The following is a 144179-nucleotide window of genomic DNA, read 5'->3' as shown; positions in this document are numbered from 1 at the left end:
CTATGGAAACAGTACAGAAGTTTCTCAATAATTAAAAACAAAATTCCCCACAAAATCAGCAATTCCACTTCTGGTTACTTTTTCAAGGAAAACAAAAAAACTAATTCAAAAGGATACATGCACTCTGTTCACTGCAGTGTTACTTCGAACAGCCAAGATATTGAAGCAACCTCACTGTCCATCAACAGAAAAATAGATAAAGAAGATGTGGTGTATACACACACATGCACACACACACACAGGAATATTACACACCCTATAAAAGAGAATGAAACCATGCCATTTGTGACAATATGGATGAGTCCAAAGGTATTATATTCAATTGAAATATGTCAGATGTATGATTTCTCTTATATTTAGAATCTAAAGAACAAAATAAATAAACAAATATAACAAAACAGAAATAAACCCACAAGTGTAGAAAACAAACTGGTAGCATATGGGAAGATGGAGGAAAGGTGGGGCAATGAGAAAAATAGATGAGGGAAATTAAGAGATTCAAACTTCCAGTTATAAAATAAGTAAGTCATGGGGAAATAACATATAGCATAGGAAACACAGTCAATAATATCGGAATAACTTTTTGTGGTGATGGACAGTAACTGGACATATTATGGGGATCATTTTGTAATATATAAAAATATCAAGCTACTATGCTGAACACCTGAAATTAATATAATATTGTAAACCAATTATACTTCAATTAAAATCAAATAAAAGTAAAGATAAGCAGAGAAGGAGACATATAAATGAATAAATCATGTGGCAACAGATTAGAAATGGAAACACCAGTATGAATTCATGTATATGTATACTAATTCATGTGTGTCTATATATATACACACAAATATATCAACAACACAAAGATGTTGTGTGTGTGTCTATATATATATCAGTTCAGTTCAGTTGCTCAGTCGTGTCCGATTCTTTGCGACCCCATGAACTGCAGCATGCCAGGCCTCTCTTTCCATTACCATTTCCTGGAGCTTACTCAAACGCATGTCCATTGAGTCGGTGATGCCATCAAATCATCTCATCCTCTGTTGTCCCCTTCTTCTCCCACCTTCAATCTTTCCCAGCATCAGGGTCTTTTCAAATGAGTCAGTTATTTGCATCAGGTGGCCAAACTATTGGTGTTTCAGCTTCCAGTGAACATTTATGACTGATTTCCTTTAGGATGGACTGGTTGGATCTCCTTGCTGTCCAAAGGACTCTCAAGAGTCTTCTCCAACACCACAGTTCAAAAACATCAATTCCTTGGCACTCAGCTTTCTTTCTAGTCTAACTCTCACATTCATACATGACTACTGGAAAAACCATTGCTTTGACTAGACAGACCTTTGTTGACAAAGTAATGTCTCTGCCATTTAATATGCTGCCTAGGTTAGTCATAACTTTTCTTCTAAGGAGCAAACATCTTTTAATTTCATGGCTTCTGTCACCATCTGCAGTGATTTTGGAGCCCCAAAAAATAAAGTCTCTCACTGTTTCCACTGTTTCCCCGTCTATTTGCCAAGAAGCGATGGGACCAGACGCCACGATCTTAGTTTTCAGAATGCTGAGTTTTAAATTAACTTTTTCACTCTCCTCTTTCACTTTCACCCATAAGGGTGGTGTCATCTGCATGTCTGAGATTCATATTCATATTTATTTGCATATGAATATGTGCATATTGATATTTCTCCCTGCAATCTTGATTCCAACTTGTGCCTCATCCAGCCCAGCATTTCTGATGATGAACTTTGCATATAAGTTAAATAAGCAGGGTGACAATATATAGCCTTGATGTACTCCTTTCCCAATTTGGAACCAGTCTGTTGTTCCATGCCCAGTTCTAACTATTGCTTCTCGACCTGCATACATATTTCTCAGGAGGCAGGTCAGGTGGCCTGGTATTCCCATCTCTTTAAGAATCTTTCACAGTTTGTTGTGATGCACACAGTCAAAGGCTTTGGCATAGTCAATAAAGCAGTAAATGTTTTCCTGAAACTCTCTTGTTTTTTCGATGATCCAACGAATGTTTGCAATTTGATCTCTGGTTCCTCTGCCTTTTCTAAATCCAGCTGGAACATCTGGAAGTTCACAGTTCATGTACTGTTGAAGCCTGGCTTGGAGAAGTTTGAACATTACTTTGCAAGCATGTGAGATTAGTGCAATTGTGTAGTAGTTTGAACATTCTTTGGGACTGGAATGAAAACTGACCTTTTCCAGTCCTGTGGCCACTGCTGAGTTTTCCAGATTTGTTGGCATAACGAGTGCAGCACTTTCACAGCATCATCTTTTAGGATCTGAAATAGCTCAACTGGAATTCCATCTCCTCTACTAGCTTTGTTCATAGTGATGCTTCCTAAGGCCCACTTGACTTCACATTTCAGGATGTCTAGTTCTAGGTGAGTGATCACACCATCGTGGTTATCTGGGTCATGATATTTTTTGTATAGTTCTTCTGTGTATTCTTGTCACCTCTTCTTAATATCTTCTGCTTCTGTTGTATATATATACATGTTGTATATACATATACATATATATGTATGCTGTATATCTATATACATATATATGTATAGATATGTATATACACACATAAATATATATACACATATATATCAACAACAAGCCTAAGATCAACAACACTCCAGAATCAAGATATCTGGGCATACCTAGTGCCCAGATAATCATTTTTAATACCATTCTCTAATATAAAATATGAATACAATAGGGAATTTATTTTTACTTAAATTGGTGTATTAATTGTAACAAACATATCTTACAAATGTAAAGTGTTAATTAAGAAGGGAAGCTGGATATGGGTTTATGAAACTGTACTATTTGCACATTTTTTGGTAAAACTATACCTGTTCGAAACACTAATGTTAATTTAAAAAACAGAGCAAACATGAAAGTTAATTTAATTTAATAGCACCTTGCACAATGGCCAACACACAACAAGTGCCCAATAAGCATGTGTTAGGTAGCTAAGTGAAAAAATGCTACAAAAAATACTACGCATCATTTCTTATTAGAAATGATTCTAACATCCAGTAAACTGTATTGATAAAAACATGTTTTAAAACATGTTCTGCAACTTGTTCTTGTTCTGTAACTTATTAAGTTGCATTTTGTAACTACTGGCAGATCTAGATATAATGAGACCCAGATATAAGCAAACTACATGAATCACACATCATACTGACTGGCATACTTACCATTCCACCATGGTGAATAAATTTAAATTATGTTGGTTTTGTTTTTTAAATCACAATGAAACTTAGAAATACCCAGTTCTTAGCACCCAGACAAATAAAACATGTTTCCAAGTTTAGTACCTCTGAATAGTATTTTATTTCTTTATCAAAGTTATGCACTCAGTCACTTAAGAATTCTGCACTTAGTCAAGTTATACATCAAGTGTGACTTTCTCTTAGATTGCCTATAAATGTGAATCAAAACATATCAAGGCATAGGAAAGCATTTCTCTGAAATTCCTCATCACAATTCCTACTGCATTTGAAAACTTTTTTCCTATTTTCAACAGTAAAACTTGAAGAAAAGGATAGAGTTATCCTACCACCTTGTGGACTGTTAGGGTATAGCTGCTTCAGAGCCTAAAGCATATTTTAAGAATGGGAGGACAGAAAACACTCAACAGTAGTTGCTCATGCTTTCCCATCACCTCCAGTTATTCTGCCTCTAATTCCTCATCTTTACATCTTAACCATTACTCAAAATGTAGTTTAAATGTCCTCACCATTATGTATGAATTATTTTATCAGCAAATTATAGACCATCTACAAGTAATTTTACTCTGGGTATTATGCCTATCAACGGATGGGAATATCAGACTATCTTACCTGCCTCCTGAGAAATCTGTATGCAGATCAAGCAGCAACAGTTAGAACCAGATATGGAACAACAGACTGGTTCCAAATTGGGAAGGGAGTATGTCAAGGCTGGATATTGTCACCCTGCTTATTTAATTTATATGCAGAGTACATCATGCAAAATACCAGGCTGGATGAAACACAAGCTGCAATCAAGATTGCCAGGAGAAATATCAATAATCTCAGATACAAAGATGATACCACCCTTATGGCAGAAAGTTAAGAAGCATTAAAGAGCCTCTTGATGAAAGTGAAAGAGAGTAAAAAAGTTGGTTTAAACTCAACATTCAAAAAAACAAAGATTATGGCATCTGGTCCCATCACCTCACGGCAAATAGATGGAGAAACAGTGACAGACTTTTTTTTCTTGGGTGCCAAAACCACTGCAGATGGTGACTGCAGCCATGAAATTAAAAGACATTTCCTCCTTAAAAGAAAAGTTATGACCAATCTAGACAGCATATTAAAAAGCAGAGACATTACTTTGCCAACAAGTGTCCATCTAGTCAAAGCTATGGTTTTTCCAGTAGTCATGTATGAATGTGAGAGTTGGGACTAGAAAGAAAGCTGAGCACCAAAGAATTGATGCTTTTGAACTGTGGTGTTGGAGAAGACTCTTGAGAGTCCCTTGGACTGCAAGGAGATCCAACCAGTCCATCCTAAAGGAAATCAGTCCTGAACATTCATTGTAAGGACTGATGTTGAAGCTGAAACTCCAATAGTTTGGCCACCTGATGTGAAGAACTGACTCATTTGAAAAGACCCTGATGCTGGGAAAGATTGAAGGCAGGAGGGGAAGGGGATGACAGAGGATGAGATGGTTGGATGACATCACCGACTCAATGGACACAAGTTTGAGCAAGCTCCAGTAGTTGGTGATGGACATGGAACCCTGGAGTGCTGCAGTCCATGAGGTCGAAAAGAGTCAGACACGACTGAGCAACTAAACTGAACTTACTACATCTATTATATTTTTCACCAATTTCTAACTTAACGTGTTTGTTCATCTATCTCTCACCCCTATTTGGAGGCAGTGTACATACAAGTTTATGGACTAGCACAGCAGCATCCTCATAAGATGGAGGTAAAAAACATTCATGTGATAAATATTTGTTAAAAGAATAAATATGAATGTGAATGGTATGAAACTTCATAGGGACATATGAGAGAAAATTCAGAAAGCAATTATTCTATATGCAATCAATACAAGATTATTTTCATTTGGCTTAAACATAAAGTTGCAATTAATATTAAAAGATTTTAAATAATATTTTATAATATTTTCAGATTTTGCTAGAAAATAGAATAATTCATAAACAAGTAATTGCTGAAACTATGATAGGCTGAGGAATTTTCAATCATTCAACAAGATGGCAGATTTTTATAATGTTATATTCATATGCACTTTGGGTTGACTCTAATAATTCTAGTGGAGAAGGAAAGGGCAACCCACTCCAGTACTCTTGCCTGGAGAATCCCAGGGACAGAGGAGCCTAGTGGGCTGCCGTCTATGGGGTCGCACAGAGTCAGACACGACTGAAGCGACTTAGCAGCAGCAGCAGCAGTGAATAAAACCAAGTCATTGTTTTTAAATGGCCACATCATAGAATCATCTCTAATTATAAATTAAAATTATAAGATAATGACTAAATGAAAATGTGTCTTTGCTCTAAACCTCCATGCTACCTTATTGGTTCCTCTTATTTTCCAGCTGGTATTACAAAGTCTTACATTCACTGGAAGTATTTTGAGGACATGTAGACTGCGAATACTGAAACCGGCTCATGCCTGCTCTCACCAATAGCTTACTACTCAGAAATTTTCAAGCCATTTGTTAAACTGTTGGTAGGCTGAAACTGGTTATGGTAGGAACATTTATACAACAGAAATCAGAAAACAAATCAAAATACTTAAAAAATATTTTAATCAGGTTTAACTTTTCCACATCTCATTTTCTCTACTTGCATTATGTAATGAGGAGAGGCAGAGGAGTTCCTACTGCACAAGACTCGAAGGACTGAACAAAATAACCCACATAAAAGGCTGTGTCTACTGCCTGGCATATTAATCGTGCTCACCAAATACTATAATCATTCTCCTTACCCCATCACAGTGCCTTGAAAGAAGTAAATCTCTCAATAAAGACTCAGTTGTTAAATGATAAATAAAATAAAGAATTTCAATGGAATATTTTAAGATATGTTAACACTGATAGTAGTTCCAGGGTAAAAACAGGGCAGATCATTACGAGGGATATAAGCTCTTTGCTGAAAAATAACCCAGACTTCTTTTCTTTGCCTCTTCCTGCTCGAAATAAATTGACAGATTTTTATCTCAAAAATTTCCAGTTACATTCATTTAGATTAAAATTCTAGATATATTTATCTACATAAATATAGATATAAAGAGATATACAAATCTTTGTTTCCTTCTGCATTTTTCTGCCCTTCTGATTCAATCTAAAATGCCTTCCTTTCTCCTGTTCTTCTTAGTTTATTTCACAATGCAAAATATATAATTTATGTCTCATTTTGCTCCAGAAAAGGTTTGTTGTAAATAATAGATAATGTGGCTTCATGGTTAGTGAATAAGCTTTTTAAGTTTCTCCAACAGAAGAAAATGAAGTAGCTTTTTACTAAGTCTCTTTCACTGATCCCATACTCCTGTTTGATTGGCCAATGGCAGAAAATGGGTTTTCTTAAACTGACCCTTGGGGAAAGAAAAAATTAAGTTTCCAAGCACAAAGCTGAAAACCAAATTATCAAGAATTTCAGACACTTTCCAAAAAGGAACACAAGAAATCTCCTTGGCCTTCAAAGTTGATGTCACCCTTTAATCTCTTTACCCACCTCATCACAATCCTAATACGGTGTTTCTTTAGATATAAGGGTGCTTCCGATAACTATATTTAAGGATCTGCTGTAGCTTCATTTGCTCACTAATAAAACCAAAAAAATGGAAATAACTCTCCAAGCAAGAATACTGGAGTTGGTGGCCATTCCCTTCTCCAGGGAATCTTCCTGTCTCAGGGATAGAACCTGGGTCTCCTGTAACTACTTAGTTGCAAAAACAGACTGGCATATGATTTACTCCAGATGGTTTGGAATAAAATTCCAGTTGCTCAGATATAAATTTATTCATATAAAATTTTGCTCCCCTTACTTAGCTATTATTAATTAGCACAGAGATTTTTTAATGGGGGAAAAATAAAATATTGGCTCAGTAATATCACTAAGATGATCATTTGCCCTAGAGAATATACAATTCTGTCCATGATCATTCTAGTTTAAAAATAAACAGACTGAAACAAATAGCACATCCACAATGCACTGGCTGACGCAAGTGCTTTGTTAAGTGAAATATTTACTTCAATCCTGGTCTACCCTTATCCAAGAACATTTCGATGACACAGTATGTGACAGAAGGGGCTTCCTCTAGAAGTAGAAATAGGTAGGTGAGTTAGAAATTAAAATTTCAACTAACTTGCAGGCACTGATAAGATGAAACAATACACTGTATTTGATTCACCTCCTGGTCTGTTTCCAAAGGACATCATCAAACACAATGATTCTTTTTCCCAACAGCTGTCACCACCAACTCGGCTATAATTTGTATTTTCCCTTTGTGTTTGAATTCAGACTGAGAGCAGATGGCTGGACTCAGTGCCAGGGCAGAGGTAAAATGAACTGTCTTACCTAAAGAGGTACTGCCAGAGTTCATTAAGACAAAAGTCCCAGCACCAAATACCTAAAAAATCTAGGGTCTAGAAAACACAATCTGAACTTCCTGTATAATTTACCAAATAAAAACAAAAAACTCACTTTGGGGGAAAACTTTAATAAATTTGCTAAGAGGTGAGGATAAGACTCACATATTTCATCTTCAGAGAGAATCGGTTTCTCCTGTCATCAACTCTGTAATTTCCAGTCTCTGTAAAAAGCAAATTATTATACTCAATGTTCCTATAAGCTGAGCTCATGGGTGAATTCCAGGATGTAAAATTTCACCTTCCAGAGCTAAAACTTTACTAAAGCAAATAGGTTCAAAAAAATTTCACTTTTTTAAAAATTGCAAATTAATATCACAAGGGAAGAGCTAAATGAAAGGTGAAACTTTTCAACTGAGGGGATTAAAGCTAGAATCAACTAGGGAAGGAAATTCAGACCTGCAAGATATAATCAGTCATTTATTAACCATGTAGTGTTTTTATAATATATAACTGAAAGTGGAAGAGTTAGGATTAGAATGACACTGGAAAAAAACCCTACTACTATTACAAAGAAAGTTTTATTTCCCATAAAAATAAACTTCTCGCCTTCTTTTCTGAAGGTGAAAAGTCTGGCATTCAAAAGGCCACTTATTTTGCCTCTCCTCAGTGGCACAGGAATGGAGAATTCGGTTGCCTCCATTTACTTAAAATGCCTAAAAGATAAAGACAGTGGAACTAGAAATTGCTCCTGTGGCCCTTCATAAATTGGTTTTCCCTACACTCTGATTAGTACCAAGAGATAGAATCCCAACTGCAAATAGATTTATATTATTCAGTACTTTCTCTCAGCTAACTCAAATTGGTAAAATCAAGGCAATAACAGTTGACTGTCACAAGGCAGAGGCCTCAGTAGCCTAAGAGGCTATTCTTAGTAGTCAGATTTCAGGATTAGAATATCCAGTAGTAAGATAAAGATTTTTTTTTTTTGAGGCAAAACAATTAATTAACCTGATTGTTTTTTCAAAGCCCAAGGACACAGAACTTAGGAAAAAAAACAACTCTCAACCTAAATGATGCCATTATCTACATGAAAGAAAGTGTTAGTCACTGAGTCCTGACTGACTCTTTGTGACCCCATGGACTATAGCCCACCAGTCTCCTCTATCTTTGGAATTCTCCAATTAAGAATACTGGAGTTGGTGGCCATTCCCTTCTCCAGGGAATCTTCCTGTCTCAGGGATAGAGCCTGGGTCTCCTGCATTGCAGGCTGACTCTTTACCATCTGAGTCTCCAGGGAAGTTCCTCATCTACAATTACTATACTTTCAAATAAGATAAAAGATGGTGTGATATATATATACATAGTATATATTTTTTTAAGTTTCATCATTTCTAAACCTTTATTTACTCCACAGTAGCTGGAAGAAGCAACAGTTAGAACCAGACATGAAACAATGGACTGGTTCAAAATTGGGAATGGGGTATATCAAGGCTGTATATTGTCACCCTGCTTATTTAACTTATATGCAGAGCACATCATGTGAAATGTAGGGCTGGATGAGGCACAAGCTGGAACCAAGATTGCCAGGAGAAATATCAACAACCTCAGATACGCAGATGACACCAACCTTATGGCAGAAAGTGAAGAGGAATTGAAGAGCCTCTTGATGAAGGTGAAAGAGGAGAGTGAAAAAGTTGGCTTAAAACTCAACATCCAAAGAACTAAGATCAAGGCATCTGGTCCCATCACTTCATGGCAAATAGATGGGGAAACAATGGAAACAGTGACAGGTTTTATTTTCCTGGGCTCCAAAATCACTGTGGATGGTGACTGCAGCCATGAAATTAAAAGATGCTTGCTCCTTGGAAGAAAAGATAAGACAAACCAGATAGCATATTAAAAAGAAGAGACATTACTTTGCCTACAAAGGTCCATCTAGTGAAAGCTATGGTTTTTCCCGTAGTCATGTATGGATGAGAAAACTGGACAATAAAAAAGGCTGAGCACCAAGGAATTAATACCCTCGAACTGTGGCGTTGGAGAAGATTCTTGAGAATCCCTTGGGCAGCAAAGAGATCAAATCAGTCAATCCTAAAGAATATCAACCCTAAATATTCATTTGAAGGACTGATGCTTAAGCTGAAGTGCCAATATTTTGGCCACCTGATGCAGAGAGCCGACTCATCTCCCTGATGCTCGTAAAGATTGAAGACAGAAGGAGGAGATGAAATGGTTGGATGGCATCACCAACTCGATGGATATGAGTCTGAGCAAACTCCAGGATATAGTGAGGGACAGGGAAGCCTGGTGTGCTACAGTCCATGGGGTTGCAAAGAGCCATACCCAACTAAGCAACTGAACAAGCTGGAAGAAAGGCAGTCTCTGAATATGGCTAAGATATGTTAACACAAATGGTGAGAAACTTTGTCTTTACAGGCAGTTTCAGACCTGGGCCCAAATTCCACTCTACCTGTCATACATATGGAAGTGAAGTGAAAGTCACCAGTCATGTCCAACTCTTTGTAACCCCATGAACTACAGCACGCCAGTAATTTACTTAATTTATCTGAACTTCAATTCCCAAAACTTTTTAAATAGGGATAATATTGCCTACTTCATGGACAAGAAACGTATATATACAATGTATATAATATGTAGAAATGTATATAGAAAAGAAACATATATAGTATGAAGTATAAAGCCTAGAAATATGCTGCCCAATACAGTAGGCACTAACTACATGTGGCTATTTAAATCAAATTTAGATAGATTAAAATTAAATAAAATTTAAATTTAGTTCTACAGTCACACTAAGCATATCCCAGTAGCCACAATCACCTATGGCTGGTACAGAACATTTTTATCATCAGAGAAACTTTTGGACACTAGAGAAGGAAATGGCAACCCACCCCAGTGTTCTTGTCTGGAGAATCCCAGGGATGGGGGAGCCTGGTGGGCTGTCGACTATGGGGTCGCACAGAGTGGGACACGACTGAAGCGACTTAGCAGCAGCAGCAGCAACAGAATATTAAGTTAATTGTCTAAAAGCCTTCTCTCTTTATTCTACTCCTACTGTTTCTTCTCCTGCAATGCCCTTTCCTAATCTCATAAATCCTATTCATTCTTCAAGGCCTATGGCAAATAACCCCTTCTCCATGAAGCTTTCTCCAAATTTCCCACCTACAAGTGATCTTTCTTTTGTTGTTCAATTTCTTAAACTTCCTTACATCCTTAGTTATACTCTAACGAATTGCATTGCATAAGTAACTGTCTCCTGGGTAACAGCAAGTACATAGCCAAGTCTGATAAAATATTTACTAGATAACTACCTTCAAGCCTATACTTCCAATGGTGTTTAAGACTCCTCATTCAGGATGATTCCATTTCCTATTAATAAGGATCTTCTCTTGGATTTGAATCATCCTCTGGGAAGACAGACAAGAACACTAAGGCATTTATAACTACTGTGTAATCATCTGCTGTGTGATAACTGTATGCACTATTCCCAAAGAACATCTGTAGCCTCTGGGGCAGCAGGCTGTGATCTTCAGAGTGAACCTGACACGTGTGGCTTTATGACAGTCCTGTCAGTATGAATATTTCAGTTCAGTTCAGTTCAGTCACTCAGTCATGTCCAGCTCTTTGTGACCCCATGGACTGCAGCACGCCAGGCTTCCCTGTCCATCACCAATTCCTGGAGTTTACTCAAATTCATGTCCATCGTGTCAGTGAAGCCGTCAAATTATCTCATCCTCTGTCGTCCCCTTCTCCTCCCACTCTCAATCTTGAATACAGCTTGTGCTTCATCCAGCCCAGCATCAAGATTTCCAGGAAAAATATCAGTAACCTCAGATATGCAGATGACACCACCCTTATGGCAAAAAGTGAAGAAGAACTAAAGAGCCTCCTGATGAAAGTGAAAGAGGAGAGTGAAAAAGTTGGCTTAAAACTCAACATTCAGAGAACTAAGATCATGCATCTGGTCCCATCACTTCATGGCAAAAAGATGGTGGAACAGTGGAAACAGTGACAGACTTTCTATTTTTTGGCTCCAAAATCACTGCATATGGTAACTGCAGCCATGAAATCAAAGGACGCTTGTTCTTTGGAAGAAAAGCTATGACCAACCTAGACAGCATATTAAAAAGCAGAGAGATTACTTTGCCAACAAAGGTCCATCTAGTGAAGGCTATGGTTTTTCCAGTAGTCATGTATGGGTGTGAGTTGGACTAGAAAGAAATCTGAGTGCCGAAGATTTGATGCTTTTGAACTGTGTGGTGTGGGAGAAGACTCTCGAGAGTCCCTTGGAGAGCAAGGAGATCCAACCAGTCCATCTTAAAGGAAGTCAGTCCTCGGTATTCTTTGGAAGGACTGATGCTGAGCTGAAACTCCAAAGTTTGGCCACCTGATGTGAACAACTGACTTATTTGAAAGGACCCTGATGCTGGGAAAGATTGAAGGCGGGAGAAGGGGACAGAGGATGAGATGGTTGGATGGCATCACCAATGTGATGGACAGGAGTTTGAGTAGACTCCCAGATTGGTGATGTACAGGGAAGTCTGGCGTGCTGCAGTCCAGTTCAGTTGCTCAGTCCTGTCCGACTTTGCGACCCCATGGACTGCAACAGGCAGCAAAGAGTCAGATAGAACTGAACGAGTGAACTGAAGTGATCCACAACTGGAATCCATCTTCAGCTGAGCTGAAACCCTAATACTTTTATGAGTATCTGAAGCCAAAAAGTAGATGCTATCACTGAGGAATTGCAGAGAAAGTGAGAAAGGGGCCCTGAGAGAAACCTGTGACAACCGCCCCCATTTCAGTCACGCCCGAAGACAGGACAGTAAAGACGGTCTGCGCGAGGCAAGCGCACCCAGGACGGGGCCCCCACCATCTGTGAGAGAGGGTTTCACATAGAAGCAGCAGAACAGTCGAGTCAACGAGCTTTGGGAAAGTTCAAAATATTCCACTGGATTCAGCAATTTCGATGTTATCGGCATCCTTTGCGGGACCAGGCTTGGTTTTCTCAGAGCAGGGGACGTCAACAGGGAACAGAGATTCCAGTCAGGGAGCGCGCGGACCCTACACAGACTTCCGATGCCAGGTCAGGCTACCTGGCCTCCGAGCACAATCCCTGTAACACGCCCCGGAGCCACTCCACAAATTTCAGGTTTGCAGACACCCAAGGGGTGCCTTCCCCACCTCAGCGTAGGGCGCGCCCCTCCCCGCCCCCCGCCAGGTAGAACTTCCAAACCCTCAGACACGGACAAACGACCTCGCCTCGAAAGCCCTCCCTGGGCGCACAGGAAAACGTCAAGCACTTCACTGTGTCCCCAAAGCTCTGTCCGTACCTTACAAGGTTTTGTATTATTTGCTGTGCGTCTGACTCAAAGCAAAAAGTGAGCCAGACAATAAATTGAAGGAAAGCTGAGCGTGGAGCGAGGAGCCACTCGTGAGCAGCGGTATAAAAACTACCGCTCCCAGGAGGCTCTGGGGCCCCAGGGCTAGACTCCCAGCGTCCTCTGCGAGGCTCAAGCGGTCTAGGTGGTAGGAGCACCGTGTCGGGGCAGAACGGCCGCTAAGGCCCTGGAGAACTGGCCCTGGCACAATGGCAAAGTGTGAGGAGGCGCCTGAGGCCTTGAAGGACCAGCTGGACGTTGCGCGTGGCCTTGAAAATCTGCCTGTGAGCGCCTGGCCCCCAGGGGCAGAGCCAGAGCCCTTTCAGGTAGGGGCGGGGCTCGGCTGGCCCGAGAGCTGCGCGCGGCCCCCGAGGGCGTGGCCGGCATCTTTTTTGTGGGGCGGGGCTAGGCGGTCTCGCGCGCTGCTTACGCAGCGTCGGGGTCCGGGCTGGCGCCTTTCCAGGAAGCGTGCTAGTAGGGTAGGAGGTCGTTGCGCTCGGTTCGCAATTACCTAAGTGGTCGTCTTTCGATGGTTGACGGTCACGCTTGCTTCGGGTTGTTCAAGTTTTTCGACCATTTTTTTTTTCTTAACCCAATCTCACAGCTATCTGCGCGTGGAAATAGGTCTTAAATGGTCGTTTCCGGGTTTTTTTCAGTTAACTCTTCACAGTGACCTTTACAAGGTCTTTTCTACCCTAAGAATGGCAGTTCACTTAAGAGAAAACCAGAAGTTTCCTGAGGTGCCTTGGAAAAACCCTTGAGAATCTGGCTTTTTCTCCTAGTTCTGTCCCCAGAACTCACTGAAAGATAGGGAGCAAATCACTGGCCTCTCAGGTCTCAGGTGTCTTGTTTTTAAGATCCCAGTGTCATGATTAAAAACTTAACCTTTAGAGTCAGACTTAGTTGAGGCCTCCCCCATGCTGTTGAGAGCTTTGGCAAATATAAATAGCCTCGGCTAGACCTTCAGAGCCCTCTCGTGTGCTATTAAAATAATAGTACCTCTTTCCAGATTGCTTTGAGAATTACAGGTAAAATACAGTTCCTGGTTTGATGAAAGAACTCAATAAATGTTCACTAATACTACCTCAAAGCTCTTTCTGCTCCAACTTTTCACTCTCTGAGCTTGTCCTACATGTTGCTTAAGAAACAAGGAATGACCCAAAAAAAAAAAAAAAAAAAACCACAAAAAACAAGAATGTTGGAGTGAAACAGCCCTGTACATGGAAATATAGGAGAGCTAGGTTCAGGGTTTATCATCTTAGCCATGTCTCAGAGCCTGAGTTTCTTCATCTCCAAAATGAAAGTAAACGTTTTATTCTCCTTGTCACACCCATAATCAATATCAAACCCTGCCTGTCCTCTTCCTAGGGTTATTTTGAGAATCAAGTAAGACAATAAAGATTCATAGCAGTTTTCAAAGAGTAGAGCAGGATATTTATGTTGGAAATGGTTATTTTTCTTCAAACTACGTTAGGCAGTTTGTGGTTAATAATACAGTTGACAAGCACCATATTAAACACTGATCCCAAAAAGCTTATTGAAGACCAAACACGGCTAAATGCCTGGTCAAAAACACTGATTTGTTTTCTTTCTTCAAAAAATAACTGAGTGCCTATAATGTGCCCGGCATGTTAAACTAGGCATAGAAGACAAAATGGTAACAATACAGTTCCTGCCCTTGAGCTTACAAGAGCATATAGAAAGCACTGTATGGGGAAGGAGTGGGGTGGAGGAAGCCCTGTGATTGATCCTTACACCTACAGTTGGTGGGCTTAAATGAAAATCAGGAAACTAAGACTCAATTCCATGGTGTTCTAGCTTCCTGGCTGTGTGCACAGCTCTGAGACCACTAAGAGTTACAAATAGAAGATAAGCTCCCTTCCTTAAGGAGCTTATAGCCTTACCAAGAAGTTAAAGCATTCCTGAAACATGTAATGACAAGTCTAAAAGTGCCTTCAACTAGTTTGCTCCCATATATTCATGAAGCACAATACCAGTCTTAAAAAAGGTCAAAACAGTTTGCTTTCCCCAAACCCTACCTTCACAGACATAGGTACACATAAGAATTAAGGCACAGAGAATTCAAGGTAAAAATAACTTTGTGTCTAGTTTGCTTTTGGGTCCTATATGAAAAGGCAAAAAGGACATTCAGATACTCAAGATTGGAAACAAGTACATCATAATGCTATTGGTGTTGAAACACAAGTAGAAAATAAACTGATTTTCTTGAACTAAGAGCTGGATCTAGCCATGTTTTCAGGTTTCTAAAACCAGCCTCAGATATCCTTTTTAAGATCTCAACTTGGCCTTGACAAGAATGATCTGGCTCACAGTCTCCTAATAGCTGCTTGGAGGAAAAACAAACTCACGGGGCTAGAGGCCAAGTACAAAGATTCTTGTAGCTGGTGTTTCAAAACAACCAAAAAAGGAATGAAGATTTTCACAGCACTTCCTTAAAATCCAGAATTGAGGTCTAGGGTTTAAGCCTGGAATATTGTGCAATGACATGTTTTAGTTTCTGGGGCTGTGGTATAGAATGTGACTCAAAAACATCAGTCTTTCAATCAGAAATTATTCAGAGCTGAAATTAAGCAGTCAAATAACACTCCCTGAGTCAGCTGCTCTGTGCCTAATACCATGGATAGGAACCCAACACCTATCACCATTCCATACCCCAAACCTCATGACCATGCCTTTCCTTAAGATATATATACTTGTTAGAAAGGTCAGACCTACACACTTAGTACAACCAGAGAGCCTGAAAGTCTCTGCCACTTAAGATTCCAAAGTTCATGCTATTAATAAGTGCACACATAGTTCAGAGAAGGGAGAAATTAATTGTATATGAGGGTAGCCAAGGAGGTATATTTACTCTAACAGTCTTCTCTTTGCATTTTGGCTTCTTGGGTGACTGCTTATAAAAAATTTTCTCTTAAGTTTTCTGTCAAAAAACGTGAATTCTCCACCCAGTTCTTCAAGGATCTGGTTTCTAGTGCATTTTGAACTGATCATTTTGTATTTATTTCCAACTCTTACCTGGTCAATTTTGTGCTTTGATACATACATGGAAAAAGTAAAGCTTATGTTGTGACAACTGAAAAAGTGATAAAAATCCCATGTCCTCTTTTCTGTTTTTCTGAGTGATTCTTTCTAAACCCCAGCATGTGCATGTTGTTTGTTGATAAGTCGCTAAGTGGTGTCCCACTTTTTTGCGACCCCGTGGAACATGTGCATAGAGTAGACAATAAGGCAGTATTTACTGATGAATGAAGACAGTCTGTACTGGGTCAGCTCTTGGTATTCCCTGCTCCAGATGGTTAAGTAATGGAGGTAGGAAGATAATCATATGGTTTCCCACAGATATTTTGGTTTGAGTATGTTTAAACCTGAGAGGTTTAACTGAAGAACCTGTTTGTTTTTTTTCCACCGCTACTAAATGGCTACTGTATAATTCATATTGAACACTTATGAGCCAGCCACTGGAGTAAGCTTTTTATGTGGTTTCTCACATTTATTTCCTTCATAGCAACCTGTAAGAGAGATAAGATAGGAAGGGAATGTTTAGAGAGCTTAAGTAATATGCCAGAAATATATGATGTTATAAATATAAAAATCTAGAAATGATATCTAGAAGAATTTAAGAAAGTGACTATTTTAAAAGTATGAAGAGGCTGACACAGAGTACAATATTATGTTAATTAAATTTATTGAGAACATTCCCCCCTCAAATATAGCTATTATCCCTGATTTATAGTTGCTAACCTAAAGTTCAGCAAGTCACTTGCTATAAGTCATGGTGCTAATACGAGCCTGGACCTGTGCATGTCTCCTCTGGGACATTCCATGTTCTGCATTAAGAAGGTCTCTATTGCTTGCCCAGAGTTCCAGGCAGCAGTCACAGAGTTCCTGGCTGGCCTCCTGCCCGCTTTGCTCTCATCTCACTTCCCAGCTGGAGACCTCATTGCTTATTAGCCGTTTATATCTTTGACTAAATTTTCCAGCCATTTCCTGGAACCATGCTCAGCTTCCACTCTGGGTGTATTAGTCAAGACTCATTTGTTTGTAAGAAACATAAATACAATACAAACTGACTCAAGCAAAAAAGGGAAGCAATTGCCCCACATAACAGCAGAGTCCAAGAGCAGTAACTATAGGCATCTCTGGATCCAGAACACTCAAGCTATCATCAGATATCTCTACCACCTCCCCACTTCACACCCCTGCTAGCACCCATGTCCTGTGGTGGGCCACACACTCAGTAGGTCGAGTGTCTGTGCTAGATCTTAGGAATGCCTGGTAGATACTCTACAATTTATGAACCCCTGTAAGAGGGTTTCCCCTGTGGCTCAGTGGTAAAGAGTCTGCTTGCAGTGCAGCAGCCACAGGAGACATGGGTTTGATCCCTGGATTAGGACAATCCCATAGAAGAGGACTGGCAACCCACTCCAGTATTCTTGCCTGGGAAATCCCATGGACAGAGGAGCATGGCAGTCTACAGTCCATGGGGTCACAAAGAATCAGACATGACTCAGTGACTAAGCACATACAACACATACATCTGTGTCAAAAAAGAAAATCACCTTAGAGTTTAGTGCTTTCTATAATACATTAAAATTATATGCACCTTTAAAGAAAAGTGAAAGTGTTAGTTGCTCAGTCGTGTCTGACTCTGCGACCCCATGGCTCCTCTGTCCATGGGATTTGCCAGGTAAGAATATTGGAGTGAGTAGCCATTCCCTTCTCCAGGGGATTTTCCTGACCCAGAGATGAAACCCTGGTCTCCTGCATTACAGACAGATTCTTTACTGTCTCAGACACCAGGGAAGCCCATCAGTTCAGTTCAGTTCAGCTGCTCAGTCGTGTCCGACTCTTTGCGACCCCATGAATCGCAGCCCGCCAGGCCTCCCTGTCCATCACCAACTCCCGGAGTTCATTCAAACTCACGTCCATCAAGTCAGTGATGCCATCCAGCCATCTCATCCTCTGTCATCCCCTTCTCCTCCTGCCCCCAATTCCTCCCAGCATCAAAGTCTTTTCCAGTGAGTCAACTCTTTGCATGAGGTGGCCAAAGTACTGGAGTTTCAGCTTTAACATCATTCCTTCTGAAGAAATCTCAGGGCTGATCTCCTTCAGAATGGATTGGTTGGATCTCCTTGCAGTCCAAGGGACTCTCAAGAGTCTTCTCCAACACCACAGTTCAAAAGCATCAATTCTTTGGCACTCAGCTTTCTTCACAGTCCAACTCTCACATCCATACATGACCACTGGAAAAACCATAGCCTATGCTATCTAGGTTGGTCATAACTTTTCTTCCAAGGAGTAAGCATCTTTTAATTTCATGGCTACAGTCACCATCTGCAGTGATTTTGGAGCCCAAAAAAATAAAGTCTGCCACTGTTTCCACTGTTTCCCCATCTATTTCCCATGAAGTGATGGGACCACATGCCATGATCTTCGTTTTCTGAATGTTGAGCTTTAAGCCAACTTTTTCACTCTCCTCTTTCACTTTCATCAAGAGGCTTTTTAGCTTCTCTTCACTTTCTGCCATAAGAGTGGTATCATCTGCATATCTGAGGTTATTGATATTTCTCCCGGCAATGTTGAGTCCAGCTTGTGCTTCTTACAGCCCAGCGTTTCTCATGATGTACTCTGCATAGAAGTTAAATAAGCAGGGTGACAATATACAGCCTTGACGTACTCCTTTTCCTATTTGGATCCAGTCTGTTGTTCCATGTCCAGTTCTAACTGTTGCTTCAACCCCATATGTACCTTTAAAAACTCATCAATTGAAAAGAATTCTTCATGAACAGTTTTACAAAGTGATAGTAAAGTGTTCACTTTACAAGCACTTCTTAAAATGCCTCAGTAACCATTTCAAAGTTGACTCTTAAAATCTGGAAGTAGATTCTGTATAAGACAGTAGTCACTGAATCTGACTGATAGGGTATGTTTTTCTAAGCCATCTTTTATCCTTTTAGGACACCTCTGCCAAGCTAAAGCTGTAAGAACCCACACAAACAAGAGAAGCTATTTCCGCTCTCCACCCCCAAATCACTTTTTAAGCAGTATTGGCCTTCCCCCGCAGGTACACCCACTCACCATTCTTTCACAGGAGGATGTCAATCCTTCACCCCAGCTCAGCTTTTTTTAAAATATAGGATTCTGCACCTAACTGCATAGCTCCTCTGAGGCCTCCACAGGGAGTGTAACTACATGCTGTTCAATACTTTTTCTGAAAGTATTGACACAGTATTAATAGAAAACTGACTGCAAGGTAGGTTGTTCAAATGTTCCTCTGGATGCACTAAAATCAATCCCTGAATTACTACTGGCTATTCAACTGGTCTCTTGCTGACAGGCTGTGGCAGCATGCCAACAGCCTTTCCTGAGGGTCAGAATGAAGGAGATAAAAAGCAGTCCATGAAACTGCTTCCTGGAAAAGAACAATTTGACAGACTCATTGGTGACATTTCTCTCCCGTCTCCATGCTGGAAAAAGTCAATGCTTCTGAACAGTAAGACTGTTCCTTAGGACAGTACAAGCCATAGCTCTAACCATATTTCCCTCTTTGACTATCCTGGTGCACAGCCGGATGTCCAGTCTACTTCTGCTGCACACTTAGGTATCTAAGCTCACTTGACTTATTTTTCACTTCACCTTACTTTCCTTACCTGTTGTTGTTTATCTTACTTCTTTGTAAGTCTCATTAAAAAGTTCCTTTTTGGAACAAAACAAGTATAAGTCAATGAATTACTCTCTATATAAAGAAATACACTGGGCTCACCAGAGATACTTTGATCTTCAGGGTTGGAGAACATGCTTCATTCTGCCAGTGAGGAAATAACCAGAGGTAAGGCTTCACACAGAGATTTTAGAGTTAGGACTTATTTTTCATAACATCTTATAAATGTGACATTTTGAAAATACAGATACATTTAAAAGACCAAGAAACGGTTCTTTTTATCCCTTTCGCACTTAATAATAAAAAGATTTCTATTGTATATATATGTATACAATATATCTACAATAAATTTCAGTATCTATTACTATTATATAACCAGTTTTCGAATTCTGTCTGCAAGTTTTTTGCCAAATTTCTGCTTTGAACATTGTGAAGACTCAAGTAGAACTATAAGGTAACAGTGTTTTTAAAAAGATGAAAGAATATATGAGTTTAGGTAATCTTCAAATTTTAAAAATTATTTCAAAAAATCAATGGAAGACTCTCCCAAAGGTCATTGATTTATCATTTATGACTTTCTTATCCTAAAAAAAGATCTCAGGTAACTCACAATAAAAATACATATGTATATGTATATTATCAGATAAACGTAAAAGAGATCAAAAACCAAAGAGAAAATACTTAGCTGTTTTCAAAAACTAAATTCAGCACTGATTTTCCTGACACTTAAAGCCAAGAGGGAAACAAAATGGATTACAAAATTTCCAATATCTGATAAGAAAGAAAGTGAAGTCATTCGGTTGTGTCCGACTCTTTGCAACCCCATGGACTGTAGCCCACCAGGCTCCTCCATCCACTGAATTTTCCAAGCAAGAGTACTGGAGTGGGTTGCCATTTCCTTCTCCAGGGGATCTTCCTGGCCCAGAGATTGAACCCAGGTCGCCTGCATTGCGGGCAGACACTTTACCATCTGAGCCACCAGGGAAAATTTCATAATTTTTTCCTAGTGTTATTCCAATACCTAAAAGGAAACCACCGAATTTTAAGTCTAAGAAATAACCTTATGTTTTTTTTTTAATTGGAGGTGTTTTCAGACAGTATTTTAATATATTTTGTCATTTTTGTTCTGCTTGTTGGAATTGGGAAGTGTCTCAGCGAGAGCTGCTTGAAATACAGATGAGATATATGACGCACCATGCCGACTTACAGTGTTTCTGCTTTTTGCAGTACACTCCTGATCATGTAGCTGGGCCTGGAGCAGATACAGATCCCTCTCAAATAACCTTTCCTGGATGTGCTTGTCTCAAAACTCCCTGCCTCCCTGGTACTTGCTCCTGTCTCCGTCGTGAGAATAACTATGACGATCATTCATGCCTCAGAGATATAGGATCCGAAGCAAAGTGCGCTGAGCCAGTTTTCGAATGCAATGTCCTGTGCCAGTGCAGCGAGCGCTGCAGGAACAGAGTGGTCCAGTGGGGTCTGCAGTTCCACCTCCAGGTGTTCAAGACGGATCACAAAGGCTGGGGACTTCGTACCCTGGACTTCATACCAAAAGGACGGTTTGTCTGTGAATATGCCGGTGAGGTGTTAGGAATCTCTGAAGTGCAGAGAAGAATTCAGTTACAAACAATACATGATTCGAATTACATTATAGCCATCAGGGAGCATGTCTGTAATGGGCAGGTAATGGAAACATTTGTGGATCCTGCCTCTATAGGAAATATTGGAAGATTCCTTAACCATTCTTGTGAGCCAAACCTGTTGATGATTCCTGTCCGAATCGACTCGATGGTACCAAAGTTGGCACTTTTTGCAGCCAGAGACATTCTGCCAGAAGAAGAACTCTCTTATGACTATTCAGGAAGATTTCTTAATCTAATGAATAGTGAAGACAAAGAAAGGTTAGATAACGGGAAATTAAGAAAACCTTGTTATTGTGGTGCCAGATCATGTGCTGCGTTCCTGCCCTATGACAGCTCCCTGTACTGCCCCTCAGAAAAGCCAAACACGAGTGTGGAAGGAAGAGCATAGGAGAAATGTGTCTGGCCTCACAGTGGAAGAGAATGAGAAGGATCCAAGCTTGTTGACTCAGCCCTTCCTGGGTTCCCTTCTTATAAGCAAGTTACCCTCTAGGTTGGTCCCGGCTCTCCAGAAAGCAGCTCACTCATCCCTTAGTCTACAGGAGCCCAGTGGTTGCCTGGCTGCATAAGTTTAATTTGGGAATGTGGCATAGACTACAGATTGTCCAGCAACACTCTCTCCCTTCCTATCCGAATTCTCAGTTTTTAGCTGGGTATGTGACTATCGAGAACATAGTAAGTACTCTACATGCAAACCTTCAGGTTGCAAACTGTCAAAGATGCAGACATGCATTCCATCAGCGTCAGGTGTGAGTGAAGCCACAGCTTGCCCTCAATCTCCTGTTGCTGAAGATGCTTCAGCTCTACCATCATTCACCTCCTTTAGTCAGTAACTCTCCTTGCCTGTTCACTCAGCCAGCCCCTGTATGCCAGCTGTTGTACTGCACTAATGTACTTTTCCAGGTACTGTACTGTAAGATTAAAAATGTTTTATTTTGTGTGTATGTTTGTTTTTTATGTATTTGTGTGAAAAGTATTATAAACCTACCACAGTACAGTACTATATAGTCAATTGTTTTAGTTGGGTGTGTGCTCAGTTATGTCCAACTCTTTGTGACCCCATGGACTGTAGCCCGCCAGAATCCTCTGTCCGTGGAATTTTCCAGGCAAGAATTCTGGAGTGGGTTGCCATTTCCTCCTCCAGGGGATCTTCCTGACCCAGGGATCAAACCTGAGTCTCCTGTATCTCTTGGATTGGCAAACAGATTGTTTATCACTAACACCACCTGGGAAGCTCGTGTTAGTTGGGTACCTAGGCTAACTTTGTTGGACTTAATGAACAAATTGGACTTATTAACATGCTCTTGGAACAGAACTCATTCATATATTACTGTACTCATTCTTCCTAGTTAGATGTGTCTAAGGGACTATGTTGCAGTTAGTGGAATATGAGGGAAAATGTGTCCTTAAATTGAGACATCCTTTCCTTACCCACCTCTCTTTTCTTCTTGGCTGTAAGGTATACATGATAACTGGAGCTGGAGCATGCATCCTAGTCCCCTAAATGAAAAGGAAACCACACACAGCAAAGCAGCAACACTGAAAGGAGTCTGGGGATGGTATATTGTGCAGTGCTCTGTACCAATCTTGATCTGACCCCTCTGGACTTTTAGGTGTGAAATAGTCTTTCCATCATTGATGCTACTGTTATTTTGAATTTTCCAGTACTAGCACCAAACCTAATCAATGATCCAAGGATGCTATGACTATATACCTAAGCCTTGCTTTACAATCTATTTTATCAGTAATAAAGCTGATATTTTCATTTCTGTCTGACTCCTGCATTTTATTTCTCATTTGTTGCTGAACAAATCAAGGAAAAGGTCATGATTGATTATCACCTACTAAAACCCTAACGATCACCACCAACAATGAAAACTATAACCATGGGGATGACTTCCATCTGTATAACCAAAAATCATAAAAGGAAACAAACTAAAAATTTTGCTATATACCATGGCTATACTGGAAAACTTGTGAAGTTATGCCTCAAAATTTCAAACAGCTTCACTCCGTATTTTAACAACATGAAAATAACACTGTCCACACCACTGAAGGTGGTGGAAATTTTATAATTGCATTTAAACTTCTGGAGAGGCAAACATCTCTAACTTCCTTCCTTAAAGCAAGAGTGTTTGCTTCCTTAAAGCAAAAACAAAGCTACTGTGGAGGTTTATTAGACTTTTTGAAAGCTAAAATGATTACTTGGGCCCTATAATTTTTCTTGTACATTTAAACTCTACCACCAAGAGACTGAGCTTTAAAAGGTATATCATAAGGTCCCATATTATATATAACATTGTACTCCTGTATATCATAAAAAGGATTGTACATTTAAGTGAATGAAATGTATGGTATGTGCATTATATCTCAATGAAACTGTTAAAGTAATAACTGTTACAGTGTGCATATCCATATAACATCATCAGGAATGATTCCCTGTGAACAAATGACACTATATACACATAAAATGCCCTAAACTACAAACATACAAATCTGTTCTAAAAGAGAACAGATTTTTTCCTCCAAACTAATCATTTCTTCATACCAACCTTCCTCTGTAACTGTTTCCTTTGAAGCAGTCCTGCTTTTTGTAAGGCAGCTTGTAACCTGAACTTTAAAAGGGCCTTTCAAGTGCTTCAAGTAAATGAGCTACTCAAGAAGCAATAAGGAGAGACTCCTCTGGTTGTCCAGGTTAAGATTCCATGCTTCCACTGCAGGGAATGTGGGTTTGATCCCTAGTCGGGGAACTAAGAATCTGCATGCTCTGTGCCGTGGTCAAAAAATAAAAAGTAAAGATAAAATTTAACAACAACATAAAAAGAAGAATAAGGAAATGGTCAGAAGGAACATGAGTGGGTCACTGATTCTACAAATACCCTTTCCTTCTTCCCTCTGCTCCTTATCTATTGAATATCACTGTCTGTGTACAAGCAGTTAGGACATGAGCAGTATCTTCCATGTGATGTCTCTTCCAAAGACAACTCAGTCTTGGAGTTTTTTGTACTCATACACAAGTGTATTCTTAAACAGCACATAGTCCTGGAAATCAGGTGGCGCTAGTGGGAAAGAATCCACCTGCCAATTTAGGTAGACATTAAGAGTCGGGGGTTCACATCCCTGGATCTGGAAGATCTCCTGGAGAAGGCCATGGCAACCCACTCCAGTATTCTTGCCTGGAGAATCCCATGGACAGAGGAGACTAGTGGGCTACAGTCCATGGGGTCACAAAGAGTCGGACATGACTGAGCACACGTGCACCTGGAAATCAGATTCCCAAAGTAAGAGTTAAGACTCTCGCATCTTTTATAGGCACTGAATTAACTGCATTTACTTAATTGCTATGTTCCTAAAAAAGCTGACACATACTTTTGAGAACAAATATTAAAAGATATACTTCTGTTTGATTATTATAATATAAAAATATATAAAATGAAAGTTGCTCAATCATGTCTGCCTCTCTGCTTTTTACAATTACAAATTACTATAAAATTAGAATTTTAAAAGGTGGTGTGTGTATTCATGGAATTAAAACATAAAAATAGCTCTTATGTCAATTTCCACTGAATTCATTAAGAATGTGGAGATATGTACTTCAGAAATTGTTTTTGCCCAAAATAATAACATACTTGGAGAACACAACTTCTGAAGTCTTTTTAAAATTATTTTTTAAAATTTCAAATTAACAATCACAAAATAATATTAGTGGCTAGTATGTTTTATTCTTGACTAAATGGAAAATTTTGCCTTAATTGAAATGACTATTCAGAGATTATTTTACTCCCTCTTGTTTTCAATATTGAGCCCCAATACAGCCTAACTGAAACATAAGTCAGAAGGGGATTGAGTATACATCAACAGGAGCCTATCTTGCATAGAAGAGATGGCTTTATCTTAAATTCAGGAAGATCTCATTTAAAAGAGGTGAAAGTCTCCCCAACTTGTTATCATTCCCTTGAGTGTCCAGAGTTTTCTTTGTGTTATACATTCCTTGTTACAGCTCCGCCACTCTCCAGTGCGTGAGTGCTCAGCAAGTTACTGAACCTCTCCAAATTCCCTCTTCTGGATATAGCATTATTGAGAGGATCAAATAAGTTAACACTTGTAAAGGGTTTAAACAATAATGCAGCACTAACATAGCTATAATGAAAAAGGCAACTACACGTGTTGACAAGCATGTGGAGAAATGAGAACTTTCATATTTTGCTGGTAGAGTTGTAAAATTGCACAACTACGTTGTAAAGTCATTTGATTAGTTCCTTAAAACACTGTGCATAGAGTAACCACGTGTCCTAGTAACTCCATTCCTAGGTGTGGACCCAAGAGAAATGAAAACATGTCCCACAAAAACTTGCATGCAAACCTTCACAGTGGCATTATTTGTAATAGTCAAATAGTAGACACAACCCAAATGTCCACTGACTCATAAATGAATAAACAAAATGTGACATCCACATCACAGAGTATTCAGCTATAAAAAGGAATGAAGTGCTGACAATGCCACAACACAGTTAAATGCTGAAAATATGTGAAATGAAAGAAGCCAGACACAAAGAGCCACAAATTATATGATCCTATTTATATGAGATGTCCAGAATAATTCCATAAACACATTAAGTAGATTAATTTTTGCCAGGGGCTGGTGGAGAGAGAGGTACAGGAGGTGACTGGTAATGGGTTCAGAGTTTATTTTTAGGGTGAATATATGAAAAACCACTTTCAAGGGATGAGTATCATGTTATGTGAATTCTATCTCCTAGTGGCTCAGATGGTAAAGAATCTGCCTGCAATGCAGGAGATACAAGTTTGATCTCTGGGTCGGGAAGATCCCCTGGAAAAGGGCATGGCAACCCACTCCAGTATTCTTGCCTGGGAAATTCCATGGACAGAGCAACCTGGCAGGCTACAGTCCATGGGGTCACAGAGTCGGACACAACTGAGCAACTAACACTTTCAAAGTTGTCATAAGAAAAAGAAAGAAGATATGGGTGCCTCTCACATGGAAACTGGTAACCTGTAACTCTGAACTCTCAGGAATAAGCACTCTCAGAACCCAGGGAAATGCTTCTCCACTTTCTTTATTCATGTCCTCAAAACAAAACATCTAATGTGATTACATTATACTACATCTAATGTGATTTTTCTGTGGCCATCACCACTATCAGAGATAGACTCTGCTCACAAGGCAGCAAGATTTTAAACAGTAGGAGTACTTAGTTTGGTAAGAACATGGATAGATTAATTAATTTGTCAGATCCTTCCTCTCAACATGAATGCAATTCTTAAATAACAAAGTATGGTTTCCTTGTAGTATTGCATATCAGTCTTCTTGTTTCTCTTTCTCAGTTTGTCGTTCCAGTGGTTTGTGTGGTTTCTTACGAATTAGCACAGTATGCATTATAGTTGCACATGGAGGCAAATATTTTGTAATTCATACTACTTTTAAATTTGCAGATGTGTGTGTCTAGAAGTTTGATATCGGTTCTTCACATTACATGGTTCTTCTCATTTTTCTCATTAAAGAGATACTTAAAATGACAATGTAAGTGATAGCAGTTTATGTGACGAAGTCAACATCTTTTTCTACAATGATAATTCATCAGATATAATATCATTAAATGTTTGGACATGATAAGTAAATTTCATAATTTATTTTCAACTCTGTTTCAGCACAGTGAAGCTTTCTCAAACTTAATTTAAAAAAGACTATCAAAGAGCTACACTGACTCAAAAGAGATGTGTCTCATTTGGCATCACTGTTAACAGGACATCAACCATGTGAAAATCCTGTTTATAATAGCACAATTTATAATTTTACTGAAAGGAAGATAAGAAAAATTGATCCTTTAGAGTAATTATGTAAAAAATTATGAATCACACAGGTCATTATTTTATCCATCCAAGCATTGCCAACTCAACTTGATGCCAGGAATGAACAAGTATAATTGAAAGGGAAAGTGAAAGTTGCTCAGTTGTGTCCAACCCTTTGGGACCCCATAGACTATATAGTCCATGGAATTCTCCAGGCCAGAATACTGCAGTGGGTAGCCTTTCCCTTCTCCAGGGGATCTTCCCAACCCAGGGATGGAACCCAGGTCTCCCACATTGCAGGTGGATTCTTTACCAGCTGAGCCACAAGGGAAGCCCAAGGATAATTAAATTTCATCATATATGATATTTTGCCAACTTCAGTCATATAAAAACCCGTAACTTTATACATGATGTTTATTCTTGTGGTTATGAAGACATTTTTGTCAAACTGGACTTATAAATTTTAAATATTTCAACATATTGCCAATGGTTCTTCCACAAGCTGTCCTGGCCTTGATGCTTATAAAGGAGGGAAGGAATTGGCTCCCCTGGCTAGGTTGTTATGGGACTCACAGAAAATAGTGTATTTATATAGGCTGTAAAGTACCATATAAATTTGGTTATCATTACAGGCATATTTCTGAGTTTACACTGTGCTACACCAAACCAAACACATGCATATTATATTATCACAGTCAAGATTCATTTAGATTCCATATAATGGTAAGTCTCTCTTGGTGGTAAATGTTGTGGAAGTATTAGAATAAGTTCCCAAAGGAGATCTGTTAATCAATTAATTAAAAGAATATTTGTCATATTTACAGCCAAATTATGAAGAGTATGTGAAGAACATCCTTGGAGTTTACTTTTACTTTGAGGATAATTGCTTTACAATGTTGAGGTGGTCTCTGCCATACATCAGCATGAATCAGTCATAATCATATATAGATATCTCCTTCCCTTCCTTCTTCTTCCTTCCTTCCCTCCTACTCCTGTTTCGGTCTGTGCCTAGCCATCACTTCCATCAGCCTGCTGTCTCCTTGTCATTCATCTTCCTCCAACCACCTACCCAGCCTTGTCCTCACTGCCAAGTCTCCATGGTTGAACTGGGAAAATATAAATTATCTGATGTATCTCAATACTATCCATGCTGTGTACTTCAATTAGTCTTCTGGTTTAGACATATTCAATGCTCCCTGTATACAAGGGCAGCCAATTAAAAAGGGCTGAAGCCACTAAATCCAACCCCGCATGGCCCATGTCCTCTGCTCACCATGTGCCCCTCCGACCAGACCACCTTCCCCCCGCCCTGCACCCCCAGACCACTCTGTCTTTTTCTAATCTACCACTACCTCTAGGCATTTGTGCAGAGTAGGTAGATACAGCAAAGTGCTTCCAAACAAACCTGAAATGTATTTGCCTAGCCTGTATTAAACATAATTTGAAAGCAGAGACATTACTTTGCCAACAAAGGTCCATCTAGTCAAGGCTATGGTTTTCCCAGTGGTCACGTATGGATGTGAAAGTTGGACTGTGAAGAAAGCTGAGTGCCAAAGAATTGATGCTTTTGAACTGTGGTGTTGGAGAAGACTCTTGAGAGTCCCTTGGACTGCAAGGAGATCCAACCAGTCCATCCTAAAGGAGATGAGTCCTGGGTGTTCTTTGGAAGGACTGATGCTGAGGCTAAAACTCCAATACTTTGGCCACCTCATGCGAAGAGTTGACTCATTGGAAAAGACCCTGATGCTGAGAGGGATTGGGGGCAGGAGGAGAAGGGGACGACAGAGGATGAGATGGCTAGATGGCTGACGGACGTGAGTCTGAGTGAACTCCGGGAGATGGTGATGGACAGGGAGGCCTGGCATGCTGCGATTCATGGGCTCGCAAGAGTCAGACACGACTGAGCGACTGAACTGAACTGAACTGAGCTGAATCCCCTCAATTAGAACTTCCATTTACCCTCACAGCAAAGTGGGTTTGTTTTTGTTGTTTATTTTGGAAGTGTCTGTCTCCTGTTTCTCCTGTCTTCCCCAACTCTTAAAAATAACTTCTTTCTCCTTTCCTTTCCAGTAACCAGTCTACCTCTTTCCCACTCCCCCAACTGTACACTCATTGGAATGCATTCTCACCTCCATCAAGCGTGGAAATTAAGGATGGTTCCGAGACTAATCTTTGATCTTTGGCAAACCCCAGACCCTCCCAGTACCCTACCTTTCTCTGCAGAAACTGCTCCCAAATTTTTGACTAGTTTACAAGCATTCTGGCTACTAAATTGTTGATCTTTTGGGTTTAGTAAGAGGATTTTACGATCAACTAATATTTACTATCACAACCTTTTCTGAAAGAGAAGGTGCAGGGAAGGTGGGGAGGGGCACATATAATCTCTTTCAAAATATCTCAGCAGTTCTTAAAATGAAATCAGTGTAGCTTTATAAACAACCTGACACTTGGTCCTACTTTTCTTCCCAAAGACGAGCACTTGGGAAGTAGTTCTGGCTGATCCACCCAGTCACCTAAACAATTCTGTTATTCAGTCATTCATTGATTCCTCAGAAATCAAGTTATCTAGTGTGTGCTGGGTGGCGTGAGGTCAAGTCCCTGAACTCATATTTAATTCAGCAAAAGTTTCCAAGCACCTACTACGCTACATTTTGGAGAAACAGAGACCAAAAGCAATCTTCATTCTCAAAGCATGTACAGTCCAATGAAAGAAAAAAATAAGAGTGAGAGGGTCTCAGCTGAAAGATCTACATATTATGTCTATACCTCATAGGTCTTCAAAACACTTTAATTTGATGTGTGTGTGTGTGTGTGCAAATTTGACATTTGTATCAATTTCTCATTATGATACCAGACAGAAATAGGTTTTCTAAAATTTAGGAAACTTATAAGGCTAAAGCCAAGGGAGACTTTTTGGCAACTATCATTTGAAATGGTTTAAAGTATAACAAGCATTCATTAGGCATTCGTTACTGGACAGCAATCCAGTGAAGTCACATTTTTTTCCCTTTTAAAGAAAACTTTTTTTTTTACTAAGACACCTATACTTTCACAGCTGGTTTGGTTAGACACCTTGTCCACCTACTCCATCACTGCCATAAAACATCTATGGCGATAACAAATGTTATTCACACTTTTTTTTAATTAAGAGGAAATTCAGTTAGAATTCTCCAATTGCAGTTTTAGCTTATTTGTTTATAAACAGTGCCACTCTGAGGACATACAAAGCAGTAAGTAATCATTTATCCCTTATCACAAAGCCAATTTGATTATTAGAATCTTACAGACATTATGGGACATAAAAACTCCAAACCTCCATGTTCATATTGCAAAACCCACAGGCTCCAAGAGAGAAAGCACATGCCAAGGGTAACCAAAAAGCCACAAACCAACAAGGAGTTGCTAGCAGGCCAACTTTAGGTCCTCAATGCAAATTTCAAAAACTGAGGTCATTTGGCTCTTTCTACATTTATAAACATTTATAAAAACACTTACTACATACCAGCTATCATTTTGGTGCTTCAGTACTATGGAAAGTCTTCTGTTGTTACTGTTTCTAAAAGCAAAAGCTACTGCTTAGTTTTGTTTTCCTGGCTTCGCCTCTGTGTTTACTTTACCAGGGACCCCAGTCACAGAATTCCAGAGGGAAGGGTCCCTCCTTGTGAAATGAGGGCTCTGCTATAGGTCTGTGCCAAGGCAGGTGCACACGTTTCCTCCCAACTGGTCTGTGTCATTCAGAAGGAAGCCAAAACACAGAGCCTAAATCAGAAGCATTTATCAGCTGCCAGTGTTTCCACCAAGATGGACACACGAGTGACTCCTTGGAGCAATGCTCCTTATCTACAGTCTCAGGCAGAATTTCCTGACAACAGTCACTACTCCTTTTCCCTACAGGAGAACTGATATACTTCAAGCCTTCATCTTACAGATAATGCAACTAAAGCTTACCTCTGGGGGTAAGCAGCCCCAGAGGTGAGAATGGGGATTTGAAAAAGTAAGTAATCCCAGGCCTCACTAGAGCCCTATTCACTCAGTCTTCTGGGACGAGGGCTCAGGAAAGTGCATTTGTGACTACTCCCGGGAGTACTTCTAACACAACAAGCCAGGCGCAGCATAAGGACCAGCTCTGAGGACATCAGATGGAGTAGGGAGATGGGGAATACAAAGCTGCTGAGACTCGATCACAGGCAAGGTTTCTGACCTTCAGGCTATGAGTTAAATTTTAAACTTTCAGGGGCCCCTAAGGTCTGAAGCATCCCAACCAAGCCATATATAGGAAAGGTCAGAATTAATAACTCAGAGACGGGGTCCAGATCACCAACCCACAAGGAGGAAAATAACACACTAATTACAGGCAGTAAAGAGGTCACTGTGGATTGTGGGCAGGGGTAGGGAGTGGAAACAATTTACTCCTCAATACTGATTTCATTAACAGTGAATCACTTTTGCAGACTGGACTCATTTGCAATCATAATTGGACCGATCACATAACCCAGGGTTATATTTCAGCCACAGAGAGCGAGGAATGCTGCAATGGTGAGGCCAGATGAAGACCTCAGTTTGATTTCATTCATCACCCTCTGACAACTAGGTCCAACTCCTACAGGAGAATTTTCCTACACTGAGCTACCTTGGTTGTTCTCAGATTCGTTGTAGGATTAAAGAAAAAGAAAAAAACTGTACTGAAAAGCTGCAGCTTCACTGTGTGTGAGAACACAGATTGCGACAGCCTTTTTGGAGGGCTGTCAATATCTATCAGAATTTAAAATAACCATAAGCTCTGATACAGGAGTTAAGACTCCTAGGAATTTATCATACAGAATCTATCTGCACAAACTGACAGAGATATAAGTAGGCACAAACTGTTTTATTGGAACATTTTTTAACAATAGAAACTGAAAATAATCCAAATATTCATCAATAAGGGAATGCTTAAATAAATTAAGTCAGCTATTTAAAAAGAGCTAGATCTATACAGTACTTTCATGGGGCATGCAAAATATGTAAAATGAATAGCACTGATAATATGACTCCATTTTGTTTCATAAAAACCAAATATAAGTTGAATACATTGTGTATGATTTCTATGTGCCTCTATGTATTGGGTTGGCCAAAAAGTTCGGTTAGGCATTTTCAAAAACCTGACTGACCTTTTTACCAACCTAATACATATTGATGATCATCTGTACTCAATGTCTACCAACAGACATATGTATGATATGTGTTTGTAAATGCGTACAAAAAGTCTGGAAAGATACACTTACTGTTCATAATAGTTACCTCCTAGCACAGATTTGGGAGAAGGCACTGGCACCCCACTTCAGTACTCTTGCCTGGAAAATCCCATGGATGGAGGAGCCTGGTAGGCTGTGGTCCATGGGGTCACAAACGGTCGGACACGACTGAGCGACTTCACTTTCACTTTTCACTTTCATGCACCGGAGAAGGAAATGGCAACCCACTCCATTGTTCTTGCCTGGAGAATCCCAGGGACGGAGGAGCCTGGTAGGCTGCCATCTATGGGGTCACACAGAGTTGGACACGACTGAAGTGACTTAGCAGCAGCAGCAGCACACATTTGAGAGAAGACCAGAGTTCACAGAATGAAGGACACTTTGCATGTTTTTCAGAGTCCCTAGTTTTACCCGATGCATTTTATTGCTCTTATAATTAAAAAAAAAATAAAGGTTTTTCTAATGGAACTTGATGGACTTATTCAGTTCAGTTCAGTAGCTCAGTCGTGTCCGACTCTTTGCAACCCCATGAATCGCAGCATGCCAGGCCTCCCTGTCCATCACCAACTCCCAGAGTTCACTCAGACTCATGTCCATCAAGTCAGTGACGCCATCCAGCCATCTCATCCTCTGTTGTCCTCTTCTCCTCCTGCCCCCAATCCCTCCCAGCATCAGAGTCTCTTCCAATGAGTCAACTCTTTGATGAGGTAGCCAACTTATTAATAAGATACTTACTAATAAAGGCAGTAGAAATTCGGAAACTAATCAGAGTAATAAGATGAGAGATCATTCTAAAACCCCTCCTCCCTTCCAAAGGTTCTCATCTCCACTGGATAGGACAAATGCTTCAGATAAATTTTCCCTATGGAATAAACATTTGCACATTCTTCTTTATCTTTTCCTGCTTGCCTCCCCAAATCCACAGTACCCCTCAATGAAAGGTTCTCCAACTTTAGGGATCATTTGTACAAAAACAGCAAAAACCAAAACCAATCTGGCCACTAGAGGGGGAACATTACATATAAAACCATTTCAAGTTGCCATGGATGGAGGTACCAGGGCTGGCTCCAAAAGAGACCAACGCTAACAGCCCAGAAGCAGTAATCAACATGATTCACCCCTTGGCTTGCCTAATATATCCTGGAACAAGAGTTTGTTAATAAATACAAAACTACAAATGTGAATGTGGTTTCCACATTAATGAGGTGTTTTTTTTTTTTTTTCCTCCCCACCAAACTGAATATTTATAAATGTTCTGGAACGGAAGAAAATGCTAAGTTGGAAGCTGTCCTGAAACCACGTCTTAAGAAACAATACCCAGTTTTCAGTCCCTTGGCAGAGTTAGGGGTAGCGAGTAAGAAACCCACAAAGACCAGGGAATTGACTCTTATCAAAGAAGTCCTCCCATATACTTTTTCAGAGCACTATTTAACAAGCATGGTGCAGGACCCTTTTCCTTTCACTCTTCACACATGATCTCAGTCGTCTTATCAGCTGTGATTTTTTCATAAATTTGAGCTTGGTATGAATGAGCTGATAATGCACCCTTTGATCTTATTTCCAGCAGATTAATGTTTCCCACACTCAGCCTTCTCCTACCTCACCCCTAAAAATTTGCTTCTTTATGGAAAGATAATCACTTTGTAAAAACAAGCAGCATACCTTGGGAAAGAAAAGGATGTGAAGAAAAACATGTAGTCCTAACCTTGGAAGTCTCATTGCCGTATTGAAAATGATGTAAAACTGGCAAAGATTTGCAAGCAGATCACCCTATACTGGGACTTCCCTGGTAGCTCAGCTGATAAAGAATCCACCTGCAATGTGGGAGACCTGGGTTCACTCCCTAGGTTGGAAAGATCCCCTGGAGTAGGGCATGGCAACCCACTTGAATATTCTTGCCTGGAGAATCTCCATGGAGAGAGGAGCCTGGCAGGCTACAGTCTATGGGGTTGCAGAGTCCGACGTGACTAAGCACAGCATAGCACCCTATACTGATGTTTTTAACACTCCTGCCTTAATTCTACCTTTTCTAAAAGTATTTCCATTTAATCTTCAAAATCTGAAAAACAAACTGGTTAAGGAACTTGCCTAAAGTCACATATCAAGCAACCAGTAGGAGAACAATTTAAACGGAGACAGTCTGGCTCCAGGGTCATTCTTAACTACTGTCATTTGTAACTACTAAGCCATTCCACCTCCTCTATCTTTGCCTTTTTTCTCCTTGAGGCTACCTTTCACCCCAGTAATCTCCCCTCCTCAATCCACCCCTCCCCACCCCAAACTTAATTTAAAACCACAGATCTAGTGATGTGGTAGAGAGAACTGAAGTCACAAAAACGGTGTGAGTCCTGGTCCTGCTTCATTCAGCTATGTCACCTGAATGCCTCGCAAACACCGAGTCCTAGCTTCCTAAGTGCACAGTGGGAATACTAACCAAAAATAACCAAAATAATTGCTTCTTCCCAAGATCATCTGCAGATCAAATTAGATCATATACATAAAACAACTGGCATAGTATCTGGCTAAGGAGTGCCTAAAACTATTGACTGGAAAACAAACCAGGCAAGAAGGTAGAACCGTCACAATCTACAGCACAATGAAGATGAATTCCACCAGGAGAAAGTCAGCTATTTCACGAAAGGAACACTGAGACCTTCCTCAATTGCTTATGAAACCACCACCATCGGAGGCGGCAGGCAGTTGGCAGGCAGGGTCCCAAGACCACATCACCTTGGGCAGAGGCTGCAACAGTGGGGGAGCTTACACTGTGTGTACCTGATATTCCAAAGCCTGTCTGGGGAGTTCTATTGATGTATCAGAGTGATTCTGACCACAGGGGTGGTACAGGGCCGTCCACGCAGAACTGCCTCTCAGGAGCCAACTCCATTATCAGCATCTCTGTGGAAATGTGACAACCCGTGGTGGGGCTACCTGCCTGTGCTCCTCCCCAAAGCCGCCTCCTTCTGACCCTTCCAGGGGGCTGCTTCAACTAAATCACTGGTGGATCTTCATAGAGCCAGGGGAGCAAATTCTCCTCTGCATTTACTAGGTATCCCGGAATGAAGAGGAAGGAAGCACTTCTTAACAGATTGTTTTACTTTCTCCTGTGGCCATTTACACTCAGTTCATCTGGACTGTCCTCTGAAGAGATAGAGAAGGGCTGCTCATTATTCCCAAGACAGACTCGATCACCATCAGACCTCACTTTTCTCCTGGATCAGTAGCCTTTATATTTTTTGCTCTCAGGACCCCTTCGTGTGCAAAGTCACTTGAGTCATGTCCCACTCTTTGTGACCCTATGGAACATAGCTCACCAGGCTCCTCTGTCCATGGGGATTCTCCAGGCAAGAATACTGGAGTGGGTTGCCATGCCCTCCTCCAGAGGATCTTCCTGACCCAGGGATGGAACTTGCATCTCATGTTTCCACATTGGCAGGTGGGTTCTTTACCACTAGCACTACCCGGGAAGCCCCAGGATCCCTCACATGCCTATGACTGAAGACTGCAAAGAGTTTTTGCTATTTGGGTCAGAGATAACATTTAGTACATTAAAAATTAAGACTGGAAACATTTTTAAACATAAAACTACACAAGCTCATATTCTATGAGCCATTAGGCTGTACATCCTTAAGTCTCTGGAAAAGCCCCCTGTACACTCATTAGACAATGAGATTAAAAAAGGCAAATCACATCTTAGTATTATTATGAAGATAGATTTGATTCAACTCCCTGAAACGGGTCCAGAGGCTGTGTTTCAAGAGTTGCTGTTCTCAAAACCTGTAACACCGATCCCTATAAACACTGTGAAACCCTAAACTGTTCTTTGAGCGTGGTTTTGAGTTTTTAAAAAACTTATAAAGTTAAAACTTATAAACTTATAAGTTATAACTGAAAACTTATAAAGTTAGAATCTACATCCTGGACCAATAATTTCAAAGAAGAATTAAGCAAGAAGAAATAATTTAAATGACTTAGTAGAATTACCTAAACAACTATTCTCTAAAACTGGCATGTAAATTAACATTAAAGACACCACAGCAAACATTAACAGGCTGACCAGATTATTATGAGCCAAGAGACCGCCCTCCCATTTCTGTTTTCTTTCTAATTATTGCTATGCTAACAAATGACATTTTCATTGGTATTAAACCTGCCAGAGGTTGTTCGTGAGGTAGCTTGAAGAGGAAAAGCTTCAGAATTATACAATCTATGTAGCAATAAGCAGATCTAATATTTTTCCTTTAAAGAGAAATTTGGGGAACAGATGGACCACACACTATCAGAATATTTTCAAATTCAAGTATTGGGTTGGCCAAAAACTTCATTCCAGTGTTTCCATAATATCATACTGAAAAACCTCAACAAACTTTTTTTGGCCAACCTAGAATTAACAGAAGTTTGGAGGTCATTCATGTCAGTTTTTTCCCTGTGTTTTAATATTTGAGATAGAGGTCAAGTTCTGCTTTTAAATTCAGCCTCTTTGTTTGCTCCTTCTTGGTCCTCTGTTTTGCTCTCTGTTCTAAGCTGAAACCCAGGATTAACCAGGACAGTCTGGCGGTACCTTCCTGCTCCTCTGATCCTAACAATCATACTCACTAGAAACAAGTACCAGTAGTCAGGGAGTTTGGGATGGACATGTACACACGGCTATATTCCAAATGGATACCCAACAAGGACTTACTGTATAGCAGAGGGAACTTTACTCAGTGTTATGTGTCAGCCTGGGTGGGAGGGGTGTTTGAAGGAGAACGGATACGTGTATATGTACGGCCCTTCACCGTTCACCTGAAACTACCAAAGCATTGTTATTGGGCTATACTCCAATACAAATTAAAAGTTTAAGGTTTGAAAAAAGAAACAAGTACCCAGCAAGCATTTACCCAAGTAATTTCTACTAAACACTTTATTTTTGCATTATTTCATCTCTCCTCACAACCCCAAGAGGTAGGTGCTATTACCATTCCCATTTTACCTGAGAAGATGCTTCCTGCCTGAAGGTCGCAAGGTGAGTAGGTGGAGGGGCAAGGAAACGATCCCAGATAATCTGATTTTAGTGCTCTCTTCACACAATGCTAAGGGCTTTTTATTTTTATTATCTTAAGACTTACTTTGATGTGGACCATTTTAAAGTATTTATTAAATTTGTTACAATATTGTTTCTGATTTTTGTGGGTGTTTTTGGCCATGAGCTCCCCAGCCAGGGACCGAACCTGCAGCCCCTGTATTGGAAGGTGAAGTCTTAACCACTGGACTGCCAGGGTGGTCCCTAAATTGCCTTTTAAAGATGATAATGGAGGAGAGGAAAAGGGCATCCTTCCATGTCATTTAAAAGTAAATAAATTAAATTTCATTTGACAAGTTCTCTGTCTGGAGCAGAGAAAAACTGTGGCCTTCAGAAAAGCAAATCACAAAAGGCCCCTCTTTACAGGCACCAGACTAAACGCAGGTGAACCTCTGAGCAGCACCACCTGACAAGGAAAGCTTATCTCTGGTCCCCTGATTGATTGTCAGCTGGTTTCACTTTCCCCGTAACTGTTGATTCAGAGCTACTAATGTTACCCCGATGAGGTGCCACACTGACATGCTAGAAAAGGGTTACTATGATCGGCCTTCTATTTCCTAAGCAAAGAAAACAAGGAATTTGTCAAGCATGGCCCAGACCCAGGCGTGGGACAGAACCCTACCCGACCTTCAATGACCCTGAAATGGAATCACCTTTTTTTCTGACAATGGTGACTAATTCCAAAGGTCCAACCAGCTTTCTCATAATGGTGACTTCGGGGTCAATTACCATTTGGGGGCAGATTAGAATCTGATCTGAAGCTGAAAAATTCCACCCCGTTGGTGCTAATCCCTCCAACTTTCCAATCCTAAATAGGGCAAGCTTCAGAAAAGGGCCTTTCTCATTTTACAGTCTACCTGAATATTATCTGTAATGATTCTACTTAATCAAAAAATTAATTAAACTCCTGCTTTAATGGTCTAAACACAAGAGTCAGAGGAAGGAAGGAGTTCTGGCCTGTGGCCAGTGCTCCATCTGAGGCTCCTGGAGTTAATAATTTCCACGGTGTTTCAAGCACATGAAACAACCAAGGCCAGCTTTTCACTAATAGTATGACTGATTCTGGCAAAAACTATAAAAACAAGGCCTACTCTGGGGTAGTTTGCTTTACAGACAAATTTTAATAAATGAAACCAATAGTTAAGAAACTGACATTTCTTATATTCTCTGATATTAGTCTGAACACTTATTAATAAGTGCCAAAGTTAATGAAAATGAATTGTTGATAGCACTGCTGAGACTGTCTGTGGCAGTTAGATGATTTTAGTTGGGGTGGGGTGGGGATGGAGGGGAGGGGTTTCCTAAGGCAGGGGTCCCCAACCTTAGGGCCGCATATCTGTTAGGAACTGGGCCACACAGCAGGAGGTGATCAGCGGTTGAGTGAGCGAAGCTTCATCTCTATTTACAGCTGTTCCCCATCGTTTGCATTACCGCCTGAGCTCCACCTCCTGTCAGATCAGCAGCAGCATAATAAATGCAATGTGTTTAAATCATTCCCAAACCATCTCTGGCCCCTCACTTCCATCTGGGGAAAAACTGTCTTCCTCAAAACCAGTCCCTGTTGCCAAAAAGGTTTGGGACCACTGTCCTAAGACATTTCTAGATAAGATGATGACCTGGGGCAAACCACTGCCCTTTCTCACACTTGGACATTTCTAACTGGTATGTTACTTACTTGCTTCATCAGTCTTTTTTCAGAAAGAAATATATGAGATTTTTGTGCTGTGTGAAATGAATCAACTTTTCATAATTTCAGTTGACAAGTGGCACCCCACAGGCTGAATCTGGGCACAGAAGTAATTTATTAGGTCCTACAGTATTTGTTTTTTTAAAACTCTGAATTAGTTGCCAATGTTAAAAACTCAGACTTCACATGAGAATGCACATAGTCAGGTACCCTCAGAAACTGGACGATCCAGCAAGTTTGGGCTCACGTTTCTGTATGGCAGTCACAGGAGGGCAGAGCAGTGACAGCACATTAAGAATGGGCACCGCTCGGCCTGCTTCTCACCTGGCCCCTGTTCCCACAAGAGCCAGGCTCTGCACCTCCTGTGACTGCCTAATAGCCAGCCTGAAAGTTAACTCCCTGATGAGAAATACTGCCAACAGTAGGTAAGTATTTGTTAGAGAGGAGGAAGAAATGCAAGCAAAATATCATTTTATAAAGAAAAAATAAATCCCATCCTAAGTCTCTTGTATGAAATCCCTGAAGTCTCAGAACAGAAAACATCATATTTCCATGTTTTCTTCTCCCCCCAAAATACTCCTTTCATTAAGTCAACTACAGATTTTACCACATACAACAATTCTATCTGTAGCTTGACAACATGATCTGTTTTGAAAAGGTGATCAGCAACAGGCCTAGAATCCAGTGGAAGACAGAATTAACCAACACATTAGCTTAGAGCTACTACCCCACACCATCCCAGCCCAAATCAACACTTACTAAAGCATATAGCATCTCTGAATCTTTCATTTCTTCTTTTCCTAAAGGGTCATACGGACAATAGGGATACTTTGTCAAAACAAAAAAAAAAAGGTGGGGAGGGAGGGGCAAATGAAGAAAACACAGTGTCTACATTGATGCAGGTCTGTATTTCACTTTAAGTTGTAGGCAAAACCACACAGAGTTTGAGGCCTCTATGTAATTTGATGTTTTCCAATAAAGAAAAGCTGAAACTCCAGTACTTTGGCCACCTCATGCAAAGAGTTGACTCACTGGAAAAGACTCTGATGCTGGGAGGGATTGGGGGCAGGAGGAGAAGGGGACAACAGAGGATGAGATGGCTGGATGGCATCACCGACTTGACAGACATGAGTTTGAGTAAACTCCAGGAGTTGGTGATGGACAGGGAGGCCTGGCGTGCTGCGATTCATGGGGTCGCAAAGAGTTGGACACAAATGAGCAACTGAACTGAACTGAAATAAAGAAATGCCACTCTTGATCACTACAACCATAGCTCCCCTTCACCTACCACTTTCTAACCATTTTACAAAGCTTTAAAAAGAAGGTAAGACTTGCTCCTAACTCAATCCCTCATGTATATCCCTGAAAACAAATTAAGGTTGTCCAGAATTCAGGACCAAAGCAGATTTGAGAACAAATCTTAAAATTGCCCTATGCTTCAAAGGAGCAAAAAACTGAACTAGAAACACAGACCCAATATATGAACTCCTGAGGTTTTAGAAAAGGCAGAGGAACCAGAGATCAAATTGCCAACATCTGCTGGATCATGGAAAAAGCAAGAGAGTTCCAGAAAAACATCTATTTCTGCTTTACTGACTATGCCAAAGCCTTTGACTGTGTGGATCACAATAAACTGTGGAAAATTCCAAAAGACATGGGAATACCAGACCACCTGACCTGCCTCTTGAGAAATCTGTATGCAGGTCAGGAAGCAGCAGTTAGAACTAGACATGGAACAACAGACTGGTTCCAAATAGGAAAAGGAGTATGTCAAGGCTGTATATTGTCACCCTGCTTATTTAACTTCTATGCAGAGTACAACATGAGAAACGCTGGAATGGAAGAAACACAAGCTGGAATCAAGATTGCCGGGAGAAATATCAATAACCTCAGATATGCAGATGATACCACCCTTATGGCAGAAAGTGAAGAGGAACTAAAAAGCCTCTTGAAAAGTAAAAGAGGAACGGATGGCTAACAAACACATGAAAAGATGCTCAACGTCATTCATTATTAGAGAAATGCAAATCAAGACCACAATGAGGTACCACTTCACACCAGTCAGAATGTCTGCAATCCAAAAATCTGCAAGCAATAAATGCTGGAGAGGGTGTGGAGAAAAGGGAACCGTCTTACACTGTTGATGGGAATGCAAACTAGTACAGCCACTATGGAGAACAGTGTGGAGATTCCTTAAAAAATTGCAAATACAACTGCCTTATGACCCAGCAATCCCACTGCTGGGCATACACACCGAGGAAACCAGAATTGAAAGAGACACATGTACCCCAATGTTCATCACAGCACTGTTTATAATAGCCAGGACATGGAAACAACCTAGATGTCCATCAGCAGATGAATGGATAAGAAAGCTGTGGTACATATACACAATGGAGTATTACTCAGCCATTAAAAAGAATACGTTTGAATCAGTTCTAATGAGATGGATGAAACTGGAGCCGATTATACAAAGTGAAGTAAGCCAGAAAGAAAAACACCAATACAGTATACTAACACATATATATGGAATTTAGAAAGATGGTAATGATGAACCTGTATGCGAGACAGCAAAAGAGACTCAGATGTGTAGACCGGACTTTTGGACTCTGAGGGAGAGGGAGAGGGTGGGATGATTTGGGAGAATGGCATTGAAACATGTACACTATCATGTAAGAAATGAATTGCCAGTCTATGTTTGATGCAGGATACAGGATGCTTGGGGCTGGTGCACAGGGATGATCCAGAGAGATGATATGGGGTGGGAGGTGGGACGGGGGGTTCATGTTTGGGAACTCATGTACACCCATGGCGGATTCATGTCAATGTATGTCAAAACCAATACAGTATTGTAAAGTAAAATAAAGTAAAAATAAAAATTTAAATTTAAAAACAAAAAAAGAAAGTAAAAGAGAAGAGTGAAAAAGTTGGCTTAAAGCTCAACATTAAGAAAATGAAGATCATGGCATCCAGTCCCATCACTCCATGGGAAATAGATGGGGAAACAGTGGAAACAGTGTCAGACTTTATTTTTTAGGGCTCCAAAATCACTGCAGATGGTGATTGCAGCCATGAAATTAAAAGACGCTTACTCCTTGGAAGAAAAGTTATGAGCAACCTAGATAGCATATTCAAAAGCAGAGACATTACTTTGCCAACAAAGGTCCGTCTAGTCAAGGCTATCATTTTTCCAGTAGTCATGTATGGATGTGAGAGTTGGACTGTGAAGAAGGCTGAGTGCCGAAGAATTGATGCTTTTAAACTGTGGTGTTGGAGAAGACTCTTGAGAGTCCCTTGGACTGTAAGGAGATCTAACCAGTCCATTCTGAAGGAGATCAGCCCTGGGGTTTCTTTGGAGGGAATGATGCTGAAGCTGAAGCTCCAGTACTTTGGCCACCTCATGCGAAGAGTTGACTCATTGGAAAAGACTTTGATGCTGGGAGGGATTGGGGGCAGGAGGAGAAGGGGATGACCAAGGATGAGATGGCTAGATGGCATCACTGACTCGATGGACGTGAGTCTGAGTGAACTCCAGGAGTTGGTGATGGACAGGGAGGCCTGGCGGGCTGCGATTCATGGGGTCGCAGAGTCGGACACAACTGAGCGACTGAACTGAACTGAACTGAGGAAAAAAAAACAAAAAACAAAAGCAGAATTTTCAATACTGGTATTGACACGTTAGCCAAGCAGTCTGCTCTGCAACCTTGAATATTTCTTAGAAGCAGAAATAACTCTTCAGTGATTAATAAACAGAAATTGGAAGATGGTAGACTGTAAAAGTCATGTTGGGGTGTGTGTTATTTGAAATGTGTTTTGAAACAATTGAGATAAACTTTCTTGCAATTTAATAGAAAACTAAAGCAGTACATGAAGATCTCAAAAAAAAACTTTTTTAATCCAATGGAAGCACAAGTAGTGGTTTATTTAGTGGCTTCAAAATTGCTAAAATTTGCCCTATGTTAATTCAACTCTGAAAATCTGACAGTTCAAAAGAAGATTCTACAAAAATACTGCTTCCCCCACCCCCACCAATCTTAAAAAGACTGATGGAGAAGTGTAAACCACAATCAGATCTTTACTTCTGACATAAGTGGTCTGTTAAAAGAGCAAATGCCAGATATCCCTGGTCGTCTGGTGGTTGAGAGTCCACCTGCCAATGCTGGAGTCCATATGCCAAGGGGCAACTGAGCCAGTTCACCACAACTACTGAGTCCATGAGCCGCAACTACTGAACTGGCACGCCCTAGAGCCTGTGCCCTAGCAATGAGAGAAGCCACTGCAATGAGAAGCCCCGCCTACCACAACAAAGAGGAGGCTCCACTCACCGCAGCTAGAGAAAGACCGAGTACAGCAATGAAGACCCAGTGCAGTAAAAAATAAAAATAAATGATAATAATTTTTCAAAGTAAATGTGATTAAAAATTTACATCTTGGAGAAGAAAGATGGCGGAACCCCACAGCTTAAGGCCGCAAAGGACTGATGGGTTGTGATGCTGCCTACAGATGTGAGTGCAAGTTTAACTGATAGTTACAGGATAGTTACTATTTCTGTTAGTGCTCTGGTTACAAGGTTCCTTAAGATTAGAGTTGTCTGCCCCACCTTTATTTTTCCCTTTCACTCCCTATTTTTCACATGCGATTTTGCAGAAGGTGAGGCATTTTAGGAACACATATATGGAATTAAAGCTGCAGTTATTATACTACAATCTTGGTCTGTTTATAAATCAACATGCAATTTTATAATGCATCGTGGCCATGGCTGTCTGCAGTCTGGTGCACTCTGTAGCTGGTAACTTGGAGTGGTGAGTGAAAGTCAGAATATGGAAGTGGATAGCCTGTCCCTTCTCAAGGGGATCTTCCCGACCCAGGAATCAAACTGGGGTCTCCTGCATTGCAGGTGAATTCTTTACCAACTGAGCTATCAGGAAAGCCTTAGTAACTTGGAAGTGTGGTTCTTAAATGAAGGATTTGTTAGGATTTTGTTTTAATGCTTTCTAACATTCTGCTACTGCTAAAAATGCAATTCTAAAGACTAAGCCAAAATACACCTCAAAATATTTATGACATATAACATTAATTACCAAGAGAAGAATCTAAAACATACACACTAAAAGTATAACCATGTGAAAAATCCAAGCAGGTGGGAGGTAATAAGTAAAAACAAAAACTGTGCTTGACTAGTGGTGACTTCAAGAATAAAATACCTTATTTCCTCTATTAGCTTTTTTGATGAAGCAAATGCTTTTTGTTTGTTTTGCCTGAATTAATCATCACTTGATGAAAGTCTGTAAAGAAACATTTTATATCCACAAAGCGACAGATTAACAAATGTGGACCAACACCCCAGCAACATGACTATTTTTCAAGATAAACATTTTAACATTAAGAGGCTAGGCACAAAAGTTGCAGTCAGGAGTTGGCTGAACCCTTCAGAATATTATTTGACTTAGTTTTTGAATAACCAACCTCAAGATGAGCCTTTCCTTTCAAACGATGGACTAAAAATGAATTTGAGGTCTTCAAAGAATGGGGAATCAGGCTGGGATCCTGATGACAGAGATCTCTGGTTGAAGCCATCGCTGTGAAACAAGGTGCTTTCCCTGCCTGTGAAGCACCTGTCAGTTTTTACAGGATGGAGTCACTGTACTTTGGAGTCAAAGTCACTTGACTTTGTCTCATGTACTAAGGATGAAGAAGCAAGGTCATAATGAGGTTCCTGGCAGAATAGCTTTGTGTTTTGGAATAAACACTCCCACAAATTATTCCCATATCAAAGTTATCAAGCAGCTAATTGATGTGAAAGTTTTCTAGCAAACAAAACACATGCATATCTAAAAAACTTTTTACATAAAAAAACACGTACATCTCACATCGCACAAAGTCATTTTTTAAAAAGAAGACATTAATAGAGTGAAATAGAAAAGGAACCAATGAGAGGGAAGGCTGATTTAGCAGATACCAGTTTATTCGACATAGTGCATGATCCAAAGCATGGGATACTCCACAGACAACAGGATTTCCTATATCCCTATTACAAAATACTGGATACCTTGAATATAGTTGATTCAAGGTTCCTGCTCCTTTTCTCCTACGTCTAGAATTAAACAGGTTTCTCTGTGTAACACACAGTTCACATTCACCGAAGGCTTTGGGGAGAGGGGGAAAATAGGGCTTACAGCTGCCCCCCAAACCAAAGGCACTTAATGTTAAAAGATAAAGCACAGTAGAGTCACCCCACAGACATTCCTGCGTGTTCCGATGGCTGAACTTGAGCGCGCCATCGCTGGCCCAAGTGGGATTCGTCATAACAATGTAAAGACACTGATTTCCTTGAAAAAGCAAAGTGCGGTATGAATATAAAGACTTATCCCCACCACCCCACCCCATTCTTTTCTGAAAATAATACATAAGAGAACAACTATTTTACATGATTAGTATCACCCGAGGTTCACACATGGGGAAAAAATAGCTAAAAAATCATCTGTCATAAATTCTCACTATGAAATCACAATAGAATCTGATATATCCAGAGGATCTGCAAGTTGGCAGTGAGCCTCAGACATCACGCTGTGCAGATGAACTCACTGGACAGATGAACTCACTGAGGCCCTGGAAGGTCAACAGTGGGACCCTGGGGTCTATCCCCATGGGCAGACCCTGGGTAGAACACAGGCCTCCTGAAGCCTAGCTCAGGATGCCCTCCACCTCCTTCCTCTTTAAAACACTCTCAAAAGTAACACATGAAACACATCACACAATAAAGCGCACGTGCCGATGCAGGTCAACGATTTGGTCTCGCCATTCGGTTCCTTTGGCCACTGGGCAGGCATGTAACCCACCTTGGGGTGGGAATTCTTCACACCAGGTTGTTCAGCCTCCTGAGGGAAGCCGCGTGCAGAGTAGACACGACTGCTCGGATTCGGGAAGGCTCTTTTTGGCTCTTAGCCCATGGTGGGCAGGTGGTCAGCTGCACAACGGAATCCCAGATTCGAAGCGGAGCTGTCGGGTGTGTTCTGGCTTCGAGCAGCACAGCGATACCTGTAGCAGTAAGACTTTGCAGAGAGAACCAGACAGGTGAGTGCTCTCGGACTCTCGATTGAAGGCTCTCAACTGTCAGATTCATGTGGTAACCAACTACCAGCTATGGAGAGTTATGCCAACTTGTAAACAGTGCCTCCCCTATAGGCACCCACCCCGTGCATATGGAATATGTAGGTTTCAAAAAAGGTACCACATTTAGATCTCACCAATGTCCTTTACATTATAAACTTGACACAGATATAATACAAAGATGTTGCTGTCAACATTACTTAGAATAGTCAAAAACCATGAAACAAGTACTGGTTACTTAAGTTGGGGCACATCCAGAAGTTGGACTAGTAAGTAGGCACTCAAGGCATGTTTTCATGGAACATTTAATGACACAGGAATGTCTCAGGATACTATGTTAAATGAAAAAGTTAGGATACGAAACCATATATGTAGTGTGATCTCAACCTAGATCATCATGTATGCCAAAGAAAAACAGATTGAAAGATTCAAAATGCACCAGAATCTGAATGGTGTCTGTGTGAGTCACTCAGTCGTGTCCGACTCTTTGAGACTCCATGGACTGTAGCCTGCCAGGCTTCTCTGTCCATGGGATTCTCTAGGTAAGAATACTGGAGTGGGTTATCATTTCCTTCTCCAAGGGTTCTTCTCAACCCAGGAATCGAACCTGGGTCTCCTGTCTTGCAGGCAGGTTCTTTACTGACTAAGCTATGAGGGAAACCCTCAGGCAGCGGAGTTTCAAATTTCTGATAATAAGTACTACTTTAATAATTTGAAAAGTTATCTTTACATTTAGAATAGTATTTGCCATGAAACCAAGTAATAAAGCTAAATGGCAATTGAGACAATATTAATTAAGAACAACGTTAAGATACAACTTAATATACAGCAAGTTGGCAAAAATTAAGTTGCAAACCCAAGAACATCAAGAGTAGGAAATGCTGTGAAAAACACTTTTTTCTTAATGCATTGCTTTTGGTGTTTAAATCACAATAACTCATAAAGCTATATATTTTTGTGTGGGGGATTTGTTTTGTATTGTTTTATAAGTGCAGACTATGATATATATATACAAACACATACAGACATCAAGTTCTCCAACCAAAGTTCAAGTCACCTTCATCACATATTTTTATTCACATTTGATTATAATAGCACAGAGGAACTAAATGAGTTACCCTAGATGACACATTTGTTCAAAGAAGTAGAATTCAAACCCAGATCTAACTGTGGCGTGCTTGCTTCCCTAGCAAGATGAAAAGGTATATCACATCTCATGCTTCTTTCCCATCCCTGATAAATTCTCCTGTATGTGCACAGATACTCACAAATAAGAAAGTCTAACATATTCCTGGCCACCTACTAGATATTCAGTGAATAACCACAAGATGAGTTGATTTAAACACTTCAAAAGCTTCCATATTCCAAAAATAACCATGCAAGGAACTCTTAGGTCCTAAGATTATGCTTTAATCCAAAATAACAGAGAACGAAAATAAACTAGGTACCCAATGTTTGAAAAGCATCAACTCTGAGTGAACCCTGTGAAATTAAAGTCTCTGCCGCTGGTTAAAGAAACTGAGCAAAGAATCATTTAGTGTATACTCTGGAATTCATGAAGGAGAGGTAATTTGTGGAGGGGAAAATAGGTCAGCATGATAAAAGTGGTCCCCCCCCTCGCTTAATTCTTATTATTCTCCTTTCACAAAAGTTGAATGTTTCTAATCTTCATAAAAATTATCTCTAAAAGCTGACAAAGAAATTGGAACCCTTCTCTGGAGCACTTCTACCATAGAAAGAAAAAAACAAAAGACATGCTTTTCTTTTACAGATAGTGAAACAATAGGAACCAATTTTCTCATTTTCCCCACCACCAGCGAGGAATATAACACTATTACCAATATTCAGGCAGGCAGAGGGACAATGAATAAAAAGTATGCTTGAAATAATGAAAAAGTTGATGGCATCTGCTACGACCTGTGACTGGGATGCAATGGCGGCTCCAAACTGGCCAGAGGTGACCATGCAGGAAGACGCAGCAGAAGCTCTGCTATATGCAGGCCTTACTCTTCCGGCTGCTGTGAAGCAAAGTGCTTTGGCATTCCTAGAGTCAAGATCCTGTGGACAATGCAGGGCCCCATGCTACCACTGTCCGTGGTGGCTTCCACACTGAAGCAAGAATGCAGTTCAGGGGGAGGCAGGCAGTCAAGTAGGGACAGTCATGTTCCAAAACTGTACCACACATGACAAAAAAAAAAAAAAAAACAGTCAAGTGTTTCCTGACTGCCTTCAGCGTACACTGTCTGGCCGGAGCTCACAGGCTGGTTGAGGAAACAGTGATTACACGTCAAAAAGGCAAAACAGCCTGGGGTTAAAAGAATCTGGGGCTATTGCTAATTCGGGGAAGAAACGGTGGCTTGTGGATGTCTACATTTTTAGGAATGATTTTTGGAAGGCAGAACTTGGTCAGAGTGGGACTTATCTAAGGTCTTCTGACTGGGGCTTCCCAAGTGGCTCAGTGATAAAGGACCTGCCTGCCAACATAGGAGAGGCAGGTTCGATCCCTGAGTCAGGAAGATCCCTTGGAGAAGGAAATGGCAATTCACTCGAGTATTCTTGCCTTGTAAATCCCATGGACAGAGGAGCCTGGCAGGCTATAGTCCATGAGTCGCCATGACTTAGCGACTAAATAATAACAACTTCTGACATGAGGATACAGAGAATACCTGGAGAACTGACTTAAATATCTTTTTCCAGATCACAAAAACAGAGATTCTGATTCAGTAAGACTGGTCTGGGGTCCAAGAATCTGCATTTCTAACCAGCCTGTAGGTGCTGCTCATGCTATTGGCCCATGAGCTACAGATTAAGTAGCACTGATTTACAGGACTTAGAAAGGAGGAAAGAAGGTGTGTTAAGTGGAGAAAACAATGATGTCAGAGGCATGAAAATGGAAAAATTCAGGTAAGTGAAGAGAACAGCAAAGCCATAGGCTGATGGCAACAAAGCACAGTTTATTTATTCATTAAATATTTGACAGTTTACCACACGCTAGATACTGCTATTCTAGGCAAGAGGGATACAATGCAGAACAAGACAGTTCAGCTCAGTTCAGTTCAATCGCTCAGTCATGTCTGACTCTTTGCAACCTCATAGACTACAGCAAGCTAGGCATCCCTATTCATCACCAACTCCTGGAGTTTACTCAAACTCATGTCCATCGAGTTGGTGATGCCATCCAACCATCTCATCCTCTGTTGTCCCTTTCCCCTCCTGCCCCCAATCCATCCCAGCATCAGGGTCTTTTCAAATGAGTTAGCTCTTTGCATCAGGTGGCCAAAGTATTGGAGTTTCAGCTTCAACATCAGTCTTTCCAATGAACACTCAGGACTGATCTCTTTTAGGATGGACTGGTTGGATCTTCTTGCATTCCAAGGCACTCTCAAGAGTATTCTCCAACACCACAGTTCAAAAGCATCAATTCTTCGGCGCTCAGCTTTCTGCACAGTTCAGCTCTCACAATCAAACATGACTACTGGAAAAACCATAGCCTTGAGTAGGCGGACCTTTGTTGGCAAAGTAATGTCTCTGCTTTTTAACATGCTGTCTAGGATGGTCACAACTTTCTTTTCAGGGAGTAAGCGTCTTTTAATTTCATGGCTGCACTCACCATCTGTGGTGATTTTGGTGCCCCCCAAAAAGTCTGTCACTGTTTCCCCATCTATTTGCCATGAAGTGATGGGACCGGATGCCATGATCTTAGTTTTCTGAATGAATGTTGAGGTTAAGCAAACTTTTTCACTCTCCTCTTTCACTTTCATCAAGAGGCTCTTTAGTTCTTCTTCACTTTCTGCCATAAGGGTGGTGTCATCTGCATATCTGAGGTTATTGATATTTCTCCCAGAAATCTTGATTACGGCTTGTGCTTCATTCAGCCCAGCATTCCTCATGATGTACTCTGCATATACGTTAAATAAGCATGGTGACAATAAACAGCCTTGACATACTCCTTTTCCTATTTGGAACCAGTCTGTTGTTCCATGTCCAGTCATAACTGTTGCTTCCTGACCTGAATACAGATTTCTCAAGAGGCAGGTCAGGTGGTCTGGTATTCCCATCTCTTTTAGAATTTTCCAGTTTATTGTGATCCACACAGTCAAAGGCTTTGGCATAGTCAATAAAGCAGAAATAGATGCTTTTCTGGAACTCCCCTGCTTTTTTGATGATCCAGCAGATGTTAACAATTTGATCTCTGGGTCTTCTGCTTTTTCTAAATCCAGTTTGGACATCTGGAAGTTCATGGTTCGTGTACTGTTGAAGCCTGGCTTGGAGAATTTTGAGCATTACTTTGCCAGCATGGGAGATGAGTGCAATTGTGTGGTAGTTTGAGCATTCTTTGGCATTGCCTTTCTTAGGGACTGGAATGGAAACTGACCTTTTCCAGTCCTGTGGCCATGCTGAGTTTTCCAGATTTGCTGACATACTGAGGGCAGTACTTTCACAGCATCATCGTTTAGGATCTGAACTAGCTCAACTGGAATTCCATCACCTCCACTAGCTTTGTTCATAGTGATGCTAAGGACCACTGGCTCTAGGTGAATGACCACAACATCGTGGTTATCTGGGTTATGAAGATCTTTTATGTATAGTTCTTCTGTGTATTCTTGCCACCTCTTCTTAATATCTTCTGCTTCTGTTAGGTCCCTACCATTTCTGTCTTTATTGAGCCCACCTTTGCATGAAATGTTCCCCTAGTATCTCTAATTTTCTTGAAGAGATCTCATTCTATTGTTTCCCATTCTATTGTTTTCCTCTATTTCTTTGCGTTGATCACCAAGGAAGGCTTTCCTATCTCTCCTTGCTATTCTCTGGAACTCTGCATTCAAATGGGTATATCTTTCCTTTTCTCCTTTGCTTTGGCTTCTCTTCTTTTCACAGCTATTTGTAAGGCCTCCTCAGACAGCCATTTTGCTTTTTTGCATTTCTTTTTCTTGGGGATAGTCTTGCTTCCTGTCTCCTGTACAATGTCACAAACCTCTGTCCATAATTCTTCAGATACTCTGTCTATCAGATTTAGTCCCTTGAATCAATTTCTCACTTCCACTGTATAATTGTTAGGGATTTGATTTAGGTCATACCTGAATGGTCTAGTGGTTTTCCCTACTTTCTTCAATTTAAGTCTGAATTTGGCAATAAGGAGTTCACGATCTGAGCCACAGTCAGCTCCCAGTCTTCTTTTTGCTGACTGTAGAGAGCCTCTCCATCTTTGGATGCAAAGAATATAATCAATCTGATTTTGGTATTGACCACCTGGTGTAGAGTCTCTCTTGTGTTGTTGGAAGACAGTGTTTGCTATGACCATTGCATTCTCTTGGCAGAACTCTGTTAGCCTTTTCCCTGCTTCATTCTGTACTCCAAGGCCAAATTTGCCTGTTACTCCAGGTAGGTCTTGACTTCCTACTTTTGCATTCCAGTCCCCTATAATGAAAAGGACATCTTTTGGGGATGTTAATTCTAGAAGGTCTTGTGGGTCTTCATTAGAACCGTTCAACTTCAGCTTCTTCAGCATTACTGGTCGGGGCACAGTCTTGGATTACCATTAATATTAAATGGTTGTCCTTGGAAACAATCAGAGATCATTCTGTCATTTTTGAGACTGTATCCAAGTATTGCATTTCAGACTCTTTTGTTTACTGTGAGGGCTACTCCATTTCTTCTAAGGGATTCTTGCCCACAGTAGTAGACATAATGGTCATCTGCGTTAAATTCACCCATTCCAGTCCATTTTAGTTTGCTGATTCCTAGAATGTCCATGTTCACTCTTGCCACCTCCTGTTTGATCACTTCCAATTTTCCTTGATTCATGGACCTAGCATTCCAGGTTCCTATGCAGTATTGCTCTTTACAGCATCAGACCTTGCTTCCATCACCAGTTACATCCACACCTGGGTGTTGTTTTTGCTTTGGCTCCGTCTCTTCATTCTTTCTGGAGTTATTTTTCCACTGATCTCCAGTAACATACTGGGCACCTCCCGACCTGGGGAGTTTATCTTTCAGTGTCCTATCTCTTTGCCTTTTCATACTTTTCATGGAGTTCTCAAGGCAGGAATACTAAAGTGGTTTGCAATTTCCTTCTACAGTAGACCACATTTGTCAGAACTCTCCATCATGACCCGTCCGTCTTGGGCGGCCCTACATGGCACGGCCCATAGTTTCACTGAGTTAGACAAGGTTGTGGTCCATGTGATTAGATTGGTTTGTTTTCTGTGACTATGGTTTTCAGTCTGTCTGCCCTCTGATGGAGAAGGATAGAGGCTTATTATGGAAGCTTCCTGATGGGATAGACTGACTGAGGGGGATATTGGGTCTTGTTTTGATGGGCAGGGCCATGCTCAGTAAATCTTTAATCCAATTTTCTGTTGATAATATACCTGTTATCATGAAGCTGACTAATAAATTCATAAAACGATAAATTCAAGAGTGTTTCTGGCAGCGGTCAGCTTGGAAGAAAGTTAAATAGGGAAAGAGGACCAGGCATGACTGGGTGCTACTTATATAAGGTGGCCTGAGAAGGTCCCTCTGAGGAGGCGCAATGGGAGCTGAGCTGCCTAGAGATTTACAGAATGAGAATTCCAATGACTGGTACAGAAAGGAAAAATGATAAAAAGCAGGAAGCATGGGTGGATAAATAGGATGGAGTTACTTTAAAGGCAGTCTTCTCACCAGAAAGAGGAGGTTGGGCTTGACACAGATGGGAACTGTGACAAACATTTTGCTGATAAACTCGCCCAAAAAGGCAAAATTCAAGACTCATTAGCTATTTAAACTTGGACTTCCCTGGTGGCTCAGGTGGTAAAGCATCTGTCTACAATTCAGGAGACCTGGGTTCGATCCCTGGGTCGGGAAGATCCCTTGGAGAAGGAAATGGCAATCCACTCCAGTACTATTGCCTGGAGAATCCTATGGACAGAGGAGCCTGGTAGGCTACAGTCCATGGGGTTGCAAAGAGTCGGACATGCTTTTCTAAATCTGCTCCACTGATAAAATGGGTCTGCTGCTGCTGCTGCTAAGTCGCTCCAGTCGTGTCCAACTCTGTGCGACCCCACAGATGGAAGCCCATCAGGCTCCCCCGTCCCTGGGATTCTCCAGGCAAGAACACTAGAGTGGGCTGCCATTTCCTTCTCCAATGCATGAAAGTAAAAAGTGAAAGTGAAGTCGCTCAGTTTTGTCCAACTCTTAGCGACCCCGTGGACTGCAGCCTACCAGGCTCCTCTGTCCATGAGATTTTCCAGGCAAGAGTACTAGAGTGGGGTGCCACTGCCTTCTCCAAAATGGGTCTACTACAAAATGGGTCTACATGGGATAATGTCAAAATGCTTCATCTTATCTTTACATGAAAAAGTTAAATGGTAGACGTGGAGATTATTTTAACTGTTACTTTATAATGAACCCAATGCTCTTAATTAAAGGAACTCACTTTGCCTGTCTTATCTGACTTCTTTGGGTTAACCCACTTCCTAACTAAAACAAAAGCACTCATTAGCTTTCCTGTAGGCCTTAGATATCTTATGTTGTAAAGATGATAATTCTCTTGCCAACATCTGAACAGTTATGCATTTGCTGGGCTTCCCTGGTGGCTCAAATGGTAAAGAATCTGCCTGCAATGCAAGAGACCCAGATTCAACTCCTGGGTCGGGGAGATCCCCTGGAGACGGGAATGGCAACGCACTCCAGCATTCTTGCTTGGAAAATTCCATGGACAGAGGAACTGGCAGGCTACAGTCCATGGGGTCACAAGGAGTAGGATTGAGCGACTTCTACTTTACTTTTTGGGCTCCTCCAGTGACTCAGCAGTCAAGAATCCACCTGCAATGCAGGAGGCACAGGAGACATGGGTTAAATCCCTGGGTTGGGAAGATGCCCTGGAGAAGGGCATGGCAATCCACACCAGTATTCTTGCCTGGAGAATCCCCTGGACCAAGGAGCCTAGTGAGCTATAGTCCACAGGGTTGCAAAGAACTGGACATGACTGCAACAGCTTAGCATGCATGCATTTGCTACATAAATAGGAAAATTATTTGCTATATAAATGGGAAAGGTGAGGCACTATCTCTGGTGACAAGCATTAAGGTTAGGGTTAGGATTAGGTCTTTGTTGAATGGCACAGTTCTATATGCAACTTATCTCTCAGATTATATAACAAATTATTTTAAAATTAGGTGTTCATATGCCACAAAATACAGGCTGTAGCAACTTTAACAAAATGTGCCTGCCTGGAAGACTGTGGTCGGAAAAGACACTTATGGTGTATAAGAGATTTTGCTTATAGCCATACTTGAAGACCTTGGTACATACAGCATAATTCCATTTGGGGAAGAAAAATTAAAACTGCACCAAAAAGTTGAGTAGAATACTATCAATACATTCTTTAGAAAGCAAGGTAGATTATTTTTTCATTTTTATGTTTATTATTCATTTTCTAATTTTTATAGAATGAAAATGTTTTGCTTATATAACAAAAAAAGCTTAAAATAAGTGATAGAAAGAGCTACTCTTCCACTGGATCACAGCAATACCTAAACTCTTCCATTTACCTAAATGATAACAAAGTAAACCCTAAAAAGCAAGTCTCACTACAAGTTACTATTGAAAAGGTCAGGACGATCACATGAGAAAACACTCAGTTCACATTATCATTGCATTTTAAATGTACTCATTCACTCAGCAAACACTTATTAATATAAGACTTCATTGTAAATTCCAGTAATGGACAACTAATGAAATACATAATCAAAGAGGAAAATGGCCTGATTTTATATGTCCTCATTGCTCTTTCTTTTTTTCCAACTCTACTTTTAGCATCAAAAATGGTTATTAATGATGTTAGGACTTTGAGTGGCTAAAATATAGGTCATTTTATTAATTAAGAACAGAGGTAGTGGTGAGGACCTGTTTTAGCCCCATTTCATCAAAATAGCTAATTACTGTGTGGAATTGATCTGGATAGCTGCACTCAGCACGGGAGCCTGGATTCAAGAACAATCCATTTAAGATAATGGCTTACTAGCCTTGGGGCACTGGAGTCAAGTGGGATGGCAATATGGCTTTCATGAGAGGAAGAGGTTTAGGTATAAAGAATAGTTCTGAGGCATCTGTAGCTCATTAAGAACAAAATGATTGCAGAAAAATGACACAGTAGAACCCAGGTCTCTCAATTTCCCATCCACTGCCCTTGTCAGTACACTTGATCAACTCCTTTTGCTAGTAATCTTGGTGTAAAATGGTGGGGTTGTGGGGGCAGCAAGTAGAATTTCCTCAGTGTTGTGAGTTAGGCTCTAAAGATGTCACGGGAATTAATCTAACAACTTCAAAAACAACTATAGTTCTTGAGTACTTACTATGTGAACTGTTCTAAAATCTTCACATGTATTAAGTGACTTAATCCTTCTAATAACCCTGAGGTAGGTATTATTATATGTGCATCATGTATACAAGAAAAAAAATGAGGCACAAGTATGGTAATGGTGTTCCTAAGACCACATGGCTTATAGCCATGAATCTAGGATTAGAGTTTTTTCAATTCCATTCTAGAATCTGTGCTCTTAACACCATGTTGACTCACAGTTGTTCTTTCTGTGCTCTTATCCTTACTGAAGGCATATTTTGGACGGACTCTCAAAAAGTCAGAAATAATCATCAGTGCTTACTTTAGTCATGCAGACTGCCCCTGATAATGATCAAAAATAAGTCACCTTCTAATTAAGGTGATTTTTTTTTCAAAATGAATTAACTACTCTTTTTATTGGTTTTCTTTCTTTTACTGATTTTCACCTTTGCCATAAGAATTATTTCTAGGATTCTGCCTATCTAGTTAGTAGTTCACTTGCTGGTTCTTGATTCAGAAGAGAAGATGAAGGGGAGACAATCTTAATAAAGATGATTATTAAGAATGATGGCACTGTTTGGAAAGAATTATGTCCTCCAAGTTCTTATGTTTGAAGCCCTAACCCCTGGTACCTCAGAATGTGACTGTTTGGAAGTAGGATTTTAAGGTGATAATTACATTAAAAGTAAGCTGTTAGGATGGTCCTTCATTCAATCTGAGTGGCATTCTTGTAAGAAGAGGAGATTAGGACATGAAGACCCCTGCATGCATGGAGGAGAGACCTTACAAGAACACAGACAGAAGGCTGTCATCTTTAAACCAAGCAGTGAGACCTCAAGAAAACAGACTGGTAACACCTGAATCTTGGACTTCTAGCCTCCAGAACTGTGAGAACATAAATTTTTATTGTTTTAAAAAAAAAAAAAAAACACAAAGAATGATGGCATTAGCAGCAACTAACTTACTGAGTCTTTACCATGAGCTAGGCATGTGTGCACAGACATTTGCTTGGTACATTTGTTCCTCATAAAAACCTTACAGTAGCTGCAATTATGATGCACATTTTACATATGTGAAAACTGAGACTTAGAAAGATTAAGTAATTTGTCTAAAGTTTCAGGCAAAAACTAGCAAAGAGAAGTTAACAGAATTCCAACCCAGATCTAATTCTAGACTCCACAGTTTAATGCACTCACTATACCTAGTGGCAGTTAAAGCTGTCACTCTTAATCTAGTGGAAAGAATAAGCACTCTGAAAGTAATTCACAATCAACACTGTGCTATTTCCTTGACCTCGCCAAAATAACCAGACTGAGGTTACATACCTACATCATTTACAATTAATTTGACTGAGATCCTAGAGTTGCCACTTCTCTCTGGAAAATCTTGCAGTTCCCACTCAGTTTTCCCCACTCTGCTATTCTCTATTCTGGAACACTCTCTCCATCCCTCTGATCCTGACTAAATTAAAACTTATCCTTAAAAGTGACTAAGAATAGTTACAGATGTGTAATATAAACTCTAAATCAACTACAAAAATTTTAAAACAAAGAGTTAAAGCTAATAAGCCAAAGAAGAGACAATGAAGTGATTAAAACAACTTAATCCAAAAAAGTTTAAAAAACAAGAGAGAGAGCAAATGGAAAAGAACAGATGAGACAAAGAGAAAAACAAATCTCAAGGCGGCAAATTTAAACCCAACCATAACAATAATCATGTTAAATGTAAATGGTCTAAACAGCAAGTGAAAATGCAAAGATTATGTGAATAAATTCATTAACTCAGATGAAATGGATTCATTCCTTGAAAGACACAAACTCCCAAAGATTAATCAACAACAAACAAATAAATTTATCATATTAACAGACTAAAAAAGAAAAACCACATAAACATCTCAATAGCTTCAAAGAAACATCTGGCAAAATCCACATCCGTTTCTGATAAAAACTCTCAAAAATCTAAGACTAGAAGGAAAGTTGCTCAAGCTGGTAAAGGGCAGCTTTGAAAACACTATAGCTTATATCATAGCTAATTTTGAAAAGCTGAATGTCTTTCTTCTAAGATCAAAAATTAGGTAAGACTGTTGTACTTATCACTCCTATTCAACAATATACTGGAGGTTCTAGCCAGAGAGAAATACAGGAAGAGAAAGTAATAAAAGATATCCAAATTAAAAAGGAAGAAGTAAAACTGTCTATGCTCCCAGTTGGTATAACCACTTATGTAGAAAATACAATAGAATCTACAAAAACATTACTAATACAGATGAGTTTAACAAGGTTACACAACACAAATGTACAAAAATCAACTCTGCCATGTAACTGTATTTATTAAAAACATGTATTGGGATTAAAGATATTTTAAAAGCATAAACTAAGAAGCTTATAAAAATTTAAAACATTTAAAATAAGCAAGCAAAATGAAATGGTAAAGTAGACATATTCATATGTATGGCACTGGAATATTCTGGTATTCATACTTGAAATGTTTTTTACAAGTTTCATTTACTCCACTTATCTGTGAAGAAAAAATCTTTTGGTCCTCAGTTCTTATAGAGTAAATGGATTATCAATTTAGAAAAGTGCCATATGTCAGAGACATAACTGGTGGCAACTAGAGTTTTGAACTACTGCTGTGCAAAAAGAGATTCACCTGTTTTTCATGGAAGTCTGGTTCCCCAGCAAGAGGATTCAGATACACCTGCAGTAACAGCTTGAATCAGAGAAAAAAAATCTGGGACTACAGACAGATGGGTACATGAACATTTTAAACTACTTGAATGGCCTAGGGCAATGCTTTTAATTTAAAATTAGAATTTTAAAGATAAATTTGTCTACATCTTGTTATAAAGATAGGTATAAAGCATAGTTTGAATCAACTCTGAAATTCCATCTAAATGATTATATTAAAAATTCTAAGAAATGAAGAAGACACACACACCTATGAACTCTCTCATACACATAATTTAAAGAGAGTCTTTCTAGGCCAGTGGTTCCCAAACTTTGATGTATGTTATGATCACCCTGACAGCTTTAAAATCCTGATGCCCAGGTCATAATACAGAAAAATTAAATCAGGATAAGGTGAGTGAGCAAACAGGCGTCAGTACTTTTTATAGATCCCAGATGATTCTAATGTGCAATAAAGTTTGAGAACCATTATTTTAAGGCAAAGTTTGACAATGCCTCGATTATCAAATTAATAACTTAATTTGGAGCCATTACAGGGTATTTTAAGTCTCTAACTGCCTAGACTGACTGAATTATCATAGGATGCTTCATGGAGGAACAATCTGCGAAATGCCATCTTTGCATAGGGATAGAAAGACAGAAGTTGAAGTGCTGGAGACACTAAAAATACATGACTTAAAGAAAAAAAGGGAGAGGCGTGCTATTCAATTTCTGAACTCCTTAAAAAAGGCTACTCATGAAACACTGAGTCACTTCTACTAGCCAAGGACAACTGTCTCTGACACTAACATTACAGCCCAAAGAGAAAAAGCATTCTCTGAGATTAATGTTTATTCTACAAAGCACATTCTATATACCAAGAACATCTGGGATGTTTCCATTTCAACATACCACAATCTACCCTCCATCTATAATTCTTACCTTAATAGCAATAGAGAAGCCAAAAAAATATCTGGAGCCTCAAATAAATTAAGGGTGTGGTTCCAGACTTCCATGATGGAAAAGGTATACAGTCCACCCAGATTCGTGGGACAACAAAGATCTCTCAAAGGGTCACAATACAACAGATGGAATATGGTTGACAACAGACCGTTTATAATCTCTGCTTCTTGCATCACTTATTGCCATGCCTGTGCCCAAACTTATTTGTTTTTCTTGCTTTGATGGAGATGTATTAATAGACATGGATGGGACATTTGGGGGTTAATGATTACAATGGACCCATAAACCTGCTGTTTTAACACCAAAGCAGAGGTTAGTGACTCAACTTACTTTATGGCACATGTAGGATCCACCTTTCTTCACCCGGTCTTTCCCAGAAGGGGGGCCTTTCTGTGGATGAAAACAAAAGAACTCATTAGCTCAGATAGTACAGCTGCCCCTCCAAGGACAGAGAGAGAGTGTGTGTTAATCACTCAATTGTGTATGACTTTTTGCAACACCACAGACTGTAGTCCACCAGGATCCTCTGTCCATGAGAATTCTCCAGGCAAAAATGCTGGTATGGGTAGTCATTTCCTTCTCCATCCTTAGAGCATTTATTTTAATCCAGCCAGCTCTCTCATGGTTTCCTAAATGGGGCACATGCTTTTCTGTCCCTCAGTCTTGCATCTGCACCCATGCACCTTCTCAAATGCCTTCCAAATCCTATATCCTCTGAGGTCCAGCTCAAGTTCCCACTCTTTGATAAACTCTGTGACTACCTTAAGCAACCCAAACCCCTACAGGGTTTCCTTCCTAGATGACTAATTGGCTGCCTGGCAACATCTCTTACATCAGCTTCTCATGCTGACAGGCAACTTTATCCTGCATTATAACTGGCCTGCAGACCTAGAGTGGCAAGCCTCTTTGAGTTATGTTTTTAAAATCCTACTCTGCAACATCTTATAAACCCTTTCCTAGCTGAATAAATAGATATAATTTTTCTCTCCAGAAAAATTTTAGGTCAGGTTTACTGAGGTATAATTTATATAAACTTCTACAATGCTTAAATGTACACTTCTAATGAGTTTTGACAAATGTATAATCATATACCCACCATCACAATCAAGACAAAGAATGTAGTTTATCTTTTTCAAAAACATTTATATAGTGCTTATTATGAACCAAGTAGGGCTCTAAGTATTTTGCAAGTATTAACTTACGTGACTTCTGTAACAACTTCTGATATTAAGCAAGTGTCAGAATGAGGATTCACCCTGAGACAGCCTGGTTCCAGAGCTTAGAGACCAAGAGTATAGGAAACTGAATGGTGGCTTCCACTATAATGAGAACTGAAACCAGAAAGAGCAAGCCGAGATGTAAGACTATTTCTTCTAAAGAGGGCTTTGGAAAAACTACAATAGAAATGAACGCTGTAAAGTTTTTGTTGCCAGGGTCAAAAGCCTCATGATTAGGTTGGCCATGCAAAGAGCATCTGGGAGCTACCAGTAAACTCCTACAAACCAGAACCACATCTGGGAAGTCTGAGAGGGATAAGAGTTTTGTGCTTTTCCTTTGTTATACAAAAACAACCAATGATACAGATGTGGAAAATTCTTAAAGAGATGGGAATACCAGACCACCTGACTTGCCTCTTGAGAAACCTATACGCAGGTCAGGAAGCAACAGCTAGAACAAAAGACATGAAACAACAGATTGGTTCCAAATAGGAAAACGAGTATGTCAAGGCTATATATTGTCACCCTGCTTATTTAACTTATATGCAGAGTACATCATGAGAAACGCTGGGCTGGAGAAAGCACAAGCTGGAATCAAGATTGACATGAGAAATATCAATAACCTCAGATATGCAGATGATACCACCCTTATGCAGAAGGTGAAGAGGAACTAAAAAGCCTCTTGATGAAAGTAAAAGAGGAGAGTGAAAAAGTTGGCCTAAAGCTCAACATTCAGAAAATGAAGATCATGGCATCAGGTCCCATCACTTCATGGGAAATAGATGGGGAAACAGTGGAAACAGTGTCAGACTTTATTTCCTTGGGCTCCAAAATCACTGCAGATGGTGATTGCAGCCATGAAATTAAAAGACACTTACTCCTTGGAGGGAAAGTTATAACCAACCTAGACAGCATAATAAAAAGCAGAGACATTACTTTGCCAACAAAGGTCCGTCTAGTCAAGGCTATGGTTTTTCCAGTGGTCATGTATGGATGTGAGAGTTGGACTGTGAAGAAAGCTGAGCGCCGAAGAATTGATGCTTTTGAACTGCGGTGTTGAAGAAGACTCTTGAGAGTCCCTTGGACTGCAAGGAGGTCCAACCAGTCCATCCTAAAGGAGATCAGTCTTGGGTGTTCATTGGAAGGCCTGATGCTAAAGCTGAAACTTCAGTACTTTGGCCACCTCATGCAAAGAGTTGACTCATTGGAAAAGAACCTGATGCTGGGAGGGATCAGGGGCAGGAGGAGAAGGGGACGACAGAGGATGAGATGGCTGGATGGCATCACCAACTCGATGGACATGAGTTTGAATAAACTCCAGGAGTTGGTGATGGACAGGGAGGCCTGGCATGCTGCGATTCATGGGGTCACAAAGAGTCGGGACACGACTGAGCGACTGAACTGCACTGAACTGAACTGAACTGAACAGTGCTTCTTATTTCAGTTTTCTTTTTTCTTTCAAAGTGTGAGTTGCTTAGTCGTGTTCAACTCTTCTCATTCTCATGGACTGTAGCCCACCAGGCTCCTCTGCCCATGGGATTCTCCAGTCAAGAATACAGGAGTGGGTATGCCATTCCCTTCTCCAGGGGATCTTCTTGACCCAGGGATCAAAACCAGGTCTCCTGCATTGCAGGCAGATTCTTTACTGTGTGAGCCAACATGAAATCTCAGTTCTCCTTTTCCCTGTCAAAGGCCCAGATCTAAGTGGCAGAACCTAAAAGAACCATGTTTTCTCCAAGCATAGTTAATACGCTGATCGGAAAACAGTACGTTATTGTTTTCCAAGAAAACAACTTGTGAGCAGAACTTCATGTTTTTTTCAAAGCATTTTCATGTACTTAAAAATTGTCAAAGACCAAGTCACTGGCTATCCTTCATTCCATTGCAAGGCCAAAGTTATTTCCATGCCCTTAACTGCTTTATGTTACACTGTTAAACTTTTATTGATTACAAATGGGCAAGCTATAAATGAGAAGAACTACAGCTGAAAATAATGACTTCACACCACAGCATCCTTTCCAGGAATATCTGGAATCCGACAGCCATTACAACAGAATCTGCTTGGTGAGTTTATTATTGTATAGAAGTAGCATAATCACCCAGAATTCACCAAAGCAGAGATGAAAGCATTTATAACTGTGTTGTTATCCGACAGAATGGCCACTCTCTCCTACATTAAATTTCTTTCTTGGGGATTCTTGCATTGCACTGCTTCGGGTGGTTCTCTGCATGCTGGGTTATAATGTACCAAATGACGATCTAAATTCTGATTAAAGTTGCTCACAGTATATGCTGGCATGCAAGATTCAATTCTTTTCTCAAGTTAGATCCAAGAACAAGAAGGAGCTGATTTGCTAACAGGAAGGAGTGAGAACAAAATAGTTCCCTTTCATCACCATCTCATATGAACCAAATCTTCAATCAATAAAAATGACATTCAACAAAGTGACACACAAGTCCTAATGAGAGTCACCCCAGGCTGATAAGACCACAGCAGTTAATACAGTCCTCTAGGTAACTGCTCAGCCGATCCTTATAAATAAAACTATTTTTGCCAGAAAACATGATGCAGGATTATAGGATTAGCTACATCTGTTTGAAATGCTTACCACTTTGCAAAATAAACAAAAAAAACAGAAAAATTACTAGCAGTGTATAACGAGTTGAATAGTGACTCCTCCCTCAAGTTCATGGTCACCCAAAGCCTCAGCACATGACCAAATTTGGAAATAGGGAGCATGCACATTTGTAAATTTTGTGTTAGTTAAGACAAAGTCATATTGGATTATGGTGAGCTCTGAATCCAGTGACTGGTGTCCTTGTAACAGGAGGAAAGGACACAGAGAAGGTCATGTGAAGATGGAGGCAGAGACTGGGCTGATATAGCTACAAGCCAAAGAATGCCAAGGGTTCCGGGGAACTGCCAGAAGCTAGGAAGAGACAAGGGAGGATTCTAGAGACTCTGAAGGGAATATGGCCCTGCCAGGACCTTGGTCTCAGACTTCTAGCCACCAAAATTTTGAGAGAATAAAATTTGTTTATTCAGGCCACCAAGTTTGTGGTAATTTGTTACAGCAGCCCTAGGAAACTAACATAAACGGGAAATGCCTCCATTTCTTTTTGCTGAAGAAAGGATCAATAAATCAAATTAACATCATCTCTCACAGTCAAGTCTGTTTTTGTTTAGTTGCCAAGTAGTATCTGATTCCTTCTCAACCCCTGGACTGTAGACCGCCAGGCTCCCCTGTCCATGGAATTCTCCAGGAGAGAATACTGGAGTGGGCTGTCATTCCCTTCTCCAGGGGATTGTCCCAGACCAGAGATCGAACCTGGGTCTCCTGCATTGAAGGTGGATTTCTTACCACTGAGTCACCAGGGAAGCAGGTTAAAACTTAAAGGAGCTACAGACTGTAGTGTCTGAATACCTCACCTTTCTGCCTAATACCTGGTAAGAAGAGAGGCTGCCGTGCCCGAATGACCTCCACCACTAGTATTCAAGAATCAAAGTAAAAATACACACTGAATACAGAGATACTGCTCAGAAACAGATAAGAACCCATGTGAAAGCTGATGACGGTGTTGAGTTCTTCTATATCTTTGCTGATTTTCTATCTAGTTATACTACCAATTGCTGAAAAATGAGCATAATCATCTCCACTTAAAACTGCAGGTTAGACTATTTTCCTTTCAGTTTAATCAGTTCTTGCTTCATAGGTTTCAGCTCTTTTCTGAGGCATGCATATTTAGCATTATTACATCCTCTTGGTACATTGATTGTTTTATCATCAAACAATGCCCTTCCCTGACTCTGGTGATTTTGCTTTGAAGTCTACTTTATACAACATTAAAATAGCCATTCTTGCTGTTTTCTGATTAATGTTTACATAAAACATCTTTTCCCATCATTTTGTTTTCAATCTATTATACCATTATGTTTGAAGTGAGTTTTTTGTAGAACTGTATCTAGTTAGGTTATGTTTTTTAATCCACATTGCCAATGTGCCTTTTAATATTTAGACCATTGTGCTTTCAATGAAATTACTGATATTTTAGGACTTAAGACTGCTATTTTGTTGTTGCTTTTGTCTGTTCTCTACTTTTTGTTTTCTTTTTTCTGCCTTCCTGTGGCAGAAAGATTTCTCTAAAGAAATTCATTCTTATTCATTTCAGTTCAGTTCAGTTCAGTTCAGTCACTCAGTCATGTCCGACTCTTTGCGACTCCATGAATCACAGCACGCCAGGCCTCCCTGTCCATCACCAACTCCCAGAGTTCACTCAGACCCACATTCATCGAGTCAGTGATGCCATACAGCCATCTCATTCTCAGTCGTCCCCTTCTCCTCCTGCCCTCAATCCCTCCCAGCATCAGAGTCTTTTCCAATGAGTCAACTCTTCGCATGAGGTGGCCAAAGTACTGGAGCTTCAGCTTTAGCATCATTCCCTCCAAAGAAATCCCAGGGCTGATCTCCTTCAGAAGGGACTGGTTGGATCTCCTTGCAGTCCAAGGGACTCTCAAGAGTCTTCTCCAACACCACAGTTCAAAAGCATTCACTTACAATGCTTAATTACAGTTTTACATATATATTTAATATATGTATATTAATTAAACATATAACTTAAATATATATTATATAGTATACATTACTGTACAAGTATTAAATATATATAATACTTACTTTATACATATAAAACTGTGATAAGATATAAAATATTAGTCTACTGGTATTATTTTACCAATTCCAGTGAAGTACAGAAAATTTACCTCCCTTTATGTCTTTTTAGCTTCCCCTGTTTATAACTGCATTAAATATTTCTTCCAAACATATTTAGAAACACATCAACATCATAGTTTCTACTTCAACCATCAAACAAACCTTGGAAATCTTGAGAGGACAGCCTACTATATGTATCCATACTTTTCTTACTATGTTCTTTCTCCCATCCTGATGTTCAAAGGTTCTTTCTTGAATTATTTCCTTTCTGTTTGGGGAACTTCCTTTAGACATTCATTTAGGATAGGTCTGCTGATGACAGATTCTGTAGTTTTCCTTCAATTGAAAATGTCTTGATTTTTTTCTTATTCCTAAAAGACATTTCACTAGATAAAGGATTCTGGGTTGGCAGTTTTCAACATATAAAAAAATATCATGTCCATAAGGAATATGGGGCTTTCCCAGTGTCTCTGGGGTAAAGAATTGACCTGCAATACAGGAGACCTGAGTTCAATTCCTGGGTCATGAAGATCCCTTGGAGCAGGGCGTGGCAACCCACTCCAGTATTCTTGCCAGGAGAATCCCATGGACAGAGAAGACTGGTTGGTTGCAGTCCAGAGCATCGCAAAGAGTCAGACAGGATGAAGCAACTTAGCATGTACCATAAGGAATATAGCAGGAAAGTATTGCGTCACTTCTTCTGCCCTTTGGTAGGATCTCTGATGAGAAACCCACACAGTGTCATTCACACTGGCTTATCCCCTACAGGTTGTGTTGATTTTCTTTGGCTTTCTTAAGATTTTCTGTCTCTGGTTTTCAGAAGTTCAATTATTATATGTCTTGGTATGGATTTTTTCTGTTCAGTTCAGTTCAGTCGCTCAGTCATTTCCGACTCTTTGCGATCCCATGAACTGCAGCACGCCAGGCCTCCCTGTCCATCACCAACTCCTGGAGTTCACGCAAACTCATGTCCATTGAGTCGGTGATGCCATCCAGCCATCTCATCCTCTGTCGTCCCCTTCTCCTCCTGGCCCAAATCCCTCCCAGCATCAGAGTCTTTTCCAATGAGTCAACTCTTTGCATGAGGTGGCCAAAGTACTGTAGTTTCAGCTTTAGCATCATTCCTTCCAAAGAAATCCCAGGACTGATCTCCTTTAGGATGGACTGGTTGGACCTCCTTGCAGTCCAAGGGACTCTTAAGAGTCTTCTTCAACACCACAGTTCAAAAGCATCAATTCTTCGGCGCTCAGCTTTCTTCACAGTCCAACTCTCACATCCTTACATGACCACTGGAAAAACCATAGCCTTGACTAGACGGACCTTTGTTGGCAAAGTAATGTCTCTGCTTTTTATAATGCTGTCTAGGTTGGTTATAACTTTCCCTCCAAGGAGTAAGTGTCTTTTAATTTCATGGCTGCAATCACCATCTGCAAGTCTGTTTCCACTGTTTCCCCATCTGTTCCCCATGAAGTGATGGGACCAGATGCCATGATCTTAGTTTTCTGAACGTTGAGCTTTAAGCCAACTTTTTCACTCTCCTCTTTCACTTTCATCTTGAGGCTCTTTAGTTCTTCTTCGCTTTCTGCCATAAGGGTGGTGTCATCTGCATATCTGAGGTTATTGATATTTCTCCCGGCAATCTTGATTCCAGCTTGTGCTTCCTCCAGCCCAGCATTCCTCATTATGTACTCTGCATAGAAGTTAAATAACCAGGGTGACAATATACAGCCTTTATCTACTCCTTTTCCTATTTGGAACCAGTCTGTTGTTTCATGTCCAGTTCTAACTGTTGCTTCCTGATCTGCATACAGGTTCTCAAGAGGCTGGTCAGGTGGTCTGGTATTCCCATCTCTCTCAGAATTTCCCACAGTTTATTGTGATCCACACAGTCAAAGGCTTTGGCATAATCAACAAAGCAGAAATAGATGTTTTTCTGGAACTCTCTTGCTTTTTCAATGATCCTATTTAATGTTCACTTAGCCTCTTGATTATAGCTTTAAGTCTCCTCTCAAATTTTTGACGTTTTCAGCCATTATTTCTTTGGGTAACCTTTCACCCCATGCTCTTTCCCCTCTCTTCTGGGATTCCCAAGACAAAAGTTTAGATGATCATTTTTAACAATCACAGAGTTCCCTGAGACACCATTTATTCATTTTGTCTTTTCTCTCCAATATTTATACTGAATAATTTGTTTTTGTTTCCAGTTCACTAATTTTTCCCCAGCTCTGTCCCTTTCATTCTGCTGCTGAACCCATTCACCAAGCTTTTATTTTGGTTATTCTGTTTTTCAGTTCTAAAATTTGCTTTTAGTTCCCATTTATATTTTCTATTTCCTTTCTAGAGTTTCTATTCTCTTTTTTCATTTGTTTCAAACATGTTAGTATCTACTGACTGTCTTTCTTTGATCTAGTTTGGTGTCTCCCCTGTTCTTGGTATGACAATTCATTTTTCACTTGAAACCTGGATAATGTTTATATGTTACATGACTCTGGCTCTTTTTTTCAAAATTATTGTACTACTAAGCTTCATTTTAATGTTTTAAATTATTTATTTGTTTTTGGCTGTGCTGGGTCTTCATTGCTTTGTATGGGCTTCCACTCATTGCGGTGGCTTCTCTTGTGGAGCACTGGGCTCTAGGTGCACAGGTTTCTGCAGTTGTGGCTTGCAGGCTCTAGAGCGTGGGTTCAGTGGTTGTGGCATGCAGGTTTAGTTGCTTTGTGGCATGTGGGATTCTCCCGGACCAGAGATCAAATACATGTCCTCTGCACTGGCAAGAGGATTCGTATCCACTGTGCCACCAGGGAAGTCCCTCTGGCTCTTACTTAAACATTCTGTTTCAGTTGGCTTTCTCTGGCACCACATTGACAGGAAAAGGGAGAGAGCCATCTTGTTACCACCAGGTGGAAGCAGAAGGCCAGGATCCCCACTTGGTCTCCATTGTCACCTCAGGAGGGACACTCTTCACTTACTGCTGGAGGAGGTGAGAGTTTGGCCCCCATACAACATCCACTTGCACCATGGGGAGGGTCAGCCTCATTACTGCCAGCCAATGATGAAAGCCCTGGCACCCCACCTGGCCTTCTCTGACACCATCCTGGCAGGTGGATTATGGCACCTCAACCAGCCTGATGAGGGTGCATGAGGTCCCTCTTGGCCTGTGCAGGCACAGAAGAACAGTTGTTTTTCTATGGTGCCTACATGGAGCAGGGTGGTTTAGTAAGTCTTTGACTAGAAGTGTACTGTGTTTTTAGACTGTTTCCTACTTGCTCCTTTGACTGGAGAGAGTAGGCTTTTCTTGAGACTTTGTTTACACCTCTTGGCATCTGGAGGTTGGTGGTTTCTTCAGCTCCAAGTTTGGGATATATGGGGCAAAAAGAAAAATCTATGGAATTCACCACCATGTCATTCCTAGGGTCCAAGGTCTGCAGTTACTCTGCCGTCTTTACACCTTTCAGGGACTTTTTATGCTCCTTTTCTAGATAGGGTCCAGAGTTTTAATCATATTTAGTAGGAAGAACAGGAAATCGATGTCTACTCCACTTTCCTAGAACCAAAGTCAGACTTCCTTCACATTCATTTTTGAAAGGATAGTTTTGCTAGATATAGAAGTCTTAGTTTGTTTCTTTTTCCCCCAGCCTCTTGACTATATCACTCTACCATTTTCTGAATTCCATGGTTTCCGATGAGAAAACAGTCACTAATCACACTATTGTTGGCTTGTATGTGATAAGGTACTTCTATCTTGCTGTCTTCAATATTTTGTCTTTCAGCACTGTGACTATGACATGTCTAGGTATACTTCTCATTTGTGTTTATCCTGGTTGAAGTTCACTAAAGTTCTTGGATCTGTAGATAATTTTCATCAAGTTTGGTATTTAGATAATTTTGTAAAAATGATTTGTCCCTTTCTTGCTCCCTTCTCCACCTGGGACTCCTATTATGCATGTATTAAAATCATGTTCAAATGTTTGATACCATCACACAGGCCTCTGTTGATCAGTCTCAATTTTTTTTTCCCCCTCTCCGTTGTTTGGTTTAGAAATTTTCTTTTGACTTACCTTCAAGGTCACTGATTCAGGCATCCTACCATTTCTAACCTGCTATCATGTTAACTCTTCATTTCAGTTATTATATTTTCAATTCTAGAAATTTCACATGGTTCTTTTATCTTTTCTATTTGTCTGTTGTGAGTCTCTATCTGTTGATTCACACAGTATTTTCTACCAATTCTTGAATATATTTTCTCTTAGTCCTTTAAATATAATAGCTGCTTTTAAGTCTTTGTTAAATCCAATATCTGTGCTTACTCAGTTTCTACTTAATCTTTTTCCCTGGTATTGATCAGTTTCCTGTTTGCATACTTATTGCTTTTTAGGTGAAAACTAAACATTTCAATTACTTATATACATATACACATACATAGTGAAAATATTATTTGACTTTGCACTACTCTCTGTTCCCCTTTCCTGGTACAAATGACATCACAAATGCCCGAGGAGAAAACTGAAATTCACTATCTTCAATTTGACAATGGCAGCTGGCCTGTATTTAAAAACATTTGTGAGAAGACCTAGCAATTTGGTGAATATCTTAAACACTAAATACTGTTTTCATCTGCAGATTTGATACTGCCTCAGATCAACCAATGATAATAATAACTTTGAAAAAGCAATGGACAACCAGTAAAGGATGAAATTAGGACAAAGTCAGGCCTATTTCTCAGAGTCTTCCTCCATTTCACTACATCCTACCCATCTGCTCAAGCAAGAATCCTGAGGAGAAATTCTTGATTCCTCCCTCTCCCTCACCCCCACATCCAGCTGGTCTGATGAGCTCTACCTCCAAAGCAGATCTCAAATGGATGGCAGCTATCATCTCCATAGTAACCACCCTGCTCCAAACCACCTGCTCCATGTTCCACCTGGACTATTACAACTGTCTCCTAAGAGGTCCTGCAACTTCCAAAATGGTACCCAATAGGAGCACAACGATATTTGTTAAATAAATAGAAACTATGCCATTGTGAGAGAAGCTAGAAAAAAAAATAGGTACACACTGTACATTCCATTCATCTAGAACTCTAAAACATACAAAATACAAATTAATCTACTATGACAGAAAGCAGACTAGCAATTGCTCAAGGATTAGAGGCAGAAAGGACAAAGTGGAGCCATTACCAAGGGCATAAGGAAATTTTGGGGTGATGGTTATGTTCACTACCTATACTATGGTGGTTTCATGGATACGTGTGTATATATATTTATTTTTTGATCAATATATACAGTTATACTCAGTTGGTAGAGCAGTAAAGAATCCGCCTGCCAATGCAGGAGCTACAAGAGATAAAGGTTTGATCCTTGGGTCAAGAAGATCCCCTGGAGAAGGACATGGCAACCCATTCCAGTATTCATGCCTGGAAAATTCCATGGACAGAGGAACCTGGCAGGCTATAGTTCATGGGACTGCAAAGAGTCAGACATGACTGTGCACAGCACACACACACATAATTATTTATATATATAAACTGGTCAAATTGTACACATTAAAAATGTACAATTTATGCAAATTATACCACATTAAAGCTATTTTAATGAAAATAAACAAATTTTTAAATGATGGTATTTTAAATAAACTATGAGATATGGAATCAACTTCAAACAATCCAGGGGAGAAGGACAGCAGAGATGAGTGGATGGAAATACAGATGAAACTAAATTAGCCATGTGAAGGTGAAGTTGCTCAGTCGTGTCCAACTCTTTGCGACCCCGTGGACTGTAACCTACTAGGCTTCTCTGTCCACGGGATTCTCCAGGCAAGAATACTGGAGTGGATTGCCATTTCCTTCTCTAGGGGATCTTCCCGACGCTGATAATTATTAAGTCTGGGTAGGAAGGACATGGAGATTTAATACACCACTCTCTCAACTTCTGCATGTTTGATATTTTCTATAGTAGGAACAATTTTTAAGTTAAATGAGAGAAAGCACACACCAGAATAAGCTAAAAGAAGAAAAAACTTTCAGAGCCCCCAAATGTTAGGAGTCAAAAGCTTCCTAGGAAGTTTATTTATACGGGGTTTCAAGTTTAAAAGGACAAGTTTCATTCTCCACCTCCTGATCCTTAGAAGCATGCATCTTCCCTTGAGAGCTAAGTCATCCTCGCCCTGACTGGCTAAAAGCTAGGCTCTCTGCACACCTGACTTCTCATCAAGCCTTTAAGCTATCTTATCATCCAGGTTTCCATAGGCTTAATTTTGGCATTCTCAAGTTCAGGATTAAAGAAAAATGATCTTATTGCCGATCTGAAGTACTTCATGCATGTTAAAGCAATGCCCTTGTTAAATCAGCCAGTACTACAGCAATAGGCAGCTCAGAAACACACCAACAGGAGCAGTTTTTTTAACCCTTTTCTTCTAGTGTCTGCTTGTGTGTCTCCTAAAATGAATTTCTTTCCAATCACCTCAACTGTTTTTCAAGAAAGGAACTCTGGGATTTCCCTAGTGGTCCAGCAGGTAAGAATAGCCTTGCAGTGCAGGGGACGTGGGCTCCATCCCTGGTTGGGGAACTAAGATCTCACAAGCTGCAGGACAACTAAGCCCACGTGCAGCAACTAGAGAGCCTGTATACACCAACTAAAGAGCCTGCAGGATGCAATGAAGATCCCACAGGCTTCATCTAAGACCTGATGCAGTCAAATACACAAATACTTTTTAAAAAGGAACTCTGCCTACATTTGCTTAGAGCATACTACCATAATATCTCTTCCCTCATTTGATCCTCAGAAAAGCTTTGGGAAGCAGAAAGGATCATGATCCCCACCTCAGGGATGAAGAATAGTGAAGCTCAGAAAGATGGAATAAATGGACAGATCCAGGTCACACAGATAGCAAGTGACCAACCCAGAAGTCAAGGTTCATCCCACCCCTCTGCTTGTCCAGTTTGACTCTTCCAGACTAGCTGCACCTCTAACCAAGGCACATTTGTGAAAAACAAAGTAAAAAAAAAAAAAAATTCACTTCAGTTACCTGATGTCAAATGTGACCAGGGATTTTAAGAGTGGGTGGCTGAAACCAGTACTTCAAATAAAGCTGTTTCAGTTATGTGTAATTTTATTCAACCCCCAGCACAAGGACCAACATAAGGGACTGCAATTAGCTTTAGATGTTGCATGAGGAGAGGAAAAAGAGGGTGACACCCAGAGAAAGGTCAAAGAAAGGAAACTAGAGATCAGATTGGAAAGAATAGCACATTAAACACACAGTCCAAATTAACAACCCCCGCAGTATTTTCTCTGTAAAACCAGCATGCACTGTATGGTGATTACCCTGTTAGAGAAATGAATGAAAACAGTCATTTCCTCCATGCTACTTGTTTCGCCCACGCCCGGCTAAAAAGGAAGAGAATTCTCAACACGATGTTAACTTGCTCACAGTGTCCATGGTCCTCCATCTTCAAAAAAAATATGTCCCTTTCATAGCCCAAGGACTACAGAAACAGTTCTTGCTTTGGGAGATAATACATAAAACTGGTCACTTAAAACACTGATTCCAACTGTAACAGCTAATAATAGCAGCTAATATTTACTGAGCACATATTAGAATCAGGTATTGTTGTAATGTTTTGAATTTTTAAAATGATATTCTGATGTAGGTTCTATTATTGGGAGGGCAACTATATAATCAATTGTCCAAATAAGGATACCTTGGGGAGTGAATAGGGCAGCTATTAACAACTGTGCCAGGCATGAGCACAGGCTAGGGATGTTGGACACCCCATCATCAGGGCCATCTTACAGATGAAGACTCAAAGAACAGAAAGGTTAAATTGCCTGCCCTGTGTAACACAGCTAGTAATGAGAGGAACCAGGGTTCAAATCCAGGCCATCTGGTTCCAGGCTCCCACTCAGCCACTCAGCCATGTGCCCCTTATGAGCTGATATGGTATCATATTTTTAAAGAAATCATTCCACTGTTCCACTTTGAACAGCACAAGCCCTTCCATATTTCACAAGTTCACTGCAAGAAAATGGCTAGGCCCAAGGGAAACTGAGTTGAGAGTTCATATTTTTAAAAAATAAAGATTCATCAGCTTCGGGATAGAGCTGAAATAACACCGCTTGTTAGATGTGTTTCTCCAAACGTGCTTCTCTCAGCATAGGGCATCTGCTTTTTTCACTTAAGAATAAACAGGAGACGAACTATGAAAAATTCCAACAAATGGAGGCTGAACAACACACTTCTGAATAACCAACAAATCACAGAAGAAATCAAAAAGAAATCAAAATATGCATAGAAACTAATGAAAATGAAAACACAACAACCCAAAACCTGTGGGACACTGTAAAAGCAGTGCTAAGGGGAAAGTTCATAGCAATACAGGCATACCTCAAGAAACAAGAAAAAGTCAATATATAACCTAACTCTACACATAAAGCAACTAGAAAAGGAAGAAGAGCCCCAGGGTTAGTAGAAGGAAAGAAATCTTAAAAATTAGGGCAGAAATAAATGCAAAAGAAACAAAAGAGACCATAGCAAAAATCAACAAGGCCAATAGCTGGTTCTTTGAAAGGATAAATAAAACTGACAAACCATTAGCCAGACTCATCAAGAAACAAAGGGAGAAAAATCAAATCAATAAAATTAGAAATGAAAATGGAGCGATCACAACAGACAACACAAAAATACAAATGATCATAAGAGACTACTATCAGCAATTATATGCCAATAAAATGGACAAAGTGGAAGAAATGGACAAATTCCTAGAAAAGTAAAACTTTCCAAAACTGAACCAGGAAGAAATAGAAAATCTTAACAGACCCACCACAAGCACAGAAATTGAAACTGTAATCAGAAATCTTCAGCAAACAAAAGCCCAGGTCCAGACGGCTTCACAGATGAATTCTACCAAAAATTTAGAGAAGAGCTAACACCTATCCTACTCAAACTCTTCCAGAAAATTGCAGAGGAAGGTAAACTCCCAAACTCACTCTATGAGGCCACCATCACCCTAATACCAAAACCTGACAAAGATGCCACAAAAAAAGAAAACTACAGGCCAATATCATTGATGAACATAGATGCAAAAATCCTTAACAAAATTCTAGCAATCAGAATCTAACAACACATTAAAAAGATCATACACCATGACCAAGTGGGCTTTATCCCAGGGATGCAAGGATTCTTCAATATCCACAAATCAATGTAATACACCACATTAACAAATTGAAAAATAAAAGCCATATGATTATCTCAATAGATGCAGAGAAAGCCTTTGACAAAATTCAACATCCATTTAAGATAAAAACTCTCCAGAAAGCAGGACCAGAAGGAACATACCTCAGCATAATAAAAGCGATATATGATAAACCCACAGCAAACATTATCCTCAATGGTGAAAAATTGAAAGCATTTCCCCTAAAGTTAGGAACAAGACAAGGGTGCCCACTCTCACCACTACTATTCAACATAGTTTTGGAAGTTTAGGCCACAGCAATCAGAGCAGAAAAAGAAATAAAAGGAATCCAAATTGGAAAAGAAGAAGTAAAACTCTCACTGTTTGCAGATGACATGATCCTCTACATAGAAAACCCTGAAGACTCCACCAGAAAATTACTAGAGCTAATCAATGAATATAATAAAGTTGCAGGATGTAAAATCAACACACAGAAATCCCTTGCATTCCTATACACTAATAATGACAAAATAGAAAGAGAAATCAAGGAAACAATTCGCATTCACCATTGCAAAAAAAAAAAGAGAAAAATACTTAGGAATATATCTACCTAAAGAAACTAAAGACCTATATATAGAAAACTATAAAACACTGGTGAAAGAAATCAAAGAGGACACTAATCAATGGAGAAATATACCATGTTCATGGATCAGAAGAATCAATATAGTGAAAATGAGCATACTACCCAAAGCAATTTATACATTCAATGCAATCCCTATCAAGCTACCAATGGTATTTTTCACAGAGCTAGAACAAATAACTTCACCATTTGTATGGAAATACAAAAAATCTTCAATAGCCAAAGCAATCTTGAGAAGGAAGAATGGAACTGGAGGAATCAACCTGCCTGACTTCAGGCTCTACTACAAAGCCACAGTCATCAAGACAGTATGGTACTGGCACAAAGACAGAAATATAAATCAATGGAACAAAATAGAAAGCCCAGAGATAAATCCATGCACCTACGGTCACCTTCTCTTTGACAAAGGAGGCAAGAATATACAATGGAGAGATGACAATCTCTTTAACAAGTGGTGCTGGGGAAACTGGTCAAACACTTGTAAAAGAATGAAACTAGAACACTTTCTAACACCATACTAAAAAATAAACTCAAAATGGATTAAAGATCTAAATGTAAGACCAGAAACTATAAAACTCCTAGAGAAGAACATAGGCAAAACTCTCTCAGACATACATCACAGCAGGATCCTCTATGACCTACCTCCCAGAATACTGGAAATAAAAGCAAAAATAAACAAATGGGACCTAATTAAACTTAAAAGCTTCTGCACAACAAAGGAAACTATAAGCAAGGTGAAAAGACAGCCTTCAGAATGGGAGAAAATAATAGCAAATGAAGCAAATGACAAACAACTAATCTCAAAAATATACAAGCAATTCCTGTAGCTCAATTCCAGAAAAATAAATGACCCAATCAAAAAATGGGCCAAAGAACTAAACAGACATTTCTCCAAAGAAGACATACAGATGGCTAACAAACACATGAAAAGATGCTCAACATCACTCATTATCAGAGAAATGCAAATCAAAACCACAATGAGGTACCATTTCACACCAGTCAGAATGGCTGCTATCCAAAAGTCTACAAGCAATAAATGCTGGAGAGAGTGTGGAGAAAAGGGAACCCTCTGACACTGTTGGTGGGAACGCAAACTAGCACAGCCACTATGGAGAACAGTGTAGAGATTCCTTACAAAACTGGAAACAGAACTGCCTTATGACCCAGCAATCCCACTGCTGGGCATACACACCTAGGAAACCAGAATTGAAAAACACACATGTACCCCAATGTTCATCACAGCACTGTTTATAATAGCCAGGACATGGAAGCAACCTAGGTGTCCATCAGCAGATGAATGGATAAGAAAGCTGTGGTACATATACACAGTGGAGTATTACTCAGCCATTAAAAAGAATACATTTGAATCAATTCTAATGAGGTGGATGAAACTGGAGCCAATTATACAGAGTGAAGTAAGCCAGAAAGAAAAACACCAATACAGTATACTAACGCATATATATGGAATTTAGAAAGATGGTAATGATAACCCTGTATGTGAGACAGCAAAAGAGACACAGATGTATAGAACAGTATTTTGGACTCTGTGGGAGAGGGAGAGGGTGGGATGATTTGGGAGAATGGCATTGAAACATGAAATGAATCACCAGTCCAGGTTCAATGCATGATACTGGATGCTTGGGGCTGGTGCGCTGGGACGACCCAGAGGGATGGTACGGGGAGGAAGGAGGGAGGGGGTTCAGGATGGGGAACACATGTATACCTGTGTCAGATTCATGTTAATGTACGGCAAAACCAATACAATATTGTAATTAACATCCAATTAAAATAAATAAATTTATATTTAAAAAGAATAAATAGACATTTAAAGTAGCAATACTTACCACCTAAACAGACATCCACATACAGAGGATGCCTTCAGTAGTTTCTCTGGCTCAAATCCCCTGGGGTTTGGGGATTTCAATCTCAACCTCATACCATGGAAAAACCTGTTCCATTTCATAGACCTACTTTGTAAGGTCTCATCTTCCCTTGTGTATTACTGGAAAGATTTTCAAATACCTCCAAGGGAAAGGCATGCCTCAGAAATAAAGTGATAACAAGGAAATCTAACATCTTCCTTTCATTACAGACTAAATGACAGGTGCAATGAGATCTCAGTAAGTCACAATGTCAGGTGCATAGAAAGTGTCTCTATGTACACACACAATAGCGTGTTGATTTTTTTTTCTAATATTTTGTCATTTATTTATTTATTTGGCTGCACTGGGCCTTAGTTGCAGCATGCTGAATCTTGGTAGTTGGGGCATGTAGGATCTTTTTGTTGTGACATGCGAACTCTTAGCTGTGGCAAGTGGGAGCTAGTTCCCTAACCAGGGATCAAACTCACGCCCCCTGCACTGGGGCTGCAGAGTGTTAGCCACTGGACCAGCAGGCAAGTCCCCTGGTCTTGCATCCCAAGGCAAAATGATGTTGGTCTATTTCCCATTATCCCTTTTCTTGAGCCCCTCATGACATCATTGTCCATTGCACTTACAGTTCTTTCTGCCTCTTCCCTCAGCCTTCACACTCCATTTAGTGTCTCTATCAAATGACAAGCCCCCAGACAGCCTGAAAGATCACACCCCCTCCTCCACCTTCCATCACTCCTTTTCCTCCTACCCTATATGTCCCCCTTCTTCCTTGCTGTGGTATCAAAACGCCAATATTTGTCCCCAGTTCCTGGCTCAGAGCTCCTGAGATCCTTGGAAGAAAAAAGATGAGAATCTCTCTTTTGTTGCCTCTTCTGAGTTGTATGAAGTTGCTCAGTCATGCCCGACTCTTTGCGACCCCGTGGACTGTAGTCCTATCAGGCTCCTCCATCCATGGGATTCTCCAGGCAAAAGTACTGGAGTGGGTTGCCATTTCCTTCTCCAGGGGATCTTCCCAACCCAGGGATCGAACCCGGGTCTCCCGCATTGGAGGCAGATGCTTTAACCTCTGAGCCACCAGGGAGTTGTATACTTTAAATTAAGCCCAGCAATCATAGTACTTTGGCCACCTCATGTGAAGAGTTGACTCATTGGAAAAGACTCTGATGCTGGGAGGGATTGGGGGCAGGGGGAAAAGGGGATGACAGAGGATGAGATGGCTGGATGGCATCACTGACTCGATGGACGTGAGTTTGAGTGAACTCCAGGAGATGGTGATGGACAGAGAGGCCTGGCGTGCTGTGAGTCATGGGGTCAAAAAAGAGTCTGACATGACTGAGCGACTGAACTGAACTGAACTGGATCATAAGTAAAGTGGTTTCCGAGTTTTGTGAGTTGTCCTAGTAAATTACCAAGCCTGAGTGCAGGGATCATCTGAACCCCAAAATTCACATTCTGCCAGGCAGAAGTGTGGGGAGCCTGGGTATCCCATTTTCACCTGGCATAGGAAGTATTAGAAGACTTGTAGGATTACATTCATAATCTGTGGTATCTGTGATAACTCTAGGAGTAAGCATCAGAACTGGACTGAATTTCTGAACACCCAGCTCATGTTAGAGATAAATTACATATTTGGTATCAGGTAAAACACACACACATGTGGTGTCAGAACGGTACAAGAAAAAATGAAATACACTAACACTTACTACTGGTGACAAATTACAAATTGCTTTCCTTCTCCTAATAGGGCAGGCACCTTGACACCACAGACTTTGCTCTATTCCCTGCTTTATTATTTGAACCTTAAACAGAGGCTGAGACTACAGATGTCAATATTATTTGAACCAGTGGATATATGCCTTGCACTTAAGTTTCTATATAATTGCTCTTGGTCAAAAAGGTGAGATTCAACAAAAAAAGAGGGAAAGGTTAGAATGAAAAGTAAGATGGTAGAGACCCCTGTGGTACAATGGGAAATTATATATTTGGTCTTTGTACTGATTCTCCAGAGTGACTTGTGTCTTCTGTGTGCTGATGAGATGACTGGTAGCTGAGGGGCCCTAGGTAAATTCTGGATGGGCCCTGGTCAGGCAGAGAGACCTAGGTACGATTATCAAGTTGGAACATTTAGCTCCACCCCTTGATCTCTGGGGGCTTCCCTTGTGTCTCAGCTGGTAAAGAATCCGCCTGCAATGTGGGGAGACCTGGGTTCGATCTCTGAGTCAGGAAGATCCCCCGGAGAAGGGAAAGGCTACCCACTCCCATATTCTGGCCTGGAGAATTTCAAGGACTGTATAGTCCATGGGGTCACAAACAGTCAGACATGACTGAGCAACTTTCACTTTCTTTCACAGATCTCCAGGGAGGGCAGGGGTTCTGGTGATTGGACCTAACCACCAATGGCCAAGGGTTTAATCTATTACACCTATGTAACAAGACCTCCATAAAACAACCAAACAATGGGATCTGAAGAGCCTGAGTTGGTGGACACATTTATGTGCTCAGAGGATGGTACACCCCACATTCACAGGGATAGAAGCTCCTGTGTGTAGGACTCTCCTGGACCCCACACTGTGTATCTCTTCATCCAGCTGTTCATTGGTATCCTTTATTATAAACCAGTGATAGTAAGTAAAGGGATCTGTGGACTGTTCTAGCACATTATCAAATCTGAAAGGGGGCACTGTGGGAACTTCTGACTTGGCAGCCACCTCAGATAAAAGTGCAGGCACCCAGAGCACCCAATACTTGGACTGGCATCTGAAGTGGGGGCAGACTTGTGGGACTTAGCCCTTAAACCCTGGAGTCTGTGCTGACTCCAGGTGGTTATCATCAGACTGAACTGAACAAAAGATATTCAGACGGTGTCCAGGGAGTTGGCATGGAAAAAAGTTACACATCTGGTGTCAGAAGTGTTGTGGCATTTTTCACAGAACTAAATTTTTTTTAATTTAATTTGTAAAGAAACACAAAAGGCTCTGAACAGCCAAAACAATCTAGAAAAGGAAGCAGGGAGCTGGAGGAATCATGCTCTCTGACTTTAGATTATACCTCAAGGCTACAGTAATCAGAACAGTATGGCACTGGTACAAAAAGAGACACACAGTTCAATGGAACAAGACAGAGAACCCAGAAATACAACCACACTTACACAGGCAATTGATCTATGACAAAGGCAAGAATACACTGAACAAAAGACAATCCCTTCAATAAGTGGTGGACAGCAACATGTAAAAGAATGCAAATGATGTGACTGACAAGGGATTAATCGCCAAAATATACAAATTGTTCATATAGCTCAGTATATTTAAAGAAAAAAGAACACAATCAAAAAGTGGGTAGATCTAAACAGATATTTCTCCAAAGGAGATTTATATATATATGGTAAAAGACCCATGAAAAGATGTTCAATATCATTAATTATTAGAGAAATGCAAACCAAAGCTATGATGCAGTAGAATGGCCTCACACCATCCAGAATGGCCATCATCAAAAAGCTTGCAAATAATAAATGCTGGAGAGGGTGTGGAGAAAAATGAACCCTCTGACATTGTTAGTGGAAATGTAAATTGGTGCAGCCACTACAGAGAACAGTGTGGAGGTTCCTTAAAAAACTAAAAACAGAGCCATCATATGATCCACCAGTCTCAATGATCCAACATATACTCACTGGTATGTATCTGGAGAAAACTATAATTTGAAAAAATACACTCAGGGAATTCCCTGGTGGTCTAGTGGTTAGGACTCTGTGCTTTCACTGTTGTGGGCCTGGGTTCAATTCCTGGTAGGGAACTAAGATCCCACAAACTGCATGGCAAATAAATAAATAAAGCCAAGTTATAGATTTCAGGATTTACAGAAGACTTTTTTAAAAGAAAAAAAAATTACATCCCAATGTTCATAACAGCACTATTTCCAACAGTCAAGATATGGAATGAATTTAAAAGTCCATCAACAGATGAATGGATAAAGAAGATGTGATACATACACACGTATTACTCAGCCATAAGAAAGAGTTAAACAATGCCATTTGCAGCGAAATGAATAGACCTAGACATTATCAACTGAGCGACTTCCCTTTCACTTTTCACTTTCATGCACTGGAGAAGGAAATGGCAACCCACTCCAGTGTTCTTGCCTGGAGAATCCCAGGGATGGGGGAGCCTGGTGGGCTGCTGTCTATGGGGTCACACAGAGTCAGACACGACTGAAGTGACTTAGCAGCAACAGCAGACATTATCATACTAAGTGAAGTAAGTCAAACAGAGAAAGACAAATGATACCATTTCTGTGTGGAATCTTAAAAAAAAAAAAAAAGATACAAATGAACTTATATACAAAACAGTAACAGACTCATAGACATAGAAAACAAATTTATGGTTACCAAAGTGGAAAACAGGAGGAGGAATAAATGAAGAGTTTGCAACTAACACAGATACACTGCTGCTGCTGCTGCTGCTGCTAAGTCGCTTCGTCGTGTCCGACTCTGTGCAACCCCATAGACGGCAGCCCACCAGGCTCCCCCATCCCTGGGGTTCTCCAGGCAAGAACACTGGAGTGGGTAACACAGACACAGTACTATATGTAAAACAGAAGATCAACAGGGACCTTCTGTATAGCACAGAGACTATACTCAATATTTCACAATAATTATATAAGGGGAAAGAATCTGAAAAAGAATATATATATATATATATATGTAACAATCAGTTTGCTATACACATGAAACTAACACAATATTATAAATCAATATTTCCATTTTAAAAACTAAAATGAAATACTTGTTAAAAAATTCTGTGGGGCATATATCCAGAAGTAGCATAGTAGGATCACAGAGTTCTATTTCTAACATTCTGAAGAACCACTATGTTGTTTTTCTAAGAAGTTGCATCACTTTTTTTAACAGCAGTCATCCTTGTGGGTAAGAGGTGGCCAAAAACTTCAGCTTCTACAGTCATTCTATCCAACTTCTCGGGAGGAAGGAAAGAGAGGCAAAAAAGCAGCAAAGTCCCAAGAAAATGGTTAACATTATGACTTATACTATGGTAGATACATATGTTTTATTTGAGATACGGATCATAATAATTGTGAAAACCCATGGCAGTTTTTCAACACAAGGCCATGAAATAACTAAATGCTAAAAACCCATCAACCTAAACACAGAGGAAGCAACTATTGAGAGAAAATAAGTAACATACTAGATATCCACAACCAAGAACTAACTTTCTCATCATCTGCTGATAGTATACATTGCTAAACAGAATTTGTCATCTAATAATGCAGGTAGTTCTTTAATTTCAGAAAGCTTAATATGTGGCACCGCACTCCAGTACTCTTGCCTGGAAAATCCCATGGATGAAGGAGCCTGGTAGACTGCAGTCCATGGGGTCGCTAAGAGTCGGACACGACTGAGCGACTTCACTTTCACGTTTCACTTTCATGCATTGGAGAAGGCAATGGCAACCCACTCCAGTGTTCTTCCCTGGAGAATTCCAGGGACGGGGGAGCCTGATGGGCTGCCGTCTATGGGGTCGCACAGAGTCGGATAGACTGAAGTGATTTACCAGAATATGCTAACATACTACACAAAAGAGCATTCACAGTCTATCCAATCCTGGAGAGGCTGGTTCTGAAGAACACTGAAATCAGTTTTTTTCATCCTAAACAAGGTATAGTATATAGCTGTTGTTAAGTCGCTAAGTTGTGTCCGACCCTTTGTGATCTTATACACTGTAGCCCACCAGTCTCCTCTGTCCATGGGATTTCCCAGGCACGAATACTGGGGCAGGTTGCCATTTTCTCCTCCAGAGGATCTTCTTCACTAAGGAATTTAACCCGTGTCTCCTACACTGGCAGGTAGATTCTTTACCCCTGAGTTACTTGGGAAGCCCTTATGGTACACAGTAGCACATCCTAAAGAAAGGTGACTTCTGGGTCAGTGAAAGTGTACCCAAGATCACAGGGTACAGACTACATCTGCTGAAAGGTCTACTCCACATTCACTCACTTGCTTCTCTCCGAACGATTCTGTGAAACTGTTCAGTCCTGCTTGAAAACAGATATGGCTCTAAAGCTTTTGAGAAGTGAGAAAACTAGTTTATAGTCTTTGTAAGGATTTCGTTTATCACATTCTCTTACACTCACAATCTTCTGTGTTCTTCAGTGACAACTCTTTGGCAAGTTATGAGAGAGTATAAGTGATTCAGTTCAGTTCAGTTCAGTCACTCAGTCATGTCCAACTCTTGCAACCCCATGAATCGCAGCACACCAGGCCTCCCTGTCCATCACCAACTCCCGGAGTTCACTCAAACTCACGTCCATCAAGTCAATGATGCCATCCAGCCATCTCATCCTCTGTCGTCCCCTTCTCCTCCTGCCCCCAATCCCTCCCAGCATCAGAGTCTTCCAATGAGTCAACTCTTCACATGAGGTGGCCAAAGTACCGGAGTTTCAGCTTCAGCATCATTCCCTCCAAAGAAATCCCAGGGCTGATCTCCTTCAGAATGGACTGGTTGGATCTCCTTGCAGTCCAAGGGACTCTCAAGAGTCTTCTCCAACACCACAGTTCAAAAGCAAACCAAATCATATTTTTAGTTAAACATTTTCTGCAAAGAATACTTGATTACTTCCATGATTTTACTTCGTATACTGTGAAAGTAGACAAGTGCTAAGTGCCCAGTTCTGTAAGTTCTGTCACTTCGTTAGAAGCAGTGTCTACTTTTTTTAGTGTGTATAAAGCAGAGACTGTCCACAGAAAGAAGTGTACAGCTGCATGCTACCGGATGTCCTATCTTGTTTCCACATCCCTAAAAAGGTCCAGAATAAGTATCTTTCATGAATTAGATTTCAGAGTGAGCTGTCATTTCATAGCTCACTGAAATTTTCATTGCATATTAAAAACTAGTCATGATTAAGATCTATCAAGTGTTTACTACATAACCACTCACTACACTAAACAATTTCTTTGTGGTATCTCATTGAAATCTCTCAGTCTCTCCACAAGGGGTACTGTTATTTCTCACTTAAAGATGGGGAAGCTGAATGAGGATTTAAGTGACTTGCTCCAGCTTAATCAGCTGGTAGGTGACTAAGATAGGAATCCAGGTCCAACTCCCAAACTGCCTGAGTTTAACCATCATGTTAAACTTCCTCCTCACATATAATTAAAGACATGACCACATATATGTAATTACATGCGTTTGCTTCACTCCTTCACATCTGCAGGCTCCAGAGGGCAAAGGGATCATGTCTGTGTGAGTCCCAGAACCCAGCTCATAAGTCTGGCATTCAGTAGACTGCCAATAAACTTTGCTAAATGAATAAAAGCATATATTTATATAAAAATCACACATATGGATAGGAATATACCTATATTATAAATATGTTCACATATCCACATGAAAATCCTCCCCAGAATAACCTGATGTAAAAGATAATCAGACTGTTCTATTTCTTCTCTTCTCAGTAACATGGTTTAATTTCCAGATCCTTAGGGAAAGAACAAATGAGTCACACTACAGCATAGGGGAAGACACAAAAGGTGAAGCTATAGAAAGGGAAAATGACACCAAATTATTTCACAATTCATTAACAGGCTAAATGTTCAGTGCAAAAACTGACTTGCCAAATCAATAATTTTTAAGAACAATTTAGTGGAAGGAAATAAGAGATTAAGAAGGTAAAAAGGGCAGGAAACTGATTTAAAATCTCAAGATATAAAAAAACCATAGGCATATAAAAAACCATACTGCCTCTCACTTGTTTTTGGAAGAAGCCAAGTATGACTCAAGTATGAAACAAGTATGACTCAGCAATTCATATCTCTTTAAATTATCTTTCAGAGTTACCACACTTCCTGAAATTCCTGACTTAACGGGTGCAGTCTGTGGTAAAATACTACAAGGAAGTAAGCAGCCTTTCAAGTCCTGCATCTCAAATAACATCTGGACACCGGCCAAGACTGTATGAGCTTCAAGATCAGAAGACCTGGGATTTCATCTTGACTCTGCAAACCAAATTCAAAATCTGGGGCAAAGTCAGAACCTCTCTCCACTCTATGAATTATCATAAGAAATGACACTAAGACCACCTGCCTCCTTTTGCACAGTCAGGAATATTCTGCGGGTATGAGAAATACAGAAGAGTCTCTGAGAAAGACGGAGGGAGGCAGAGCACTCTGAGCTCTTTGAGGAGAAAAAAATATATATATAAACGTAAAGAATAAGGACTTTGACTTGGCTCCTCACACAAGCACTAGGTGGCCTTGGGAACCACCATGGCCTTGGCCATGCTGTGGACAAGGGTCTGAGGAACATATGTTCTTCTGTAATCCAAACATGTAAGGCTCTAGAAAGCCAGTGGAGGGAAGGGCTTGGGGGACCGGCTCCAGATTGACAGGGAACACACATTTTCTTCCCAATGCGTAATGATTCCACCTCTGGTTTAGGAGTGCTGTGGTCAAAGTATTTATGACTATAAGCTACTGTATATGAGAAATTGTAAAGAAGAGAATTATTCTGTGTACCAGAATATACACATACATTAACCTTTGCTGACTGTCAAGCATGATGAGACAGAGGCCTTAGCTGAAAATGTTAAGCATAAATTAGGGGCTGCAATACTGGGGGAGTGCTGGAGGATTCACATAAAAAAACAATCTGTCCAGGGAGGCTAGAGTAGGAAGAAGATAGGAAGGGAGGGTCACGGAGGTGGAAGATGGGATGCCAAGCCCGATGGAGAGGATCTGGCTCTGGATACAGCACCTAAGCTTCTGGCTATCGATTCACACTTCAAACCACACCAGGAACAGAGAAGAAAAACCTTAGGCAACTGACCCGTAATGGAGGCCTCCTAACACCTAAAATCTGGTGAGTAACCCCTCTGACCAGAAATGCTGCTCAGACCTGGTCTGTCAGCTGTAGACCCAAATAAATAAGGGAACCAAGTGACAGAGACCCTGTCAGCTCTCCACCCTCCCTTCCCTCTGTTCCCTTCCAGTTAAACAGAGGTGCAGGGAAGGAATAAACAAATTTGAAGGGAAGCCAAAAAAACCTGGGTTTTGGTTCTGATTTCCTAAACATCAGTGAGGCAAAAGCTTCCTAGTACCATGGAAGGAGGGCTTCCCTGGTGGCTCAGCAGTAGAGTCCACCTGCAATGTAGGAGACGTGGGTTTGATCCCTCGGTTGGAAAGATCCCCTGGAGGAGGGCATGGCAACCGACTTCAGTATTCTTGCCTGGAGACTCCCATGGAAAGAGGAGCCTGGCAGGCTACAGTCCATGGGGCTGCAGAGAGTCAGACACAACTGAAGTGACTTAGCATGCACACGCCGTGGAAGGAAATATAATTAGGGATTCTGAAAATCAAACTCTTTGTAGACAAGGATAGTGTGATGTTTATTATCTGCCCCTAGCACAGAGCAAGTGCTCAGTAAATGCTTATTAACAAATAAAGTGGAAGAAAAGAACACAATTTGGTCTAACAAGTAAAAGGACATGCTAAAGAGGAAAGGATTTTCAAAAAGGATGTTCTGACTGAGAGGTGCTTGGAAAGAAATTAGCTCTCTTTTACTGTGTGGCAGATACAGGGTCACGTGCTTGAATCTCTTGTGAATCCTCAGAACAACCCAACGTCCTTAAATTTTCCTGTTACTCCCACTTTACAGACAAAGAAACAAAATCAAAAGATGTCATCCGTTTCTCCGAAGGCCACCATGCCATCAAGGGGCAGAACTAGAACGTGGAACAACAGAGTGTGAATCATTTTAAAATCTGTCCTCTTAAGCACATTACAACAGCTTCTTCATCTTACTACTTCATCCTACTTCATCCTACCTCCCAAGCCAGCACCAGACCCCAGGGCTGTTGTCCAGACTGACTGTGTCCTGGGAATGACTTGCTACATCCCTAGCAACATTTACAGATGAAGCAGGAAGCCAGACAAGGGCAAGATGACTCACCCAAGGCCCCTGAACATTTTCAAGCTAAATCTCAGGTGAAATTCCAGGCTACTAACCTCTGCTTTCATCACCAAGCCATGGTTCTGTCCTTCAGCGCAGCCGGAAGAACTTGACAGAGGATGGCAAATAAGCACATTAGCAAACTCTCCGCCTGTAATGTTTCTGTTATAACCCCAGCCGGCGATGCTGACCTTGTGTTACCCCTATCTTAGAGCAGATGTCTCTCCCCTCCCAGAAGTGCTCTATATTGCAAAACAGAGTTCATAAAGCCCTTTCACTGAGCATGCCACATGAAGGAAGACGATTCACCAGTCACTCCCCTAAGCCCCTAGCTGGTCAGCTAACGGAGATTCTTTACAAAGTTCAGTCATGCCCATAAGGATGGGAAAAACACACCGCAGCAAAGTCAGAAGAAAGAAACACACCCCTCTCACTGCTTTTACTATGGGTATGAAAAGGCAAGACGCTTAGGGACTGAAGGGCAGAGGGCAGCTATGGCTCTGGGGCTCTACTTCAAGAAACTGAAGCTGTTGTTTAGTTGCTAAGTCATGTCTGACTCTTTGTGACCCCATGGACTGTAGCCTGCCAGGCTCCTCTGTCCATGGGATTTCCCAGACAAGAATACTGGAGTGGGTTGCCATTCCCTTCTCCAAGGGATCTGAAAGCAGCAGAGTAAAGGATGAAAATCCTTTCTCTGCTGACCATGAATTCCTCACGAGGCCACACCCTGGCCTTCCTGCGTTTGGATGCCAAGGACCTGGCACACAGCTGCTGCCACCCTTCCTAAGGCCACCTCCTAAGAAAAGCCTTCTCGGCTCCAACCAGCAGAGAACAGAGCTCAACAAGGCCCCATAACAACCACATCAGCAGCAACTCTTTCTGAAGATTGATTTATTTATTTTTGACTGTGCTGGGTTTTTCTTGCTGTGAGGGTCTTTCTCTAGTTGCACCGAGTGGGTGGGGGGCTACTCTCTAGTTGTGATACATGGACCCCTCACTGCAGTGGCTTCTCTGGTTGTAGGGCGCAGGCTCTAGGGCACCCGGGCTTCAGCAGCTGCTGTAGAGCATAGGCACAGTGATGGTGGCGCGTAGGGTTAGTAGCTCTGCGGTATGTGGGATCTTCCTTGACCCGAGATCAAACGGGGGTCTCATACACTGCAAGACAGATTTTTAACCACTGGACCACCAGGAAGTCCCAGCAGCAATTCTGACCACAGCACATCTTGATTTACCTGATCGCCACCTCTCCCTAGACTAGACACTCCCTAACAGGGAGGCTATCTTGTGCATCTTTGCATCCCTGAGAGCCAAACAGCCCCACAGCACAGTAAGTTCTCAGGAAATGTGGGCTGAACCCATGGCTGTAGGGCTCTGCCATCAGCCTTGTCTCATTTATGCAGCTATCGATGACAAAAGAAAAAAAAAAAAAAACATCTGAACTGGTTGATTCTAATAAGTTGGAAGGGAAAACCACTACCATAAATGGCAGGGCTGATAGTCACAATGAAGTCTGTAAGCTGTCTCTCAAGGCTGAAACCGATTTAAAAAAAAAAGGAATTTGATGGAAAGAAGAGATAGGCTCTTCATTACATTTCAAAATAGGGCCACTAAGATAAGATTCAAAACAGTTTAAAAACTACCTATAAATAAATGCATAAAACACAGCTGTATAATAACAATATTTAAAGAGACTCAGCCTAAAGTCAATAGACATGGCAGTGGGGGGCAAAGTGTGTGTGCTTAGTCGCTCAGGCATGTCTGACTTTTGTGACCCTATGGACTACAGCCTACTAGGCTCCTCTGTCCCATGAATTCTCCAGGCAAGAATACTAGAGTGGGTTGCCATGACCTCCTCCAGGGGATCTTCCCACCCCTGGGACTGAATCCAGGACTCCCCCATTGCAGGCAGATTCTTTACCACCTGAGCTACCAGGAAAGCCCAAGAATACTAGAGTGGGTAGCCTATCCCTTCTCCATGGGGTTTTCCCAACCCAGGAATTGAATTGGGGTTTCCCACACTGCAGGAGGATTCTTTACTGTCTGAGCTGCCAGGGAAGCCAGGAGGAAAAGAGGAAGTACTCTTTGGCTACTGCAAGGTTATGAGAGGCCAACGGTGAGATGCTGCTCTTCCTGTCGCTGCTGCAGCTGCACATGATAGTAAGAGGCCACATGGCAGAAGGGGGACAGAACCAGCAGTGTTGAAAACTGAAGCTGCCATATACCATATGCTTGCTCTTTGCCAAATGTTGGTCTAAGTAGCTACCAACACTCTCTCAATCAGAGCAACTCTGTGAAGTGGGAATCTATGTCCCCACTGATGAAAGAAGCAAACCTGAGTCCCGCAGTAGCTAAGTGACTTTCCCAGGGTCACACATTAACCACAGTGACAGCAACAAAATTCAAAAACCCTTGTCTGGATTCCACTGGCACAGCCCTTAATGGCTACCACAGTCTGAGACCCGATGACAGAGAAGGAGGGAAAAGGATCGCTGCACTATTATTTGCATCTATCAGGGAAAATACAGATAGAACACTGTGTACATTTCTGGATGCTCATTTAGAAAGGGGGACTTTTTTCCCACTCACATTATACAGAGGACTGTAACCCCAGTTGCCCTGGATTAGAATCCAAGTTATTCCAGGTGCAATTGAAAGAATGGGGATGTTCATCTAGAAAGAGAAAGATGAGGGGGCACAGGCTGTGACTGTTTTGGGGGGTCTGAAAAGCTTGCATGCACAAGACAGAAGCCATGTTCTGTGTTCTCACCAACTGTACAATGACGACCAGTGAGCTAAAGCTCTGGGGGTGAAAATATTCGGCTGGCCATGGAAGAACATCAAACAGTGGGCACATCTGATGACACAACTAGATGGCCTAGGTAGCAGAAAGTTCTCGGGCCCATGACGTTTGAAGCTCAAGGATGCAGGACCAAGGTGTCACCGGGATCAAAACAGGGGTCCTACAGTGGTAGAGGCTGGAGCTTTTCATTTCCCACCAAGATCCACTGGTCCTCCAAACTAAGAGAGGGGCCCATGATATATCTGGGTGTCCCGCTCTGTCTGCTCAGGAAGAGTCAAGAGCTATAACATGAGACTCTGGAGGTAATATTATGAACAAACAGCATTTTTACCACCTTCGAAATAGCAACTGGAATTAGCATTCACTCTTTTCCAGCAAGAAGCGTGTGTCCAGATACTGTGTTTGAAAATGCGTTTACAGGATCTAAATATCTGAGCCATATATACTCAAGCTTATCTCCTCTATTTCTCAACAGTTTTTTGTGGTTGTTGAATGACCAACCTCGCTCCACAACCACAAAGAAAAGTGGCTATAGATCAACATCAGCTGTTCCTATGGAACAATTTCCATCTTCCACTAGGGAGAAGAAGATGAAATTCTTTTCATAAACATGGCCTCAAGGGATTGATGTTTTTTGACCATTCTGCTTTCCCTTTGGGAATTTTTAAGTATAATTTACAACCATAGTAATTTATTATCAAGTTTAAACTTCCTTAATATTTTCAGGTCTTTTTCATTCTGAACACCGGGTTACTTTTCCATCAAACTGATTTATTCTAAACTGTCCTCATTGAAAATATGTGAATAAAGGATCCTATGTGAGATAAAAATCCTTAATCAACGTCTCCATAAACTACTACCTAGAAGTGGTATTCTAGGAATGTGAGCTGCAATGACTTGGCTGCCAAGGGGGCAGTTGATGGGTGAGACAGTCTCAACTCAGGAAGATGTGATATTTACTGTCTCTTGCCAGGATGAGACAAGGCCAGTCTCATGCCATAGACAGAGGAGGTCTGGCAAACAGGCTAAGCAGGAGTCTAACATTTCTGATGCACAAAATTCATTGATTCATATAGTGGTATGTGGCCAGAGGAGGCATTATTAGGACGAGGAACAGATAAATGCAGAATTTAGAGGATGGACAAATGCAAGTCCAAGTACTAAGTCCAATCACCCCATGGCAAAAACAGGACTGACCATGAGGCAATATGTGGTCCATTTTGACCTCGGGTCAGAGGTTGACAAGTGTCCTGTGTGACAGGCAAGGGTCAGAGGTGTGTTCTTCAAAACAAGCAGAGTGCAAACTCCAAACCACAGCCAGCACAACAGGAGGGCTTATGTTTTCTCTGGTCAGTTCCACACCACAACACCGCAGCCTTGCAAAACAGAACACATTTCCCAAAATGTCTAGAGCTATATGATCTAACTGAACAGTCAAACTCCACATTGACAAAAGCAGAACAAACAGAATCTTTGGCTAATAGCGTCTGACAAGCATCAGGGATTCATTCAGAGGAGGAATACTTTTCGGGAAACTTTATTCCCAATGGGCTCTAATGAGCCACAAAGCGAGATTTTCATTGTAAGGATGACTATGTGATATGTAAACAAAAGGTAAGGATAGGAAGAATATTAGGCATTCATTATTTATAAACATCATTTTCTCCTCCTCTGCTCCCAAAGGCCAACATTTCTTGTTAATTCTGCTGAACAGAAGCATGTATTTGTGTGTGCACAGTTGTTTAGTCATGTTCAACTCTTTTGCAACCCCATGGACTGTAGCCCACCAGGCTCCTCTGTCAACGGGACTTTCCAGGCAAGAATACTGGAGTGGGTTGCCATTTCCTCCTCTAGGGGATATGCCCAATGTCTTTTGACGCTGAGATAGAACCCACGTCTTTTGCACTGGCAGCTGGATTCTTTACCACTGAGCCACCTAGGAAGCCCGAAAAGAAGGATATAATCTTCCAATTATGTAGCAAAAAATAATTAAGAAAAAAAAAGTAAGTCACTAGCACAATAGTACTTTGGGGGTCTAAAGTTATATTTTTACATGCAACATTATCAGATCTAACTTGCCAAAAATTTCATGAGATAGGTATATAATTATTCCCAATTGTATATAAGGAAACTTAAGGTATGTCCTAAGCTTAAAGAGATTCCTTTAATATCAAGTGGTAGAGCTAAAATCCACATTACTTTGACTAATTCTAAGGCTATATTTCTTTCCCTTAGGATAAAAAAAAAGCTGCCCAAATGAAACTGCGTACCTTAAGTGAGAGTGGCAAATATATTACAGATTACTCCATCCTTTTACATCACCAGTAAACCAGGGTACCATGGTACCCTGGGTATGTTACTAGGGTAGTGAAGAAAGGATGTATGTGTGGGAAATTAGGATGCTAGATAAGTTCTATATAGTCTTTGACTGAAAGTATCACACACTTCTGGGCGATTCCCATGTGGCTCAGTGTTAAAGAATCTGCTTGCCAATGCAAGATGTGTGAGTTCGACCTCTGGGTCAGGAAGATCCTCTGGAGGAGAAAATGGCAACCCATTCCACTATTCTTGCCCACAGACAGAGGAGTGTGGAGGGCTACAGTCCATGGGGTCACAAAGAGTCAGACATGACTGAGTGACTAAGCATACAAGCACCACCACACACTTCCAGAGATTAATATGGGTTTCTAGGTAAAGTAGGAGAAGGTAATGGCAACCCACTCCAGTACTCTTGCCTGGAAAATCCCATGGATGGAGGCGCCTGGTAGTCTGCAGTCCATGGGGTCGCTAGGAGTCAAACACAACTGAGCAACTTCACTTTCACTTTTCACTTTCATGCACTGGAGAAGGAAATGGCAACCCACTCCAGTGTTCTTGCCTGGAGAATCCCAGGGACGGGGGAGCCTGGTAGGCTGCCGTCTATGGAGTCGCACAGAGTCGGACACGACTGAAGTGACTTAGCAGCAGTAGCAGCAGCAGGTAAAGTAACTGCAAAATAAAACACACATACATGCACACACACACACACACACACACATACACACACACACAAATTACTTCTTAATTGGGTTAAAAAAGTAGCATCAGCAGCCACACTCTGGATTGCACCTGTGTAGAAAGACAGGCTATCAACCTAAGCAGTTTCAAAAATTAAACACATGCATGCATGCACACTCCCCAGAACGTTCTACCAGGCAAGACCAAACTGACCCTCACTCCATATGGCCAAATACCTCCGCCTCTCCCAGGATTTTGTGTACAAAGCATACAAGGTGTTACTAGCCAATAAAATAAACACTAATGATTAACTTTTGCTCCCTGGAAGTCACTGAACAAGAAAAAGGTATTCCCTGAATAGCCTCTGCCTACAGAGCACTGACTGTTCCCAAGTTCTCCAAAGAAGCTTGAAAAGTATTTGCCATTATGAGTTAGTCTTGGAGCTAAAATATACACATGACACTGAAGAGGTCCGTTCCTGGGTTGAAATGTTTACTTTGGTTCAAAACTTACCCTGAAAATATTATGTTTTTAACTAGCTTTTCCTTTTGAAACACCTCCAGTATGAACAGTGATCAAACTCTCTTTGATTCTAGGTATCTGGAACTGGCTTTATTACAGGATCAGGTTCTTTGCTAGGTGCTGGAGACACACAGCCCGTAGGGAAAAAAGGCATATAAATTAAGACCTCGAAGAGAAATGGGAATTTAAACCAGCTCAGGTGAGAACTATCAAGAGCTGTGAAGAACTGCTGAGCTCAAATCCCAGACTGAAGACAAGGCCAAAGAGGTGAGCTTGTTTTCTCAGAGGTCAGCTGATTCCAGCTGCAGCAAGCATAATACTGAGAAGCTGAACAGAACTTTGCAGAGACTCATGGGCCCCAAGGAAACAACTGGAGCTTAGGGCTTCCATGGCGGCTCAGCTGGCAAAGAATCTGCGTGCAATGCCGGAGACCTGGGTTTGATCCCTGGATTGGGACGATCCCCTGGAGAAGGGAAAGGCTACCCACTCCAGTATTCTGGCCTGGAGAATTTCATGGACTATACAGTCCATGGGGTCACAAAGAATCGGACACAACTGAGGAACTTTCACAGGGCCCTCCAAGGAAGAAGAGTCATGGAAACCCCCTAGCCTGCTGGCTGGCACCCTGAAGAGCTATACACATCTAGCCCTCACAGGGACTGAAGCTGAGCTTCAAATCATCTCAATTACTGGCTAGAATAGCTAAGATGATATGTAAGTTTCCAGAAGCAAAGATAAGCCTGCTCCAGAGAAAGATTCCACTCTCCAGATCTCAAACAGTCTCTACAGTTTACCTCACACAATGTCTGGTACTCAATCAAAAATACTGAAGCATATAAGAAAATAAGATGTACCCAAAACCCAAGAACGACACACAACAGAAGCTGGTCAACAGCTATGAGCGTTATCAGATACAGACTTCAATATATGAGGACTAAATATAAACTCATATATGAAGAATGGATAAACAACAATATAGCACACGGAACTGTATTCACTATCCTGTGATAACCATAACGGAAAAGAATATGAAAAAGAATGTGTGTATATGAATATATATAAAGTATGCATATATACTGGAGAAGGCAATGGCACCCCACTCCAGTACTCTTGCCTGGAAAATCTCATGGAAGGAGGAGCCTGGTAGCCTGCAGTCCATGGGGTCGCTAGGAGTCAGACATGACTGAGCGACTTCACTTTCACTTTTCACTCTCATGCACTGGAGAAGGAAATGGCAACCCACTCCAGTGCTCTTGCCTAGAGAATCCCAGGGACGGGGGAGCCTGGTGGGCTGCCGTCTCTGGTGTCGCACAGAGTTGGACACGACTGCAGTGACTTAGCAGCAGCAGCAGCAACATGCATATATACATATATATGAAAAAGAATATGTGTGTGTGTATATATATATATATATATATATATACACATAAACTGAATCACTAGGCTGTACAGCAGAAATTAATATATTATAAATAAATTCTACTTCAATAAAATAAAAAAATATATATATATACCTAATGACTAAAAAACCATAGTGAGATAGCAATATACACAGACTAGAACAGCTTAAATTAAAAATACTGACAAATATCAAGTGTTGATAGAGTAGTTTTTGTTCTTTCTCTTTGGTTAAAAGAAATACAGTAAATACAATAAGCTGTCAGTATATGTTAAATCGTAATGGCAGATACACAGGTCTCTGTTACGCTATTTTCTGAACTTTTGTAACGTTTCAAAATGAAATGTTGAAAGGAAGAAAAAGCTGTGGTCATTGAGCGATCAGAAACGGCTAAATTATTTTAGCCTTCAGAAGTCATGTTCAAGAGTCTGTACTTCATTTATTCTTGAAACAGAGGAGTGAGAGCGTAAAACATATTCTCTATAAAGATCATTCCAGCTGCAACAGAACAGAAAGAATGAAGCCAGGGAGCTCAACTGGGAGGCTGATGTGGTAATACAGATGAGAGACACAGCGGCGCTGGTTGTAAAGATTTGAATGATAGAGTCTGAGTTTGCAAGGGAATTGGGGTTCAGTCCTCCAAACTGATGAATTTAATCCCAGTCAAATCAGGAAGCAACTGAGGCCTTTGTGACAGAAACCTACAAGGCTAATGATTTATAGAGCAAAGACAACATCCCAGATCAGAGCCTGGGACTGTGAAAACAAGAATATATGGATTTTTCTGTAAATCCTTAGAAGCAACACAAGCAATTATAAAACTGAAAGCTAATAAGCACTCAGCTCGACAACAGATGGTCACAGAAATACATTCACAACTTGCCAGAATTTTGAAGCCTTGTGCACCCTTTCCAAACATGCAGATGCTTTCATCTAAGGGGAGGAAAAAAATTCTATTTCTGCTTCTGACAGCAAACGCCAAGTCACATTGTGCCAGTAGAGAATGGCATCTCCCAACCTCAAACCCACCGAAAATTTCACAACCTTATTCTCATGTTGGAGAGATGGGTTGCCTTTGACCACTAATTCCACCAGCCCTGCCAAGGAAAACAAAGAGGAAATGACCATTTCTGAAGAATTCAGCTTTTTCATCTGCCCCCAAGAAAGGAGATTTCTGTCTATAGATTATTCATGAGCAACTCATGTGTTATTCTGTGAAGAAAAATCAAGCATATCACACAAATTTATGCCTAAATCCTGAAAAAAAAAAAAAAAATGGCCCGAGGCACAGAGTCTGACAATTTCTTCAACTACTCTGAGCTGTTTAACCTTCCACTGAGAAGATATCAAAGAATTAATTGTCTTTATCATTACCTTTTGTAAGTTTTCAAGAGGTTAAGGTTTAAAATTAAGCATATTAAGTTCCCAGTCTAGCTAGTTTGGGTATAAATATATATTCCTGGATCTGACTTATGAATGTCTAGTTTGCTAGAGATAGGATTTCTAAATGGCATTTCCCCCCCAATCTGTTCACACAAGAAATACTCAGACATGTTCTTTTTAAAGGAAATACTTCCCACCCGCACACCTAATTCTTTTAGTGTCTAAATTATTATATATGCTGAGAGAGCTTGGCTTTAGAGGCAGAGTAGCCCACGAACTGCAGTCAATAGTCCTCCCATGGCAGAGAAGGTAAAATTTAACTTAGCTTTGCTACATTCCCAAGGTTTATGAACTGACATACTGTGGAGTTCAGGAAATAATCACCAAATGACTCAACTTCCTGATTCAGCATTCACCCAGAAAACATCCTTCTCATTTTCTTCAAACAATGTTCTTCAATCAAAATTTCAGCCAATGAAAACTCAGGCAATTAGCAGCATGATAAATACCACCTACCAGATCTCACTAGCTATTAACAAACGTTAATGAATTTTGCTAGTTATTTATATATCTCATCACTTTGATCACATTTATGAGGCTGAATATAATTTCTAAAGTTATAGGCAGATTTCCTCAAATCATTATCACCGAAACGATCCAGCAGCATATAAAAAGTCCACAGACATTTCTACACAATGCCTTAAGGTTGGAAAAAAAAAAAAAAAAGATGTGCTTAATATTCCTTGGGGAAATTCCAAGATTAATTTCAATAGTACATAAATAGCCAAAACACACGAAATTCCTACCATAATCTGCCCAAAGGATGGGTGTAACCTTTTCATAATACATATTCTGAGACTGATACTCACTGGGTTAATCGTTTCTTCAACAGAATGGTGAACAGTCCACCAGTCTGAAGTCCACTCCCAGGCGTTCCCTACTATATTGTATAAGCCATAACCATTGGGAGGAAAGGCGTCAACCTAAAAATTTAAAAAAGGGGGAAATGTTGTCAATCTACTCACCTTGTCTAGAAAGCCTCTTTAGTATAAAAATGCACAAAGACCTTGTACTTCAAAGTATGAATATGAATTTTCATTCCAACAGTGAAAATACAATCTGGCCAATATAAAAACAGAAGATATTTTTCAGCTTTGAGTTCTCAAAGGGAGTTCAGAAACCTAAGAAGAGTTTATGTTACATGGTAAGAAAGTCAATGAAATAATTCTTAATAGAGAGACTAGTATTGATCACAAGTCAAATCTGTATCTCATTGAGAAGTGGCAGGTAAATTATCTGTAGACCTTCAGAAGTGTAAGAGAAACGGCATTATATCCAGTATCAGTCTTGTCATCACAGCTGAGCTCTGTTGGCCACAACATCTTTAGGCACGGAAAGACCTCAAGCCAATTCTGTCCTCTCCACCAGCCCCCTCCAACTCACCAGCTTATCTTTAAGCCTGAGTCATTATTATCAAAACACATTATTATAGAGAAACTGCAAATTCATTATCAAGTGCTATCTATAAAACAAAGAAAGTTTGCAGTCCCTGGGACCTGGAAGTATGTGGCAAGCTGCACAGGCTCTTCAGCCAGCAATTACATCACATTTCAAAGGTAGATCAGACAGTCTGCCACATAATTATGTCACAGACATGGTACCAAAGTGCAAAGCTTGTGTACAAAGGAAGGTGGGGAGGAGGACCAGAGAAAAACCTTTGACTGAATAGTAAATGCATACAGAACAAGTTTTGCTACTTTAGGGACTCAAAACTTTTTGCTAACATATTTTATGAGAAATGGTGATACATGAAGGAAACTTTTATTTTTAAGTGAAAAAAATATTATCATTGAGATTCTTTTTAAAAAATCTTTTTGTAAGTTCATGTTTTTTCTCAATTAATGAAGTAGAACTAAAAGGAATAAAATTAATTTTCTATTTGGCTTCAGAAGGTTTTAGATTTACACATAAATATGGAACCATCTGATATGTGGGCAATCCAGGGCACTTCAATAAAGTTATGACGCTACTCAGAAAAAAAATTAATCCAGATGATGAGGAAAGCTGAAAATTTTTACCATTCTGCTTCCAAACTCAGCATTCATTATGGAAACAGCAGTACCTATTCACTGCTTCATTCAGTAACTCCATGCATGTCGACTGAAGGCAGAAAGGGTTTGATGACATAGACGTGAAAGAGTTTTAATGAGGGAGAAAAAATGATGATGCCAAAAATTAAAAACATCCAATCTAGAAAAGCAGGGTGGGATTAGTAGGGTAAGAGAATGAAAGAAAATATGCAGAAACTCCCTAGAGGGAGAGATTTCGAGCTGAAGATGAACCCTCCTCCACAAAGGTAGAAGCATCTTATGGGACTCAAAGTCGGAGGTCAAAGGTCAGAGAGACAGTGAAGGAGAAGGGGTCAAAGGCATAAACTGTTCTTTCAAAAATTTGGAGATAATGAAGAAGAATAAGACAGAAAAATAGTTGGAAGGAAAAGAAGAAAATAATTTGTTTAAGCAAAAAGATGGGAAGGAGCAAGGGGCATGAGAGCAACTGAAAGATGGAATGAACGATAGTGGAGAAGTGGAGGGAGGAACCATTTCTCAGGCTTAGAGAGCAGACTAACGGAGGTCAGCCAGCCTAAGGTCTTCCTTACATGACAACACACAACAAACGCTGGGCAAGCAAGTTAGCCTATGTGGTGCTGTTAAACCCTAAGATGAGGAAACATCAATAACAGCATCTACTGAAAGGTTTGAGGGGTCTTCCTTCTGTAAATAACTGGATGTTTAAGTGAGGTAAAATCTGGAGGTCACCACTCCCAAAATTGCCACATGAGAGTATAAAAATTTTAACTGCTCTTTGTTCAGTTAATCACACCAACCAAAACTTCCTTCCAGAAAGCTCAGAAGAAATACTTCCGACATGTTTATTTTCAGGTGAATGAGCAGATATGCAAGAAAAGTAAAACTACTAATAACTTACAACAGAGGCCCAGTAAAACAGAAAACCAATTATTTAGGTTCACTGTGGTCAGAATAGTTCACTCAATTTAAAACCAGAGTGAAACTAATAAAACAGCAGGCGAGGGAGCTATTTCACTGTAGTCCATCCCATCACTGGAAGTTTGATTCCTGCTCTCAAGGGACCAAGGCCTGTGAACACAACAAGGAAGCTAAGGAGGACCTGAGATAAACAGTCCCACTTTAAAGGTACAAATCTTCTGTCAAGTCTCATTCCAAACAAAGGTGGAAGTGACCTCTCTACAACGTGTTGGTTTTTTTCCTCTTCAGGTTGTATTTCTCATGTCGGCTCCCGGTAAATGTTCTAATTTTGTCTTAGGAACTTCCATGGCAACTTCTTCAGGTGAGTTCTGTTGAATCTCCTCCAAGGCAGACATCTTCTGAACATCCCCAGTTAAATGTTCTAACTCTGCTGCTACTGCTACTGCTAAGTCACTTCAGTCGTGTCCGACTCTGTGCGACCCCATAGACGGAAGCCCACCAGGCTCCCCCGTCCCTGGGATTCTCCAGGCAAGAACACTGGAGTGGGTTGCCATTTCCTTCTCCAAGGCATGAAAGTGAAAAGTGAAAGTGAAGTCACTCAGTCGTGTCCAAATCTTAGCGACCCCATGGACTGCAGCCTACCAGGCTCCTCCATCCATGGGATTTTCCAGGCAAGAGTACTGGAGTGGGATGCCATTGCCTTCTCCACTCTTAATATCTGTAAAGTATCCTTATTTCATACGGAACTTGTTATTTTCTGAGAAGATGCACTGACTTGAGAATAAATGACTTTTCCTTGGAGGTTCACCTGTCTAAATAGTGATGTGAAATTCTGTAGCCATTAAGTGCTGTAAAATATTCATAACTGTCCAGTACCGATTCTCATGGTCTTTTGACTGACAGGTGCTTATGTAATTTGCCTGGTCTATCAGAAGCCTATACTATATATGCTTCTACTATATATGCTAAGTGTCCTGCTTCTACATCACGTGTCACCCTTCCTGGGGTCTCCTAAGCATCTTCATCGGGCTCCTTATTGTGTTCATCCTGCAGCGCAGGTTCTGCCAACAGTGGCCCATGAGACAACAGCTGGCCTTCTTACCCATGTACAATTTGAGAAAAAGCTGAGATCTCTTAGACCTCAAGGTCTCAAATAACTCATTTTATGGAATAAAACTATGTGCACCTGAGAGCACAAGCTATCCAGAAGGAAACCTGAAAAGAACCAACTTCACTTTGCTGTATAGTAGCAAATAAATTTTGCCTTTGTTGAAAAATACATCCAATTCCCACTGATTTGTGTTGGTGCTTTTATCATATACCTAACTCATACATATGAAATTTTAGAAGCACACACATGTGAGTTCCTATGCCTATTTAAAGGCAACATATTCTCATGTACCTTTTTTTAACATTACTTCTGCACCCCTGCAAAAACAACTGTAATGCTTTAACTATATGGCTCAAAGTATGTTTGAAGTTCAGAAAAGTCAAGTGTCTTCTCATCCCTCATCTCTTCCAAAAATTGTCTTTTTCACTTTTTTATTATTTCAGTTGAAATTCCGGAATCACTTGGTCATGCTCCAAATAACATATGTGTGTTACATTTATAAATAAATTTTGGAAGAATTATTTTTGTGTGAACAAATATTAAAAACACAAATATTTTTTTAAATGACAACTGTTTGAAAGATTGTTGAAAGAATATTATCTTCTGTAACAACAAATCCAGTAAAGTGCTATTTTCCCACCACAAGACATCTTTGCTCAATGTGTCAAGAGAAAACAAAATGCTTTTATCATTGCTTCATTAGTGTGTGGTTCTGCTGACAAAAAAAAAAAAAAACAGAAAGGAATACTCATGGAGGGAAACATGCTACATGCGTTCCAGAAAACAGTTTGGTTATGTACGTGAAACTCTTACCAAGAAAGTTTTCTAGTCTTTGACTCATTAATTTCACTGCTAGGAATCTACCTTTTAAAAAACCACCGCACTATTAAGGATCTACTGTATTGCACAGGGAACTCTACTCAATACTCAGAATTGATCTGTATGGGAAAAGAATCTAAAAACAGAGCAGATATATGCATATGTGTAGCTGATTCACTTCGCTGGATAGCAGAAACTAACACAACATTGTAAATCAACTATACCTCAAAAAAAACTATTTTTAAATCATCAGAGATACAATTTAATATTTATGCACAAGATGTTGTTATTCAGCAAAAAAACAGATGTAACTTTGCAAAAATAAGGAGCAAATAAATTAGGGTTAATTTAAATGACAAGCTATCCAGCTGCTAAAAGACACGTATTTGTGAAGAACTGCTAATGCCAGACAAAATGTTCCTGATATTACACAGGGAAAGGAGAGTAGGATTTTAAATATAATACTATGACCCCAAAGCAACATGTAAAAAATATATAGGCACACAAACACAAGAAACATTTACATGGCACCTATGGTAGTTAAGAGCATGGGCTTTTGAAACAAACCGACCTGGTTCAAATCCCAGATGTGTGGCTTTCCAGCTGTGTAACCCTGGGCAAGTTAGTTAACCTCTCTCTGCCTCAGAATGCTCACCTGAAAAAATGGGGATAACTGTACCTACCTTACAGAGTGGAACATTAACTGAGATAATTCATGCAAATACCTCAGTATCATGCCTGGCACACTTCAAGTATTAACTCCTAGCAATTATTAGTACCATTAACACCAAAAATGAATGGGAAGAATTGCACCAAAATGCTAATAGGGGTTATCTATCTTGAGATAAGATTCCTCCAGGTTCTTTCAATTTTCTCCTTTGCAACTCTTCTGGTTTTTTTCAAAGTTTCTATAGTATTATAGAATTGGAAAGAAAACAGTGTCACGAAAAAGAACGTCTAAGTATTAGTATTTGCCTCGTGCGGTAGTGGATGAAGGCAGAAAGGGTACAAGACGTAAAGCGGAGAGTGAGCAACACTCTCCCTCATGTCTAGCGGTTTCTAGTGGTTTCTCCGTGCGCAGTGGCTGCAGCCCTCTGAACCTTGCTACTCACAGGCGCGGTCCCTCGGAAGCCGTCCTCCCCGGTGTTGGTCACAGGAAACTCGCCTTGCCAGATGTTGGCATAATGTTGGCCTTTCGGCTGCAGTTTGTTGCCCCAGGGGAAAAGTCTGTCAGAAGAGACACAGGCATTAGCCTGTCAAACATGCACAGGCTTCTGGACACAAGTCAAGAAGAGGAAGGCAGTGAAAGGGAGAGAGCACACTGCTCGCTTGTTCAAAGTGAGTTTTGTTTTTTTTTTTAATACATAAAGCTTTTAATCAGGAATTTTTTTTAACTTCCACACAACGAGATCATGTCAAGCTCACAACAACATCAGTCTCTCCCAAGGACTCAGGAGGCCTGATATAAATCACCTCACTAAAAGAGGGGCTTATAGGAGGCTGGGAGAGCAGCCATCATTCTGGACTTAAACGGAAGCATACAGGGGCACCATCACACCGCACTTTTTAATAAAGCCTTCACTATTTTAAGGAGCCTTTTTAGTAGCTGAGGCCCAATCGTGAGTTTTCTGTCTCATGGCTCTGGAAACAGAGGAGACGCCTAAAATACGAAACCCCTAAAAGAGAAGGCAGCCTGCCAGAGGGGCTCGAAGGAGGACCACGTGGCACGGGCATGGGGCTGCGTGGCTGGCGCCCACCCCACCAGCCATGCGCCCGCCTCTGCCTGGGTGTTTCCTAAGGAACTTCACCAACGTGAGGAAAGCCCAGTAGGAAAGAACTGCCCTGGTGGTTGTGGTTTTTAATCAGCTGTCCAGAGTAAGTTCCAGTGGATTTAGAAAGAGGCTCCACATACTATTAAGCAAGGGGACACCCTTCAAGTACCTATTTTGCAGGCCTCCTCGACAGCTGTACTCCCACTCGGCCTCCGTGGGCAAACGCTTTCCCGCCCACGTGCAGTAGGCGACGGCGTCATTCCAGGAGACGTGGAGAACCGGGTGGTCCGGCCTGGGGAACAGAGAGTGCAGAGTGAGGAGGGCGGAACCAGAACTGGAAACAGGGACCGGCTCCAGCCAACCGCCCATCTTCGCCTTCACCTCAATCCCTGACTGGGAGGTGGGCCTGGTGTCCAGGTCAACACCCCCCACCCTGCCCCACTGCACTTGTATCAGCCTCCACCAGGGGTTTCTGACATCCCAGGCTCCCAAATAGGTTATGATCCCTCCTGGCACAAGACTCAAAACATTACTCCAGTTTGCTGGCAGGCCTGAACCCCCAGAGAATCTCACTTGGTGCAGAAGGGTATGGAGAAGCACCAGCCAGCTGCACCAACCATTGCTTTCTTCTGTGAGGAAAGAACGATTTTGCAGCTGCTGGACATGGTATGAGCAGAAGCTTCCAGCGCTCAGCTCCTTCAGGAGAGTTGCAAAGAACCACCTCACAGTCACCAACGACCAACCACAGCAGGAGCATAAAGGCACAGCCATGTGGGTTCACCCATAGCTCAATCCTATGGGTCATTTATACCCCAGAGCCCCACCCCCGAGGGACTGGCTGGGACTTCCTGGACCTGCCTTGCAGTCTTGGCTTCTCCCTCTGCCCAATCCTGCTTCCTCCCCGTCCCTCCCACAGGTGTGGATCCTTAATAAATAGTCTGCACACCAAGCTCTGTCTCAGCATCTGTTTCCGAAGAATCCAATCTGTGATACTTGGCTTTAAACTCTTGTCTTTAAAATAAATAAATAAATAAATAAATAAATAAAAATAAACTCTTGTCTTTCTGCTGTAGATGAGTCTGCTCAATTTGCCTCACTCCAGCATATTTCCAAGTAAGCCTCTATTTTTTCTAACAGTATAGCGGGGCAGGGAAGATTAGGGGGAAGTTTGAGAATAAGGGGATAAACATATTTATTCAGCACCAATAACTTTAATTCCTGCTCACTCTTTCTCCAGTGGACTCTACATTCCTGGCCCATTTCTTAGAAAAAAAAAAATTTTTTTTTTTGTGGCCCTGGTCTTTGTTGCCATGCAAGAACTCTTTTGCTTTCTCTAGTTGTGGTGGTGCATGGGCTTATCATTGTGGTAGCTTCTCTTGTTGTGAAGCATGGTCTCTAGGGTGCATGGGCTTCAGTAGATGTGGCATGAGACCCTAGTTGCTCTGTGGCATGTGGGATCCTAGTTCCGGGATCAGGGATCAAATCCACATCCCCTGCACTGGCAGGCAGATTCTTAACCATTGCACCACCAGGGAAGTCCCTCTTAAGCATCTTTGAATTCCCTATCATAATTACACCATGACTTTCACTTATTCTTTCCAAAGTGTCTATTGAGTACCTTTACATGCCAGTCACTGTTTTCAGCATTGATGTTTTAAGATATGCACTTTTTTCAAAAGGACTCAGTGGATAAAACACATTTCATTCTGGGTCTTCCTTCTGTCCTCAGCTTTTTCTTCTACTATGATAGTTCAGAAAGAAGTGAAAATCCCATGGAGGGAGGAGCCTGGTGGGCTGCAGTCCATGGGGTCGCACAGAGTTGGACACGACTTCACTTTCACTTTCACTTTTCACTTTCATGCATTGGAGAAGGAAATGGCAACCCACTCCAGTGTTCTTGCCTGGAGAATCCCAGGGACAGAGGAGCCTGGTGGGCTGCCATCTATGGGGTCGCACAGAGTTGGACACGACTGAAGCGACTTAGCAGCAGCAGCAGCAGCAGCAAGAGGTCATCAACCTGAGGTATCTGAGAATCCTACAACTTTCTACCACAAAGTCTATTTCTACCCCACGGCCTACCAACTCAAGAGTTTGAAAGAATGATATTGATCAAGGAGCTGTATCCCTAGAGCTGAACTTCATGTACTTCTGGCTCCCTCACTGAGGGCAGTAAGCAGGAAAACAGAGACTCGAGAATCCCATCTGAAAAACTGGGTTAGGAGAACAGTTTTCTTGGGCTGTTGAGACGCTGAGTCCTGACCCAAACCTTTCTCCACCTCCAGGGCTTAAAATGCTACTCTATTTTTGCTTGAGATAATTATTTCTTTGCCACCCTGGAGACTTGCTGACCGACTTGCAGCTCTGTGGTTTTTCAGTCAGATGGTGGCTTCAAAGTATGTCAGTCCAGGACTGCAGAGAACACGAGTCCTGGACCCAAGGCCTAGCTGTTACAGTGGCCAATTGGCAAGACACCACCACTTCTCTGTGAGGCAGTCTCCGTCCTCATAACAGCCTACTCATGAGGAAGAACAAACAATCTGTAAAGGTTACATGTCATGAGATTTGTAATAGGTCTGTCAAATGGGGAAAGAATGACAGGAGGGAACCCTCTAAAAGGCCAAATGAGGATGGCAAGAGGCCACTTATTATGAGCCTTCCAGAGACTTCCCTGGTGGTCCAGTGGTTAAGACTTCTCCTTCCAATACAGGAGGTGTGGGTTCAATCCCTGGTCAGGGAGCTAAGATCCACATGCCTGGCAGCCAAAAGACCACAACGTAAAACAGAAGCAATAGTGTGACAAATTCAATAAAGACTTTAAAAATGGTCCACATCAAAAAAAAAAAAAATCTTTAACAGAGTGTTCCATGACCTAGGCACAATGTTTGGGTCTGTACATTGATTCTTTCTAGCCATCCTATTTCCCTTCCAACTGATTAGAGTTTGTTATACTCTTTTATAGACAATGGACATTGAGTTTCTCTTCAACATCATAGGAACTGATTGTGAAATGAAAATATCATCTAGGCTAAGACCCACCAGTCTCACCTGTGTAGGACAGTAGAGTCGGGCCCTTCTGGGTGTCTCCAGTTAGCACCTTTCACAGGTAACCACCACGGAGCAGCTGCAACCTCAGAGCAACACAGGATAAGCTGAGGTTAGCTCTAAAAAAACACTGACTCAATCCATGCAGAAAAAAAAAAAAAAAACAATCTCACTTAAGGTCTTCAACTTCCATGGAATTACCAAATCATTTTTTTCAGAATATCAAAAATATTTATATGTAACTAAATCTTAAAAAAAAAAAAAAAAAAAAGCATTATCTCGTGAATTCCCTGGTGGTCCAGCAGTGAGGACTTGTTTCACTGCTGTGCTCCAGGTTCAATCCTCAGTTGGGGAACTAAGATCCAGCAAGCCACACATGCACCCAAAACAAACAAAAAGGCACAGTGTTATGTGGCAGGTTAGAGGGGCAGGGGCTTTGGGGGAGAATGCACACATGTATATGTAAGGTTGAGTCCCTTCGCTGTTCACTTTAAAATACTACAACATTGTTAATCGGCTATACCCCAATACAACATAAAAAGTTTTAAAAAGGTATTATCTCGCATCATAAAGCACCACAGTGATTAAATAAATATGTATATAAATGGTGTATCTTTCCAAGAATCTTGAAAAAACACAGTGCTAGCTAATCCTCTATAATCTCTAACAACTGGGTCAGCTGGTACCACTCTGATGTAAAAGATGAGGAAACAGCATTAATCTTACAACTTGGTGCCAGGCTGAAGGTCAACCAAGGTGGTGGGAGACCAAGCTGAAGCACCAAATACAGAGCTGCAGTGTGTTCACAGAAGACCCTGGTTAATATCCAGCCCAACATGAGCTGTGTGGCTCTGGGTAAATTCACTGCTTGTCTGGCCCCAAAGTCCTCATCTGTGAAATGAGAGCAGCCTCCCAGTCCCCCACCTCAGACTCAGAGCAGGGGGAATCTAAAAGGACTGGGAAGTGCTCAGCCCACATCCTGTTCCCAGGACCTTACCTCCTACTTTACAGCTCTGTCAACCCATATACCAATATCAAGTGGCCCTTGTTTTGGTCATTTTCATTCATTTGTGCTTTCTCTGTTGTGTCTGACTTTTTGCAATCCCATGGACTGTAGCCCGCCAGGCCCCTCTGTCCATGGAATTTTCCAGGCAAGAATACTGGTGTGGGTTGCTATTTCCTCCTCCCAACCCAGGGATCAAACCCACATCTCTTGCATCTCCTGCATGGGCAGGCAGATTCTTTACCATTGCACCACCTGGGATTGTTCAGAGATTGGTTAAAAACTTGATTTTGGAGTCAGTCAAAATGAGATTTGAATTATGACTCTGCCATGCAGAGGGTAACCCTTGGCAACCTCCCTACTGAACCTCCCTACATCTGTTTTCTCAACTGTAAGATGAAGACAGTAACAATGCCTATCTCAGAGATTATTACAAGGAAACCAAACATACGTCCAGGGCTTAGGACTATGCCGAGCACTCAGCAAGCACTCAGTAAAGGGAAGCAGTCAACCATGGACCTCATGACAATCAAAGAGAGTTACCAAAAAAAATTACCGTCATCAGTGATGCTAATACTAAGTAAAGAAGAGAAGTTTGCAAATGATTCTTCTGCTGTAAACCGGAACGGACTCAAGTTATCCCCAAGACAATGCTGTTCTCAGTCCTCTGCATCCTGATGAGCCAGACTGAGTGGAAGAGATGGGGGATGTGTTCCCGGCTAACAATTACAGCAATCACCGAGAACACCAAACTCTGTTCTTGTTCTTTTTCTCACATCAGCACAATCAAAACATTCATGGTATTCCAATCACAATTTGATGGGAAAAGCCAAATTCTTTTATATCTCAATGAAAGAGGCATTATGTCCTTTGAGGACACAACTGCAGAGTGTTTTCTCTTTCAGAGAGCAGGAGAGGTAAAAGGCAGGGCTTCTTCCTCTTTCTTCTGTGGCACTGTGGAATCTTTAATCAGGGCGAGGGGTGGCCGGGGGGGTGGGGGGGGGGGGGTTGTTCCTGCTGACTACACTGCTTGATATTTGCCACCAGGGAAGCCTGTTTAAGTGCCAGTGACAGGTAATTCATTCCACGTCAAGGGAAGACATGCAGAGAAAGCCCAGGTCATCCCACTCTTAACATTTCAAGATCTTCAGATCACTCACCCAATTCTACCCCATTCCCAACACTAAGGTCACCAGAAGGTTCTATTTCTCAAAGTAAAAAAAAAAAAAAAATTTTTTTTAAAGGCAAATATGACTCCATGGGAAATAGATGGAGAAATAGTGGAAACAGTGTCAGACTTTATTTTTTGGGGCTCCAAAATCACTGCAGATGGTGATTGCAGCCATGAAATTAAAAGACACTTACTCCTTGGAAGAAAAGTTATGACCAACCTAGATAGCATATTCAAAAGCAGAGACATTACTTTGCTGACTAAGGTCCCTCTAGTCAAGGCTATGGTTTTTCCTGTGGTCATGTATGGATGTGAGAGTTGGACTGTGAAGAAGGCTGAGCGCCAAGGAATTGATGCGTTTGAACTGTGGTGTTGGAGAAGATTCTTGAGAGTCCCTTGGACTGCAAGGAGATCCAACCAGTCCATTCTAAAGGAGATCAGCCCTGGGGTTTCTTTGGAAGGAATGATGCTAAAGCTGAAACTCCAGTACTTTGGCCACCTCATGTGAAGAGTTGACTCATTGCAAAAGACTTTGATGCTGGGAGGGATTGGGGGCAGGAGGAGAAGGGGACAACCGAAGATGAGATGGCTGGATGGCATCACTGACTCAATGGACATGAGTCTGAGTGAACTCCGAGAGTTGGTGATGGACAGGGAGGCCTGGTGTGCTGTGATTCATGGGGTCACAAAGAGTCAGACACGATTGAGCGACTGAACTGAACTGATGGCAAATGTTAGCCTTTGTTAAATCTGGGTGGTGGAAACTAGAATGCCTATTTTTCTTATAACCTATTATGTTTTGAAATAGTTCATCATTAGTAACTTTTTTTTTTTAAATTTTAAAATCTTTAATTCTTACATGCGTTCCCAAACATGAACCCCCCTCCCACCTCCCTCCCCATAACATCTCTCTGGGTCATCCCCATGCACCAGCCCCAAGCATGCTGTATCCTGCGTCAGACATAGACTGGCGATTCGATTCTTACATGATAGTATACATGTTAGAATGCCATTCTCCCAAATCATCCCACCCTCTCCCTCTCCCTCTGAGTCCAAAAGTCCGTTATACACATCTGTGTCTTTTTTGCTGTCTTGCATACAGGGTCGTCATTGCCATCTTTCTAAATTCCATATATATATGTGTTAGTATACTGTATTGGTGTTTTTCTTTCTGGCTTACTTCACTCTGTATAATCGGCTCCAGTTTCATCCATCTCATCAGAACTGATTCAAACCACTGCTGGGCATACACACCGAGGAAACCAGAATTGAAAGAGACACATTTACCCCAATGTTCATCACAGCACTGTTTATAATAGCCAGGACATGGAAACAACCTAGATGTCCATCAGCAGATGAATGGATAAGAAAGTTGTGGTACATATACACAATGGAGTATTACTCAGCCGTTAAAAAGAATTCATTAGTAACTTTTTAAATGGATTAACTTATCTCTTCTACTCCTGATGGGCATTTGGGCAGTTTCCAGTTTGAGCTACTGTGAATGGTGCTACTTCTGGGAACATTCTTGGTAACTCCTGACTCAGGAAATATGCAGAAGCATTCCTGCTGACTGCAGGCTGTGGAGTGGAATGGCTGGATCCCAGGGTACATACACGCACGGCGTTAGTTAAGACAACCAAACACAAGCCTTAATGGCAGAAGTCCTCCAAGGTTCCCGACCTTCTTCAATGGGAAAATTCCACGGAGTTGGCTTGTGGGGGGTCTTCCCGGGGCAACTGCCCCTGTGGCCTCTGAATCCATTCCCTTTTCCTCTCTGCTTCCCCTCAACTCACTCTGGTCGCACATATTTATTGAGCGCCTACTATCTGCCAGGTTCCCTTTTTAGGAACCTCATTCCTAAAGGAAATCTTCAACTCCCAGAATCCTGAGAGTATGACTTAAGACAGTTGGTATATTGAGAGTTTCTCAATTATTCATTGTACATATTAATACTTATCTTACCTGGTTAACTACTCACTTTATCTTCTTCCAAAAATATCTGTAAAACTCAAATTGGTGGGTCCAGGCACACACATCAGTGCTATAGTTCCTACTCAATTTCTTTCCCATTATATACACACACTTTCTCATTTTACATATCTACTTTCCAGTTCTCTTACTGTCATTCTTTCCTGAAAGCTTTTACATTTCTTAATAACCCATCCAATACAGACCATCTCAGCACTGCTGACTTTTTGGGCCACACAATTCCTTGATGGAGGGGGCTATTCCATACACTGTAGGATGCCCTGCAGCATCCCAGACCTCTCCCCACTAGATGCCAATAGCATCCTACTCCCCATCCAACTGTGAGAACTAAATTACGACTCAGCCATAAAACACATTTTGAGTCACTTCTAATGAGGTGGATGAACCTAGAGCCTGTTATACAGAGTGAAATAAGTCAGAAAGAGAAAAACAAACAGTATATTAACACATATATATGGAATCTAAAGGATGGTACTATGAACCTATTTACAGGGCAGCAATAGAGATACAGACATAGAGAAGAGACTGTAGACACAGTAGGGGGAAAGAGAGAGTCGGACGAGTAGAGAGGGTGGCATTGAAACATATACATTACCATATGTAAAACAGACAGCCAGTGGGAATTTGCTGTAGGACTCAGGGAGCTCAAACCCAGTGCTCTGAGACAACTAGAGGGGTGGGATGGAGTGGGAGGTGGGAGGGAGTTTCAAGAGGGAGGGGCCATATGTATCTATGGCTGAGTCATGTTGATGTATGACAGAAACCAACACAATATCGTAAAGCAATTATCCTCCAATTGAAAAACAAATAAATTTTTAAAAGAGATAAAACAAATAAAAAAATGGTCTCCACATTCATGAAGCCCCAAACTAGACAAAGCTTGGGGGCCTATGAAAGGACCATACGACACCTGCGCCTATGAGAAAGACTGTAACTCTATATCACAATGGTCAGATGCAGAGTCAGGAACCACTTCCGCACCAGACATATGAAGAAGGAAAGACAGGCAATCAGAGTTACCCACAACAGAGGACTTAGCTTACGGGCAGAACATCATTCTTCTCAGCCAAGTTGTACTGGGAAAGCCATCTTTTCTAGACAAACATACAACAAATCCCATCCGATGTCACCAGATAACTTCTTTCAAATATCACTGTTAACTCCATATTTTAAGATTTGTTCTTGAACTTCTGGTCATGTCTTCAAAATAAATGCTGTTCTACTATGTTAAGTAATTTATGAAATAAGCAACTTTTCAGAGTCATACATAAGCCAGTTAAACAAGGCTACACTGCAAATTATAACATCTATGATTCCTTTTAACAGAAAGAGTCTTCACATGCATTCTTTCCAGAGTCACAGCAACAACATGAGTGGTTTGGCATCTGTGATAAGCCTCACCCTAAAAAGAGAAACTATAGGGGGCGGTGGATGCGGTTGCCCATCTATGTATTTTCTGTTCAACTGAGACACTTCTAGTTGAGTTACAGCACTCCCTTACATCCAGGGAGAAAAGGACTTTACTTGACCTATTTCTAGTCACACCATCTCCATAGCAACTGTCTTGGGTTTAGGTTGAAACAGCTGTACCAGACAGCCAGCAACCAATTACAATGTAAATAGGATCTGTGTGAGTACTGACATCCCCTTGAGACATGGACTTCAGAGGGCAAAGACATCTTTTCCCACCTCTCCCTAGGGACATAGCCAGACTTGTAGTAACAGCTTAAAGAAAAGAAAAGGGGGAAGACAGCGAAGGTGCCTTTATTTTTGCCAGAAGTGGTAAATTATGCTTCTTATACACACACAGCCCAGAATAAAGTAGGCACAAGAAAAAGACAATGCACTGTGTTAACACGCACATTCAAGTGCAAAAATGTCAAGTTCACAACTTTACAACTGTTCTCTTAAAAATTCAATGCATTTAGACAAGCAAATTAAAAAGATGGATTTTTTTGAAACGTAGTATAAACATGACAGTTACCCCTATAAAAACAGCCTGGGAGAATTTTTCAACTGGCACCAGCGAACAATAAGAAATCGCAGATCTGTTCGAATTCATGAAGTATAAATAAAACTGGATGAGAATCAAATGCAACTGAAGGAATCAAGTGGAACAGGAAGCACACAATGAGTAAAATCTCTTTCTTCAGCACCCAATACAAATGTAGAGAATTGAGAAGTAGGCTTGAATAAAGAGTAAAAACAAATTCATCATGAAAATAGATAGGGAGTCAGATCTGACAACTTATTTCAAATTAAATCCTAAATCAGGTACCTTGACTACTTAATAGAATATGTGAGAGAGAAAAATGCATGCTTTTTCACAGAGTACAAATGTTTATGAAACTTAAGGCCGATCTGAAAATGTTCAACATTTTTGCTCCAGTTCTTAGTGAAATTCCTCATTATAGAATTCACTGCCTTCCTGAAATACCGGTTTATACACTCTGAACATTTTTTACACGTCCTTAAGAGAGCAGCAGAAATCCTAGAGAGTCACTTGTTAAAGATAATGTATAAAAAATGCATAAAGGATTGTTAGCATCCAAGAACCCTTTAAAAGTGAGGTAGTTGACTCATTCTCCACTGAGACCTGAAGAAATATGGGGAAAGTAGATTTGGGGCTTTTTATTAAAAATTGTTTATTGAAGTATAGTTTATTTACAATATTGTATTCATTTCAGGTGTATAATATATACTCCACTGAAGATTACTATAGAACAATGGCTATATTTCACTGTGCCATACGCCATATCCTTGTTCCTTATCTATTTAGTTTCCAGGAGTTTGTATCTTTTAATCCCCTACCCCTATCTCACCTCTCCTCCCTTTTCTCTCTCCACTGGTAATCACCAGATTGTTCTCTACATAGGTGAGTTTGTTTCTGTTTTGTTATATGTATCTGTTTTATTTTTTAGATTTTACATATAAGTGATAACATAGAGTATTTGTCTTTCTCTGTCTGACTTATTTAACTCTCTAGGTCTGGGATCTGAGGCTTTTTTTAAAAAAGAATTCTGAAAACAAGAGAAATAATTTTTTTATTTTTTTAAGTAAGTTTTTATTTCTTTAGGCAAAGAAGCTTTTATTACACAACTCTTTACAAAAAGGCTCCATTTAAGCTCCTTAAATTGCTACTGGCTTACCTACAAGCCTTTCTCAATGTCTAAAACAGGGAAATTACAGAACATCTGAATGACATTTGATTGGTTCTGTACTTTGTTTTCATGGCTTACAAGTTCTGAGGCTTCTGAGAAAAAAGGTCAAACAGAAGACAAAAAACAGAAAAGGCACCTAAGAAGCTCTCCCAGCCTGGCCGCATGCTTAACACAGGCAGGCTTACAATGCCGCCAGGTTTTAAAGGTGAAAGGATAGGGAGGCTAACTGTTTAAATTCCCTCATTTTAAGGATGGAAAAATAAGCCCTGAAATGTGGCAGGTAGTGGCAGAGCTAGGGAAAGAACCCACAGCCACAGATATTCAATTTATAAGTCTGTTCTACTACCCAGGCTTTTCCAAAAGCTGTTTCCAGAGTCTTCCACAAGATGTTACTAGCTATGGGGGGGAGAAGGGGGCGGGGCGGCAGGGGGCGGGTGGAAGGAAGTTCCACAATCAAAGCAGTCCACCTACCAGGAAAGCACTTGGGTAATCAAGTTAAACTAGTTTTTTTAATTGCAGAACTTCTCAAAATCTTTAAACTGCTTACATAACAGTCACGGTTAAGTTCTGAGTAACGGGAGATGGTCTTCGAGCCAAGGGCTTGGTAGGTTCCAATCCTGACTACTGACTACTTATTAGCTCTGTGACAGTGGGCAAGGTACTAAACCTTTCTGAGTTTGGTTTTCTCAATCAGCAAAATCAGCCTAGTAAGAGAACGTATCTAACAGGCTTACTAAAGTGCAGATTTAGCATAAGCATTCAGAAAACAAGCATGTATAAGCGTTGGTACAAGAGAGCTGAAGAACTCTTTCACAATGCTATTCATTCATTCATTCATTTATACATTCAGGAAACATTTGATGAGTGCCTGCCCTATGCAGCCCTATGAGAGGCCTGAGGGGTGGAGAAGTCAAGCACACAGTCTAGGGGTGAAGACAGACAAATAAGCAGATTAATTCAAGGCTGTACTAAGTGCTGTGGCCAAGAGGGGCTTGATAAGCCATGGGAGCCCAAGGATGGGCACCTGACTAAAGTCAGGGGGTGTCACTCTGCAAATGCGTCCCACAGGAGGGGAGAAGGAGGAGCAAGTGAGGCAGGATGGGTGTGAGAAGGATGTTCCACAGGACAGGCTGCCCTTATTACATGTCCACTTCACTTGATCTCCCTATATTGTAAGAGTACTTCACTTAATCCAGAAAAGCTGAACATCAACTTTCTCTGTGAAATAAAATACACCAAAGATATTCAGAACCTTAGACTTGGAAAGAAGCCCAGAGGACACCTGCTTTCAACCCATGCCCAACTAAAGACATCCTCTCTACAGTATCCCTAGGATGAATATGTAAGACAGGATGAACAACAGCCCTCATTTAACCAGGACAGTCCAGACGTATACTTGTTATTCTGGCATACTTAAAAGCAACCCATTTTATTCTCAAAAATATCCCAATGTGGACCTTAAATTACAATGGTCACTCTACTCATAGATGATCCCCCATCTTAGCTTCAACAATTTAAGGGACAGACATCACCTCCCTGCAGGTACACACTCAAGCTCAGATCATTCTAACAGACAGAGCTCTTCATCAACAGTGCAAGAGAAATGCCTCCCAGAGCCCTTCCATCTGCTGGCACCGATCAGGCTCCAAGGATCACATGGAACAAGTTAAATTCCCTTTGGATCACCTTGCAGACATGTGTAGAATAATCATAATTCTTTCACCTCTTAGTCTTCTCTAGGTTCAATCGCGTATTCACCCTTCCCCCGGCTCTATGATCTCAAGTGAAGGGAATCACAGCCTCCCTAGTTGCTCAGGCCAGTACCCAGGAGTCCTGCTTGATTCTTCACTCCCCTTTGCGCCCTCTGCTCTCAGATGTCCAACACCAGACCCTTCTCAGCATCTCTCCTCCTGCCAGTCTGCTCCACAGCCACATCATGTCACACCTGGCCTACGACAAAACATGCAGAGGCCAAAGTGCTCTCTCTAAAATGTTAACTAGAGGGGACTTCCTCAGTGGTCTGGTGGTTAATAATCCACCTTCCGCTTCAAGGGACATGGGTTTGATCCCTGATTGGGGAACGAAGATCCTACATGCCGCAGGGCAACTACAGAAAGCCCATGTGCTACAACAAATACCCAGCATGGGCAAAATAAAATAAAATTTTAAAAAATGTTAACTAGATCCAGTGGCTTCCAGCTGTATTAAAGAAGAAACCCAAACTTCTCTGAGGCTCACAAAGTCTAGGTCATCCACCTGCTGCTACTTCTCCAACCTAAGTCTAGCTCCTATCCCAGTTTCCCTTGTTCATCACTCCCTCATTACTGGTCATGCTGGGTCCTACTCACCAGCTAGGTTTCAGCTCAGGTGTCAGTTCCTTAGCGAGGCCATCCCACACCCCACACATAAAGAGCCCAAGAAGCCTAATCGTACAATATGCGACCACTCTCTCCCCCATTACTCTGTTTTATTTTATTCACAGGCCATTAGCATAGTCAGTTAAAAGCTCACTTGTGTAGAGTGTGTTTCTCCCTGGAGCTGTAACTCCCAGGAGAGTGAGGACTTACATCCACAGTACTTGGAACACTGCCTGGCACATAGTATAAATGGGATAAACATTTATTTAACAAATAAGTTCATCTGTTCCTGAGGCTTCCATGGTTTCCAAACCCTTCCCCACCACAGGTGACCCTCTTCTGGATAAATACCGATTAAAAATTAAGTGTTTCAACAGGACATACTTTTATAGAGAGGGGGAATCAGCCCTTGTCTTAGGGGTTTTGCAAAAGGGTCTCTGACAGGAAAGGTACTAGGCTGGTGGTCAGGTGGCGCTAGTGGTAAAGGACCCACCTGCCAATGCAGGAGACACAGGAGATGTGGGTTCAATCGCTGCATCAGGAAGATCCCCTGGAACAGGAAATGGCAACCCACTCCAGTATTCTTGCCTGCAAAATTCCATGGACAGAGGAGCCTGGTGGGCTAAGTCTGGGGAGTCGCAAAGAGTCAGACACAACTGAACACACACATAGGTACACTTAGGTGCCCCCCTTAAACATTTCCAAGAACTGAGACAAGCTATTTCCCCTCCTGGGCAATGGTTGCCTCATCTATAAGAGGAAAGTTTTTCACCAGATGATTCTGAAAGTTTCATCCATTCTAAATCCTCTTTTTTTGCATAAGTGTTTCCTAAAGCTGCATATCCCCTGGGCAGAACTCCCTACTTGACAGTCTTTATCTTTGTCTCACTGCAGAGGTTTACAGCACAAATGCCAACACCTGGGAGGTAGGAGATGAGGGAATCATTTTTATTTCCTAATCCAAGTCAGACCTCAAAAGACCCATGACTTGAAAAGACACTTAAGAACCTCTTAAACAGATATTTGAAATCTGAGCCTTTGGGAGCCCACCATGCCTCACTAACACTCATTCTGATCAGGGGCCTTGTTTTAGAGCTGGTTGGAATAAAATACTGTGCCCTGTTATCCTACTTTATTGGATTCTCACCTTCCAGGGTTATCGATTGCTTCCTGAGTCTACACCACATACTGACTCCCAGGACAGGCAGACAACCAGCCTTTTCAAAACCAGACATAGAACACAGTTGTCTGACCATGTTCTCTTCTTATCCAATCAGCCAACCCTGAATCGCACTTCCTGAAAAACTCAGTTTCTGTGAACTCACCTTCACCCTGTTTATCGAATCAGCATTCTCCTGCCAAGAAAAACCTGCCTTTCCAACATGAGACAGGTCATACCAGGTCTGAGCCCCACAGCTCTCAAAAATGAATGCTCCTGTAGAGGATACTCAAACGGCATTCTTTCATTTTTTGGCAAATAGTTATTAAGTCCTTATTAAGTGACAGGTATTATGCTCGGGGGATGGTGAATAATACGGAAACAGCTTCACCCACCATTACAGGATGGTTCAGGTAAAGAAAAGGGCATTCAACAAATACCTACACAAATAATGACGAGTGAGATAAATAATGTGAAAGGAAGGCATAAGAAGCCGTAAGAACAAATAAATGGAAGCATCTCAATCTGGAATGTTGGACAACAGACGGGCATTTCAAATGGACTGCCCAGAGTAAGTGTAGCTGAAACCTGACCATGCAAAGCTGGATATGGATAATCAAAGCAGCAGGACATGGTAGGCACTCCACCAGAGCTTTGTCCTAGTTGATCCCAAGATGAGTTCTTCCTCACCTAAAAGGCTTCCCTAAAATGCCTTTTCCTCACACAGGCATTCCCTGATCAACCTAACAAATTCAACTTTGCAGGCATCTCTCCCCACTCCTCACCACTTCTCTTCATCACAGCACTGCTGAGGTACTGCCACTTCAGGATGGGATGGACTTCATATACTCTTACTCCTTTTGATAAAGTTTAAACAGATGATATATGTGTTTTCATTCTTGTTTTTAAAAAATCATAATTCAGAAAAAAAACCCCACCTAATATTGGTTTGAATTCAATGTTACTGCATTCCTTAGACTTTGAGTAGTTAAAAGACAGGGAAGGTATCTTTCATCCTAGTATTCCCAGGAAGAGTACACTACCTAGGAGACAGCAGGACATTTCTGATGGCTTGCTAAACAAACAGGCTACATTTAAATCCAGAAAGGAAATCTTCAAACAGAGGGAGCTAAGCTCATTTCTTCTATAAGTCAAAAAACAGACCCCACTGATGGATGGCAGACAATCAAGGAGGCATGAATTCAAATAAATGTCACTATATACACCCAAAAGAACTGAAAGCACAGACGAAGTCAGACACTTGTACACCAACGTTCCATGGCAGCATTATTCATAATAGCCAAAAGCTGAAAACAAACCAAATGTCGACTGACAGATAAAATAAAATGTGGTATACGGAAACAGTGGACTATTAGTCAGTTTTAAAAAGGGAATAGAATTCTTTTTTCACTGATTTACAATGTTGTATTAATTTCTGCTGTACAACAAACTGATTTAGTTGTACATATAAATACATTTTTTAAAAATACTCTTTTCCATTATGGTTTATCCCAGAATACTGAATATAGTTCCCTGTGCTATACAGAAGGCCTTTGTTGTTTATCCAGGATTGAAATTCTGATACGTGGTACAACATGAATGAATCTTGAACACGTCATGCTAAGTGAAATAAGCCAGTCATAGAAGGACAAATATCGTAAGATTCCTTCTATGAGGCACTTAGAACAGACTAATTGATGCAGACACGAAGTAGAATCAAGGTTTACCAGGGGCTAGGGAAGGGGAAACAGGAAATGATTGTTTAATGGTACAGAGTTTCTGTTTGGGATGGCAAACAAGCCCTTTAAGTGCATAGTGGTGATGAGGGTTGTACAACATTGGGAATGTACATAACTTTAATGAATTATCCCTTTAAAAATAGTTTAAATGGTAAATTTTATGTTACGTATATTTTATCTCACTTTCCTACTGAAAAAGATGTACCACTTGTATATTCCTCTAGCCAAGGACTCCAAGATAATCCAAGAAGATTTATCCCATGACAGCAAATCCTTTGAAAATATCACTGTAATTTGGTACAATGCTATATATGGAAATGCCAATTCTTAAGAATGGGCCAAAGTAAAGCAAAGGAAATTTAACTAAATTTTCAATTAGGCCAGGCAAAGAGACAGTCTACCTGAAGAAACCAGAGCAACATTTACTAAAAGGCTCTTTATGTGCCAGACATTGTACTACTATGTGGTTCTATGAACATTATTTCATTTGATCTTTACAATAATCTACGAGGTAGGCTCAATGGACATGAGTTTAGTGAAGGACAGGGAAGCCTGGCATGCTGCAGTCTATGGGCTCACAAAGAGTCAGACATGACTTAGCGACTGATAACAACAACTAGGTAGGCATTAATATCCCTATAAGAAGTTGATTAAACAAGTAAAATGAGATAAACCATACTGAAAAAGGATATTTTAAAAAATATTGTATACACATATCTGAATCAATTTACAGCAGAAATTAACACAAGATTGTAAATAACTATAATTTTTAAAAAGGTAAAATTATAGTTAGGATGAAGAAAAAATAATTAAGATGCTACGCTAGCATGAAAAGGATGAACAAACAGAGCTACAAAATCACTACTACCACTAGACAAGGCAAAACTGCTGATTTGTACTTAACCAGGTTACTAGGTTAACTGCCTCAGAAAAAAGAGAGTCAACATCCTCCAGAGTATTATAACAGGATCCAGAGACCCAAAAGTGAAGGGAAAAGAACAGGTGCAAACCCCAAGATGACCCAGATGTTGGAATTATTGGACAAAGAACAAAACAGCTATTATAACTATCAGCTATGATGTAAAGGTGAATGCTCTTAAAATGAATAAAAAGCTAGGCATTCCTTCTCAGCAGAGAAACAGGACCTATTTTTTTAAAAGGAAACTTTAGAATGGGCAAAATACAGTATCTGAAATTCACTGGGTAGGCTCAAGAGCAGAATGAAAATGACAGAGAAAACAGGAAGCTTGAAGACATATCACTAGAATACTAGATTATATCACTATTATACTATCTAAAAACAGAAAAAAAAAATTTTTAATGAACAAAGTCTATGGAACCTCTTCAATAATAGAAAGTCTAACACTAAAGCGCCAGTATCCCAAAATGAGCGGAGAAATTGGTGTTGAAAAAATATTTGGAATAACGGCTGGACACTCCACAAAATATGGTTAAAGACATAAATTTACAGACACAAGAATCCCAACAAACCCCAAACAGGATAATCTCTAAGAAAACAATGTCCAAAAGCATTATAATCAAACTGCTAAAGATAAAAGATTTTTTAAATACCTTGAAAGAAGTCAGTAAAACAAATGCCACAATACATATGAGAGATTAGTGGTTCAAATGTCTATTATTAGAACCGCATGAACAGAAAAGAGTGAGACAATATTTTAAAGTCACGAAAGCAAAGAAGTGTCAACCCAGGACTTTGTATCCAGTGAAAACATCCTTCAAGAATAAAGGTAAAATAAACACATTGCAGATGAACAAAAAGTAAGAGAATTCATCACCGTAAGACTTGCTCTAAAAGAAATGCTAAAGGAAGTTTTTTCAGCTGAAGGGAAATATGGAATTTAGGAATAAAGGAAGAACAACAAAATAGTTTGGGTAAATAGAATAGATTATTTTCTCCTTTAAATTATAAAAAAATATGTATGAGTGTTACAAGCAAAATTCTGGGGTTTCTTTCCCATTTATGAAGATGTACTTACTATATATAACTATAATATAGGGAGTCAGGTAAAGGAACCTACATGGTAATAAAGCTTCTATAGTAGGTCTTAAATGTTAACTCTGTAGTAAACCGTGAGGAGTTAGGTGCGTATATTCTAATTCTTAGAGCAACTTTAATTTCATACTTAAAAAATTAAACTTTAATTTTATACTTCAGTTCAGTTCAGTCTCTCAGTCGTGTCCAATTCTTTGTGACCCCATGAATCGCAGCACGCCAGGCCTCCCGGTCCATCACCAACTCCCAGAGTTCACTCAGATTCACGTCCATCGAATCAGTGATGCCATCCAGCCATAAAGATACTTAAATTATCTTTCAGTAATGAAGCAAAATATATTTGAAGACTAAAAAAAGTAATACCAAAGATATAGCCAAAAGCTAACAGAAATTAAAATGAAATACACATACTAATGTATACAGCATAAAATATATACATATATTTTAAAATAACTACATTAAGTATATATAGTATAAATATACACACATACATACATTTACTCAAAAGTGAAGTTAAGAGACATGGAAGACTGAGTGACAAAGTCTAACCAGCATCTAACTGGCGTCCCAGAGGAAAGAATGGAAAAAAAGGCAATATTCAAAAAGATCACGGTTAAGAATAATTCAGATATGATTTAAAAACACTTGTCCTCAGATTCAGGAAACTCAATGAAACTGAAGTAGAAAAATTGAAAGAAACCAATGGAGAAGGCATTGGCAACCCACTCCAGCACTCTTGCCTGGCAAATCCCATGGATGGAGGAGCCTAGTAGGTTGCAGTCCATGGGGTCACTAAGAGTCGAACACGACTGAGCGACTTCCCTTTCACTTTTCACTTTCATACATTGGAGAAGGAAGTGGCAACCCACTCCAGTGTTCTTGCCTGGAGAATCCCAGAGATGGGTAAGCCTAGTGGGCTGCCATCTATGGGGTCACACAGAATCGGACACGACTGAAGCAACTTAGCAGCAGCAGCAGCAACACCTAGGCATATCACAGTGAAACTGTAGAATAGCAAAGACAGGAGATTGTTTTAAAAGTGGACCAAACTCAATGACCTCAGAAGAACAGCCACAGAAGTTCCTGATGGCTGATGTTTTAACAGCAATGACAAAAATGAGAAGACAGTGAATTAAACCCTACAGTGTACTGGGAGGAAATAACTGCCAACTGGAAATTTTTACTTAGTTCAATTATCTTTCAGTGTAAGTGTTAGTCGCTCAGTCGTGCCCGACTCTTTGTGACCTCATGGACTGCAGCCGCCAGGCTCCTCTGTCCATGAGATTTTCCAGGCAAGGATACTGGAGTGGGTTGCCATTTCCATCTTTCAGTAATGAAGCAAAATATATTTGAACACAATTAATTTAAAAAATATTTACCAAAAGATCTCCTTTCAGCAGAAGAGACTTTTTTTTTTAATTTGAAAAAAGAAGAAAAAGGAAAAGCAGTCTTCGTAATTCTGAATCCTTAATGAAATTGGCTTTCAGTTGAAAAGACAGTCTCAAAATAGCTTCTCATCCTCCTTTTTCAAGGACACTTACTCAGCAATTTGTTTCCTGAAACTTTTAACAATTTTGAAAGTATTAAACCACAAACAAATAGATGATCGTTATTTCTCAGGTTCCCACCAAGAGGAATTGTTTTTTCCCATCTCACTGCTATTCCTCTATATTAGTGACCCAAGTATAAAAATGAAACATACTCTTTAGAAAGTATATATTTTAAATACCATCCTTTTAAGGTATTTTAAGTTATATAGAGTAAAAAAACAAAAACAACAACAAAAGCTAGCCTTAATCCCTTCTAGGATTTGATATCTATAGTTTTTAAGACACTGTTTTAAATGAAACATCCAAGTAATAACCACAAGTAGGCAAATTTCTACACACATATACTCTGTTTCTCACCGTTAAATTTACCATTTATCTCTACAAGAAAACCCTGAGAGCTAGATGGATGCTTTGCCTCTAAATGTTACACATTAAAAAACAAACCCAAGAGGACAGCGGCATCAGCACAGATTGTGAATCTCTCCAAGTCGATGCGTAGAACCAGGCACAGCAATTAGATAACCACTAGGTAAACACCAAAATCCTAACAACAGGCACAGCCAATCTATGTGACAAGGTACCTTTACCAAACCAGAATACAAACAGGCAAAGGAAGACTGCCAACAGCCACACAACCTGCACGGTTGTTACAGCTGGACCGGAGAAAACAGAAGAAAGCAACAAGTCATCAGAGCTGTGATGAAGAAAATCCCAAAGCAGCCAGTGGGCATCAGTGGAAAGCAGAGAATTATGAAAACGGGAATGGATTCTGCCCACTGTGGTGTAAGTGCGTGTTAGGGACCCATGGTGAGAAAGTACAAAGGCCACTGAACAGTCTTGCCCCGAGAATTCTTGACACTGATCTGCTAGGGTTCCCTTCCAGAACAGAGTCCCTCACCAAGGAGAAAGTTGAGAGAATAAAACCAAACTCTAGGAAACAAGGGACAAGAGAGAAAAGGAAGAGAAGGAGTGGAAGGGAAGAGGTACAGGAAATTCTGAGGAAACAGGAGGTCATATTTTTGAGGCCCATGTGAGCATAACTGAAGATAAGAGTTCTTCAAGTGACAGAAGCTACCCTGGACCACGCCTCCTTCTAAAGGGTACGTGATGCTCAAAACGCCATGTCAAAATGAGGTCAAGGGCATTAAGAAAATGACTCATGAGAGAATAAAATAAAATGGCATCAGCAAACTCAGATGAGTAGATAAATCAAGAAATAACTAAATCAAAAGAAAAGGCCACTTCAGAAATGAACACAAGAATACCTAAGAGACAAAGAAGATGTAAAGGAAGAAAAAAATTAATTAAAAAAAAAGATAGAAACGATTCAAAAGAAGTGATAAACTCTGAAAATGAATCTTACAAACAGATATATTAAGAGTTCCTAAAGAAGAAAACAAAGAATGTTTAAGAATGTTTAAATACATAGGTTCATGACATTAAAAAAAAAAAATCTGTGAGTATACAAATCTACATTTGTGATAAAATGAGATAGAACTAAATACACACATACCAATGAGTACATATAAAACTAGTAAAACCAGATGAAGGTAAGTGGGTTGTGTCAATTGTCAACTTCCTGCTTGTGAAACTGTTCTATGGTTATGTAAGATGCTAGCACTGGAGGAATCCAGGGGAAGGGTGTATGGGATATCTGTACTTCTTACAACCGCATGTAAATTTACAATATTCTTTAAATGTTTAATTAAAAAAAAAGAAATCGAATCGGTTATTTCTAGAGAGTACTAAGGGATCACTTCTTTATTTTAAAACCTAGTGAAGAATCAAGCATTTACTCTATCTTGTATGAACAGTATCAATGGTTAAGAAAATAGCAGATGAGGGAACCACCTCTTTATAAAGTCTCAATTAATTTAAAAAAAACGATTATATTCTCAACATCTTTCAGTGAACTAACCCCAATGAACTCATGGATCTAGACACTAACATTAACAGCATTAACAGCAGGTAACATTATAAAAAGAGAGAGAGGAAGATATTATGGGCCTTGTGGAGTAAGAACGTGTCACTATCTGAGGTCTTGCAGTGGGGTCCAAACGTGAGCCTGGTTAGGTCTATGGATCCAGACACCACTGGCAAGGAATGCACAGGACAGAGAGACGAGCTTAGGTGCAACATGAGAGGGCAATCCAGGAAAAAACCCTGGATTCTTTCACAGACAAATTGTTGGGGGGTGGGGTGGGGAGGGAGCAGCAGACAGGGCCAGGGGCTGGGGAGGAGCAGGATAATGGAAGAGAAATCCATAGATTATAACAGTCTTAACTAAGTCAAAAAAAAAATCTTAAAAGACACAAATTTGCTTTAAGTGGGCAGGACTAAATATTGGCAGTCTTGAGGATACATGCCTGCTGATAATACTCTAAAGAAATGCAGAGAAGTATCTAAAAAGTATCTTAAAGTATCAAGAAGTATCTTAAAAAGCAAGATAGGGACTTCCTTGGTGGTGCAGTGGTCAATACTCCAATGCAGGGGGCACATGTTCGATCCCTAGTCATGGAACTAAGATCCCACCTACTGCATGGTACTGCCAAACAACAACAAAAAAAAACTATTTTAAAAAAAAGCAAGATAGTGGCTACTTCAGGCACAGAGTAGGTGGTGTTCAGGATGTGGCACATGGTTGGGGTTGCTAGGGCAGGTGGCGAAATTCTAATTCCTGACTTAAGACAAGGTTACAGTGATGTTCATTTTAGAGTGACATAATAAAATGACACGCTTGATCTGTGTGATCCGTATTGGATTTTTCTTTTACAATGAAAAGGCTTTTTCTGAAAATGAAAAGTTATAGCCCTAGTGTTTCCTATCATGAGAGAGCATTTATGACATTTAAAATAATTAATTTCATTACATTATTTTAAAGAACTATATGAAACATAAAATAATCACATGATCATAAATATCTAAAACAACTGCATGAAAGTAAAATAATTAATTTAAAATATACATAAGAGTAAACCACATTAATAAATTCCAGCCAGCCAGTGAAACCTGGGGAAGGTTCTGAGGCCTATTTTTTATGTTAAAAAGGAGATTAACAAGTGCTACTGGGTTTTAGGGGCTTCCCTGGTGGCTCAGCTGGTAAAGAATCTGCCTGCAATGTGGGAGACCTGAGTTTGATTCCTGGGTTGGAAAGATCCCCTGAAGAAGGGAACTAAGAATACACTCCAGAATTCTGGCCTAGATAATTCCATGGACTGTATTGTCCATGGGGTCGAAAAGAGTTGGACACGACTGAGCAACTTTCACTTTCATTGAGTTTTCATAACAAGAAAACACTCAGATGAGACTTTCTTCTCAATCAGGCCTTACAAGAGCCCTGAGCCTGAGACTACATGATCTTATGTTTGGCCATGTGCCACCTTGATTCATCTGCTTCACGTAGTCACCTAGTGGCCCATCTTCTCTCCTACACTCTTGGAAACACCAGGTTAAAAATAGGTCTAGTGCATGAGGGTATGCCAAGACCTAAGAGGAGACAGAAAAAACAAAAACTTAGCTCCCTCAAATCACTGACAGGTTCATTTCACTCATTCCAGCCCTTTCTAATCATGCTTAAAAGGTTTACTTTTCCATTAAGAGCACTTAAGTGAGTGCCCAACACTATGGCCGGGTAACAGCTGCTTCTGCTCGTCCTGGTTACCCGCACACACCCTTCACTGTGGATTTAACAGGACACCGGCAGAGCCTAGTAATGATCAGCCTCTATGCCTAAAGTGCTCAGAGCTTCTCCACTGACAAGATGCCTTGTATCTGAAAGTGCAAAATACAAAACTAAGTGCCCTCCCCCATCGGAACTCCCTATCACAAAACAAGACCTCAGAGCCTGAGCTGTTCGCTCATCAACACTAAGCCAATCTGACCTCAAACCCCTTTAAAGAGGGGGGTGGGGGGGGGCAGGGTATATCAGATAACATAACAGACTTGCAATGTAAACTTGTGAGGAAAACTGAGATTCAGATGGAACTTGGCCATGTTTTTTAAAACATTGGGACTTCCCTGGTGGTCCCCTGGTTAAGGCTCGGCTCTCAATGCAGGGGGCATGGGTTAGATCCCTAGTTAGGGAACTAAGATCCCAAATACTGCAAGGCAGCAGGACAAAAAATAAAATAAAACAGAGTAATATGAAATACACACATAAAGGAAACCTGATTCTCCTATAAAATGGCTTGAGAGCAAGTTTGGTTTTACCTCATCTTTCCCCCTCACTCCCCCAGGTTTTCTACATGAGCCAAGCGAGGACGGTTAGCTCACAAGAGAGAACGGTGACGCCAACACATAAAGATGAGATTCAGGCAGGAGTTGAAAGGGAACCTGTATAAGAAAGGAAGATTAGTGCTGAAGTCCTGTCTTCCAAGTCGGGGTCTTATTCAGTCTCCCTGGGGTCAGTTGACCCCGTTTCCTTTCTTTCTCACCACCTTCTGCTTCTTCTGCAACCTCAGCCCTGTTTTGTGAACCCTCCGCTTTCCAGCTTACCTCCCCTCCCCTCCTTCCCTTGTATATTTTCTGCCATCTCATGAGGCAGATGAGTAAATATATACTCAAATATATACAGACGGTAAAGAATCCGCCTGCAAAGCAGGAGACCTGGGTTCAACCCCTGGCTTGGATAGATCTCCTGGAGGAGGGCATGGCAACCCCCTCGAGTATTCTTGCCTGGAGAATCCCATGGACAGAGGAGCCTGATGGGCTACAGTTCATGGGGTAGCAAAGAGTCAGACACGACTGAGTGACTAACACTTTCACTTTTCACTTTCACTTCAAATATACACAAACCTACTAAAATGTCTGCAACAGAAACCCTGAGCTCCCCTCACCACGCAGGTGCTTCTAGAGGCCTCATCCACTGCTTCCACGACTCCCCAGGGTCCCCTCTAAGAGAGGGTTCACCCCAGATGGCAAGAACCAGGTTCTGGCCTCAATTTCCTGTGATCATCCAGAGCAAAGGGCCCCTTTCATAAATGCTACTCTGATCATGTGAATTCACGAATCCTTTAAAAGGACACTGTCTCTCCATACCAACACCTGATGAGACCAAGACTTTAAGAATAGAAGTAAATTGGAAAAAAAATAAAAAATACACATTTAACCCTCCATTCTAAAAATGACTGTAAGTAAAAGAAACCCAGAAGTGTTTAAAGCCCGGGTAAGCTTCACTTATACTTAGGTACACGAGACAGTAGCTCAAGTCAGATTCAACACGTTAGACACTATCCCAGGTTTGTGTTATTTTCTTCAAGACATGGTGTCCTTGTCCATAGGCCTGTCCTGGGGGAAAATCTATAGCAGGAAAATGGTGAGTTACCGGGGGGAGGGGAAGGACTTGTAGTTTGGATTTTTCATCCAAGCCATTTCTAATGAGCAGTAAAGAAATATGAGCCTGTTAAAACATTACTTACTGCCTGCTGGATGTCAGACTTCACCTGCTCACTCAACATGCCTTCAAAAACAAAGGAGTCACCAAACTTCTCAGCCTGAAGGAAAGAAAGGAAATAAAAATCCAGAAAAGTTTGCAGTAACACATTTCATAAGTGCCATTTTCTGTGTACACTACTTGAGTGGTTCTTCTTGTCCAAATGAACTTAATTTTGTCATATGACCTCCCAAAGGATTCAGAAATGACATTAAAGCATCTGGCTTCCTATTAAAACAGGTTAGTGTCACTTACAGAGCCCATTTTCATTTTAGGCTCATGTAGCTGATAAGGATACAGATGGGAAGAGATTAGCTTTTGAGCCTGTGATTGTTTCTGTTGATGGAAACACATCTCCCCAAGTATTACAAATGACTTTGGAAAATAACAGGATTCTTTACATATCAGATCACATATCAAGCTTTTCCTTTGTTCTACTCCTGGAATCTAGCTAAAAGAAGCAAATGGCACTGTTTGCTGATATTCTGACACATTCTAGCTCCACTAAGGTGTCCACTGTGCTGATAAATCTCAAGTGGCCAACTTGAACACCAGGCGGAAATCTGTATTTTAATCATTTTTATTTAACGTTACTGTCGCAAGTCTGTATCTACTTGGTTTTCCTTGCTGCATGTGGCCCCAGTCAGCAAATGTGCAAAGTAGCCTCTTGGTTTCCATGGTTCTACTCTTCCAGTTTTCTTCCTCCTTTTGGATTCTTCCTACTCAGCTCCTAAAATACGTGGGCTCTCTTTCTAGCCCCTAAAACACTGTTGCTCCCTGGTGTTCTACCCTGCTTCTCTGCTCTTCTTACTCTATTCCAGCGGCTCTTGGGCTCTGTGCAGTTGAGATCAGCTGGCAAACTTGTTGCCACTACACATTACTGCTCCCCAAGCTCAGAGCTTCTGATTCTGGAGGTCTGGGGTGAGGCAAAGGAACCTGCACGTATGAACAGCTAAGCTGGTGACTCTAATATAGGCACTTGAGAGACACGGACCTGCTGCTGGACAAACTCGGCGATCTCATCATTTTAACCATTGCCAGCACTTCAAATGATGCTCAGATCTCTACCTGCATACATATCCTCTCCTCACTAGATGAGCAAAACTGCCTACTACACCCCTGGATTTCAGGCCTTATGAACACCTCAAATTCTTTTTCCTGATTCAAGCTCATCAACTTTTATGCATCCCAGCTCTTCTTCCTGTATTCCCTTGTGGCATCACCATGTCTAAAAACTCGGACCAGTCCCTCATTCAACAACATTGATCAAAGACCTACCAGATGCCCGCCTTTGGGCTACATGATAGAGATACAAGGTCAATATTACATAGGCATGGATTCTGACCTTAGAGCACTTATTCATGGAGCACTTAGAACAAGAGTCAAGTTGAAAAAAGAATGGAAGAAAATAAGTACAACTTTATTTGACACTGTAAGGGGGAGAGTATTGAGAAAAGTCTCCTTTTGAGAGAGTGGGCAGAGGAAGCCTCCCTGAGAAGGATAATTAAGATGAGATGACTTGAGAATGAGAAGGAGCCGGCCATGCAAAAGGGGGACAGGCAAGAAATTCTAAGCAGGGGAGAGTGTGGGCTGTGCCCCAAAGATGGCAAAAAGTGTCCAGTTTGCAAAGAACAGAAACAAGAACAGCAGGATCAGAATGTGATGAGCAATGGAAGTGTGATGTAAAATGAAGCTGGAGAAATGGAAAAAGACAAAAACAAAAAAACAACTGTAAAGTGCGATAAAAATATGAAGTATCTTATCCAAAGCGGGGGCTTTAACCCTTTTTATTCCCTAGGCCCTTTTGGCAGTCGGGTGAAGTGTATAAAACAAAATCAACACAATTACAAAGAAAGCAAGTTATATCAAAATATTTGTAAAACAAATGTGTGCTATAGTAACACATACAGGTGTGTGTCTATATGTATATGTCTGCCTTTTTCATTGTTTAATATATTAAATAAGATCTAGTGGCAGGTCTCATGATTATCATTTCTAAGGTGGGGATGAATACAAGTAATTTTAAGGTTAAGATCTCTGTGAAAAGAATAATGTGGCACAAAGTGTCTGTGATTTCTGCTGAGGACAAAGTCACAGGCATTGCTGCCATTTCTATACCACACTGTCTACTTCCTAATTAAATGACATGCTCAATTTCAGTTAGAGGGTAACAGAAATCCAGATGTAGTATCCCATCATCCATGCTCCCAGACACCCTAAATTCTACTCATTCTGTCTAATCTCGATGGAGAACCCTAGTCCATGGGAAACTTCCTGCCTTAAAAGCCATCTTCTAACTTCAGCAGACTATTGAGGAACTTGATCTGAGAGTACTCTCATGAAACAAAAAGAACAGAAACTTCTCACTAGGCATGGAAACAAAGAGGCAACCATTCTGTATATTTTCAGAAATGCCAAAGAAATGCGAAACCAAATTTGGAAGTTGTCTTGCTTTCAGCATTCACTCTGAATTTTTTTTTTTTTTTAATAAAAAAGATGTTCTACCCTGAAACAAAAAACAAGGCAGGGACTCCACAAACTGAAGGCGAGGGAAGAATCTTCTGGTAAGAAAAATGGGAAACCCATATATATATGACAAGGATATTTGAGCCTCTCAGAAGCTTCCGCCATCTAGAAAGGCTCCCTCTTCCCAGTACCACTGAATACAAACATCCACTTTCAGAACACTGCTCTGTGATTCAGCAACCACAGCAAACACTGGAATTGCTGAAGGAAACCTTGTGTGTCTTCAGGCACTGGAATAAAACCACAAAAATGAAAAGCTGCACTTCTTCATCTATCACTTATGAACTATGCCATGCTTCCAAAACACACGAACTATAAGTTTTTGAGAGGGAAGAGTGGCCTTACTTTACATGATGTTATCTCAAAAAGCCTGAGTGGACAGTGGCACTCTTTGGCATACTGCAGCACTGACACACCTGAGCATCAAGGTTAAAAGACGGGTGCTAGGGTCACACTGGCAAGGCCTGAACCACAGCTTCACCACTGACCAGCTATGGGACTCAGGGCAAGATGCTTTGATAATCCCCCGTTTACCACCTGAAAAGTAACCTGTCTCGCTGGGTTTCTATGAAAACAACAACTATAAACAGTGCTGCGATGAACACTGGGGTACACGTGTCTCTTTCAATTCTGGTTTCCTTGGTGTGTATGCCCAGCAGTGTCCATCAGCAGATGAATGGATACGAAAGCTGTGGTACATATACACGATGGAGTATTACTCAGCCATTAAAAAGAACACATTTGAATCAGTTCTAATGAGGTGGATGAAACTGGAACCTATTATACAGAGTGAAGTAAGCCAGAAAGAAAAATACCAATACAGTATACTAACGCATATATATGGAATTTAGAAAGATGGTAACAATAACCCTGTATATGAGACAGCAAAAGAGACACAGATGTATAGAACAGTCTTTTGGACTCTGTGGGAGAGGGCGAGGGTGGGATGATTTGGGAGAATAGCATGAAACATGTATAATATCATATACGAAACGAGTTGCCAGTCTAGGTTCAATGCATGATACTGGATGCTTGGGGCTGGTGCACTGGGACGACCCAGAGGGATGGTACGGGGAGGGAGGAGGGAGGGGGGTTCAGGATGGGGAACATGTGTATACCTGTGGCGGATACATGTTGATGTATGGCAAAACCAATACAATACTGTAAAGTAATTAGCCTCCAATTAAAATAAATAAATTTATATTAAAAAAAGGAAACAACAGTTAGATGAAACATAATAAGTGCTTGGCACAGCACTGGGAACGCAGTGAAAAGCGGTCAACTGATGAAGTCGTTCCTCCCCATCCCAATCCCGTTACCTCTGTCAGATAGCCAGTTGAGTTCACGAACTTCTCAAATTCAGCATTACTGACTTCATAGGCATCCATGTAAAAGGCATCAATAGCAACTCTCCTCGCAGGTGCTTCCCCATCCTGCTTTATCTGAGGATCATCTGTGCCCATTGTAAACACGCCGGCAGGGATGGGGACCATCTGCAGCAAAAGGGGAAACACAGGAGCCAGAGTGAACCCGGGTCAAGTGTAAAGTGCCAGCATGCGGTGAGCACCGGACGCAGAGCGAACCCCCGCCACAAAAGCCACTGAGAGATGAGGAAGGCGACCCCACACTCCAGCGAACGGCTAGTCACAAAAGGAAGAGAAGAGTCTTTAGGACAGTGATATATCTAGAAAAAAACTCTTCATAATACATATCTGCACACACACACACAAATAAATAAATGAAAAATAAAAAGGGCTTCCCTGGTGGTCCAGTGGCTAACACTCTGTGCTCCCAATTGAGGGAGGGGCAGGGTTCAATTCCTGGCCAGGGAACTAGATCCCACATACTGCAACTAGGAAGTGGCACAGCCAAATAAATAAATAAAAATTTTAAAAAAAAAATATCTGCACACACCATGGAAGCAGGTTTAGAGCAAGAGTCACCAAGCTCCTAATGACTGGAGGTCAGAGGCAGGGAGAATATTCCACTTCTTTATACATCTGAAGGAAATGGCAACCCACTCCAATACTCTTGCCTGGAAAATCCCAAGGACAGAGGAGCCTGGAAGGCTGCAGTCCATGGGGTTGCAAAGAGTTGGACACGACGGAGTGACTTCACTTCACTTCACTTTATACATCGGCGCATTTTCCTCCTTTACTATGTTCTTATTCCTTTTAAACTATTTTAAACAGCAAATATAAAAATGCCACATATAATTCTTTTAAAACCTACTCAGTCAATCAAAGTTGCCAATGATAATGGAAAAGACCTAAATCACTCAAATGGAAAATCTAAAACATTTACTAAAGGACTCTGCCTTGTCCTTTTTTAACACCTTATCTAAACTCCAGCTGCAGTTACTTTGTTTCTATCTATAAGACAGCATATTAACAAGCAGAGACATCACTTTGATGACAAAGATCCATACAGTCAAAGCTATGGTTTTTCCAGTAGTTGCGTATGGATGTGAGAGCTGGACCGTAAAGAAGGCTGAGCACCAAAGAAATGATGCTTTTGAACTGGGGTGCTGGAGAAGACTCTTGAGAGTCCCTTGGACTGTAAGAAGATCAAACCAGTCCATCCTAAAGGATATCAGTCCTCAATATTCATTGGAAGAACTGACGCTGAAGCTGAAGCTGAAGCTCTAATATTTTGGCCACCTGATGTGAAGAGTTGATTCACTGGAAAAGAACCTGATGCTGGGAAAGATTGAAGGCAGGAGGAGAAGGGGAAACAGAAGATGAGATGGCTGGATGGCATCACTGACTCAATGGACATGAGTTTGAGCAAGATCCGGGAGTTGGTGATGGACAGGGAAGCCTGGCATGCTGCACTCCATGGGGTCGCAAAGAGTCAGACATGACTTAGTGACTGAACAACAACTGTTTTATATAAATTCTAAACACCAAGAGGGCAGCAACTGAGGCTACCTTGTTCACATGTTGTCCTAGCACTAAACATAAGATATGAGGATCACACCTAAAATTTTCAGTTAATAAACACAGGTCCAAGGTCAGCATTATTGGGGAAATGCAGATGAAATCTACAATGAGATTCCACTTCACACCCACCAGCACAGCTGTAATCAGAAACACAGATAAGAACAAGTGTCGACAAGGATGCAGGAAAATTGCAACTCTTTACGTTGCTGGTAGAAATGTAAAGTAACACTGCTGCTTTAGAAAACAACGTCAGTTCTTCAAAAAGCTACATAAAGAGTTAGCACATGATCATGCAGTTCCACTTCTAGGGTTATACCCAAGACAAATGAATCCATATGTCCATGAAAAAACCTGTACAGTAATGTTCATAGCAGCATTATTCATAATACCCCAAAAGTGGAAACAACCCAAATATTCATTTGTCCACTGATGAACAAATAACATGTCACACATCCACAAAATAGAAATCAGCCATAAAAAGAAACAAAGTACCACACGGGTGAACCTTGAGAACATGATGCTAAATGAAAGAATCTACTCACAAAAAGCTGTATATTGTATGATTCCATTTATACAAAATGCCCAGAGCTGAAGCCAAAGAGACAGGAAGTAGATCAGTGATTGCCAGAGCCTGCAGGGAGGTGGGCAGAGGGAATAAGTGCTAATGAGTATGGGGTTTCTTTTCAGAGTGATGAAATGTCCTAGAATTAGTGACGATGCCTGTTGAAATCTTGTGTCTATACTAAAACAAACACTGAATTGTAAACTTTCAAAGGGCGAATTTTATGACTTGTCATTTGTATCTCAATTTCTAAACAGCAACACAATCATACCATCTATCAGAAATATACTCTGCAGACACAGTGTCTTACATGCTAATCATTTGAGTGAAAAAGCAATTCACTCACTTCTCAGCAGATTAGGATTTATCAGATCTCTGATCTAGAAAACAAAAGTTCGACTTGAGGAAAAGAAAAAAGGAAACTAGAGTAATAGCTAGTAGGAATAAAAACAGAAAACGTGGCTTAGCAATAAGAGCAGAAAAGTTCAAAAAACGAGTTCAGAAGTAACAGAAAGTAATGATCAGTAATCATGGTTTCCTACTCTCTATTTCCACTCTCTTTACTGGTGGTTGCTTTCAATTTTGTGCATGTATTTCTCAATGAAAATGGAGCTGCTTTCATCATGACATATGTAATAAATGTTTTAATGTCCAATGTATTATTATTAAGAAGTCATCCCAACCTCGCCCATCTGCTAATCCCAACAGTTTAGCAAGCACCCAGTTTTACTGGGTCTCCTAAATGTATATCCCTCTCATCTTTCCCCTTTTCTGTTTCTCAGTAAATGCAGTAGCCTCACAATTGGCTCCTCTGCCTCCAGCTTCATACTTTCACATTTCTCCTAGCTCCTCTCTAAGCCATCAACCCTCCACTCAAATCATTCATACAACAAATACCCAAGCCCCTACTGAACCTTCCAAAATATGTCTTCTATATCCAACACAATTTCCTGAAGCTCTGCTTGGAACAGAAAAAGGTTGGAAACAAACGAAATATTCTTCAGTATTGGAATGATTAACTAAGTTGTGGGCCACCCATAAAATGGAAAATTAAGCAGCCACAAGAAAAGAAAAAGAAGGAAAATTGAGGGAGAAAATAAGACAGTTTTAATATATAGATATGGAGGGATCTCACCAGGATAAAGGGATAAGGAATGGAGAAGACAATGACAATTCATGGCCAATTCATATTGATGTATGGCAAAAACCATCACAATATTGAAAAGTAATTCCTCCAATAAAAATAAATAAATTTTTTTAAAAGAAAGCATGGTATGTTATCATTTCTGGAGAAAGGAGGTGAGAGGGAAAATATAGATTCACATCTTCTTTTTGTATTTGCTTACATTTGCAGAATACCACTCTGGGAAGGTATTCAAGAAACTCATGCAGTGGTTGTCAGAGGGTAAGGTTATTATGTAAGTGGAAAATTTTTCACCATACACCCTTCTAGACAATTATTTTTTAATTTTAAAACCATGTACTGTACTCTCTATTGATTATGCCATTTTCCTACTTAAATTCTTTAGGGTTCTCCACCACCTTTCAGAGTATAATAAACTATCAAAGCATCAGAGCCCATCTCTCTCACCCTGGACTCCATCTGTACTTCATCTCTCCGTTAACGACATCTGTGTTCAAGGATCATCTCCTACAGAAAGCCTTTCCGGCCTGCATTTCCCTCTGCTGGCTCGGCATACATCCCTCATTAGGGTCCTTTGTTAAACACCGTTTTATCCCAACACCTGCCCTTGATCCCAGGCTCCTTGGGGACCAGAACTAAAGTTGTCATGTCTCTATCCCCAGCTCCTAGTATGGTGCATAATTCAAGGAAGGAAGGAAGGATGGAAGGGAGGAAGGAAGAAGGGAAGGAAGAAACCTCATTGACTGAACAGATGATTTCACAAATACAATGAAAAATCTATCATTTTAATTACTCCTAATTATAAAAATTCTCGGGGAAGGAGGTGGGAGGGGGGTTCAGGATGGGGAACACGTGTACCCCGTGGTGGATTCATGTTGGTGTGTGACAGAACCAATACAATATTGTAAAGTAATTAGCCTCCAATTAAAATAAATAAATTTAAATTTTAAAAAAATTCTCCTTCTTCTATAACACCATCCCAGACATGGATAGCGTGTCTGCATCACAGTGAAACCTGCTGAACAGACTCTGCTCAGAGACTGAACTAGGTTCACACATTATTCTCATCATTTGTCAAGCGTCTGGGACACAAGATCCCTTAGTCCTAAGATGAGAAGTCAGAATGTTAAGCAGCTCTGCAAAGAAGCAGAAAAATAGAAGCCTGCAGATAAAAGCTTAAAATGATTATTAAAATGTTCTAATAGAAGGTTTCATGTCTCATAAAGGACTTGAAGGAAAAAAATAAAAGCTTTCCAGCAGCAGACAAGGAGGTCCTTTTCTAAGAACAGTTGTTCATACCTTCCTACAAACACAAGGTCCATAGGAAGCTATGGGCCTCATTGTATCGTATGAAGTTTTACTATTATCTCAGTTTCTCATCCCACTATCCCTCCAGGTGAGTACCAACAATGCCAACACAATCACAACTTCCACTGCGGACTCCTGGCCTGGTTGCTTTTTTTTTCCCCCTCTTTTTCATTGACTGTCAGAGATAACCCACACTGAAGAAGCCAAGTTTCCACTCTGGAGGCGATAGACAAAAATAGACCACAAAACTCTGACTGGATCATAATTCCCAAATTATACTAATGAAGTGAAATCTCGGTCCTGCAAATGTGAAGTGCTGTTCCATTGAAACCCGGAGCATCAGGTCTCACAGTCGTAAGCCAAATTCAAAGAACCACTTTCACCACGTCTTCATAAAGGTCCAGGTTCAAACAGTCCATTCTTCCCCGGCAGTCAGCTCAAACCCTGCTGCCACCAGTTTCTGCTACTACCAAGCCAAAAGCACACGTGAAGTCAAAGTGACCGTCTTACCATTAGGACTGTATTCGGGCTACACACTCCGCCCAGGTGCAGGGAACATCTATTATTTTTGCTCACCTGGCACCCATTCCTTCCTGTTCTTCTAAGAGCAAGTGACATCTCTCTGAAAACCAGTTCTTCAGCTGAGAGCATGACGCCGGGTGTGGTGGTGGGGGGAGCTGGATAACTGCTCCACCTCCCATGATTCAGGTCTGATGATTTTCATCACCACATTCTTTTGACCATAGGGATACAATTAGAGACAGACACACGACCTAATCACAGTTAATCTCAGAACTTCTGCTGGTGCTACGAGGGAAAAAAACCTTTCTTCCAGTTTTTTTATCAGTAGAAAGGATGCTAAAGCTGAAACTCCAATACTTTGGCCACCAGATGCGAAAAACTGACTCATTTGAAATGACCCTGATGGTGGGAAAGATTGAAGGCAGGAGGAGAAGGGGACAACAGAGGATGAGACAGTTGGATGGCATCACCAACTCAGTGGATATGAGTTTGAGTAAACCCTGGGGTCCATGGGGTCACAAAGAGTTGGACAGGACTGAGCGACTGAACTAAGAAGGGATACTACCCGAACGTGATACTAACCGAACGTGATACTACCCGAACGTGAAGCCTACACAGAAGAAAGAAGAGCTGTCAAGAGAGAGCCAGAAGGAGAGACCTGAAGATGCTGCCTGAGGTCCTGGATCCAGCCGTGTCTGGGGCCACAGCTGTACTTGAACTTCCCAGTCATGACAGCCCGTCCCCCAGTTTTTTTAATCACTCTTGGGAGTCCCCTGGACAGCAAGGAGATCAAACCAGCCAAGTCTAATAGGAATCAATCCTGAATATTCACTGGAAGGACTGATGCTAAAGATGAAGCTCCCAATATTTTGGTCACCTGAAGCAAAGAGCAGACTCACTGGAAAAGACACTGATGCTGGGAAACACTGAGGGCAGAAGGGAGTGTCAGAGGATGAGATGGTTGGATGGCATCACCGATTCAATGGACATGAGTATGAGCAAACTCCGGGAGATAGTGAAGGACAGGGAAGCCTGGCATGCTGCAGTTCACGGGGTCACAGAATTAGACACGACTTAGCGACTGAACAACAATAACAAGAAGCTAGCTGTAAGAATCTTTTCTTTCACTTGCCTCTGTGGGTTGTTTTTTTTTTTCTTTTTTTAACAGAGAAAGGGAGATATATTTAAATGTTATAACAGTTACCTCGTATGCTGCTGGCATACTGATATTCACAGCTTATAAAGTAAAAAACCTAAACTTTTAAAGTCAGCTCTGAAATAGATGCATTTTCATCAATACATTCACTAGGTCTGGTCTTCTGAAATGAGGTAAATCAAATAATTGAGATTATTTGTTAAAGAACAAACTCAACATGTCAGCAGCAAATTTCAGTTAAAGTAACCTGGAAACCAATGTTCCCATAACTGCAGTACAAAGTTTGGGTTTTTGTTTTATACACAAAAGCAAAATTAACTTATATGTAATTCTTTTGTGTAGCACTCTCCTTTTTCCCTCTTTCCTCTCCTCAAACCTAAGCAAAAAGCTAAAAGCTCTGGAGGAAGCTGAGTGGACAAGAAAACCAAGCTCCTTGATTCTGCCCACGAAGCGCTGCCTTAACTATCTATGTAGGACTTATCTACCTCCATCATCCTCTCACTCTACTGCCACTAATTGCAGACGGAATGACAGTGAAGTCCCTTCAAGCCCTGTGAGTTTATGATTATATTCGGCCTCAGTTGTTACATCTGTAAACTGGGGGATAATATCTCACAGGATCCTTGGGAGGACGAGATACAGCAAAAAGACTATTTGCCAAAGGTTTCTTTTAAAAGGATCTGATACCCTTTATTCCCTTGGCAGTTTCTCAACATTGAAGCCAGTAACAACAAAAAAGGTAAGATCATTCCAGAAATTGTTATACCATGCTTAAATATGTAAAGCACTCAGAGGATACAGAGATTAAAGCAGGACTAAAAAATTGCTTCCCATGCAGAATGAGACATCAAACAATTACACAAATAACACTACTTAAATATATACACATTTCCCTCAAACAACGACAAAATACCTGAGAACACGGAGGATAAAAACACTACTTCTTCCTGGAGGAAAGGGGTCAGAGAGGAGAGGGCATTCAATCACACTTTGACACCTGGGTCAGCATTACCCTAGCAAACCATTCTCAGACAGGAAATCAACTGACTTCATCTATACAAACAGAGATGGCACACACAGTTTTATCATCTCATTATCCTCAATGCCACATCAAACAACTACTGTAAATGATACATGGAAATTAAAATATTTTGATACCTTTTTTATAAAATAATCAGCAGTGTAGAACACTGTTAGAAAAGCTTTCTCAAAGAGCACTATATATTTTGTTAACTGGAGGGAACTTACGTAAAATTTGAAAGTATCTTTATTGTTTCCCAGACAATTCTTACTGCGTTAACTTTCTAGCGAAACTAAATTCCTTGAGAGTAACGCCCAGGGCTATTTACTTCTTTGTGTACCTCATCTTGCCAAGTGCTCATTAAATTAAAATATATTTTTTTAAAAAAACACCTCATACCTAAAAGGTGTTACATGAAATAGGGTGAAAATGTCACGCCCAGAAATCTTAAATTACTTACATTTCCTAGAATACACCAATGCATTTGTACAATGGTTCGTCTATACCCATGCTATTCTCCTTCTTGCAAGGTCCTTCAAGCTGCCTCGCCATCCCCAACTGTTGAAAATGTTTCCTCCAAAGCCTAGCTTACTGCATCTTTTTGTTTGAGCACCTCCTGACTTATTCAATATCACAGTAATACAAGTCTTTGCCCCAACCAGTAACACTGAAGAAGCTGAAGTTGAACGGTTCTATGAAGACCTACAAGACCTTTTAGAACTAACACCCAAAAAAGATGTCCTCTTCATTATAGGGGACTGGAATGCAAAAGTAGGAAGTCAAGAAACACCTGGAATAACAGGCAAATTTGGCCTTGGAATGCGGAATGAAGCAGGGCAAAGACTAATAGAGTTTTGCCAAGAAAATGCACTGGTCATAGCAAACACCCTCTTCCAACAACACAAGAGAAGACTCTACACATGGACATCACCAGATGGTCAATACCAAAATCAGATTGATTATATTCTTTGCAGCCAAAGATGGAGAAGCTCTATACAGTCAACAAAAACAAGACCAGGAGCTGACTGTGGCTCAGATCATGAACTCCTTATTGCCAAATTTAGACTCAAATTGAAGAGAGTAGGGAAAACCGCTAGACCTAAATCAAATCCCTTATGATTATACAGTGGAAGTGAGAAATAGATTTAAGGGCCTAGATCTGATAGATAGAGTGCCTGATGAACTATGGAATGAGATTCATGACACTGTACAGGAGACAGGGATCAAGACCATCCCCATGGAAAAGAAATGCAAAAAAGCAAAGTGGCTGTCTGGGGAGGCCTTACAAATAGCTGTGAAAAGAAGAGAGGCGAAAAGCAAAGGAAAAAAGGAAAGATATGAGCATCTGAATGCAGAATTTCAAAGAATAGCAAGAAGAGATAAGAAAGCCTTCTTCAGTGATCAATGCAAAGAAATAAGAGGAAAAGAAAAGAATGGGAAAGACTAGAGATTTCTTCAAGAAAATTGGAGATACCAGGGGAACATTTCATGCAAAGATGGGCTCGATAAAGGACAGAAATGGTATGGACCTAATAGAAGCAGAAGACATTAAAAAGAGGTGGCAAGAATACACAGAAGAACTGTACAAAAAGATCTTCATGACCAAGTTAATGACAATGGTGTAATCACTCACCTAGAGCCAGATATCCTGGAATGTGAAGTGAAGTGGGTCTTAGAAAGCATCACTGTGAACAAAGCTAGTGGAGGTGATGGACTTCCAGTTAAGCTATTTCAAATCCTGAAAGATGATGCTGTGAAAGTACTGCACTCAATATGCCAGCAAATTTGGAAAACTCAGCAGTGGCCACAGGACTGGAAAAGGTCAGTTTTCATTCCAGTCCCTAAGAAAGGCAATGCCAAAGAATGCTCAAACTACCGCACAACTGCACTCATCTCACACACTACTAAAGTAATGCTCAAAATTCTCCAAGCCAGGCTTCAGCAATACGTGAACCGTGAACTTCCTGATGTTCAAGCTGGTTTTAGAAAAGGCAGAGGAACCAGAGATCAAATTGCCAACATCCACTGGATCATCAAAAAAGCAAGAGAGTTCCAGGAAAACATCTATTTCTGCTTTATTGACTATGCCAAAGCCTTTGTGTGGATCACAATAAACTGTAAAAATTCTGAGAGAGATGGGAATACAGACCACCTGACCTGCCTCTTGGGAAATCTGTATGCAGGTCAGGAAGCAACAATTAGAACTGGACATGGAACAACAGCCTGGATCCAAATAGGAAAAGGAGCACGTCAAGGCTCTATATTATCACCCTGCTTATTTAACTTATATGCAGAGTACATCATGAGAAATGCTGGGCTGGAAGAAGCACAAGCTGGAATCAAGATTGCCAGGAGAAATATCAAGAACCTCAGATATGCAGATGACACCACCCTTATCGTAGAAAGTGAAGAGGAACTAAAAAGCCTCTTGACAAAAGTGAAAGAGGAGAGTGAAAAAGTTGGCTTAAAGCTCAACATTCAGAAAACGAAGATCATGGCATCTGGTGCCATCACTTCGTGGCAAATAGATGGGGAAACAGTATCAGAGTTTGTATTTTGGGGCTCAAGAATCACTGAAGATGGTGATTGCAGCCATGAAATTAAAAGACGCTTACACCTTGAAAGGAAAGTTATGACCAACCTAGACAGCATATTCAAAAGCAGAGACATTACTTTGCCAACAAAGGTCCATCTAGTCAAGGCTATGGTTTTTCCAGTGGTCATGTATAGATGTGAGAGTTGGACTGTGAAGAAGGCTGAACGCTGAAGAATTGATGCTTTTGAACTGTGGTGTTGGAGAAGATCCTTGGACTGCAAGGAGATCCAACCAGTCCATTCTGAAGGAGATCAGTCCTGGGATTTCTTTGGAAGGAATGATGCTTTTTGGCCACCTCATGCGATGAGTTGACTCATTGGAAAAGACTCTGATGCTGGGAGGGATTGGGGGCAAGAGAAGGGGACGACAGAGGATGAGATGACTGGATGGCATCACCGACTCGATGGTTGTGAGTTTGAGTGAACTCCGGGAGTTGGTGATGGACAGGGAGGCCTGGCGTGCTGCAATTCATGAGGTCAGAGTTGGACATGACTGAGCGACTGAACTGACTGACTCTTTACCTTCCTCTCAATTTTGTTCTGAACCTAAAACTACTCAAAAAGAAAAATCCTTTTTCTAAAAGAAGAAAGAAAATTAAGAGGAAAAAGAGTTATCACTAGGACCATGTATCTTTCCCATAATATTGAACTTCCAAAATCCAGAATAAATTGGTAAGTGTCAGAATGAGACTAAAGTCATTTGCACATAAACTAAAACATTGGAAACCAAGGAAAATAGACAATGAATAGCCTCCTAAGAAGTCCTTTGTCTTGATAAGAAGTCCATTTCATGTTCAAGAATTAAGTTTAGGAGTCCTTCAAGGCTTGTGAGCTGTGTTCTCAACCATTGTTAATTTACTAACAACTTGAGACGCTGCCAATGGCACTCCACTCCAGTACTCTTGCCTGGAAAATCCCATGGATGGAGGAGCCTGGTAGGCTGCAATCCATGGGGTCGCTAAGAGTCAGGCACGACTGAGCGACTTCACTTTCACTTTTCATTTTCATGCATTGGAGAAGGAAATGGCTACCCACTCCAGTATTCTTGCCCTGGAGAATCCCAGGGACAGGGAGCCTGATGGGCTGCCATCTATGGGGTTGCACAGAGTCGGACACAACTGAAGTGACTTAGCAGCAGCAGCAACAGAGATGCTGCCAAACATTATAGAAACTGAACGGAAGTGAAAATGAACATAAAATAAATGCATGTAAACAAAATATAATTAATTTAACTAATGTTTAAAGTGAATGCAAGATATGGCCAAAGATGACCCATACAATAATCAATCTGGACATGAAACCACTCTAAAGGGCTGAAAAAAAAGCGTATCTTAAAAATGTGATTCAAAAGATACCTATATCCGATTCTGGGATCAATCAGACATTGGACCTTTTAAAATGAGGAGTGTTCAGTACTGGCCAGAAGGTCCTTGGTAAAAGTTTGACACTGATCAGTGTACACGCAGATAAGACTGCAACCCTGTTAGAGCAACAGATGGCTTTCTCACAGAAGGAGAGACAGACTCAATTACCATTCAAGTTAGAGGAATATGGCCAACACACACTGCAATTGTAACCAAAGCTCCTTACCACACAAAAGATAAATGCTAATAATTCAGGGCATCCTTTGAGGAACAACAAAAATTTAAATGCCAATAATTACAATACAGGATGGAGAAACAAAAGGAAGTCCAGCTACCAACCTCCTAACACTCTATACAGTCACGAGATTATGGTGCTGACCCCCATCACTCTCACAACCTTGTTGGGGAGAGATACCAGCAGACAATTATCTTTAGTAATCATTATATCAGAGTAAACAGGTACTACTGTGTCAGCATATGGAAATACTGAAGGCGCAGAAAGGAGATTAGGTAAGGTCTGCAGGAGGCTTCCCAGGAGGCTCAGTGGTAGAGTCTGCCTGCCAATGAAGGAGACCCGGTTCCCATCCGAGTTGGGAAGATCCCCTGGAAAAGGAACTGGAAACCCACTCTAGTATTCTTGCCTGGGAAGTCCCACAGAGAAGTCTGGCAAGCTACAGTTCACAGGGTTACAAGAGTTGGACACGACTTAGCAACTCAACAGCAACTACCACTACTGTTTTCCTTAGTTCTTCACATGAACTAAAGTGCTAAGGACAGCAGAGTAAATAGGACAAGTCCTCAAGAAGCATAATCTACAGTAAGAGACTACCGGCATGTATACAACAATGTTACAGATACTGACACCCAGTGTCCTGATTCCTTCACAATTAATGAGAAGAACCTAGGACTCCTCTGTCCATGGAATTTTCCAGGCAAGAATACTGGAATGGGTTGCCATGTCCTACTACACTGGATCTTCCCAACCCAGGGATCAAACCCCAATCTCCTGATTGGCAGATGGATTCTTTACCCTGGCACCACCTGGAAAGTCTAAACCTACATCTGTATAACTTAAAATCGGAGAACCTCATCAAAAAGATAGGGTTGAAAGAAAAGGAAGTAGGAAATAAAAGACAAGAAAATGAGAGACAACTGTTCTCAAACCAAACTACCTAATACTCAGAATTAGGCAGAGCCCCAGGACCCAGCTGTTTTGGAGGGCGGAGGAACTTCTCATCAAACTAGATCGGCCAGTGCGCGACTTGGCGACGTGATTATAATCTTTACTTGCCCTCCTCCAACCACTTGGTTTACCCATCCCAGCCCTGTCGAGGAACCTGGCGACCCCCACCCATCATCAGGGAATCGAGAGAGCACCTTGGTGGGCGGGGATGGCCGCCCTCCGGGGACCGACCCCGGGGCGTTCGCCTCCCGCGAGTATCGGTGCGCGGCTGCCGAGCTTCCCTGGGCCCCGGGGCGCTGGGGATTGCCACAACCGCAGGAGCCCGCGAGGGACGGCGCGCCTGCCTCAGGCCCAGCCTCTTCGCCCCCAGCCGCCCAGCCTAGCAGCAAGAACAGCGACAACAAGAGGACGAGAGTGAGCCCGGCGCCGCTTCCTCGAGCTGGCCCTAGCGCGGGCGCAGCCATGTTGTCCCGCGAGCCATGTGACCCTGTAGGTCACGTGTCCCCGCCCACCTTAAAGGGGCCAAGCCCTAGGCTGACTTGAGAAGTGGCCTTGATTGTTGTCCTGTCTCCACTTCTCTCCAGGTAGATCTCCTTTAGAGCCTTCCTCCTTGGCTGTGCTTACGTAAAAACAACAAAAGCCCAGAAGTCATGAGCTTCTGCAGCCTGTATACCCCATTATTATTTTTTGGTTGAAAA

At 40.9% G+C, this 144179-nt stretch overlaps 2 protein-coding genes across 5 annotated transcripts; one reads left to right on the top strand and one right to left on the bottom strand.

The window, feature by feature from the left end:
- The first annotated feature begins 13098 nt into the window (after positions 1-13098).
- Positions 13099-23074, top strand: SETMAR (SET domain gene). The gene is made up of 2 exons (XM_042235929.1): positions 13099-13309; positions 20893-23074. The coding sequence occupies exons 1-2, from the start codon at positions 13193-13195 to the stop codon at positions 21694-21696; spliced, it is 921 nt and encodes a 306-aa protein (XP_042091863.1). The 5' UTR covers positions 13099-13192; the 3' UTR covers positions 21697-23074.
- A 21966-nt stretch (positions 23075-45040) lies between these two features.
- Positions 45041-143970, bottom strand: SUMF1 (sulfatase modifying factor 1). Of its 4 annotated transcripts, none has more exons than XM_004018312.5 (9): positions 143676-143970; positions 131004-131177; positions 127145-127219; positions 105585-105667; positions 102709-102831; positions 101880-101994; positions 96699-96812; positions 59494-59553; positions 45041-46148 (listed from the first exon to the last, which is right to left on the bottom strand). In XM_004018312.5, exons 1-9 carry the CDS (start codon positions 143943-143945, stop codon positions 46038-46040), a joined length of 1125 nt encoding a protein of 374 aa, XP_004018361.2. In that variant the 5' UTR covers positions 143946-143970; the 3' UTR covers positions 45041-46037. The 4 variants fall into 4 exon arrangements, with proteins under 4 accessions (XP_004018361.2, XP_042091861.1, XP_042091859.1 ...); XM_042235925.2 differs by lacking the exon at positions 45041-46148 and adding an exon at positions 47257-54012; XM_042235927.1 differs by lacking the exon at positions 96699-96812.
- Positions 143971-144179: the final 209 nt, after the last annotated feature.

Source organism: Ovis aries, chromosome 19, assembly GCF_016772045.2.
Source record: "Ovis aries strain OAR_USU_Benz2616 breed Rambouillet chromosome 19, ARS-UI_Ramb_v3.0, whole genome shotgun sequence".
In the NCBI taxonomy this organism is placed as follows: domain Eukaryota; kingdom Metazoa; phylum Chordata; class Mammalia; order Artiodactyla; family Bovidae; genus Ovis; species Ovis aries.
This window is presented reverse-complemented; position numbering and strand designations above follow the sequence as displayed.

Coding starts and splice junctions, on each gene's coding strand:
- SETMAR (XM_042235929.1), top strand. CDS start 13,193: ATGGCAAAGTGTGAGGAGGCGCCTGAGGCCTTGAAGGACCAGCTGGAC. Junction 13,310..20,892: donor CAGAGCCAGAGCCCTTTCAG/GTAGGGGCGGGG, acceptor TGCTTTTTGCAG/TACACTCCTGATCATGTAGC.
- SUMF1 (XM_004018312.5), bottom strand. CDS start 143,945: ATGGCTGCGCCCGCGCTAGGGCCAGCTCGAGGAAGCGGCGCCGGGCTC. Junction 131,178..143,675: donor GGCCATCCCCGCCCACCAAG/GTGCTCTCTCGA, acceptor CTTTTGCTGCAG/ATGGTCCCCATCCCTGCCGG. Junction 46,149..59,493: donor GATCCTACATGTGCCATAAA/GTAAGTTGAGTC, acceptor CTCTCTGCAAAG/TCTTACTGCTACAGGTATCG.